This window comes from Arvicola amphibius, chromosome 11 (assembly GCF_903992535.2).
Source record: "Arvicola amphibius chromosome 11, mArvAmp1.2, whole genome shotgun sequence".
Classification (NCBI taxonomy): Eukaryota; Metazoa; Chordata; class Mammalia; order Rodentia; family Cricetidae; genus Arvicola; species Arvicola amphibius.
The window spans coordinates 102979007-103123185 of record NC_052057.2 but is presented as its reverse complement, the minus strand read 5'-3'; positions in this window follow the sequence as shown (position 1 = coordinate 103123185).

Here is a 144179-nt window from a genome sequence, read left to right as displayed (position 1 = left end):
AAAATAACAGTGTATTTCATAAATTTTGGTGCATAAGAGTAAGGAAAGAAACCACCTATAATGTAATTTGGGCTGAAAACCCAAAGAACTCATGCTTCCTCATAGTTTAAGTCTTCCATGAGTACTCAATAGGGTTCTACTCCCTATGCTAACTCCAAAGCTCTTCTTTTGCACAAGTCTTAGCCAAGTGACCTTTCATCCCTCAATTCTCAACATAAGTGGCCAGGAAGAAGAGTGTATTCGCACAATGGAAATGAGAAAACTCAGAATTATTGACAAACAGAAAGACTGTGACTATACCACAGGGCTTTGCAAAGATGGTGAAACTCTTAATCACTAGTATCAATGGATTTGATCTCACTTAGAAATATAGTCTGTAAATATAATCATTGTGCAGAAATAATAAAAAACGACTGATGCCTTTGAGACATTTGGACACAGAGATGTTGTGTGAGCATCATGTGAAAATGGCTACAAAAATTGGAAGGCCATAACTACAATCCAGGAATGTCAAAGATTGTCAGGTACCACCTGGTCTTCATTACTTTCCTCATTACATTGACAAAATCCATAAAGCAGTTTAAAATGTGGAAGACTGTTTTAGTTCATGAATTCAGAGGGAATTTAATTGGTCAGTCCTCTTAAGGAAGACATCATAGCTAAAATGGCTTTGTATTGCTAAGCCAGAGGATCCTTAGGAGAATGAAAACTGTCTGAAAAGATAATTAAATATAATTTTCTAAGACTTGCCTCCAACGGCCCCATTCTCCAGCTAGGATCTACCTCTGGAAGTTTTCATAACATCCCCAAATCTAGCAACCAGTTAGAGCTTGAGTGTCCATATTGAACCTGTGGGAGACATTTTATACTCAAACTGTAACACCCGAGTAGCAAGTGGATTGAGAGGGTAAAGCAGACAGGCAGGTGAGGGAAGGGAGTATAGAAAAAGATGACTAACTCTAATGGCATTTGAAAAAGTCATATTGAAACTTGCTATTGCAGAAGCTTCCTAAAATGTATGTCATATTCATATACATATACATACACACAAAAGTACTTTAGATGGAGTTACCCTATAATAAATTGGACTCAATGTGTTTTAAACAACATAAAGACAAGACATGATATTGGGTGGGTAGGGAGGTGGAGATAGGTCTGGAATGAACGGGGTGGTAAATATTTTCAAAACCTATTGTATGACATTTTCAGAGTTAATAAAATATTATTCCTTTTAATAAGAGACAGAGATATGAGACCATTCTCTTAAAACCCCTTAGAAAAGGCCAAAGGTGGTGCCACATGCCTTTAATTGCAACTTGGAGGCAGAAACAGGAAGATCGTTGTGAGCTTGAGGCCAGGCTAGTCTACAGAGTGAGTTCCAGGACAGCCAGGGATACACAGAGAAACCCTGTCTTAAAAATTCAACAAAACAAACCCCTCAGAAAAACCAACACTGAAGGTTGCTCAGATTCGTGTTTCTAGACTCTAGAAGTGTAAGATGCAGAGTCTCTGCTGCTTTAAGCCATCTGTTAGTGTTTGGCCAGAGCAACCCAGAGAACTGCTGTAAAAACTGCTATTGAGAGTGAAAACCTATTGTGTCAGGGGTAGGTAAAGAGTAACCAGAGTTCCTGTACAAAACCTCTCTTCCAGCTGAAACTTAAAAACAGCAGGCATGAGGCTTGTTAAACTCTGAGGAAATATGTAATTACTATTGTGTTCATGATAAACAGAGTGCAGTATACAAAAACAAAGCAGTAAATAAATAACCCCCCAAATCTTTCATTCTACAATTAAATATTAGAAAAAAACCCTTTTTTGAACTTCCTAAAATTGTAAATTGCAGGAAGTCTTAGGGAGAAAATTGTGTTGGGTTTGCTTTTCTCTTGCACATCCCTTCCACTGATTTATATGCATTTATTTATTTATTTGGATTTTGTTTACTTTTAAGGATTTCATGCAATGTATTTTGATCATATTTATTCTTCTCTCTGAACTCTTTCTATATCTTCCCCTCCTCTGTATCCACCCAACTAAGATGGCAAGGGCCAGAGGTAATGAATGACTTCAAGAAAACAAACTTTTTCAGATGCAACAGGGCTGAAGCTCCCATAAACTCACAGTGACTATGAAAGCATACATCACTGTGTATTTAAATTCAAGGACTAGATCAAGGTTAAGAAATAAAAACTTGGGCCATGAAATTTAAACCTTACAGTTCTTATAACAAAAGAAATGTTTCCCATATCCTCTTTAATAGGGTAAGTTAGATTTTCGATAGCATCTGTAATTCTCCTTGAATTAAAGGATTAAGGTAGCTTAAACAAAGACTTAGCTCATGTTTTACCCCAATTAATCTGCACGAGCCATCTAAATACAGATCACCACTGTGTTCTGGAAAGGGTAGGTAGAAGGAAGGATAAGGCAGAAATAATTTGAGAAAGAAATATTGTATTTCCCTACTTTGTTCTGGAAGGAAAGCCTTAAAATAATTTAAATGTTAGGCTGAGGTAAAGTATTGATGAGCAAGAAGCTCATGAAATCATTAGATTAGACTTTGTGATTTCCTGAGAATCCACTTGACCTTGTACCTTGGGGGAAACTTAAACTTTCAAAAGATTGACCAAAATTATGATAAGATAAGCCAATCTCAGAAAGTATTACGGACTCTTTAAAAGTAAGGAAAAACAAGTAATGTACAGTAATTATCACGTACTCATTTTTATTATCAGAAACTCATGCTTATGCAAATTCAATGAGGTTCACCAGAGGCTCTCGCGGCATACTTGTACGCTGTGTTAAGATGCAATGCTGTGATTGGTGTAATACAGAGAAGAATGGCCAACAGCTAGGTAGGAGATATAGGCGAAACTTCCGGAAAGAGTTTCTGGGAGGAGGACGCTAGGCACAGAAATTCACTAGGGGGACACCGAGAAGAAACAGGAGGCGTGGGATGGAAGATAGGTAACACCGTGTTGCAGAATGTAGATTTATATAAATGTGTTTATTTAAGTGATAAAAACAAGTTGAGAACAAGTCTAAACTGAGGCTAAGCTTTCGCAATCAATTATAAGTCTCTGTGTCACTATTTGTGAGCTGGTCCAGATGCGGAAGCTTGCTATAAGCGGCAGTATGCTGACATTACTAGCTAGCTCACTTTTCAGTCAAGGAAGATTTTCAGTTATAATTGCTTTTAGTTCCCAGTTATAGCAAGCAAGTTTATTTTTTTTCTAAAAATAAGGTAGTATATTTATAAGCTAGGTTTTTTTTTTTTTTTTGCTTAGTCCATTTACACAAAACAAAATTGGTTCCCGGCAACTTAGTCAACCACCTGTCACAGGTGCTTAAAGTTAATGAAAACAACAATTCAACATGCAACCAGTTTCTGTGTAAGAGATTTCCAAAATATGAATGTCCATGTTTTTTGGTGAGTTTATATAATGTTCCTAATGATTTTTCTATTAAAATCTAATACTTTTTTTTTTTAATTTTTTTTTAATGATTTATTTAACTATGTACATTGGTGTGAAGGTGTCAGATCCTGTGGACTGCATTTTCAGACAGTTGTGAGCTGCCATGTGGGTGCTGGGAATTGAACCCGGGTCCTCTGGAAGAGCAGTCAGTGCTCTTAACCGCTGAGCCATCTCTCCAGCCCAAAATCTAATACTTTAAAATTTCATGTTAAACTGAAATTTTCATCCATAGGACTTCCCAAGAGAAATGGATATGGGTATATTGATGCAACTAAACAACAACTATTACATCTTGCAATCAAACTAGTTTTGGTCACAGCTGAAGAATTTTGTTTCCTTGTAATCATATGCTCATAGGAAATCACACTCTCTGTGTTCACGCAATTGAGTTATCAACTCTCCTTGACTTGGATCTGGGTTTAGCATCTGTTTTAAGCAAATGGATGATAGGCATGATTATGTTTCAGAACTACCCTTCAAAATGGCCAACAACTACCATGTTTTGCACACTGGGATTCTTATCCTTCCTTGCAATCAGGACCAGATATTTGAGCAGAGCTGTAAGAGCAAACAGTGAAGAAGCAAAGCTCCTTGCCCAATTTCAGTTGCCCCAGACCCACTGACTCCCTAGCACAATGTATCCATGCCAGTAAATCCTGGCTGGTCCACTAGAAATGCCAAGATGCTTCCTTATTTTTTAATAATGAACAAAGAAAACAGTTGTTGGAAGCTGCTATGAAGCAGGGTAGATTGTACAGAAATGACTAAAAGTTACAATGGAATTATTGGATTTAATACAATCATTATATTAAGTTTATAAACCCGTGAAGGTCGTTAGTGCTATGACGTGTTGACCTGGCCACAATGGACCTTCCAATCTTTAATCTAGCAATATTGTTACACATTTAAGCCTATCAAAGGAAGGATACTATCATAGTTTCAAGACAGCATAATAACTACAATTGTTTCAGTCACAGGAACTCACCAACATTTCTGTTTCCCTCTTCCAGAGAAATCACAACAGATATACCGTTCATCAGGACCTTGAGTTTTCTACATGTAACTGAGCACATATTCCTAGAGAGATGAGAATCCTGATATCTAAGCATTGTCTACTCCCTGGAGCCGTGGGTCAATGATAAAGGGCTTTAAATCTTGATTAAATTCATTTGCTAATATATGCTCTCTTTCTCAAGGGAATGCTTTCAGAATGAGGGGGCCAATGGGGAAGATATTTAATTTTGAGATAATAGAATAATAATTCATTAAACCATACCAGAAGTTAAAGAAGAGTTAGAATATGGACTTTCATTTCAATTAAGAAAAATATGTAATGAAGAAAAGTTATTGGGAAATGCAAGTCAAAACTACTTGGAAATTTCATCTTATATCCACCAGAATAACCAAGATCAAGAAAACAAATAATAGCTCATGTTGATGAGGATATATTGTAAGGAAAACATTCATCCATTGGTGGAGAGACTGCAAACTTGTATTGTCACTATGGAAATCAGTGTGGCAGTGCCTCAGAATGCTGAGAATTGTTCTACTTCAGGACCTAGAAATACCATGCTTCAGCATATACCCAAAGGACTCTGTTTTCCTACAGAGGCACTTCCTCCACAATGTTCATTGCCGCTCTATTCATAATAATCAGAAATTGGAAATGGTTTAGATGCTAATCAATGGATGAGTGGATAAAAAACAATGTGGTGTATTTATAGAATGGAGTTATTACTCAGTTGTTAACAAAAATGAATGAAATTACGAAATTCAGAGGTAAATAGGTACAGCTAGAAAAAGAAACATTCTGAGTGAGGTAATCCAAACTCAAAAGGACAAATATGGTATGCATTTGTTTATATGTGTATACTAGCCATTGCATCTTCAATAAGCATGCTACAGTGCCTATGACCACAGAGGTTCAGTTTAGAGTAGGGACTGGGAATGGGAGAAGGACCTCCCTAGAAGGGAAAATAGACTAGATAGCTATAAATGAGCATTGCCTAAGGAAGAGCCTGGTATGGGAGGGAGAATTAAACAGGGAAGTAGAGGAGAGTGGAGGGTAGGGAAGGAATATGGGGAGGGACAACTAAAAGGCCCATTTGACTGGTAGTATGGAAACAAAATGCAGTATGAAAGAAATCTAAATGGAAATACCACATAAGTATGGAGAAGAAAGCCCAAATAGACATGCCTTTCCATCATTTGAAACCCCCAGTACTAGGAATGGGTTACATCAAATTAAGTTGTTAGTCAAAGGGTTCCCATAGTACCTCCCCCCCCAAACCCAGGCTATTGACAAGGCTATTGGCTATTAACCACAAACTGATAGTAAGGTCCTATTGTTGAAGAAAACACTTAAATATCTCACTGAACATGGAGAGAAAGAGCTAGTGTTTAACTAGAGCTTTCACCCCCCCCCCCCCACTCACAAGTGTTCATGATATTGGAAGGTGCTCTGCACATTACCAGAGGAGAAAGGTAAACACAAACCCAGCTACAAATGCTTTGATCTGTAATGGTGATCTGCTTGCAAGATATGCTGGTGCAATAGTGGCACAAAAGTGGGAGTAACTAACCACCATCTTATTGCAATTAAGGCCTATCGCATGTGATGGGACCTATGCTTAACACTGCTTGTGTGGCCAAGTATCCAAGACTAGATAGGTCAAAGGCCTAAAGAAAAACCAAATAGTACCTTTATGTTTAGGAACAGGGCACCAAATTAACTCTTAATGACATCAGCCATCATGAAAGAAGGTTCCTCCTGTAGGAGATGGGAATGAATACAGGAATACACAGCTGTACAAAGTGCAGAGAGCAAGAGACTTGGAACACTCAGTCTAAATGGGATGTCTCCATCAAATCCCTCCTCACAGGGCTCAAGGAACAATGTAGAAGAAGGAGTGGAAAGATTTTAAGAACCAGTGGTGACAGAAGGCAACAAGGAAACATAGTCATTTAGATACAATGGGATGATCTACATGAACTCAAAGAGATTGTGGCAGTATGCTCAGGAATTACACACACCTATGCCAGATGGGGTTCCAGCGCTGAAACAGGAAGGGAGCACAAGTTCCCATCCCTAACCCAGAATCTGTTTTGTTGTGAAATATTATTTTAGGAAGTGTTATTTTTGTTTATGTTGTGGAATATTGGTTTAATGATACAATGATGTGGTATATTCTTTTATGCGGCATTCATTTAACTCTGTGAAGCTGTGTTACTATGCCTGCCTAAAACACCTGATTGGTCTAATAAAGAGCTAAATGACCAATAGTTAGGCAGGAGAGAGAAACAGGTGTGTCTGGCAGGCAATGAGAATAAATGAGAAAGAGAAGAGGGAGGAATGAGAAAAGGAGAAGGAAAGGAAGCTGCACAGCTGGCCATGAAGGAAGATAAAAAAGAAAGATATATAGAATAGAGAAAGGTAAAAACCAGGAGGCAAAAGGTAGATAGGATAGCTTAAGAAAATCTGGCTAGAAATAAGCCCAATAAAGCTGGGCATTCATAAGCAAGAATAAGTCTCCATGTATTTATTTTGAAGCTGGGTGGTGGACCCCCAAAGAGTAAATGCAAACAAAAAAAATTCAGCTCTACTATATCCAGTTGGTAACTGCATGTAAACAAAAATTGGTTTTCTCCAAATAAATTATAGTAGGTTCACAAATCACACGTAAAAGCAGGTCACATGTCCAGTGGCACATGGCCAATACATAGAATTCAATGTTATTTTGGGAGGATATTTTTTGTCTCATGTTTTTCTGGACATTAAAAATCATTTGCTTATATATTATTGTTTTTAATTTTGTTTTTTATGGGATTTCTGTGTGTGTGTGTGTGTGTGTGTGAATGTGTATGTATACGTGTGTATATATGTGTACTTTCATATGTTTAATTGTGTTTTATGGTTTTTTTATTTTTGTTTTTTGGCTTTTTTCATGCTCATTTGTTTGTTTTGTACCATTTGGGGTTTTTTTCTTATTTCTTTTTTGCTTTTTAGATGCCTGTTTGTTTTCTAATGAGAAGGAACAAGAAAGGGTATAGATTTGGGTGAGTAAGGAGGTAGGGGGGATCTGGGAGGACTTGGGGGAAGTGGAACTGTAATTGAAATATATTGTATAAAAAGTCTATTTTCAATGAAAAAAATAAATAAAATATAGAAAAGTTCTTGAGATATACCAAGTACCTAGTCGATTCCCAGTGTCTTGGATAGTACCAAACCCTGTGTAAACTTTTTCACCTATACTTATATACCTATGATGAAATTTAATATGTAAATTAGATACTGAAAGAAATTAATGGCTAGTAATAAAATATTGAAATAAAAGTAAAAACAACAAACAAAAAAGAATAAAATCTGAAATCATCTAAATTTGTAACAAGCAGGATATTCAAGAGCAGCCGCAGTGAGAGTCCATTGTCGGTGGTGTAGCAGAAGCCAGAGACCTGGAGTCGACAATGGCAATGAGCACTTGCAAGAAAAGATGAATGAACTAAAGAGTAAATGTGTGTCTCAATGAGCCACACTACAGCTTCCAAGACAAGATTATTCTCTTTGTTTTTGTATGGTTGTTAGTTTTGTTTTAATTTTGGTTTTACTTTTAAATTTGGTTTTGTGGGGAAATTGCTGTTCTGGTGGAATCATCACCTAGTTTCCGGCATCCATATGCTTAAAGAGTCTGGAATGTTGGGGTGGAAACTCCATCCAAAACCCCTCCCCCATCTCTTTTCAAACCCTGGTGCATTTCAGAAAGGATCCCTAGAGATGCTCAAGACCACTCCCACAAGATACTTAAACTGCCCCCAGAAAAGAGATGTGTGGTGATGTTCCTGTCTTCCTTTCCCATCTTGTCCCTTGGAGGACAGGGGAGCTGTAAAATCATCCAGGAGCGTTGTATCCATCAAATCTGGGCTTTTTATAGTTCAGTTTTATTTGGTCTGATTTGGATTGCTGCATTGGCAGAGAGGCTTATCGGGGTGCAGAAAGTTTTCAGTTGCAAGGACGGAAGGTAGATTGGAGGGTACAGGGACATAAAGGGGGATTGGAATGCCTTATGTGAAATCTACAAAGAATCTATAAAAGTTAAAAAAAATGCTTTAGCTTTCTGGCCATCTTTACAATTCATATGTTTTTAATACTAATTTCCAAAGAGCAAGGCAAAAATACAAATACTACAAATTTTCTAAGGGAAACCCACAGTATCACATTAGGAAAAATAAGATATAATATATGTGCATAATTGTCCCTTAAGTTCAACAAGCTCAGCTGTTAGAATGGTGGCTCAAATCATATCTATTATACACTTGAAAGAATCTGGTCTTTCTTTTAGCATGTGTTTAATGGGCTGTGAGCAGACATCTACTTAGATGCCAATGTAATAGGGTTGGAAATTACTTTGAAAACTTATGCAAAAGCTGTATAAATTTCAGAGTTAGAGGGAGTCACAGATAAGTCTTGAACACAGGACTGAAAGAGTTGCATGGTGTCAGATAGCCCCAATTTAAAAGATTTTGTAAAAGGCAGCCCAAGGGTGGTTGGGGATCTGGCCTTTAATTATAGGTTCCCGTTTTGCAAGTCTATGCTGAGACCCATATGATGGAGGACCCTCATTGGTTAATAAAGAAACTGCCTTGGCTTTTTGATAGGGCGGGATTTAGATAGGTGGAGTAGACAGAACAGAATGCTGGGAAGAAGGGAAGTTAGGAAAACGCCATGCCTCTCCTATCTGAGACAGTCGCCATGAAGCCAGCCACCAGATCAGACATGCTGAATCTTTCCCAGTAAGACACCACCTTGTGGTGCTACAGATTATTAGAAATGGGTTAAGCAACATGTGAGAGTTAGCCAGTAAGAGGCTAGAGATAATGGGCCAAGCATTGTTTAAAAGAATACAATTTGTGTGTTGTTATTTCAGGTGTAAAGCTAGCTGTGTGGGATCCGGGCGGGATGAAAAGCAGGCCTGCTCACCTCATTACTACACCCATAGCCAATGCGTCCATTGTAGTAGACTTTTGGTCATAAAAAACAGGGGGGTGTGAGAAATCTCAAACAGGGTGTATCCTGAAAAAGGGATCTCACGGAATAAAGCAGGCCCTTGTCCCGTGGTACAAGGCAGGCCCTTGTCCTGGCAACAGGTCATCAGGAGCCTGGGTGGCAGTGTCTTTTAGAGGATGCCTGAAAATCACTTGAGGCCCTGGGTCTCCAAGACAAAGACTAGGAACTCACCCAGTTGAAAGTGATCTTAGCCTGGCCGAGAGTAGGTGCCAGGGGAGAAGGGTGTTTCCCTAACAGGTGGTCCCTGGCTAGTGGGAGAAACAGCCCCCTTGGTGGGACCTCCAGATGAAAAGCTTCTGCCCTCTGATAAGCCTCTGCACTGATGCAATAATCTGAATAAGACAAAATCAAACCAAATTAAAAAAAAGCCCAAGTTTAATGGATAATAAGGCTCCCAGATGACACCCTAGCCCCACCATAGAGGAGACGGGAAAGGAAGCCTGGAAAATCATGTGTTTTTTCTCTAGGGTGCAGTTTAAATACCCTGTGGGAGTGATCATGAGCCTCTCTGGGGAGGGATCATCTATTAGGTATAATCTTAAGAGGAGCCTCTCCGCCGAAGCAAATAATTCCAATTAAACCAGATTAGACCAAATCAAAGATGCCCACGTTTTTTAAATGCAGTGCTCCCGGGTGGCCTGGAGCATAGTGGAGGAAGACAGAGAGGGAGAGACCATGCAAGACCCGGAAACCACATGTTCCTTGTTCTGGTGAGCCTAAATAGCCTGTGGGAGTGGTCCTGACCCTCCCTGGGGAAGGATCAGCACTTGCTGAGCTTCCCAGAGGTAGTCTGGACCTGGGGTGACCCTTCGAACCAAATATCCCAGGGGAGGGAGCTTAAGTGGATGCCAGGGACTGGGTTGATGCTTCCAGAGTCCTTGGATATAGCAGTGTTAGAGGGCTGGGGACTCACTTCCAATCAAATGTCATTGTTTGGCAGGCTTTCTCAGGATGGAGTCTGGACTGAGGCATCTCCCAGGAGAAGGGTCTTGGGATGGAACTTCCACCAAAACACTTTCTTTTTGTCAAAGCTACCTGGTGTTCTCAAGTTCAGTGAAGAACCCCAGAGAGACCGACTACGCTAGTAGATGCTAAAGAGCTCATTTGACAGTGGCAATCGACGCTTGCTACCGTAGTTAATTCTGCCTTTTTGAAACCTAGTTGCCAGATGGTATCTGATTATATAGATCATAAAGAATAACTGATATGTAATTATGCCTCTAATGCCTTTTTTAACCTTGTTTTGTTTGAGACACAAAGAGTGTTGCTTTCATTATAAGGCAGAAACTCAAAGCGCTAAAGCTCAGGATATACCTTCTCCCTGCTTTGAATTAGAATGAGGGACCTTGGAAACTGAGAAACTGAGAAATATTCTCAGTGTCTATTCACATTCAAAAGAGATTGATTCTTCTCCCAAGTTAGAGACAGCTCAAAGTCAGTTGAAACTTTCTCAACTAGGAAGAGGAATGATTAAGCAGCGAAGATTTTCATCATCATTTCTTTTTCTTTTTTTGATAATAAATGATTTTATTCTAAAGTTATGATTTTTGTGAGTTATAAGCTAAAACACAGCAAAGCTCAAGCAAATTATTTAAGTATAAGAAACGTCATTGGTCATTGCAAGTTGAGATGTGCATGTTAAATCAGACAACAACACAGAGAAAGGTCAGATTTTGAAAGGAGTATAAAGTCTCCTGGGAAAACAAATGAACTTGTTGAATAGGCGAAAGATACTGACTTTGACTTGGAATCACACTGTATTTTTGTGGGAAGGCAGTTTTCTATTACTGATTTTTTTGCAAATCTGCCCTGCACCATTCGTACAGTCTTAGCTCATGTTAGGAATGCGACACAGCTTTAATTACAGTGAAAATCTCATTTATTTTTCTTAAGAACATTTTGTACTATAATTTATTATATTTTCTAAATGGATAAAAGAATTATCAAACATTTTTAAAGAGATATAGGTTGATCATGGAGAATCAAGCATGTCTGTTACTCTCAAGGGGCTTGGAATATAAGAAAGACCAGTGTGCCCAAAACGTGGCCAGAAGATCAAAGTCACATTCCAAGTCCAGAGCAAGTGGGATCTGTTTGCCTGCCCCTGAGATCAGGAAAATATTTCCTTAGAGCAGGGTCAGGTCATCTCACATTCTGCAACAAAGTCTGGCCCCACATGGACTCTCCCTTCCCTCACTCAGCGCTACATTTGTAGACTGAAAACCTCACAACATAGACAATGTGCTTGCTAGTTTGGGGTCAACTTGACACCAGCTGAAGTCATTTGAGAAAAAGGAAATTCAGCTGAAAGCAGTGTTCTCACCAGGTTGGCCTGTGGTGCATTTTGATTGACGTTTGATGTGGCAGGAGGGTCCAGTTCACTGTGGGTGGTGCTACAACCCTGGGCTAGAGATCCCCGTTGTTTAAGAAAGCAAACTGAGTAAGCCAGGCTGTGCAAGGCAATAAGCAGCATTCCTCGTGGCATCTGCCTCAATTCCTACATCTATGTTCCTGATAAGTTTGAATTCCTGCCCTGACTTACTACTTTAGTGATTAACTTTGCTGTGAAGCTATAAACTAGAACAAAGCCTTTCGTTCCCAAGTTGCTTTTGGTCATGATGTTTTATCATAGCAATAGAAACCTTAACTGAGACAGACAGATTTACAAGAGGAAACTACAGAAGATTATTAAGTTTTTTTCCTGACACGGGAGACTTCATAAGAGATTGATGACTCAGAGATAAAAGTGCGCGTATAATTGCAGGTTTAGTTCCGAGGAAGAGAAATACAGCTACAACCATGCAGGCACATATGAAAGTGCAGGATTAGTTTAGATGAAGATATAGCCACGGAGATGTATGCAGAGAGAATGTGCTATAACAGCAAACTGAGAGGCCCAAGGAAGGCTGGTCATTGACATTCATCTCTGTGTCTGTGTATTAAGGCATAGAATGGTACTTTCTTCTGGCTGTAGAGACAGCATCTCAGTATGATTTCTGAACAGATTGACCAAATGAAGTCACATGTATCTGTACTGTTTCCCCAAAGTCAAAGATCTTTATTTTAGTGTAGTGAGCCCTGATCCCATACTCGTAATAAGCTCTTACATCTGAAAAATCTAAATTTTTAGTTTTTTTTCTTTGGACTTTTTGAGACAGTTTCTCTGTGTAACAGTCCCGGTTGTCATGGAACTCACTTTGTAGACCAGACTGGCCTCAAATTCACTGAGACCCACATGTCTCTGTCTCCCAAGTGTTGGGATTAAAGGCATACATCACCACTGCCCAGTTAAATTTCTGATTTTAATTCATGTAATTTTAAATAAAAAGCATGGTATGTGGCTAAAGATTTTTATAATGGTAAGCTTAGTGACAGGAACCTATAGATAAATGGAGTACTTTCTCTATTTCTGCTTTCATGTTTTATATGTTTGTTTTATATCTAAAGCAATCTGAACTGCTGAATAGAAAGGAAACCATCTTTCTCTTGACACTGACTTTTACAGAAACATACATAACACGTCATTTTATCCAGAACAAGAATAAAGAGGCAGGTTGATACAACAAGACAGAAAACAACATCATCTAACTACTGAGGAATATATTAAACTTAGCTTATGATAAAGGTGACATTTTTGTATCAGATGGAAGAAAATGATGGATATTTTAATGAGTGCTGGGGGGACAAATGGCTAGCCATTTGGAGAGAAAAGAATCATCATATTCATACTGCACATCGTATATAGTAGTAAATGTCAGATAAATTAAAGCTTTAAATGTGAAAAATGAAGTCACTTCTGGAAGAAAATGTTATTGAAATGGAATCTAATCCTTGTGTCATATAGCCTTGTCTAAGGGTAATACCTGAAACAGAGAAAGGAAAACAAGATGAATAGAATAAAGTCAGCTAAATGCACAAGCAAGTTTACTCATCTACAAGATGCAAGGTAAACAAAATATAAAAAGCAACTGAAAGCATATCTGCGGCATATTTACAAAGACTATAAATCTCAAATTTTAGAAGTTATTGCCATTGGAAAAACATGCATAAATTGATTAGTGGATAAAAATGTTAGAAAATATTTATGCAGGCAAAAAGAATGTCTTATAAACCCAGGGAAAGCATTTAATTTAAAAAGCAACCAAAATAAGTGGATAATGCTAGGACCTATCTTTCTGTGATGGTTTCAGATTAAATGGTATATATTCAAAGCATGGATAAGAAGCATGATGTACAGTAAGCTTACTCTAGATTTGTACTCTTTCCTTATGTGTCTTATGAGACCCTTTCTCTTTCATGTAGCCAGTAACAAGATTTTGAATATCTACTATGTAGCAGGTTATATTCTACAGAAACAAAAGAGGAATGTTTTTGCCTTTATAATGGTTAGCATGCAAATCTCTCTCTCCTCTCTGTCTCTCTGTCTCTCTGTCTCTCTGTCTCTGTCTCTCTCTCTGTCTCTCTCTCTCTCTCTCTCTCTGTGTGTGTGTGTGTTTGTGTGTGTGTGTGTGTATACTCATTTGGAAGTCAGGGAGTTGGTTTTTTTCTACAATGTGTGTCCCAGAAATTGAACTTGAACTCAATTCCTTAGGCTTGTCAACAAGCACCCTTACCCACTGAGCTGTCTCTGTGGCCCAGCTTGCGCATATAGAGGTAAAAACAGAACATCAAAAGATTGATTTTGGTAATAGAAGGAACTGATTACTTTGCAATTCTTATAGAGAACATTATGCTAACATACAAAATTTCTGTCTCTATTTGAGGAGATCTTTATCTCTAGTTTTACTAACACCTATGGGAAACCTAGGTCCCCAAATGTCAGACATGGTTCAGTTTTGAGAGGATTGAGTATTATTAGAATACTGAGATGCTTTCATTGGTGAATTCAGAAGAACAAGATATGGCATACATAAGGACCCTTATCCCCAAAGAACACTGTGCTCAGAGAACCTTCTAGAGAACTCAGGCTACCAACCATAATACAACAGAGGGTATAGTGAATGAAAGTCTTTGAAATAGATCCAAAAAAGATCCCTCTAGTGAATAAACATTGAACTGAAGATTTTCATATAGTCCACCAACCCAAGAGGTACCAAACACATGGATTTGCTTTTTTAAAAAGGCGAAGGGAAAAAGACAATGCATTACAAAAGTCCATCTCTTGCTAAAGACTGAAATTAATGCGACTGTTGAAATAACGCAGGTGACTGGGAGAATGTCACTCCTGATGAGTAAGGGGATGATGGAGGATGAAGAAGTGCTTCTGGTTTTTCCCTCCATTTAATCAGCTCGATAGCCATTTACCTTTTTCAAAATTTACTTGATGACAAGGAAGCCAGCTAATGACATTGGCTTCATTTGTACTGTTATCCATTAGCTGGATGGTAAAGTGCAGAGTTTCCCTAATATTTGCATGAGACACTGGATGGAGCTTCCCAATGAATCCATTGTGTATTGGAGATTAGGAAATGGGAGTTCTGCCAACAGTGACGACTGCAATTTTTACGGCAGTAAATCTAGCATGGTTTCTTGATGGCTTAGCTTGTGTCCTTGAAGACTGTAACTCTGGGCTAGAAAAATATGAGGAACAATTCCCAGCAAGCACTACCCTTTCCATTCAACATACTTGCTGAAAAAAGACAATTGTCGTTAGAATACCTGTACAACATAGTAAAGAATAGAAAGGCGAGGTATCAGCAGAATTTTAAGGCGAATATAAATGATCTTGCATACTGATGCTATCCTCTATTCAGTCTGAAACATTCACAGTGTCTAAGAAATGACAAGTAGGTGTGCATATAATTGAAATTCATGCATTGATACATTCAGTAGTGATGGGTCCAAGGCATTAGAGTGAGACAAGAGCGAGATAAGGTAGATTTGCCTGCGTGGGACAATGGAAAGTATAATTTAGGTATATAGATGGCCATATGCATACTGAAGGAAGTTGTTATCATGTTTCTGAGTGACTGAGAAAAGACTATTAAAGGTAAATTCTAGGGTCCATATAAAGAAAATGCAGAATATAAAATGTCTCAGTAGTTGCAATAATAAACCAGAGGGGCTTTTAGTATAGCCCTAGACAAGGTAAGTAGAATGAGTCAAGGTGAAAGCCCATTGCTGGTGGTTAAAGAACCTGGATCTTGCTTCTCTATAGAGTGATCACTTATTTATCTGACTAAAAGGTAAGGATAAATTAAGCAACATATTTAGAAATGTCACTGGTAGACATTTCTTTAGAATTTGAATGCAGAAAGAATGTCTAATCTCTGGTTACTTTTGGAATATGTGTTATGTTTTCTGTATTCCATCAATGGCATATTAGAAATGATCTTACAGCTAGTTTTTAAATTTATACTGTTCTCTGAGATATTTTAGCATCATCTACTAATAGAAAGGAAGAAATCTATGTGGATTAATATTTAGAATCTTGTTTGGATTAATACAGTGAGTTATTTGCTTATATTAAACATTAATTTACTATTTGGTCATATTTATAAAATAATATAATTTTAATTTTTATAAACATAAAATTAAAAAATAAAATTAAAAATTTTCATATTTATAAAAATAATCAAATTTTCATTGATAAGCTAGGAGTAAAGAAAAAGAAAAGCCTTGATGAACATTGCCTGATTTTCCTGGTCTATATATACTTACAATGTTGTGGATTTCGAGAGCCAACAACTTAAGATTTGGCTCATCAAATTTACAAATGTGTAAGAATAGTATCTCATAAGCTGATATTGAGTTGGCTGTAGCACCTAGTGCAAGCAGATGGATAGAAGGGTAATAGATTCATATTCATAATTATTGAACTGCTTACTTTGTGCTCAGACACTGTGCGCTGACCTTTATACAGACATTGTAGTAAATCCATAGAGATGATATTCACTATTCTCCCCATCTGAGAATGTGTGATTTAAGAATGGAGTAATGGATCACATAGAATATGATGAATTATATGTAAAAGAATAGATTTGAATCCATTATCAAGGACCAATTGTATAAGCTTTTTTTATACAATGTCACATGTTAGATGGACCCATTAAAGTAAAATCAATTGAGAGGGAGAAGCCCATTTATACAAAGGGATGAAAATGAGAAAGGAAAGAGATGAAAGAAGAAGAAGATGATGAGAAGGAGGTGCTGGTGGAAAAAAAAAGTTAAAGAAAAGGAAGGAAGGGAGAAGGGAGGCAGGAGAGGAGAGAGACAGAGAGGGGGATGGGTAATCCTAAAACAAACAGAACAAGGAAGTTTGTAAGTCTAACCAGGTGCATTGGAAGGTTTTTTTTTTTTTTTTAATTTTTGATAACAGTCTCTGTAGTAAAGGGCACAGTGACATTTCGGTAACTTGACATACCTAATCAAATTAATGAAGTAAGGATTTATTTTGGCTCATAATTTAAGAGGGTTCAGTCTCTATTGGCAAAGGAGATCTGGTGAAGGTCTGCTGAGCAGAGTGAATGGCTGGGACTCCTCAATAGCCCACATCAGAATCTGGGTGGAAACAACATTATGACAATAGACTTAGGTTCTACCCTCCAACTTAGGGCTGCCAGTTAGTCCCTATGCTCAAAAGGTTCCACAGCCTTCCTAACACTGCCATTAGCTTGGGACCAAGTGTTCGTCTCGTGACTTTGTGGGAGAAATCACATCTTCAAATAATAATACCCACTTACCTCTGGCAGGGAAAAGCTAAAAGACAAAGGAGATAAGATTTCAACGCATGGAGCTGATTGGTTCTTTGAGTAGCAGGTGCTTGTGGATGTGAGCGGGTATTTGCTTCTACATTTTTGGTTGCATGAGAGATACTTACTGAACAAATGTGCTCTGACCTTGGGCACCGAAGTCTCCTTTCTTAGCTGAAGAATTATGAGCTCCATGTAGGATATAGAATAAACTTTCCCCAAGCTGTGCCTTTACTTCTTTCTACATTCAAGTGCCTCTCAGGCCTGTGGAGCCTTGCTGGTGAGAATTCCCAGATTTGTGGCAGGGGATGGTGTTAGCAATAGCAGGAACCATAATTCTTATCTTGGTACCTGAATACCAAATCCCACTACACAATTTTTTTCATAGAGAGCCTGGATGTCAAGCATGTTTAATGTGATCAGCTCATGCAGGCTAGAAAGAAATTAGAGATCTTAGCAAGGGGCTGAGGGCTATAAGTCTTCATTAGTGACTCACACCTACCCTGGGGTTACAACAATCTGTTATAAAGTCTGTGAATTAAAGCCAGATTTGTCATCCTCTTCTGTGCTGAGGAAGTGATAGAAGCTCAGAACAGGGAAATAACTTTTACAAGGTCACATCGTAAGTAAGGTGTTAAAGAAGTGCCTTAGACGCCTGTGGTCTAAAACTTCAAGTCAATTTGTTTATCCCTGCTTTCCTGGTTCCTAAAACCAGAATAGCAGATGACTCCAACACACCATATGGATTTATGAACTAAATTATTATATTATTATTTCCCAGTATAGCTTTTATTTCATAGGTAGTAGGACTAACCATGAAAGCATTTGAACTTAGGTCCTATCTATAAGTTTTGATGTGATTGGATGGTAGTCCATATTTATTAATGCAATAAGCAGAATGGAATTGAGAACCAGCGCTCCACATATTAGAGAGAGACACCTTTCAAAGATAACAGTAAGATGTTAGTTGATCAATGGAATTTGCTATGAAGTCTACGAAGGCAAAGACCTAGAGTTCCAGGAACCACGTAATAAGTCCCAGAGAGATACAGGGCTGTTGGATTAGTATTATTTTGAAGCTTCTATTCCATTTAAAGGTATATAATTTTAATTTGTATGCAACGAAGACACATTTGAGGAGAGAGTGACATAATTTTATTTTCCCAAAAGACACATTGATATCTTCATTGAATTTTGCATATTAACGAGTCCCATTTTACATTCAAACATATGATTTAACACTGTTGCCCAGTGTTGATCTCTAAATATGATAATAGTGCTTTGGAACACCTTCTACACTTTTTCACCATATTTAATTTTGAAGAAAATTAAATGATGGACAGCACTACTGGTGGGTAGTGGAATAGAGATATATTTGAAATAAGAGCTCAATGCATTAAATATTTTTTGCAAATTTTCTAGGAATATACAGTGTTGGCTTCTGTATAGCTCCAGTAATAAGGATAAACAAGGCAGAAATTTCAATGATTTTTTTTAAAACTTATTGATCAAATTTATATATGATGTGAGAATTTGGGGTTTATTAGAAATAGAAAACAGAAAGAAAAGTGTTTCTATTTTCCAAAACTGCAAAAATCTCGAAAGACTTTGGTATTTAAAATGTCGCTTCTGATTGTTATTGCTATTGTTTGGCTTTCGCGAAGCCTCTTTGTTTAATTGTGTGTATATGTCTCTTCAAAAAGTATTTCAAATTAATTTTCTATTCATAAATTAAATATTTACCTTCATTAATATTTATAATCTTAAGTCATATGATCAAATTCCATGTTTATGTCCCCTCTAATTGAGCAGCAAATAGATTCAATATGTAATTAACTTAACAGTTTTACCTATTCGCCAGCCCACCATTAGTCGATGAACAAAGGAAAGATCAATTATTTAATACTGTCAGGGTTTTTGCTATAGTAATGTAGGATCAAGTGGAATGTTAGCTTAGGTTTTCTTCTGCAAATGAGTGTACAAGTAGCAAAGTAAATGAAGATGGTGCGTTAACTGCAGACAAAATTCAAGAGATGAGTATTCTTACATCACATTCTGGGCTGGGTTTCCCAGATAATGGAGCACCTTTGCTTTGATCTCCAGCCCACACTGTCTCCCTCCGGTTCAGGGCTTGTAAACACTGTGATTACAGACCCTGAACAGATTGTTGAGGAGGACTGATGAAAATTGTGTGGCAACTTCGCTAATCAGGAGAGCCTTTGGATGCATTTTATTCCATAATTAAGCCAGATCCAGGATGTTCTGCACCTGATGGAAGGAACAGTGGTTTAAGAAGCTGAGGACTCACGTTAAAATAACAGCTCTATTGCTAATTAGTTTAAGAATTCTGTCAAGGTAAAAGCTATATGAATCTTAATTACCTCATGTATAAATTATAAATAATGATGCCTGCCTTATCGACTATAGAGTGGTTTTTATATGCCAATGCCATTATGTAGGAAAGCAGGTGGGGTTTTATAACCAGTAGGAAACAGCTACAACCAAAACAGTAAACTCTAAGCTCGATATATCACACCTATTGAGAACAGTAATAGCAGCTGTCTCCTCATTTCCTCACCCATTCATCTTTTTCTAGCTTTGCTGTCTTTGGTTTTATATAATTTCAAATTAAACTTATATGCTGTGTTGTGAGAACTACTTCTGATCATCAGCTTGGAGTGAGTGACATCTAGGTGCCAGGCTAACCATCCTTCTGGATGTGTCCATAAGCCCAGTTCCAGAGCTGACAAAAGGAGAAAGTCCCATCCTGAAAGTGGGCAATGCCATCTAAAAAAAAGAGATCAGATAAACTAAAAGGGGCCAGGGAACATGCCCTGGTGTAGGCACCCTTTCCACTTCCTGTCTGCCTGCATGATCTGATTTCTTTCTGACTTGGGTTTCTCAGCGTGATATCCAATTATACTTTGGCCTCAAAACAATGGAACCTGTCAACCATGGTGTGAAATCTCTAAAAGCAAAATAAATCAACCGTGGACCAAAACTTCTAAAACCCAAATAAATTACTTTTCTCTTGTAGTTGTGTCTTTCAATGTTTATTATAGAAACATCCTGTGGAACACACACGGGGAGGGATATATGCTAAGGGTTTTATGTTTGTCTTATGATATTGTCAGACTGAAGATATTTAATCAAGTACCTTATATTTTCTAAGGAAATAGTGACTTGGGGCTATTTTCCCCACATCATTTAACAGTTGAGGTTTTAGGAAAAAGTTAGCATTGTATAATGTTTTCTTTTTTGGGGGGAGGGTGGGTTCAATACAGGGTTTCTTTGTAGCTTTGGAGCCTGTCCTGGAACTATCTCTTGTAGATCAGGCTGGCCTCGAACTCACTGAGATCTGCCTGCCTCTGCCTTCCGAGTGCTGGGATTAAAACCATGCTCCACGACCGCCTGGTTGGCAACCAATTTTAAATAAAAAAACTTGGAAATGATGAAGACAATGATGAGGCTAATATAGCTACAAAATTATTGAGAACTTTTATGTCACATGTTAAGTGGTTTATTAATTTTTCTTTCAAACCCAGGTTCAAGCTGACCACTACATTGTTTAGTCTGTAATTAACAAGTCAATTTTCTCTGTTTCGGGGCTTGGAATTAGTTCCATGAATCACTTTCAGAATGAGAATGTTAGCAGGCATAATGTACACAAGCTGGAGAAGTTCTGTGTACCTGAGTGTTTTCTCTCATAGAGGAAACACCAATACAGTCTAGCTGGAGAGGGGTTGGTAGACACTGGGAAGAAAGATGTTGCCTCTGAGCAATCAACAGATGAATCCCACCTGATTCCACACTCCCCAGAGGACACAAAATTGCTAGTGTTTCTTTCAATACCACTTTGAGATCTTACATGGTTTGCAACACATCCATTGTTGATTATTGACTAATAAATTAGGCACTGTAATTAGTATATTGTATTTAATGAAAATAGAGGTCAAGTGTTTGAGAGAGCTCAAGTAGGGATGCATGGGAAGGTTTGGAGGGTATAAAGGAAAAGGTATATGATGTTATGATATTACAATCTAAAAAGATAAAAGAAATAATCTTAAAACTTATATAATTTAATTACTTTTAATGTTATATTCATTGAGCTCTTTTCCCCCTCGCTATACTTGTTTAGCCTTAGCTTTACAAAATTTATTATATTAAATGTTTGTTTTACTCCATTTAGTTCTCTTCCTTGATTATGGAGATCTTTAATTCTCTAAATTTTTTGATTTCAGATTCAGCAGTATTTCATGTTTTGAAAGTCACATGATCTCAGTAGAAATGAAAATATAATATCTAATTTCTCAGATTGGAAAGTATTAAAAATGGTAAAGGGGCATGATGATATAATCTTTATCCAGAGTAAAGTATAAAAAATTTGGAAATAACATTTAACACTTGCAAACTATTTTTTTCTGTTTTAGGAAATGGAGAAATATCTCAGAAATGTGAAATAATTCTTCTTTTCAAATACTTTTGTAATTTCTTTCTGTTGTCTCTTCAGTTAATTCACACACACACACATCTGTCTGCTACTATTATTGTCAAAGTTCACTGGAATTTTTTTCGGAATAGATTCTAATGAATAATATTTAGAGAGTTATAGTATTTACAATCATACTGTGATGTACTCTCTCTCTCTCTCTCTCTCTCTCTCTCTCTCTCTCTCTCTCTGTGTGTGTGTGCAAATTCTGAAAGCACTGCATAGAAACATAGCTAGAAAAATATATGTAAGTTCCCCCAAGTAATCACTTTGGGGACACATTAATGGCTATTTATATATTTAGTGATTTTTATTTACTATCTTTGAGAACTTCATGTATAAATGTTGTATGTATTCTCCTCTTATCAGCCCTTACTCCATTTCTAATTCATGGCCTCTTTTCTTTTCCTCTAATTATCATTTATACCCAATTCTCCCAACCCTTCCCCTCCACACCCACCCACACCCACACACCCACCCACACACCCACACACACACAAACACACACACACACAAACACACCCCCCCACACACAAACAATTTGTAAATCACTTTAGTGTTGCTCATATCTGTATGGTTTTAGGACTGACTAGAGGACCAGGACATCTACTGAGAGTGTTCATCTTCTGTAAATGACAGGGAAGTTGCATTCATGAAATGTGAAAGGCATGGTTGTCTAAACAATATTTGAACAATGACAATATGAGTTGACCTGGCAAGGTATCTCAAGGGGCTTCACAACTAGATGAAAAACTGTGGGTAATTAATGGCTGCTGAGAGAGGGATGATCATCTTTTCGAGGGTGAGTCCCCTAATTGTCTCTCCATGTTTACTTCCTGACTATAACCATGTTTTTGTAGCTGAATAAGATTAGAAAGTAGACTGAAGCAAGAACCCCCTATTACATCCCTTGATAGTCTCTGTTTTGCAGAATGAAATGCAGAGATGATTTTAACTGCACAGGTCCATGTGCCTCAGAGGTAATGTTATTTCCTTTAAAAGTTGGAAGTAGAATGCTTTAAAGTTTAAACTCCCGAAATCTAAGTTTTGATTATATGTAAGTTAAAGACATGTTAGTTTAAAGACTGCAGAGGCTATTTTGAAACAGCTGCGGGTTATATCCTATTAAACTGGGAGTCTGGATTTCTGTTTGATCTGTACTAATATTTCACTAATCTTGTGTTCACTGTGGTGGCCTTTCTTGTCTCCTAGCTTAAGAGGAAACTGTTCCATGTCTTTGGAAAATCTTAGTACAATTTGGGGAGCAGGAGTACCATTCTCACTCATGTCTCTTTAATCACCTTGGTAGTTTTAAATAGCCACATCTTTACAGATCAGGACACTACTTTTCTCATCTTATGAATGGCAGTGAGATAACAGATTGTTTTTGTAAAAAAAAATCAAGTATTATTTAAAAAATTATTGAAGTATGGGGGTCTTTGACTTGCTGTGGGAATGCTGAGGGGGAAGGGGGGCAGAGTAATGAGTAACACTAAGGAAACTTGAAAAAGCAATGGCGAGTCATGTTATTTATGCTTAGTGAGATATATATATATATATACTATATATATATATATAGTATATATATATGAAGTTATGCTACTTGAGGACTTGAGGTGATAATGTTCCCTGTAAGATCCAGAGACTTAGACTAACACAGGTTTCAGTATTAGGCATGAAGAGTCTCATTTTGAGTTGTTGTAGCTGAAGGGAATCCAGGAGACTAACAAAACATTATTATCCATTACTGTTGCCTTGGTTGCCTCCCAGAAGTTGAAAGTAAGTACCTATTGGTGTAATCTGCTAGCCTAACCTGTCATCTGGGTACACTGTCCCTTTAAGAGACAAGCCCTGCCCAATCCCAACTCCCCTCCCCTGCTGCCAAGGCAGGCAGATCACCATCCCCCCACCTCCTCTCCAGCCTGCTCTCTCTCTATCAGCCCTTGTTCTATAGAGGCAGCTTCTTCCTCTCTCTCTTCTCCCCTTTCCCCCTTTCTTCTCCTTCCTTCCCCCTTTATAACCCACTAAATAAACTCTATAGCCAAGCTCTCTGCGTGACGTGTCTGTCTCTTACTCACTGTGGTCTCCCACCTGCAAGGAGACCCACAGAGGTCTTGGGACACCCCATTTTATAAATGATAACACCTATAGCTTAAGGCACTTTATACTTCGGACATGGGACTCCGGAGTCATACAGGATCTAACTGGAAACCTCCTTTCTGAGAATTAACTTTTACCATATAGGAAGCAGCTTTGCAAGCTGCCAAGAGAGAGAAGCAACCAATAGTCCTCTTGTGCAGCCAAAACAATGACCATCATGGAAAGATAGCCACAAAATGCAGCACCGCCACTTATATGTGGGTGGTAACCAAGAGCTGCCTAACTGACCTTAAGGCCTATTTAGTGGAATTCAAGCCTGGTACCGCAAACCTAGTCAAATTCCTTGTGGGCTTGAGGCCGTGAAAACTAGAAGAGCGCCTACTACAGCTGCTTTCCTAAACCAGCATAGTTTCTAGCTGCAGCCTAAATGTTTATCTTTATACTTACATACTTGTAGCTCTCAGCCCTCATCAAAGATGCCTCATTCTGAAGCAGAGGAAACAGTTGAAGAAAGACACAAGTGGCCAAAATTCAGCGAACAATTGACCTTAGGGTGGCCAACCCTGAATTATGTAAACTACAATGTGACTCCTACATCTGAGCCTTTGGGAACACCTTGGGAAAGGAGACAAACCGATTGTGAGAGCCAAAGGACCAGGATATGTGCTGGCAGATTGTGCCTTCTATATATGTACTGAAGGTGCACCAAAGAAATTTCAACAATATGTCTGCCTAAGCAAGACCAGAACAATGCCAACATGGGTAGGGAAAAATCCCGCAGTGCCCCAGCTCCAAAGTTATAGAAAATTAACAACTGCTGAGAAAAGCGTGATTCATTTTTCTAGGGATTAGGACCCTAATTGGTTATAAAGTATCAAGTGGTCATTCCTAAATACGTGTTTATGAGCAGCACCAAATAGACTCAGAAGTGTAGCTTTCTATATTAATTCATTTAAGTATACATTTATATGTAACAATAATAATTAAGGAAAAAGTGGTCATGATTTTGAGACAAAGTATTGGGGCATGGGAGGAGTTGGATGGAAGAAAGGGAAATAATACACACACAAGTAAATGTGTATGAAAATTTTAAAGTGGAAAAATATAATCTTAACTCATGTAAAAAAGAGAATATGCAAATTCAAACCAGCAGGAAGGAACTAGGTTGTAGTAAAAAGTTAGCAAAGATTTCTTTATGTTAAAAAAGTTAAATAAATAGTAAGATTGTGTGTATATCAAAGAATCATCTTAAAATAAACTTCTCTATGATTTACCATTCAACATGCAATTCTGACCACCTATACCTGGTTCAGCTTGATTTACTAAACTGCAGCAGTCTCAGTTGTCTATGAAATTTACCCTGGCAACTAATTCTAGCCAGTGGCTGAGAATTCAGTGAATGGCACGAATAAATCCATGGGATGAGCAACAACACATTTACTCCGCTTGAGTGTCCAGGAAAGAATAGCTCAACTTATAACACCATTCTGGTGGAGCATGTTTTCCTAATCGAAACATCCAATCTCATGTTCAAGGTCACACAGCCAGCAACGCTGGTGCTTTGGTTTTTAGCTGTGCAGTGGAAACCATGGCCCAGTTTTAGGCATTATTTACTTTGTAATGTATAACCACTGAATTCTGGTTTCAGTTTGGTTTTAAGTTGGGAGAGAGAAAGGAGGCAGGGAGAGAGGGAGGTAGAGACACAGTCAGTCAGTCAGACAGACAGACAGACACACACACACACATACAGATGGAGAGAGAGAAAGAAAGAGAGAGAGAGAGACAGAGAGAGAGACAGACAGAGAGAGACAGAGAGAGAGAGAGAGAGAGAGAGAGAGAGAGAGAGAGAGAGAGAGAGAGAGAGAGAGAGAGAGAGAGATTATTTGACTACTACCTGTCTTGTGAAATTATTGGGAGGTTAAATTGGAGAATGAATGCATTAGTGCTTTTAAAGTCAGACCGGCCTGCACGAACCTTAGATATTATTTATATCCCCTTAAGTTAGTCATCATCACTAGGTTTTACCATCACATTTAGCAGCTGAAAGGCATTCAAGCATTACAGAGTTCTGTTCTGACAAGGGAAAGATAACAGCGGGCTAAAACGGATGCTTCCTAATCCCTAGCCACTCACCCGAGGTTGCTGTGAATTGATAATACTCCTCCGGAATTCTCCACTGCAGCTTGCTGGCATCAAAAGGCTGAGGACCCAGCGAAGCTATTCAGCCCCTGGCAACATTTATCTACAGAGGTCCGTATCTTTCAGCTTATAAAGTTGTAAAAACAACCTGCCAAGATGAAAGACACCCAACATTGCCTCACACTTATTTATAGCAGGTTATCATTTCCAGAAGAAATACTGACTTTTTCGATCCGCACTACGCAAGTACCTGGTGGTCGCTCTTAAGTGTGAAAGCGGAGATTTGGCAAACTCTTGATATCAGTTTAAAGCAGTTTGCCTTCTAAAAAGACAAAAGGCTTTAAAAAGTAAGGAAGTCATTCCTGTGGTTTTGTTAGCTTTATCTGAAGTTTGCCCTCTTAGTTTTCATAGGCGTTTATGTGCTATCAATTCAGATCTCCTTTTAAAGAATAGGTATTATTTTTATATCTTTATAGCCGATTTCAGCACATCTTTGAGAAGGATTCTGTAGAGTGATGTCCATTTTCCCAGTTTAAAAGTGTTCTCAGGACTGGAGAGATGGCTCAGTACTTGGGAGTTTGTGCTGGCTTCTCTTTTGTAAACTTGACCCAAGCTGGAGTCAGCTTAAAAAGGGTTCCTCAGTTCAGGAATTGGCTCCAAGGGATTAGCCTGTGGACTGGTCTGCCTGGCGCTTTCTTGGTGGACGGTTGGTGTGGGAGGCCCCAGCACGCTCTGTGTGGTCAAAGAAAGCACTCACACGTAGATCATTTTTATTTCTTTTGCTGCTGCATATATAACTGCAAAAAAAAAAAAACTAAATAGAAGCATGGGAACAATCTCAAATATCATTCTAAAGTTAAAAAAAGATTAAAAAGAAAAGAATAGAATCTCTAGTGGCTGCCATCGTAGGGACTAATTATTTTTTCTTAAAGCAAAAAAAGGGTTCCTAGGACTCCCTTCTGTTCTTTTCATACAAACAGCCACCAGCAAATTCAGTCAGTGCTGCTCAGACCAATAGAGTGATGTGGTGTTCTGTAGTCTGTGTTCCCTACTGTACTTCTCATCAGGGAAGAGTCAAGAGAGTCATTTTACCATAATTCTACGCTCCAACTGGGCTTAGAAAACATTGGGAAATAGACATAAATGAGAGTAGTATTTGTTTATTTATTTATTTTTTTGCATCTGACCAGGAAAAAATACTCAACTTTCAAGGCTAGCAGGCAAACAAAGGACTCCCTTTTGTCCTTTAACAGTGATAGTCACTGTTGAGAATGCCTGTGCCTCCCAGGCAGTAGGAGGATCACAGTTTGCTGTCTCATTTCTCTACATAAATACTTGTCAACTTCCCCTCTTTCCAGCACCCGGGAGGTACCCTGTCTCAAGTATAATTTAGTGGCTCTCTTACCCTTGGCTAAAGACCAGGTGGATCTGGGGAGGCCCCGGCGGTGCTGTCACCATACGCAGGACATGGTTCCCTCTGCTCCCGTTTTCTTTCACCTTCACCTTCAAGTTTCCTCCTGAAAGCTTTCGGCTTTGCAGTTTTCAGAGGAGAAATTTCTCTAATGTCTTTCTTGTTCCTGACTCCTGCACCTGTCTGTGTAAGGTGTGGCAATGTTTCCCTATAAGATGAATTGTTATATTAGCTGCCTTCTGAGACAAAATAAAATAGGACACAGGGCTTCATTAATTTTCAGTGTAAAAATGAACCAACATAGAGAAAGCTCTGGATTGCATGGACCTCTTCGGACGTGCTGGAAGCAGAATCATACAATTATTATTTCATCTGTCAGCTTAATAGACTAGGCTGTTGCACACTTATGCACAATTCCTCTTACACTTTTGCTTCTTAAGCATGAACATTTCCAAGTGTGCTGAAGTTAATAGCATGATCCATGCCCTCTAGCTTCAAAAACCATGTGATTTTACACTCACATTTTATTTCACTTCCACTGTTTTATTTTTGGTGAAATATTCCAATGCATTTCATAGTTAAATTCTTAACTAGCGTGTCAGAAGGGAGCAGTTTATAAATAAAATTGTGTCCTATCATGGTTGAATTGCCAACAAGACTTGATACACTTAGTAAAAATGCCTATTTTGAATTCTCTGATAATTTATGTATTAGAATAAGCAGCATCCAGGATATTTTCTGTTTCTATTAAACACAGGGAAGATTTTAGATCGTTTTGTTTATTCCTTTGTTTTTCTTTCTTTCCTTTTTTCTTTTTGGTTTTTGAAGACAAGCTTTCTCTTTGTAGCCCTAGCTGTCCTAGAACTCACTCTGTAGACAAGGCTGGCCTTGAACTCACAGATATCTGCCTCTAAAGGTGTGCACCACCACTTCTTAACTTTTGTTTTCTTAAAAGAGGGTTTAGAAGTCAGGCAGGTAAATGAAAGACTGATATAATGATTATCAGACACATGGCCCTGGTAGAAGTCATTTTTAAAACTAGTAAAAAAAACAGTTATTTTTAAAACACTGGATTGAAACTTTTGATCCTTTGCTATCACACCCTTAGGGACCTCAAATTCTGATAATAACACATGCAAAACAAACCCCCTGCCATCTTCATTCAGTGTTGCTATGTGTGAGCATAGTTTGACTCTGGGGATATGCTACCTATAAATATTAATGCTTGTATCTAGTCAAAGCTGTAGAGGCTTTTACTTCTGTTTTATAAAAGAAATTTTAATATCTCTCCTTAAATGTAACAACATTGAGATTTAGAGTGTTATCTACAGCAATATGATGATATATTCACTGTGTTAGTTCTCTTTCCTGTGCAAAGAAGTTGGGTTAGAAGCGAGGAAAGACCCTGTCTATAGTTGTGGTGCTTGGTAACAGACTGCTTTTGGCGTGATTACTGTTGGTGATTATGCCGATTCTCACTATATAAGACCATCTTTCATGGGGCCCGGGGGAGATGTCTGTTTTTTGGTTGAGCACTTGCTGTGTATGCCTAAATGCTAGAGTGTTGACTCACAATCCTCAGACAAGAGCCAAGTGGAGAGATGTACGTGCCTCTAATCCCATACCGGGGAAGGAGAGACAGATGGATCCCTGGAGCTTACTAGTAAGATAACCTGTTTGAAGTTGTGAGCTCCAGGTTCCCTGAAAGAGCTTGTCTCAAAAGCAGAAAATGGTGATGAATGGTTAATAAAGACACCCGACATTGACCTCCAGCCTCAGCATGCATGTGCACACACAAAATACACACTTCCATCACTTGTGTACACACACATATGAACATACACTTGCAACACACATACAGTGACAACAAATTTTCCATCACCACAGAAATTAGAAGGTAAAAGGAATTGAAGTGATGACGGAAAAGCAGTAGCAAACTTTAGCATAACGCATGCCCTCGCTGAACAACTTAGAATAGAACTAGCTAGCTGATGTGGGATCCGCCTCTGTATGCTGAGACTATGTATTATTACCATAGAAATGAGTTAATTAAAGATGCAAGAGCTAACTAGGAATATGCCTAAACTGTTGGCCAAACAGTGTTGTGATTGATACAGATTTTATGTGATTATTCGGGTCTGGGCAGCCAGGAAACCAAAGTGCAGTCTCTGCTTACAAAATGGCACCCAAATTTTTGGCCACATGATCCACATAAAATCTAAGAAAGCTTAAAAAATAGAGGCTTCTAGATCCACAAAAATGGAAGTCAATTGGAACTCTTTGGTAGCTGCATATTTTCAGATAGGCTGTTTGTTGGTGGTGAGCAGAGGCATGGCTCCTTTAAGAGAAGGCTTCCTGACTCAGGGTTAGCAGCAAATACTGCTTCCTGATTTCTGGTGGTGGCATGAATGGCTTTGGTTCTTTGGAGAGGTCCTGTTTGAATAGGGTTTGTGGTGCTGCCAAAGGAAAAAAAAATACCGAAAAGTTACCACTAGGCCACAGTCTCATGGCAATACACTAGAAATGTGTTAATTTAAGATGAAGGAACTACCAGGAATATGCCTAAACTATTGGTCATACACTGTTATAATTAATATAGTTTCTGTGTAATTATTTGGGCCTGGGCAGCCAGGAAACTAAAGCACAGTCTCTGTTTACAGTTAGCAAGTGTTTTTCATTCTCTGGTTACCAATATAGGAGTAGAGATATCGAAGATATTGGATGTCTTTTATATTATTGATTATGTGCATGTTACCAAGCTAGTTTTTTTTTTAACCATGTTAGAACACTTGGTTTTACTTGAGCTCCAAATTTAAGACCAAATGTTATGATACACCTGATAGAATCCACATATATAATGCATAGTGCACCTATGACTATTTTATTAATATTTTGAAGATTTAAATCTCTTTTCTGTGTATGTTTTAGGGTGTACCCAGAGGATGCTGAGGCAGCATGAAAACAACACTCAGCTGTTAGCTTTTCTTGGCTTCATAGTCTTCCTCCGTCCTTGGCAGAGTCTGGCTAACAGATTCAACATCTTACAAGATGGGTGTCGGGTCTTTTAGTGTCTAAGGAGCAGTAGGAGCAATAGGAGGAGATTCCTTCATTAATGCTGATGTCCCTTGCCACCCCGTTTCCCTTGTGTGTCTTTTTTTGCTTTTTCCTTTTTCATAAGCAATTTTTGGCATTTATTTTAAGACACTTAACATTTTTCAAGTTAGAGTCACATTGAGCTTATATGTATCTTTGGATGACCTCCTTTGAACAGCTTTAATGTTGAAGTGATTTTTGACTCAAACATCTAACTCATGCATATATTCTTCTTCTGCTAATTTTTGTTAATTATTCTTTGAGTTCAATGAATTCTTCTGATCATTGTGGTCATAGTTGGAAATGGTCATAGATGGTTTAAAGTGTTGTTTGTGTTTTTTGACTAAGGATAACTTATGTAAGATTTTGACATCTTAACCTAAATAGCATACTGGGTTCAAAAGACCTATGCTATTATGTAAGTGAGAATTGATTTCATTATTCTGAAATTGCCAATAGGTTTGTATTGGCCTCATTTCTCTTATGCAGTCTCTGAGAAGGTTGTTGAGGGACAGAGAAGAGTGCGGAGCTTCACATTTTTATAGTCAATTATGAAGCAAAGGGAAATAGACATGATAGTGAAACACGGGAATTATACTTTTCATCCATGATCTACTGTTTCCTGACCTAAATCACCAAGCGTTATGTGGAATTTCGATGTGTACTCCATGTAATTCTACCCCAGTCTACCAGGATAGCTTCTCGGCACAGTGTTGCATAGATAAGGAACCCAAAACCTTTAAAATGTTACCTCTATATGATTAAACACATGGTGACAGGGACTTCATATAAAATTCATGGGTCTGTTGTTCAGAGAAGAGCATCAGCAAATGTTAAGAGCATAATTCATATCTAGGGTTGAATAATTAACATGGAAATCTTTTAAAATAATAATAATCACATTTAGATTTTTCATGTTCACAAAGAGAAAAAATAGGGGATAAAACTTGAAAAGAAATTGTAATTTGATAGCGAGGACTAAACATGATGTTTTGTCAGCTGATATGTATAAAAGCATGAGTCAGTATTGAAGGTTATACTACAAGAACTCATTGTCCACCAACAAATCTAATAAGACTATCTGGTGATGGGTCTAACACAGTTTCTTCCAGATAATTATTTCAAAGATAAAAATATATTCATAATTGTGAATTTGCAGTCATTGATTGAATTTACTACCATTTAATTAATTCATTAAAATAAAATGTAAAATCAGGTCTGGTAACTAAAACTGCTAGATTTGATTTGAAACACTACTGCTGGCTGCGAAGAGGAGATCTGACAATGACAGCAACCACAGAGGGCCTGTGGCATCTTCAGAGCACTGACGTCCTTTCTATGCCTTCTAGCATTCCAGATGAATTAACTTGTATTCCTAAAACTTCCTGAATATGCAAGAACTAACTATTTTTATAACCATGCGAGAACTCAAAAAAAAAAAAAAACCCTACCTGGATTCTTGTAGGATAATTTTCAAAATAATATTGTACTTATGCAAATAGTTGGCTGAACCTACAAATTAGCATACAGAAATAAATACTTCACTTAACTTTCTTGCTGTGGATTTTTGGCTCACCTTCTGGGCTTGTGAAGATAAACCTATAATTCTGATTTTGTCATTTCCCATCTTTGTCTTGGTTTCTATTGTTTCCTTTGACCACAATGGTTTGTTTTACTTATCAAATGTTTTTATTTATATTTTTTTATTATAATCTGCTTAATTAAGTTGCCATCTGGGCATCCATGGTTAGACTTGACATAACTTACATTAAACCAGTTCCAGTTTATTGTCTGTGACCTAGTTATCACTTCATTCTCTCCCGTAGGTGCTTGATAAGTAACCCCCCGGTTCTTCCTGCTGACTCAGAACCCTGAACATCCCACAGTCACTGCTGCTCATGGAACTTAATTGTTAATAGGGGAGTCATGTATATAAGTCCTTCTCTTCATCTGTGCTTTCTTTAATCTATTTGATCTGAATTCACCAGTGGAAATGCCTAAGAGAGAACACTCCTGGATCCCAAGAGAGACTCTCGCTTCTGTCCCCGATTGAACGCCAGGCTCCTTCTAGATTTCCTGTAATCCACCCATCTGCACTGCTGCTCTCTGAGATCTGAAAGTAATGCATTTCTTCTGCCCCACGCATTTTGCTTCCTTACTTTGAGATCTGGAAGCAATGCATTTACTCTCGTCCATGCATTTTCTTTCCTTGTTCCCATTTTTTCTCACTCAAGCCACTACTTCACCAAAGTTCTCTCTATGAAGTCTGCTCCACAACTGTCGTCTTTGCTTAAGGCTGCTTCCAACAGACAGATCTCCAGAGCAGCTAGAAAGAAGCTATGACAGTAAGAACACAGCAATGATCAGTGAAGCAAGTGATGGAGTCAATGGAAGGCTTTTATGATTTTGGAGTCAGGCAAAATTTCTTCTCTTCAAACTAAAATCAGAGACAATATATGGAACCGCTTTCTTCTTTGGTCCGATATGCACAGTGGTAAAAATAGTGTTTATCTTTTAAGGCTTGTATGACAATTCACTGATATTTCACTATCAATTATAAAGGCCTAGCACAGCATGGGGTCTAATGAATGAACTAAAACCCAACTGCGACAGAGGACTATGGTCATCTGTTATAGTTTACGTTGATCCAATAACTGAATGTCTATTCAATCTGTTGTGCAAAGTTGAAATATCTTGGACACATTAGGAAATAGTTTTGAGTTTACAATCAATTACAAAAGACAAATATGCAAATGGAGCCAAATTTGAGCAAGAACTGGAGCAGTAAACGGCACACAGTCTCAATCCTTCTAATCCACACTACATTATATCATATACAAATACCTTAGAAAAATTCTGAGCTCTTAAATATTATACATCGCTCTATCATAAGTGCAAAGTTCATCTCTCATATGGTATTTATCGATGCAGTGACAGTCAAATTTCAATCCTGCAGAGCACTGCAATTCATCTCTCTGGACTTTCTGTAGACTTCCTTTCCCAAATCAAACCAAGCGCTCACCACCGTGCACGTCTATCAGGCTCGCCTTTTTATTTTTTTAAAAAAGGATCTCATTCTATAGTGTTGATTGATCTGGAACTCACTGTGTCAACCAAGCTGGCATCAAACTCACAGAGAGCTCTCTGTCTCTACCTCCAGAGGGCTGGGTGGGACCTGCTCTCTCTTACTGCCACAGTTTTGTTCATATTTTCTTTACCTCTGAAATCCTCCCAGTCTCTTTTTGTGTCTAGTGAATTCATGTTTCATGCAAAAGTTAAATATATGCCCCTATTGTGAAGGCTGTTGGACTTCCCCAAGCGGATGGATTGCCTCCCTCCTCTGGGTTTCCCAAACACAGCATACATACCTTTACCATCAATCTGAATCTTTCCAAATGACAAGAAGTATTCAAACGTACACAATGCTGAATATATTCAGTAATATTTCTATTGTACAACTGTGTTACACCTTTGAAAAAAGTACTTTGTACACATTTGCTCATGTAACTTTAGGATACATTATAGTCAGTTGGTAGCTATGTAAATAATATATTATTTCTACCAGTTTTCTGTCATATTGCTAACTTGATTGACATGTACATACATCAAAGCCTCTGATTTTTTTTAAAAAGTATCTATTTTCTAATTACAGGCTTTTACATAACACAGTTAAGCACTGAGTTCCTTTCTATTTTAGCCTTAAAAATATCTTTCCCCAAAAAACCAAAAGAAAAAAGAAAAAAAAATATCTTACTGATGAGTCGGCCTGGAAGATGGCTCAGAAGTAATGGTGTTCGGAGTCAAGTTTGACAACCTAGTTCAATTCCCAGAACTCAGATGTGGAAGAAGAGAAACATTTCTGAAAGCCCCTCTGACCTTCATGCAGTCTCCCCATATAAATTCATATAATAAAGTTCACTGTTCTGTCTACAAGCTTGTGTAGGGGGTGTGCATGTGTGCTAGTGTGGCAGCAGAGCCAGACATCAACATTGGGTAGGGTTTCTGAAGAGTCGTCCACCTTAGTTTTGTGAGGCAGAGTCTCTCTATCCTGCTGCACACTGATATGCTACACTGGCTGACCTGTCAACACCAGAGCTCTGCCTGTCTCTTACTAGCTTTTTTTACCCAGGTTTAGCTTTCCTACATGAGATCTGGGGATGCACTCAGCTCTTCATCCTTGCCAAGACTTTACCGATTGAGCACCCCACCCCACCCCAGCCAAGTTTCCTTTCTTAACATAGACTCTATGCTTAAGGACATACGCTTTTTTTTTTGTCATACTGTACTGGTTGCTTATGCATTTTGTTTGTTTTTTAAAGACAAAACCTCTGCTTTTGTCCTTTCTCACAGTCTTTTTTACTGTCTTTTTTCTCTGGCCAAAGTGTCTTATGTGATGAATAATGCATAAGTAATACATGTTTTCTTCAAAAATAGTTCAACATTTATATTGGCATTTTCATCATGAATAAATACTTAACCATCCAAAGATGAATTTATCAGTTAAATAATTTCTTCTCTTACCCAAATGCATTGTTGAGTGAGTTCTGTTTCAAATTTCACAAAAGATTGAAGACACCATCAAACTGAATGGCAAACAAATTGCTTCAAAAGCAATATTACATATTATTAATATCATTTAAATATACACAATGTTCTAAAAGATCTGCTTAGGCATTAAGAGCACTTGTTTGTTTGTTTGTTTGTTTTTAACTGTATCAAGTCTACCAAGAAAATCTGCTTTATGTCTTGGTGCTTTGTATGTCATCTTATTTAATAAAGGTTTTCATGTGACTCTCACATCAGCTTTATGCAGTGAGCAGGCAATTGCTAAACCTTCTTACTCTATAGGCAACAGGCCACATGACCCTTAAAGGCCGGTCAACCTGTATAGCCTGACACCAAAAGCATAGCACATGTCAACCCTGACACTAGTCCTGAGAGCTTGGTTGTAGTCTGTACAGACTCCCTAGACTGCTTATGAGCCCTAAAGATTTCATGTCGGGCAGGGCTTCCATAGCACTAATTAACTGACAGAGTGGGAAACTTTGTGAGTATTTGTTACTTTGTCTGTATTCTCACACCTTTAGAAATAAAATGAGCTTTATTTTTTGGCACCTGTATATTTTTCCCAGTAGACTGTGTATTATCCATGATAATTAAAGCCTGTGTTCCAATGCATGTATGAACAAATCAGTAAGTCTACTGCACTCAAGGGTTTTAAGCACCTCAAACAAATTTTAATTAATTATTGAACTAACTGCTTATAGTTCAACAAAGTCGTAATATCTTTCTGTGTCTTGTAATAAATTTTTTCACCTAAGGAAAAACAGAAAAGATTAAATAACAAATCATTCTCTGTTTCATGATTCTCAAAGCATCTAAGATGATTAGAAGACATTGTATCTACAAAATGAGTGTGGGCAATTGATTTATTGTTTCCAACTTTTTTTATGTCTGTAACATACTGAATATCTTCAAATAAGGTACCCCAGGGAAACTGCTAGTTAGGATGCTCAGGAAAGTTGGAAATCTCTGAGGCTATTTCAGAAAGTTCCGTGTTATGCCAGATGGTTTTCCAGAATTTTGAAATTATTATAAGATTCCCAGGAGCCTGTGCAGCACATCAGAACTCTGAGTTGAATCCGATCCCTTCTGCCACTCTGTTTGTTCTTTTGACTTTCAGAAACTTGATGCAGTGTGGGTTAGCAAACACCCCTTTCATGCTCAGTGGTATAGCTCTAACTTCAGGGCTCACAACAGTATTTTGTAAGCCTCGTTAGTTAAAGTATCTTACCATTCAGTAGGAGATGTTGGCAAGTAACTAAACCATATCTGATAAGAATGAGAAGGGTATATGTACAGTGCTTGGATGCCGTGAAAGATTAGCAAAAACCCTGCAAGAAACAACAGCCACAACAAGTTATTTATCTCTTTATCTACAGCAACTGAGATATCACATTTATATCTATTCCATGATAATAACAAACATAGTTTAAAACCCAGAGTGGGAAGGCAGCTCAGTACTTGCAGAGAAGCAGAGATGATGAATGTGGTTAGTGAGAGCATCAGCTCTTCCTAACACAAAGAATGTAGGGTTCTACAGAAAACCAGGGAAATCTTCCCTCAGCTTGCAGGTAGCACCTGAGAGTAGTAAATTCTTTCCAAGTCTTCCTTTATTGCTTGTAGCTGGCCAAGTCCCACTGGAATTCTAGAAAGGCATTACTAGGAAATCAGAGGAAGACTTCTGCCTTACACGAGGCTTTTATTTTATTGAAGATGGTACATATCATGCAGCTGTCCAAATGCCACCCCAAATACATCTATAAATTAAATTACTAATTTGCTCTTCATTAATTCCATCATTGTTTACATATATTGCAATTTCAAATGGAATGTACAAAGAAGGACATTAGAAATTAGCATATAAATGATGCGCCACTAAAGAACAGCCGCTTTCATTTCATGTGGAAAATGAAACTATATAAAAGGAATAAAATCTAAGCAAAGCTGAAGATAAAACTTAACAGGACACACTTCTATTTTTACCACTTATTAGCTATACAATTTTGAGTAAGCTTTTTAAACCTCTTATTTCTTGCTTTTTCACATTCAAAGAGAAGAATTTTCTTGAGATTGTTTTTTTTTTTTTTAAAAACTTGGGCTGATAAAAATAAACCCCGCATAAAGAAGATTTAGTCAATGATCACAAATGATAGAGGTTATTGCTGTTGGGATCCTTATCATTACCACCACCAATATCACACTCTTAAGTATTAAATGTAAATTAGTTAATAATCAACCCGGTTCTCAGTCCAAATATCTGCTGGATTCAAGGAAAAAATATGTCGCTTTGGGGGATGGATTAACGCGGAACTTGAGATGCGCTTTTCCAGGCACATGGAAGTGTAATGATGCTAAGTAGACTTCCAGTCCAATAAAGAGGTAAAGTGCTCGTGTGTGCATGCATGTGCTGATTGAAGATGGAGTAAACAGCAAGGAAAACGTGTTTAAGCTGAAAGTCAGGCGATAATGAGGTATTTTAGAGAAACCGGAAATTCTTTAATTGAATGTTAATGTTGGATGAAGTCCATTTTCTTTAGGAGAAACAGAACCAGCAGGAGAGAGCTCAGTGGTTATCACAAGCAGGTGAATCATCATTTCTGGAGGCTGAGAAGTTCTAGGGCATGCAGTGAGGTGAGGCACTTCTAGAACATGTCTTTGTATTTGTTTTAAGGGCACTAAAGAAACATGTCGGGATATTTCTTTCATTCAGCGGTAGATTGGGAAAGACTAGAACCCTAAAGGATGAAGTGGGGAGGGATAACTGAGGCAAAGAGTGGCAAGCATGTCGAGTCCATCGTGCAAAGATAAAGAAATACTAATGATGCTGAGCCAACACGTCCTTAGCGACTGCTTCTAAGTCTAAGGGAATCTCTGGAGAAACTCCATAAACCCCTTTTGTTACTGTGTAAAGAAATGAGGAGTTGGATGGAGAAACGAGTGAAGAAACAGGGAAACATTTGACAAGCTCATCTTTGGAGTTAAAACTTTTAGAAACTTGATTGTAAAGAAATCTCCCCCTCTCACTTAACCATCTCCAGTGGAAAAGCGGGGGCTCTGGGGTGTGAAACTAAAGAGCTAAATATTCAGGTAGCCCTCGACAATTGATTTCGGCCATTTATTTCTGAACCACCTATAGTCCCATTTTATAAACAACTTCCCATCAGATAGGAAGTTGTGCTGTTGCTGATTGTAGAAACCAGCTTTCAGCTTCACATGATAAACTTTGCCCAGAATAAAGTCTCCTGACTTTAGGTGAGAGATTAGATTCTGTGGCAATATGTACAAGCTCCCTTCAAGACAGTCCTTTAGCTTCAGGTCAGCTCAGTCCCATTCAGTTACTCAGCCCACAGGCCTCTCTCTTCGCTAGTATCATTACGTGAAAAACTTTTTTTTGGGGGGGGGGGTAATCTCATTGACATCACTGGCTAATTTGATAATACATAATATAATAATAATAGAGTATTGTTTTCCTCAAGGTTACTGTTAAATGCAAGTATTTAGTTTTATATCTATGTGAACAAATTACAACTGAAATATAAAGTTGCACAAATGTGCTGTTTCTCTGCTTTTTGATTAGTGACCAAAGGTGTCACACTTCTCTCTGTATCAGATGGGGACCACTAAAACTGATCAAAATGCAGAACAGTGGGGCCCAGCCTCAGTGACCACATCTGCAAGATTTCCTGCGCCAGATTCCAGGGAACATTGTGGACAGAAGTGAGAGCAAACAGATTGTAAGTGCCAGAGAATCAAAGAGTTGGCTGTGACACCGTGTCTCCTAATAATGTCGGAAGTTACACCTAGAAAGTCTCAACAGCACAATTGCTCAGGCAGGAACTGAGCAATGATGATGCCATGCCAAAGTGGACAGGGAAAAGCCCAGAAGACCTCTACCCTACACAAATGTGGAAAGCTGCAAGGAAGAGACGTAATCTTCTCCAGGGAAGAGCAACTAAGCTGTTGTCCAGGGTCAAGATACCAGCCCTGAAAACATACTTGCAAATAACATTATATGGACCAAACAGGTCATATTTAGAAATACACATGTATGTATATATATATATATATATATGTATATATATATATATATATATATATATATAATGCACATACACACATGCAATAAAAATTATTGAAAAGAGAGAGACCATAGATTTGAAAAAGAGTGTGGAGGGATTTTGTAGAAGGTTTGGAGGGAGGAAAGAAAAATGTAATTATATTATATTATAATATCAAAAAATTAAAAAATGTCTTCCTAAGGAAAAAGCAAGCCTAACTCTCCGCATCCCTGCTAGCCTCCCCATCCCTCTCTGCCAATCTTTCTTTGTCACTCAACTGTACTTTATCATTTCAGCTCCATGGTTTGAAACAGTGACTTGCATTAGGCATTGATCAGAATTTTTGCTTGCCACTGTAACAAAGTATTTGAGAGGATAAACTTTATAAAAGGTTAATGTTGACTGAACATTTCCGAAGCTCTAGTCGATATTCAGCTGGCTCTGTTGTTTTTCAGGACTCTGATGAGGCAGAAACGTCATGATGGAAGGGCGTGGCTGCTCACAACAGAGAGCCAGAAAGGCAAGAGAGACAGGAAGGGGTTATGATAATGTCCATCAAGCTTTTTCCAGTAACACAATTTTAATATCATCTTCTGCTGTGAACTCATCAATGGCTTAGTGTTGATGAAGTTAAATCTCTTTGGACCCAAATACTCCCAGTTGTACCTACTGTTGAGGACCACTACTTCAAGACAACCTGTGTGTGTTTGTGTGTGTGTATTTGTGTAAATGATACTTCCTGTTCAAACCATAAATATACCTTTACCTTCTTCCAGTCTCTCAGAACTAGATTCTTTAACACCATATTCTGAACTCAAAGACGGCAATCTAGACCCTTGGAACAGCATATTTTACCACCCCTTGTTCTATTTCTATGACCAGAAATTCTTCATTTCGTAGAATTCGAACTGCCTAATTCTTACACTCTGTTTGGACTTCTGTTGACACATGCTTTCTTTCTGGCCTCCACATGATTCAATTATTTTGTAAAATTATAATCACCATTTTACACCTTGTTGACTTTATGACCAAGTTTTACAATAGATTTTTTTCTTCCCAAATTTCTTCATGTCTCTCAGAAAAAATGATCAGAGAAAAGAAGGCTGATTTTTATAGGTCTGGAAATAAATCAGTGGTGGAAGTTTACAAGTCAATATTTATTACCCATTTTAGTTGAAACACATTCTAGAACATGTGCATATATAACAGTTCCAGCCATTTAGTAAAGAAGACAAGGCTTGCGCATCAATGATAACAAATAGCATATATGACTCATATCAAATATTAAATACTATCCAGTCTAAATAAATAAAGTACAAAAAGGAACACAATGGTGCAAAATTTGATAGCGATGTTTTTGTTGAAAAGTTTATTTTGGAATCCCATTTTACCCTTATTTTGTAGCATTTGGTTTAACTCTCCATTTTTCTTCTTTAGTAAGATCCTGCTTAGTCAGGTTAACCAAAACTTTACTTTCCTCTATAGAAGAGAACTTCCTGTATTAGTTTAGGTTCTTGGTTTCTAATGTCTCCTGACTGATGCCTGGTCACCCTGGCTTGCTTCCAAGAAGAATCCTGCTAAATAATTTTTATCTACGATCTTCATTAACCTCCAGTGTTTGCTCATAGTAGTTTAGCATTCCTATGCAATTATTATAATTTTGTGTTTATACTTTCTAAACTTTCCTTTTAGAAAGTTGCCCCCCTTTTCTCTCTATTACAATATTTTTTTTCCTTGTGCTTATCCCTTTAGCCATGTATATACTTATATCTTTAATATGTGTCACAAATAATTGTGTTTTCTTTGCTGCTGATTGGAGGCCTATTTGAATAAAGATCCTTCTGGTTTCAGACACTACTAGAAAATGGAGTTACATCTAGTGATTCGAAGTTAGTACTAAGAAATCTATATACTTATACTTATTGTGAATTGATACATACAAGGTTTTCCTGTTGTTATTAAAGGCACAAATAAACTCATATTTTGAAATAATGCTTCTTTATAAAACATAGCAAATAGAGTATTGACCATAAGTACTGCAGTAGTATTCCTTTACTAAGTAGGTGGATGAAGTCTTGAGTTACTTTTCTATTACCATAACCAAGCACTATGACTAAGTCATCCTATAATGGAAAACATTTAATGTGGGATTATCATTCTAGAAGGTTAGAGTCCATGACTACTCATGATCAACATAGTCACAGACAGGCAGTCATGATGCTCGAACAGTAGTCGAAAATTCACATCTGATACACACGCATGAGGTAGGGAAAGGAAGGTTTAATAAGAATGACATTGGTTTTTAAAACATCAAAGTCCACCCTCAGTGCCCCACCTACTCCAAGACCACACCTACTAAGCCTTCCCCAAAATATTTCACCAAATGAGGACCAACATTTAAATATATGAGCCTATGAGGGTCTTTCTTATTCAGACTACCACAAGATTGGACATACTCAAATGAAATACTTGTGGATTCCAATGTCTATGTATAGGAAAATGGAAATTATCAACCTTTTAATCAGAAAGTCCAACATCAATTTTTAGCTCTATTATTAATTAAGAATGTGGCTTTAAGGTTCAACAAACTCCATTTGCTTTTTTTTTTTTTTTAATACCAAATAGTAGTAATCTACCATAGGCAGGGAAGGTAAACTAGAAGACCAGAGAGTACCAGGAACGTGTCAGGCATTGTATTAACTTTCTTATCACCAGCACAGCACTGACTCTGTAACACCAATGTCCCAGTGAGCATTTTAAACTTGCTCAAATATAGATGGTGGGGAAATGTCAGAAGCCCAGATATTCAAGACACAATTGTCATAAACCCTTATCCACATGGCTACGTGGCACTTCTGTTTTTTTTTTTTTTTTTTTTTTCTAATCCTATGCTGCCAGAATAAAATTGTCAGGTTCATGACAAGCTTATTCTCCGTACTTTTAATTCAGACGTCAGCTACTAAATGAACCTACGGTCAGAAGGACTCCGTCAAGCAGGCAGTTCACACAAATTTGCAGAGTGTCTAGTGAGTGTGAAACCCTGTGTCTCAACCCCAATAAAATTTCAGGGAAAAACTGCTTTAGCTTAGAAAGAACATTTAGAACAATGAATTAAGGTTTTTTTTTAAAGTATACCTTTAAAAAAAGAAGAATAGGCAGCCTCACTAGGTGTATAGGATTAATCTTTCTCTTGCTTTCAATGTCTTGGTAAAGGGACACATCATGCTTAATTACATTTAAGTTGTCTTTATGTAGGAAATGCACTCATGTGTATTATACCACTACTCTCCTCAAAGTGAAAATGAAAGTTACACTAGTTCTTAATTTCAGGAAGTGAATTTTCATAGATCATTTTTTGCTGTTGTTAAATTTACATTATTGCTTGAGGCAAACTTTTGGTAGGACCAGCATGAGCCTTCATCAGTTTTGTTGAGAAATATTCTGAAAACCATCTCTGAAGAATTTTTAAAGCCTGGACAAAGTACAACACATCACAAAGTGATTTTAACTACTTTAAAACTAAAGGCTGATTTTGTTGGAATCTAGTCAGGACACAGAAACTACAAATTAATTTGAATTTAAAATTTTACGTGAATACTATTAAGCAATTGGCAAGCAGTTAGCTGCATGTTTTAACGATAATCCTCAAAAAGCTGCAGATCAGCATGCCCAAAGAAGAAGGGACGATAACTAGAAGAGAGCACCTGGAAACCAAGGCTCTTTGGAGAAGGGGTGGCTGTCACTGCTGTGTAGTTGAGCGATCCAGGAGGTTCCACAGACTGTGACTGGAGAACAGGAAACGGCCATTCAAGGGTTGGCCAACCTTCCCTGGTAGCTGGCTTTTGGGCTGTTACTAGTTACTCTCAACTTGCCAGCTGGACAAACGCAGGACAAGCTTGATCATTCAGCTGTGCTGCAGGTGGAATTTCCTGCACCCCGCTGCCTAGTTTGGACTGCATTTACTGGAAGCATGCTGTGGTGTTGGTGTGATTCTGCTGAAGACCCTGCAGAGCCAGCTCAGACATGGAGAGAATACTGGGGATACTGTGTGTCCAGGTGTAAACAACCGTAGGCTGGGTGCCCTCTCTACTGATCAACAGTGCCACTTTATGAAAAGGGAAACATATCAGGACAAGAAAAACAAAGACAACTCTGTTTCTGAGGAACGGCCCTCAAGCATTCCCTATTGATGAGCTCCATTTCATCATCCCAGGGGGCCAAAGATATCTGTTGGCAGGATATGGCTCCAGAGTCATAAAAAGTTATATTTGTTGCTAGAAGAAAAATATATTGATAACTAATATAAAGTCCATGGATAGCATTCCCCTCTGAAGGACTGGGTCAGCTGCTCTGAGGTAAGCATTGTAACAGAAGTCTGAACACTAAGACGTAGAACAAACTTAGACTTAATATTAGGACACAATATAGATGTAACAATGTGTACAGAAGGATTCACCTTGTCAAAGTGAGATTTGCCTTTTCCACCCGGCTCCAGAATGGTAATGCCTGGAATGTCTTGCTTAATGAAACTGTCTTTATTTGGAGTCATAGGTCATGCCACATACTTATGCCAGCTCTGTGACTTCTGGTAATGGCCTCATGTAATTTGGTGTCAATTACATGGCACATCTGGAAGGGATGTATAGGTCCGTGGTGTAGTCAGCCATGTCTATGAAACTGTTCTCCAACAATAAGTCAAGGTGAACTTCCATCATTGATGATACTTCATGCCTGTTTTTACTCACCATTGATAGGATAAATAAATATCTGCCTATAAAACTGTGCTGGTAGGTACTAGGAAGAACTTCTCTTCAATAGTGTTCTATGAACCTTCATTTATTGGTGTTTATTTTATGACTTTTTGTTATGATGAACTGCAGTGTACTCCAGTCCATGTAACAGGATGATAATGATTTATACTGCAGTCCATGTATCAGGACGACTTTCCAAGATGATATACTATGTTTTGTTCTGTTGTTAGGTAACTAACACTAAAAGCTGTGAGTTTTAAACAGCACATATTTCTTTCAATACAATTTTTGTTGAACAGAAACTTTGGCATTGCTTAAATGTGTACTCTACTTTAAGATCTCTTATAGTAGTGTATCTTAAGCAAAAGGAAGAGAAGAACAGTCTCACATAAGGGCTCAAATATGTGCCAAGCACATTTGTAGAATTCTTAGAGGTATTAATTTTCTTTAATGTTATTAGATAGAGGGTCTCAGTTTCTTACAGGGTGTCATCTGGAATCTACCTTCTAATTTTTGCCTTTGAGGACCACCATAGGGCAGCTTTCTCCATTAGGACAAGGCAGTATAGAGTCAGTGAAATGGAAGACATATTTTTACAATACACTTATGGACTTGTCAGTTAATATTTATTATCCATAATAATTTTGCTAAATTCTATTAGTTGCAGGTAAGTCACTGGATCTGTCCACATACAACAAAGGGCGTTACATGTGGGGACGAAGAGAAGAAAAACACTGGGAACCATTTTAGAAGTTGCCCATGGAGTCTGTTCAGGGAAGCATGCACTTCTCTGGGGTGCTTGGGTACAGATTAAACATGGTTCAGCATTGTTAAATACTGTGAACTACTCTTGATGCTAACAGAATTGGTAGTCTTCGGTCATATTTTTAAGATTTTTAGGGCAAATACATTGCCTGCCGCGCCCCGTGCCCCCGTGTCTGTGCTCGGTGCACTTGAACCCAGTGCGCGACCTTCGTGCAAGGGTCTGGAGGTTAAAATACACAAGACACACACAGACAGAGAGACAGCAACACGGGTTATCCTGGAATTCCCCAAGAATGCCTCCTTTATTGTGTTCAGGGGCAGATTATATAGAGATAGCCACGCCCCAGCCAAACCCACCAGAAACCACTCTCCTGCCATCAGGAACTCCTGAAGGTCTCGTGCTCAGAGCAGCTGTAGGCATTCAGATCAGGGGATTACAAGAAATTCAGGATCTGGGGTCTCACTGCTCCCAACAATACATTTTAATGCTATTTATAAATACTTAAAACTGCCTGGCTCTCCGTTGATAGGTGGCAGCCTGGAGCAGAAGACTACCCATTATACAGCCTTAGAAGGTCCTGATGGCAGTCTAGTTGATTGGGACATCTCACACCTTGAAGACTCTCAGCAACAGAAAACCAGTAAAGGTCTGATTGAAAATACAGTCCAGACAGACTCTACCAGCCTTGGAAAGCTTCACTTTAAGCAAGACAAATCTCTGTGAATACTAGAAGAACCTGCAGCCATTTTTACCCAGGCCAGGTAAATCATTTTTCCCCATAGCCTTTAAGATAGATAAGGATGCTGCACGCAAAGCTTACCATTTGCACAAGGGACTTGCCGTGATTGGCACAAACACAGTCACTCATTTGCATAAAAGGCTCCTGTGTTTGGTGCCCACCGATTAATCATAGCCTCTTTCTGGTTACATAAGTGGGCTTTTCTGCTCACTCTTGAGGGCAACAACTCCAGGCTGCTCGGTAGTGTAATTGCATTAGGTTGAATAAAAGCCTTCTTCTGGAGGGTTTTTTCTTGTCTACATTTTTGGAAGCAGAAATGGAGCAGTACTAGCAGTGAAAGGGTGGCTTTGGTGATAGCGTCAGCAGTTGAGATAGGAGGATGGCTCAGGGTTGTAGAGAGCAGCAGGCGCAGAAGTGATGGAAAACAAAGGCAACAGAGAAAATGTGAGAGACATCGACAGGTTAGCCTGGAGAAAGAAGGCTGTGTGAAGAGTCAAAGAGGAGTAACTACAGGCCCAGGTCAATGAGAGAGTTCCAGGGAAACACAAAGCCTTAGGGCTCACATGTTTTAGAAAATTTAGGATTGAGAACTGTAGCACTGTCGACTGTCCGGGACCAAGCTGTAACATTAGTTAGTATTTTTCTAAAGGTAGCAGAACTCAAGGCCCATTTAAGACGTCTAACGTTAGCAGGTGCCACTTGCTACCTCCTGCTGTTGGCTGCTGCTAAAATTCACTGCTGCCAGAAGACAAGGATTTCAATCATTACCAAATGCTGGAGCCCCTGGTGGTTAAAGCTCAGCGCTAAAAGTATCTTGTTTGAGCACCTAGAACCTGGAGAAATAGAACTCTCAGGGATTGGAGTTGTAAGCATCTGTCTGTCAGCCCCTGGATCCGGTACTATTACATAATCTCCTGTTATCCTCATAATTTCTATCTAAAAAAGCAGTGAGAATATAATCAGGTCATTATGAGATGAGATTTTCTAGCATAATTTAAAGTATCTTATGAGGACTGAAAAAATATAGGAATATAAACATATACATAGTATAAGACACCTTTCCTAATGCTTAGGGCTGCTAGTTTATATACGTGCATGTGTGTATGTATGTATATATATATGCTTTCATTTCTCATTTAAATTCTTATTTTAGCACACTCTCAGTTCTTCCATTTCATGTTATGTTTAGAAGTTGATTTGACACTAGTTAGGACCTCTGGGGATTAGGAAGAACCAAGCCAAACTCTAATACCAAGCACAAATGCTCATGTAGTCATTTCTTGTGTACACATTGCAAATTCTGGCTGTGTGGACACTGACTACTATTTAACTTGATTCCTCATTACTGCTTTCCATTCAGGTTCTGTCTCAGAGTCAACCATTTGCTGAGCCTTTGGCCACCAAATCTCCTTTGCTATGTTGATTTCTGTGAACATCCTTTTAGGTGAGCACCACTCTTATCAGAGGTCTTTCTCCTTTCTAATTAATGTGCTTAAGCTAGGGGTGGGATCAGGGATGGCTGTTCCCTACCATATCCTTACTCTGTGACTGGCTGGTATTTCAGGGTTAGACCATTTTCATCAGGCTCATCGGAAAGAGAGAAAGTACAGTATTTTCCATGTTCAAGATAAAACAATTGGTTCAGTGAAGTTAAATACACATACTGGCACACATACTGTTGCAACAGGAATGGGCCATGCTTGGCTTATAAAACCATCAGCAGTCCTTAGAAAACATCTTTATGTAAGTCTTAATTGGAAAATTTGGCCGTGGGAGGGAAGAATGTCTATGAAAATATTATTCACAAAGGGAGCCGATCCTAACGATTAGCACCGTTTCCATAAAGATTAAATTCTGCCTCCTGTGCTACTGGATTATCTTTTTGTCATTTTAAGGTCAAACTAATTAACCTTGGTCTCTTTTGGCCATGCTGGACAATTGTTCTCCCCAGCAGGACAGGAATTTGTAAGTTCAGTAGTTTATGTGGAGTCATTTGCATAATGGGACTTTTCTCTGCACGTGGAACCCTTCCTTCTTACCAGCAGTTGTTAGAGCATATTCCTCTGTGAGCGTAAACTCTGCCACTGTGCACAGTTTCTTTAGTGTTTTTTTTTCTTCAGTTTTTCTGCTTTCAATACGGTCCTATAATCCCAGCTCTAGCTTGAGACTGGAGTTAGACAGGCTGAAGGTGAGCTCCCAATTCTTTAAGTTATAAATGGCAAGGGCATACATTTTGTCAAAACTTAAAAAGTATTTGCATGGAAGTTTTTCCAGTTCTGCTCCTTATTCCCTGATTTTGTCCATCTGCAAATACTGTGACAGAAGTCACGGCAATGATGTATAGATTGCTAGGGAGTACACATAGTCAGTAACTTAAACACTGAGTACCATTAGAGCTTCTAAACCTCAGAAAATCCAATCCAATAACCTCTGTTGCCAAGTGATAGCCACTAAATATCCGGCATAATTAGACAAAAACTTAGATCCTGCTCTATCTGAATATTTTGAGTTTCTAACATCATTGCCCAGAGCTACAATGTGGTAACTATTAGATTTCTCCAGAACACATCCATTCTGTATAATTGAAACTTTATGTCCTTTGACCAGCACTTCCTCTGGCCCCCCTCTAACCTGTGAAATAATCACTTTCTTCTACATAAATTTATGTGTCTATATTTTACATAAAAGTACAATAGTTGAAATAAATACCACATTAGATACCTCAAGTAAATGTGTGTGCTGTGTGTGTGTGTGTGTGTGTGTGTGTGTGTGTGTGTGTGTATTTTCCATCATATCAAATAAAACCAGGAACAAAGTAAGAGACAATGATGAAAGTTAAAAAAAAAACTAGAAAGAAAATTTATTTCTGTCTTTGAAAAAGTGCTATTCAACATTTGCAGTTTGTATAGGAAGGTTTCTAATGTAACCCTAATATATCTCCTCTCATAATCCCGTGACTGTGTGTAAATACTATAATCCCCTCTCAATGAGTGTGCATGGACCATGTGAGAAGGAAGAATACCACTCTTTCCGATTAGGTGTAACACTGTAGGAAAAGTGTGAAAACAGTTCAGAGGCTGTGGTTAAGTTCCTAACCTGTTAACTTCAGGCTAATGAAAGGGGAGATTCTGTCTGATAAGCCCGACATTGTAAGATGATCTTGTTAAATGAGAATCCAATGGTCAGGACTTGAAACAGCATCATTTTCCTTTTTCTCTTTTGCTGAAGAAATATGCACCATGCAACCTACTGTTTCAAAGAATTGAGTTCTGCCAACAACCATAGGAGTTTGAAAGCGGATCTCAACACTCAAATGAGGCCAGGGTTCCAAATACTACCTTTGATTTTAGTTGGTGAGACCAGGTAAGACACAGAAACTGTGAGTAACTGTCTGGTATTTTAAGTCAGTAAATTTATATTGATTTGTCATATGGAAGAGGTTAATGATACAATTTGATATGTATGGCACTCTTAAAAAAAACAAGTATGTTGCACATATAACTCGAATGTCAGAGTGACTTTAGCACTAAGTTGTGGGCAAAGGTGAGATAATTATAGAGAATGCGTTACAGACTTGCAAATCACTTTGAACATACCATTTATAGAATTATTAACCATAATGTTGCATAGTGAGAGCCCAGGGTGAAGTAAAACTTGTATAACAAAGATATGAATAATGGAGATAGTTCTTATAGTGATGAAATTGTAGCAAAAATGTGTAGCTCTAGGGACCTGGGGATGAAGAAATTGGATAAGTAATTAAAGGAACCTGCAAGCAAAGCCTGCATTCTTGGTGCTCACAGTAAACCATGAGAGAGGGTAGGAGAGTCACTAGAACTAAAGCCAAGCAATTTGGGGGTGGGGGAATAGCCTCTACAGACAGAAAAAGATAGCAAAAGTCACAAATGGCAGTTGAACATGTGGCATGAAGAAGTGGCTGACTGGTTCAACCTTTTACTAAAGTTCCTGGAAGATCAAAAGGTCAGAATAGTCAGTCACACCAAAGGCCACATCATGGAGATGAAATGTGTGCCCCACAGATGTCTCCAATCAGTCCCGCGTGCCTCTAAGAACTTATGGTTTGTCCCAGGTGGTTACAACACGAGCCAATGGTAGGGAAAGGGTGATCTCACAAAGATTTGTAGCGTGGCCTTTCTCAAAATCTGTGTAACAGTCTTGTTCACGAGAAAATACTTTCCATAGAAAATCTGACAACTTGGATTCAAAACATCAGAGAATAAAGAACTAAAGGATTCTAACCTTGTCAGCTTGGAAGGGGATGCTTAGATTCCTCAGGGCATGCGACCTGAGAGACTCCAAGCAGTGAAGTCCATTAGCTCACCCTTTGCTGTTTTATAATTATGCCTGTGTTTACCCAAAACAAGTGTTACCTATCTCCTGATAAACTTCTCATTCTCTTTAAAGCCCAGATGTACATATTTTTCCCTCATCCCCACAACCCCACTCCAAACTTCTTTCTCAAGACCTCTTCTCATCTTAACAAACTAGCCAGTTGTGTGAAGTCTGAGGTTGAAATTAGCCAATGAGCAACAGCCAAGCTGCTACCTGAATTAGGGATAAAACAATGTGTCTTGCTTTTCAGTTCTGGGGGAGTAGTTACTTTTTTTTTTTGCAACATTAAAGTTTGCTTTTCAGAGATGTCTAAATTCTAATGCTGGTCTGCTGACTTAGAAGCCTTGTTTTGTTATTAGCAAGAGAAGGACAGAATCTTTTTTTTGTATAATTAATGTCGCCTTTAAGATGTCTTGGGCTAATCAGATATCATGAAGAGAGTCATGTTTCCTTCAAAAAGTTTTATTATTTGTTTTTCACATTTACACACAGTCTCCTTTTAGAATTTAATATTCTGTGTTTCATGAGATGTTGTTAATGTTGGTGATTTTTCAAGTGGATACACAATTTATCCTGCACCATCTATTAAATACTTTATTTTATGATATTATGGAATAGTAATGTGCTTGTCATAAAATATTCCTTTGCTATAGATGCTTTTTAAAGAATATGCATGAGCCTACTTTTTTATGTTCATGTCAATATAACTAATAACTATGGGTTTATAATACAAATTGATAGGTGTTATAGAATCATCTCAAATATTGTTTTCATTTATCAATCTTGGCTGTCATTTGTGTTTTACATTTTCAAATAGATATTAAAATCAGCTTGCCAACTGCCATGAATGACTCTGAGATTCTTTTATTAGTTTTGTATTGACCTTAAAATCAATATGGGGGTGATTTATAACTTTAAACTATTAAATTTTCCAATCAATGAAAGCCCTCCATTTATTTAGACAAACTTAAACTTTCTTGGCCTGAGTGAGCAATGTCAGAAACATAGACAAACATGCTCATGTCTTCCATTATGCCAGAGTTTACTGACTTACAATAAATTTCTAATGTATAGTGGTTTCAATGGCAAAAATTTGCTTGATAGTCTCCCTTTCATTGATAGCCTGGATTAGGAAAACACAGATTCTTTAATTTCAATTTTTGATACTAATATTGACTCATAGAGCATATATTACACATAACAGTAAAAATATCTGTATATATTTACACAGATAGGTTATAGAATATTTGTGTAAATGATTAACGGACTGAAGCAGACTTCAAGAAGCATTGTGTGTGTGTGTGTGTGTGTGTGTGTGTGTGTGTGTGTGTGTAAGACAGCAAGTAAAGAAGAAGAAATCATAAATTTGAAAGGAAGTGGGAGGAGGACAATGGAGGAAATGGAGGGAAGAAAGGGAAAGGTAGAAAGGATATAAATATAGTACTCATGTATGACATTCTCAGAAAATATAGAAGCATGAGAAGCCCTGAGAAACAGGGCAATGAATAGAAACATAAATAGATAAGGGGCCAACGATAGCTTCAGAAGAAACTGGAGAAATGCTGGGGCTGATGGTCATAGAGTCAGGTTGCAGGGTCACAGATAAGCTGCAAAATTGAGCTCAGGTGCTGAGGCCAAAGAGTTGTTTGCAGTGGCGACCAGTGTACAGGCTAATGGATGGAAGGCGAATCCAAATAGGAAAATGGGAAGATAAAAAAATTTAGGTAAGATGCATTAACAATGGGGTCTGGGTGGTGAGATGACAGATCAGTGGAGTTGTCATAATTAGAGTGCTAGGTGTTCTTCTCTTAATGGGGCCAGATGAGGGAGGTTACTCTTTCCTTGGTCTGCTGTGTCTGATGAGTTCTTGGTACTGTGATTTTCTGTTGTACACTGAATATGTCCATGTCCTTGTATGGTACCAATTTACTGTGAGAAATTATTTGTGGATGCTTTCCTTTTTATTTCCAGGAATAAGACATTTATCAGTGTGCTCTATGAGTAGGACCAGACAGATGGTGTTGTCTGTACGTCCACCCAGATAGAGCTATCTTTCATCCTCCAAACAGAATCAGTGCTGCTTAGAAAACAGTCTCTCGGGGCAAAGTACACACAGAATAACCACTGCTTTGCAAAATGTAGGGTAACTTAGAACAGGGAACAGCCTGATCTCAATACCTTACATAATTATTGACATCGAGCCTAGAGGTTTTTATGGTCTGCCTAAGGTGTTCTGGAATTCGTAAACAGAAATCATAGTGCCTACTATAGCAGCCTCATGCTACTCCTTTGTAGCGTTTCAAGGGCCATTGCCTTGAGCATTTCTTAGTAATAATAATAAAGAATGGTTTTGCGGAAACAAATGGTTTTACAGAAATACTCTGAACAATTCGGCATCAGATCCCCCCATTTCTTTTTTTGTTAACTAGATAGACCATTGTACTGAAAAGGAAATCCTCTTCTGGGCTCACAGCTGGCCCAGCCCACACTGCTCCTTGGGCAGACTGCAGTGTGAAGCTAAGCATGTGTTGTCATTTCACGTCATTTCACCCAACAGTCTCTGGGAAATGCATTGCAGGTAAATCAGCAGGCATTAGCAACGCTTCTGAGACAGTGCACGGAAGAACATTAAGACACTTGATGGATACGCTCCTCTGAAGAGCAAAGGAAGTATCTGCCTTTTGTAGGCATTCCTGATGTCATGTAGCTTTGTCATGCTGAAGACAAAATGGACTTTTCCCTTACGCGATTTTTAATGTTTTGGTTGTTTGTGAGTAATAGACTTTCTCATTTCCAATTCTTTCCCAGTATTTTCTCCTTCAACACGTTCTTCCTTTCTCTTTCATCTAAATGGAATATGAAATCTCCCCTCTCACAAAGATCTAAATTGAAACTACCACCCATCTCGTCAATTTCTCAGAAAGAATTGCTCAAATACATGGCTAATAATGACCTAAATAAAGAATTGTTGTTTACTTATTTTGTTCCACAGTATGGAGTCTTGATATAAGCATAGGAAATCAGGCAACTGGAGAAAAGCAAGAAAAGACAGAAATTATCAGAAATCTCCATGACTGATATAAATAAAGCAGGTTTGCAGAAAAATACTTAAAACAAGGAGAATGACTCCAAAAAGAATGATATGCTTGGTACTTTAACTCTGACCCATGACTGCGAAGCTCACAAGCTTCTCAGGGCAAACTTTCTAATTATATTTTGCTAAAAGGGAATTATAAGCTACCTTCTGAATTTCTGTCTCTACACACAGAGATTAGTGCAGCTCCCAGACCTCATCAGTGAAGTTTCTTCGTGTAGTGGATGATGATTTACGTGTAAATTCAGCACTCATCAAGGAGTAAAGTAAGCATCTATCAATGTGACAACTATATAATAGCCCCTTAAAATATCAGGTGCCATTTGCAGAAGAGAAGAAAGAGAGACCATAAGAACCAGAGGTTGGCGGGGTAGGGGCACTAGAGCCCAGCAATGTCTTCTAGACACTCATGAAGTCACAGGAGCTATGGCTGTGTGCACATAACCTGTACAAGGTCAAGCCAGTCAACATCCAGCATGGAGTAAGGGGCAAATCCAAAGCTCCCAGCGCTGAGGAGCAATTGTCAGTTTATGGCTTCTAGGGCAGGGAGAACCAATTTTCTCTAAGGATGTGGCTCCTGGCAGGTCAAGCACACTCTAGTGGATGGCCCCGCACCCATGAGTACATAGGCAGCACAAATTTTACTCGATGGGTTATTAACTTCCCCTTTCTGAACGGAAATAGAGAAGTGGATTGAGGGAGAGAATAGAAGGAGAGGAAAGAGGGGGAACTACCATAGGGATGTAAAATAAATGAATAAATTTAATTAACAATAATAAAAAAGAAAAGACAGAAAGGGAGGAGTAAGCTAGATAAAGAGAAGGGGAGTGGAGGAAAATTAGGAAGTGAATCTGGGAGGAGTTGAGGGAAGAGTAAGAAATGAGTAAGAGTAAGATCAAAATATGCTACATGAAATTCTTATATGTTATAATTGTGTAGCTTGATCCTCTTGTGGGATGCCTAACAGTGGGATCAGGGGCTGTCTCTGACTCTTTCTCTGGTTTTTGGGTCCTTACTCCTCATTCACATTTGCCTTGTCCAGGATAAATAAATGGAGAGGTGTTTATTCTTATTGAAACTTGATATGCCATACTTTATTGATATCCATGGGATACTGCCCTTTCCTGAATGGAAACAGAGAAGGAATAGATGGGAGTGGAAACAGAGGTGGATGGATGGGGAGAGACGAGAAAGGGAGGAAGATGGAGAAATTGAGGCCAGGATTTAAAATAAATGAATGAATGAATAAATAAATTTATTTTAAAAAAGAATAAAATGTTACATCTATGTATATATACATATAAACACACACACATACTTAGTACTGCCTTCACTTTCACTTCAGGTTCCTTGTCTCCTAGTATAATATAGGTAATTAGGTCCAAAGACAAGAAGCTGTGATTCAGTCTTGTACTTTGGAAGTGTAGTCTTGGGCTGCTATTGCTAATTATTCTTTGCTACCTATGGATATTCAATCATCTTGTACTGTTATGTGTTTAGGAGGCTGAAATCTACAAATATCACCACATAACTTTGATAGTTTGGTGTTATTTGTATCAATAGAGGGTTAGTAGGTAAGAGCAGAGAAATTGTGGGCATTCATCACCCTTTACTTTGGGATACTATTTTTGAAGCACTTACATTTCGTTATGGCCACAGTTTGTCGCTGGGTCCCTGTTTGATGGGTATAGCTTCCTCTAGAATTTCTGACATACGTCACCCCTTCTTACTGTTAGGGACATGCCAGATAGCAGCCTTCCACTCCTGTGAATTTCTGGGTGGCACATGATCCTGCTTATTCTGTGCATCTTTAATCATCTTAGTAAGAGATCACTTCTTGATTAGCCTTTGCTTAACTACTTTATGTTAATTATGTTAAATCTCCTACAAGGACTGTAACTGATAGGACCAAATCCCAAAGCCGAAAAATGGAAATCTGCCTTTTTCTGGACTTTGATCCTGTAATCTGTATTATGTTAGGAAACAGGGAACCTGTAGTGAAGGAAGCACTTTTAGGTTTTGAGTACTTTACATAGCTTCTTTATTCTCTTTTTAGCAATAACTGACCTGTGTGATCTATGTATATGCATACCAACTCAAGACAATGAGAGATTAGAATGACCATGTTGAAGTGAGGACTTCCTTATCTTTCTGGAAAGAACATTGGTAAATAATTACACCCTCAGACACCAGTATCGAAACTCATAGGTAAAACAATCATATCATTTTCTAAAAATAGTAATATACCTTCTGATAAATAAGAATAGGCTCAGAAACAAAGACTGCTAGGACTTATAACCTAGCTCAGGACACTGGTCGACTCTTAGTGAGGATGAAAGATTCTGACTTGCACAGATGAGAGTCTCTTGGCTCTTCCCTGGTGCTCTGAAACATTTTCTCTAGCTGCAAGAAGGAAGAGGAGCTTGGAACCAGACACAAAGGACGCCCTTTGGCAGTGGGTGAAATTTATGATGGCCTGGGTAAAACTGCTTTGAAACTCCAGCATCGGTTAGAGTGAGAAGAGTCGACCTTAGCGCAAGAGGAGGAAGGAAGAGCTTTTGTACTGTTTTACACTCTCCAGTATCACTCAGGCCAAAAGTCGGTCAAGTTTCACCACTACCAGGGACAAAGGTGAGGTTCTCAGTGAGCTGCAATAGGTAGTGGCAGATGAGAGTGACAGCAGAAATATTTGTGGTAGCTCGATGGCTCCTCAGCTTTGAATTCCTACCAAGCCCAGTTAGGTTTTTGGGCTTTTCCTCATTTTCCTCACTTAGTCTGTGTTGTGTTTCTGTGACTTGTAAGGAACAAAATACTGATGAGCACAATAAAGATCTGGGAAAATAATGAACATTACTTTGGGAATTGATCACTAGACTAATAATGAGCTCATTAAATTGCCTTTATTTTGTTGGTAGAGTGGCTTTGCCTGTGTGAACTGGTTTTAATTTTTAGTCATTTGTAAGTTTCTAAGAACTACTAGACACATTCCTCTTGGCAATTACTATCAAAAAATACATGCTATGTCTCAAAAATATACATGAGATGTAAAACAGTATTCCAATATTCTTAGGACTAGAGTTCTTTATGAGGTTGTTTTATTTTATAATTTTCCTGAAGAGATGAAATTCTGTCTATGAAAACTTTCAAATCTGTGCCTAAGACTTTATTCTTTAGTTCCAGGTCTTCCAGTCGGTAACTGAATTCTGTCTTCCTGTGTGTCTCAATATTAGATCCTGAGTTTCTCCTTGCTTTTCCTTGGTAGGACACTCAAGAACTCTATGATAGGCAAATGCTGCTCATCACAATTGGCTTTGTGTCTTTTGTTCATGCCACGCCTCACTAACCTTGTATTGATTTTCATTCTTTCTCCTTCTACTTTCTCCTCTAATTCTGGCACTGGCTATTTTTATCTTTCTGTATTATTAGCTATGAAGTAAAATAAGCTTCCTCATTTTATGATGTCTGGTCTTGTATTCCAAAATGGTGTGATGAAGCGAAACATATTGACTCATTGTGGCATATTATCCCTGCTAAAGAAAGAAAGATATAGCATTTAGAATAGATTTTGATAAAAACTATCAGTTTGTTTACCTTCTTAGTTTATGAACTATATATGAATATTTATGAAGCATAAAATATGCTCTTTAGAAACACATCAATATTATATCTGATATCAAGCAAAATATTCAATCTATAAACTCATTCAATGACTTATTTAGTGTTACTGAGGAATAATAGAATATTATTAGATTAATTAACCCCAAAGTTATTAGTTTGTCAGATTAAAATAAAGTTATAGTTAACAAAAAAAAGAGAGAAGACTGTTGAATGATTTTTAAGTCCACGTCTATGCCTACTTGGTATTGTTTTAGAATATGGTTGGTTAACAATACATTTTCTGTTCTTCAGGCTTATAAAAGAAGTGTTGAATTGTGGTTTTGTTTCCATATAATTATAGTTCACGAGGGCAGATGGACAGCACGGTGAGAGGAACAGCTGAGACCTCATACATCAAAACTGAAAATAGGCAGAAAGTGCACTGGAGATGACAAGAGTTTTAAGACCTCAAAGCCCACCTCAAGGACACACCTGCTCCATCAAGGTCACATCTCCCAATTCTTCCCAAACAGTTCCACCAACCGAGGACCACGTAGTCAAACATAAGTGCCATTCTCATTCAAACCAGCACCTCAAATTATTCCCAATATTTCCATTCTTCCATGTCATCACATTTCCCAGGCAATCTGTTCATAGTCAGGAAAGGACACACGTTGAATATTTGTGCTCATCAGGGTTTCCCAAGAAAGCAGGGTCAATAAGTTTATGTGCATATGTAGAGAATAAATTTATTGTAAGAATTGGCTGTCATGTTTCTCAGGGTTGATGATACAGAGAAGAACAAACGGAGTCTGTCTATGTTAGAGTTTTTTATTGCTGCGAATGAACACCATGACCATGGCAACTCTTATAAATCAAAACATTTAATTGAGGTGCTAGCTTACAGTTTCAAAGCTTCAGTCCATTATCATCAGCAAGGGGGGCATGTAGGCAGATACAATCTTGAAGCTGAGAGTACTGTATTATGACTCAGAAGCAACAGGAAGTTGACTGTAACACTGAAGGAAGCTTGAGAAAAAGAGACATCAAAACCCACCCCAAGGTGACACACTCCTTCCAAAAAGGTCACGCCTCCTTATTGTGCCACTCCCTTTGGGGGCCATTTTCTTTCAAACCACTACACAGTTCCAGAACAAAGACAAGCGATAGGTAGATGTTCTAGTCACCTGCAAAAATGCAAATGATTTTATCTTAAGGTGTTCAACTGATTGCATGAGGTTCACATACATTACAGAAAGAAATGCTTTATTCAAACTCTGTTGACTTCAGTGCATATGTTACCCTAAATAATACAGCTATAGCTAACCTGGTATTGAGCAATGCTTCTGGACACAGTAGCTATGTTAATGCAAGAATTAGCCATCCCAGGGATCATGAAGTTTTTATTTTGCCCATTCAAGTTGATTATGCACTCTCTGTGTAGAACAGATGTTTAAATAGGACATTTCTCTGTCTGGTGCCTCCTAGATTCTTCAAATGCCCAGCAGGAACAACTGGCCACATCATACACAGACTGTGTAAAGCATTCTCTCTGCTGGCCTGCCTCCCTCAGCTCCTGACTTTATTTCTACATTTAATTGTTGTAGCTCTGTCTTAAACGAAACCTACTCTCTACTTGACTATCTTTTCCTCTTTCGAGGATCACTGGGGACAAGCTTTTAAGTGTTTCTATACTGCTTTCCTATTTCATTTGCTAGCATTTTAGCCATAGAAAGCATATGTGGAGTGAATTAGAGGCAAGATTTGTTCTCTCCTTATTTCTGGAAAATTGCAAAAGAAGGGAGAGGGGCCAGGAGAAGGGTTTGGTCCATGACAAAGAGCTGAAGGACCTTGGGATGACTAGGATTGAAGTGGGGTTAGATGAGGAGCACAAGTGGCCTATCTGGGTCAGCCTCCCAACCACACAGGCCAGCTGGAGGATCCCTGGTGAGGACCGATCTGTCATCTGTTGTATCTCACAGAGAAGGAGAGAGAGAGACATAGAGGGGTGCAGGCACCCAACAAGTAGCCCAAAGGCTATGGGTTTTTGCACAAATTAAAAAATCTAATTGATGAAGAGATTTGTTTCAGATTAGCTTTGATTACTACATTGCTGAACATCTGTATGTATCTTTTATATTAGAGTAAAATAGACTTATTAAAAACATTCTCATCACATGTGGATCATTTGATCTATTTCTACAGATGTAGAATGTCAACAGCACCCAAAAATGAATTTTAAGGGCCGAAAACAACTTATATTCATTTCTGATGCCATTTCATAAACATAATTGTTAAATAAAATTATATTGGAAGAAATTAGATAAAAATTTTCATCAGAGTCATTGCAATACAAAATCACCAAAGTATGTGTGTATGTGTATGTACATGTACATTCTACCCTAAAAGTCTCACATTTGCTTGAAGACTGAATTTTATACCCTATATTATCTACTAAGAATGTATGCTACATATTCATTTTCACAATGTTTAAAAGGAATTCAGGCATTTATTGTGATATATTTATCAAAAGCACACATTTTTTTATTAATAACTACCTTTTTTTACCAGTCAGTATAAAAAGGTTGTCATATCATTGAAATTCCTTGCAGGAACTCAATGTACAAAATGCCCTTGATATTTATTGAATTGATTTGAATGCTAGGATCCTGTGTAAAATGTCTCGAAACATACAGACCAAGCTTTCTTTTTCCTACCCAGGTAGAATTTAACAATACTTCATCTGGACATGGTATGATGATTAAAGTAATTAAAGATTACTTTTTAAAGGGACAGAACACTATCTAATCCATCAATAACTAGTAGTTGAGAATTATTTTATATGAATAAGCCCTTGTAATCAATTGTTTAGTTCAGTTATGCCAAAAATCCTTAAAAGAAAATTGACTAAAAATTGTGTAAATTTTCATGCAGACTTAAAATATTTTCTTAAAACTTTTTGTGTATCTATAAAATCAAGTGCTGGATTATGATTTTTTATTAATTTAAGACCTTATAAATAGGAAGCAAAAATGAATCTGTAAATTGCCTATTAGGTAGCATGGCTAAAGCTACTCTAGGACATTTATTAAATAATGTTTGGTGGTTTCTAGCTAGAAATAAAGAGAAAATAAGTAATATATAAGTCATTAATTTGTGGTTTTAATATTTTTATGGAAAGTAAACAAACTGAATAAAGAGTGAGCGTTTATATGTTGTTACAAAATGTTTATAAGGCATTTATCTATTTCCTAGTCCCTTTTCTGTTATTGTAATTACACCATTTTACAGTTGAAGAGGCAAACCTTGTAGGATGTTGTAATTTTAAGACCTATGTTCTGTCTGTGTCATAATAAATGAGAATCTTGTATTTAATTAGATGAATCCATTATTGTTCCATAGCATGGGAAAGTGACAGACAATATGTAAATTAGGAAGGCTACAGAGACAGGGAAAGAAGAAAACAGTCCTTAGTTTAAAGTTTTGAACTTTTTCTATGGATACATGTTGGTATGATGTTTAATAAATATAAGTCAAAGATCAGATACTCATGTTTAGGAAATTCCAAATTATTCATAAATTTCATTAAAAAAGAAAATGGAGAATAAACACTCACATCTCAAATTGGTCTTGGAATTATTGCCTGTGATGTTTTTCTCACTTGCTACAGACAAGATGGAGCTTGCTTCTGTAGAATGAACTTAGAAAAGAGATTTTGTAAAATTTAGAATCCTAATATATTACTGTGGCTTAACCAGCCTGTAAAATTCCCTTCTTTGTTGTAGGAGACTACTTGTTTGTTTTTTGGCCACCCAGACTCCCAAAATAACCACACAAAAACTGTATTAATTAAATCACTTCTTGGCCAATCAATATAACATATTCCTAGCAAGTTATTACATATTAAGTTAACCCATTTCTATTAATCTGTGTATTACCATGAGGCTGTGGCTTACCAGGTAAAGTTCCAGTTTCTGTCTCTGGTGGGGCTACATGGCTTCTCCTTGACTCCACCTTCTTTCTCCCAGCATTCAGTTTAGTTTTCCCCACCTAGCTCTATTCTGCTAAGCCACTGGCTGAAAGAGCTTCTTTATTCATTAACCAATAAAAACAACACATATACAAAAGGACTTCCCACACCACTTCCTTGCAATAGAGTTCAGTTACTTCTAGTCCTGGAAAACCATAAAACAGTCCATTTCTCGAACGCAGCAACTTTCAACTAACTTACCAGGGTGGCCATGAGCAGCTTCATCCCATGGAGTTCTTCACCTTTGCATTAGTGTATAACACATTCTTAAGGACATTAGATATTTTTAACTTGTATGATACATTGTATTATTCAAAACTAAATGTTTTAATAAATTCATAGTATTAAAGCATAAACTGTTCAAAAATGTCCCCACATAAACACAATAGGATTGTGAAATATACAGCAAAATCAATCAACCGTTTAAAATGTGCAAGCAAAAAAGCACATAAAGTATAAGACACTACTGCACACAATATGTAAAACTTGAGGCCTCACTGCAGGAGGCTAATGACAATAAAAAATTAATGTATTTTGCATAATTATAAAATCACATCCTTTTTGGAAGGCAAACAGTATTTTTGTTCATTCATTTGTAGATAGGTGAAATTTCTTTCAAAACATATCTTGGAATTCAACTGGGATTCATCTGTTATCTAAAAATACTCAAAAAGATTAACCATAAAAATTCTTAAGCTAAAATGTCAATATTGGCATGCAGGTATTGGTTAATCAAATTATTTAAAAATATTTTACTGGAGTAGTCAACCCAAAACCCCGTTTGGGAATGCTAAGTGTCTCTTAAAAAAAAAAAAAGAAAGATAAAACAAAACAGGAACACTCCAATTCCAGGAGCTCTGACAAATATTTGAGTAAAATTATAGGTGAGAGTATAATGTCTCATCAACAGTTCAGATTAACACAACTGATACATTAACAATTGAAACAAAATATTTCTTTAAAATATGAGATCTATATAGCAGGTATTTCAGGAAGAGATTCAGTGTGAGCCCAGAGGAAAAACACATACACTCATGTTCTTTGTATTTAGAGTATGTCCATTGTCAAAAGCTCATGCTTGGAGGATAGAGTTCATGCTTCTCTTGATTTTCTGTTGATTCCTACTGACCAGAGCCATCAACAGTCTGAAGAGATCGCAACACAACTGTCTGTTTTGTCCACTGGGGAGATTGCTGCGGATCATTCCAGGGGCCACAGATCTGTGCAGAGATGATGAGTGGGCAGCATCCTATAAAAACAACAGCAATTCCTCAGCTCGAAGGAAGACAACACAATCACCCAGCACTGAGATGTGTTTCCAACAGATCCAATTGAAACAATGAGAAAGGCCATTAGATTAAAAGAATAAAATATTTTGAATACATTATTTCTGTTCAGGAAAATGTAATAATAGTAATTCCAAAATAAACCCTTCACCCTTTCCACTTCCCTTTCTAGTAATATTAAAAAATTAGTCCTATGTTAAAATTGTAATTTTAGATCATGAAAAATTAAAGATCTTTTTCAATGTCAGAACAACATAAATACCAAAGTAACTTACAGAATAAAGCTATATTTATTCCCTTAGCTATAATTAGTTTCATTATTACTATGCTTTGCATATTATATTTGAAATTGATTTCTCAAATCATACAGCATCCAAAGAATTTTGAGCAAAAGATACATAAAAAATTATAGGCTTGCAAATTTCAAATGACTGAAAACCTGTTTTAGTTCTCTGCTAATCAATGTAGAGATCACAGAACACCAAACACAGTAGTTCCTAAACATCAATTTATATCAGCATCTTCTAGCTGGCCATTTCAGGACAATATTTTGAGTCCCATTCCAAGCATGTGATTTAAAACAATCTAGGTTTGAAAAAAAATGCATTTCCTAAAAGGTCCCAGTTGGTGTAGATGTGACTTGACATGGGTTCCATTTGGAGAAAAATTAGCACTCTGATGGACAAACAAATGGAAGTTGAAAACCTGATTCCTGGAGAAAGATGGCAGATTAGAGTCAGTATTTCTCTATACCTCCATACATCTGAAACAACAGGCCAGGTTCATGCCTTGAGGGAGAGATCAAAGATATAGAAAGCCACAGTAGCATAATGGTGGACAGTTGACAATTTGAGATGAGGTGAAATTAAGACATATTGATCTTTAGATTGTTCTTTTGTTTTATGTAAATTATTTTTTTTAAATTTATTTTATATACCTACCACATTTTCCCTTCCCTCCTTTCCTCTGGGTCCCCTGCTTCCCATCTTCCTCTTTCCACTCCTCCTCTGTCTCTCTTCAGAAGGGGGCGGGCCTCTCATGAGCTTCAACAAAGCATAGCACATCAAGAGGCAGAACAGAGGGCTGATCTCCAAAATATATAAAGAACTCAAGGAATTAGACAACAAAATACCATATAATCCAATTTAAAAAATGGGGGACAGATATAAACAGAGTTCTCAACAGAAGAATCTCAAATGCCCAAAAAAACATTTAAGGAATTGTTCAACATCTTTAGTCATCAGGGAAATGCAAATCAACACCACTCTGAGATATCTAACACCTGTCAGAATGGCCAAGATCAAAAACACTGGTGACAGCTTATGCTGGAGAGGATGTGGGGCAAAGAGAACACTTCTCCATTGCTGGTGGGAATGCAAACTTGTACAGTCACTTTGGAAATCACTATGGCGGTTTCTCAAAAAAAAAAAAAAAAAAAAAAAAAAAAACCGTGAATCAGTCTACCTCAAGCCATACCAATCCTATACCCAAAGAATGCTGAATCATACCACAATATCTTTAGATTTTTACAATGAGAAAGACTTTATCTCTGGCACTATGCAAACTATAAGGGAAGTTGAAGGATCCCTGTCAAGTCAATGCTGCTTAAATAAAACAAAAGGGGGAAATCTCAGAGTACTCCACATTTTTATAATCAGGAACTCTACAAAAAATTATTTCTAGCTGGGCAGTGGTGGTGCGCCTTTAATCTCAGCACTCAGAAGGCAGAAGCTGGCAGATCTCTGGGAATTCAAGGCCAGATCTCTACAAGAGCTAGTTCAGGGACAGCTAGGGCTGTTACACAAGGAAATTCTTTCTTGGGAAAAAATAATAATTTAGTGGGGAAAATCATGGTAATCTGAAGAGCAGGAAGACACACAGAGGATGGGGACACAGCTTGCTTGCTATGTCATGGTGGAAATTATTCTAAGAAATATCTATTAAGTTCTTATACAGAGAATGTTGCAGCACCTGCAGAAAAGACAGAGACACTAAGGGCCTTCCTCTCTCCATTGGCCAAGTCAGTGACCATCTGATGAATAAGTATAACACTAGGGAAGTTTTGTAAAAAGGAACAGGACTATTTGTGTTTGAATGTAAGCAACCAAGCATAGGAGCAGGCATTATAATGGAAAAGGCAAATTTGGGATTAACTTGCCTATAAGACTTTCTGGTATAATCTGTTAAAAAGAGAAAATGGCCAAATAAAACTAAGTAAAATGACTGACTAGTGACAAGCTTTGGGAAAAAATGGGTTTGTCCTCAGCAATGAAAAGCGTTGATGGTCTTGCATGTTTTGGTTTTGTTGTTTTATTTTGCACTTGTCTGTTTTCCTCAATATTGTTCTCGTGCCTTCATAAACAATCATTTTCTCTATCTTGATTTTCTTTTTTCCCTTTCTTATTCACCATTATAGTTGTGCTTATTACCTAGTTAGTAATGATTTTAGCTTTATTTCTGCAAAACTTTTTGTTTATTCTATAATTATTTTAACTCCTTTTCTATATCATATTATTATAACCATCTTTATTGAACTTGTAGTTATTTTTCTACTCGAAATCCAGTTCTTTGACTTTGAATTCCTGTTTTGTTATTATGGTCTTTGTTCCATCCTCGAAGTATTCATAGACTTTGAGAAATCAAGAGAAGGTTGGTGACTGCAAACTCCTTTAATAAACTAGATGTATACCACCACCAAGCTGTTCAAATTATATCAGGAAAACACAGTGATATCAAAAGGAAAGTCATTGTGATCTCCCTAAAATTATGGCTGTTTAATACCTACATCTGAGTTATTTGACAAAGTTGAAATGCCAGACACCAAAAATGTCTACTTCAAAGAGGACTCAAGTAAATAGAAAGACAAAGTAAAAACAATGTCAATTCAAAATCTACATGATAAATTTATTAACTTTGATGAGAATTTTCAAGCAACAAAAAATTTAAAATAATAGAAGCAATGGGAAATTAAAAAAATAAACTCAATAAATCAAAATTTAAAATTACTAGAAATTGTCACCAATAATTAGACCAAATAAAAGAAGAATTAAGAGCCACTAGAGTATGACTATAAGGCTTAAAAACAGAAAATAAGTTTAAAATATTTTATAAGTAATCTGAAAATAGAAGCATAAATTATAGATTTTATTGCTTTTCTTCATTTAAAAAATATATTGATCCAATTATTCATAATATTTATTCAATTCTATGTATGAAGTCTGTCCCACTCTCTTTAATAGTGACAGGGAGTTGGTTGTTGGAGACATGATTTATTGGTTAAGAGCAGTTTGTCACTCTTCCAGAAGATCTGGGTTCAGTTCCCGGAAACCCCTGTAAATCAAGTTCCAAGGGATCCATTGCCTCCTTCTGGATTCCATGATCACTGCACTCACAGACACTTAGGTATATGCACATACACATGCTCTTTTATTTCCCAGCTACCCAAGTCACACAGAATCTATATTAATTACAACACTGTTTGGCCTATTGCTTATGCATATTCCTAACTAGTTCTTATATCTTAAATTAACCCATTTCTATTGTTTTATATTTTACCATGAGACTTGTAGGTTTTTACTTCTTGCTTCTTGGGCAGCTATATGGTACGTGCCTCCTTTGGCAGCTACATGGTGTCTCCCTGACTCTGCCTACTCCCTCCCTCTCTCTCTCTCTCTCTCTCTCTCACTCTCTCTCTCTCTTTCTGTTCTGATTTCCTACCTGGTTTTATTCTGCTAAGCCATGGACTAAGCTTTATTCATCAACCATGGTATAGGAGGTCCTTCTGTATTTGTGTTACTTTTATTGGTTATTAAAGAAACTGCGTTGGCCTAGTTGATAGGGCAGAACTCAGGTAGGCGGAGAAGACAGAATAGAATTCTGGGAGGAAGAAAGCAAAGAGGGGCAGATGCCATGAATCTCTGGCCTGAGATAGACGTAGGTTAGAATCTTCCTGGTAAGCCACAGTCATATAGTGATACACAGGTTTAATAGAAATGGGTTAATCAAGATGTGAGAGTTAGCCAATAAGAGGCTAGAGCTAATGGGTCAGGCAGTAATTTAACTAATACAATTTCTGTGTGATTATTTTGGGAGTAAGCTAGCTGGGTGGCTGGGACAAACAAGGGACCCTGCTCCTTATACTACACAACCAATAAAGCAACACATATACAAAAGGACATTCCACATCACATCATAGTTCAGCAAAATATGGCTGACTCAGTGTTGTGACTACTGCTAATGCCTCATATCCCAAGAGAGCATCTTACTACATATTTTTATTCCAGAAAAAAAGCAAAATTCAAAGTATGGTTGCTACTGATTATTTACTGTTTTTTTGCTCTGATATAATTAAAAAGGTTGCATGTCAAAACAAGAGGAACATCATCTATATGATGTATGTGCTTATACAAGCACACATAAAAATAAATATACCATATATACCAATACATACATATGATTAGAATAAACAATTGCTTTTGCAAATTAATTTGTTGTTTTTATTTTTAAATTAGCTGTTAAATGAGGGGTGAAGCTAATACATTAAAAACACTTTATCATTACTGTCACTTATGAGCTTTCCTTGTGTTTTTTTGTTTGTTTTTTGCTTTTTGCTTTTCGAGACAGGGTTTTTCTGTGAAACAGTCCTGCCTGTCTGGAACTCATTCTGTAGACCAGGCTGGCCTTGAAGTCACAGAGATCTGCGTGCCTCTGCATCTCAATTGCTGGAATAAAATGTAAATGCCAACCATATCTGGTGAGTGTTTATTATTGAAATTCCTAATTTTGATAAATGTTAATTAGTGTTTACATATTATTGACTATAATCATGAACATTCACAGATATATGCTTTTCAGTGTTTTATATCAACAGTGAATTCCTTATATAAGCTATATATACTTGGCTTTGCTGCAGATTCATTGGTGGAAATACCTTCTCTTTCTTTATGTCATGGGAAGAACTAATTATCTTGCCACTGGGTGCTTAAAACAGAGAAATGTTTTCAGATTTTTATACACACACATACCTTTCTTTCTATGTTCTTTATATTTCTGGATTATTATAAATACTTGAAGAATATGCAAATATATATAAATCTTTAAATTTGGGTTTATTGTTTGCTTAAACTAATAAATATAAATTAAATTTAGTTATCTTAAATTAATTATGACAGGCTTATTGACATTCATTTTGCTTGGCGAAGTATGCTATTTTGCTTCATTTTCTGTGACTAATACAACCATATCACAGATTGTTATCAAGAGAGGTTCATGCTGGCCTGCAGTTCAGGAGGGTGCAAAAGCTGATGGGCTGTATGAAAATGGCCTTTTACAGACATTTGTAAGCAGTGGTAATGTTTGTAGGCAATGGCAGGCATCATATGTAAATATGCAGAGAGCATGAATTGTTATTATCCTCCCCTCCCATCTTACAAAGATACTAGGATTCAGCCATGATTACCAATGCCCAGTGTTTCCACCTCCATCCCAATGACTAAATCTCTTTCTAAATAGTTCCTGCCATTTCCACCTCTATCAAATAATGAAGTGAAGTTTCAACACTGATAGTAAAATACCTTCCGTTGGAAATTAAGTCCCTACTTTAGTTTTGCAGGGACACGCTCTTTCCAATTACAGCAGCCTACATCAGCTAAGTGTTTTTTAACCTCAGATTGAATTCTGACTTCATCAAATAGCATCTGTGATCTGCAACACTGAATGTGATCAGTTGACCAGTTGCTTTGACGTTTTTTCTGTAAATAGAGATGATATTCATAGCCATCTGTCTCAGAGTTGCTATGAGGATTAACTAAACTAACAGAATAATATGTTTAGTGTCAGTACTGAGACAAACAGGGCTTGAAATGTAAGTCAAGTGTAAGCATAAACTATCTCACTTCTCCTCTGGAAAACAGTTCTATTTTGTGAATATCACTTATTCTCTTCACAGATTTCATTTTTCTCAATCTGTTGATAACTCGAATTATTTTTTAAAGTCTGTAACTTTTCCTCTGATTTGAACTTTTACTGAATTCCAATTACTGTTCAAGACTTCCTTTAAAGTTCTTAGTTTAGTAATTGTGAATTTCATTTGTATCTTCACATTCCAGCCTTCTCCCCCTTTGAGTGCTTGCTTTCTTTTCAAAGCATCTGTATTTTCTAAAGTCTAATTTATTACATGAATATTATATTTTCTTCTATTTAAAATTACTTTTCAATGACTGTTTCAACATGATGAAATTGAGCTAGTGCCTACCTAGAACTTTCACCCCTATAGACTAGTGTTTGTATGGTACTGGAAACTGTTCTGCATGCTACCAAAGGAGAAAGATCAACACCAATACAGCTACAAACAACACAGTTTCTCTCCATTTAATTTGGTGTGGCCAATCAGCTTACTGTATATTGCTTTTATTATGTTGATGGATATCCCTTGAGGTATAGGAAACAACTTTCTGAACAGAACACCAATAGCACAGGCACTAATGTCAACAATTAATAAATGGGACCTCATGAAATTGAAAAGTTTGTGTAAAGCAAAGAACACCATCAATAAGATAAAATGGCAGACTATAGAACAGGAAAAGATCTTCACTAACCCCACATCTGACAGAGAGTTGATTTCTAAATATATATAAAGAACTCAAGAAACTAGATATCAACAAACCAAATAATCCAATTAAAAATTGGGTATATATCTAAACAGAATTCTCAAAAGAAGAATCTCAAATGGTCAAGAAACCCTTAAGAAGATGTTCAACATCCTTAACCATGAGGGAAATTCAAATCATAAAGGCCCCAAGACTCCATCTTGCACTTGTAAGAATGGCTAAGTTCAAAAACCTAAGTGACAGTTTATGTGGATGAGGATGTAGAGCAAGAGGAATACTTGTTCATTACTGGTGGAAATCACTTTGGAAGTCAACATGACTGTTTCTCAGAAAACTGGGAATCAATCTACCATGAGACCTGGCTATACTACTCTTGGGCATATACCCAAAAGATTCTCAATCATACCAAAGAAACACTTTTTCCACTATGTTCATGGCAGCTTTATTTGTACTAGCCAGAGCCTGGATACAAACTAGATGTCCTTCAACCAAGGAATGGCTAAAGAAAATATAGTACATTTATGCAATAGAACATCACTCATCACTCATCTGTTAAAAACAAGTACACCAGGAAATCTGAAGGCAAATGGATGGAACTGTGGTGTAGGAAGTCCTTTTGTCTATGTGTTGCTTTTGTCTATGTGTTGGTTAATAAAGAAACTACCTTGGCCTGTTTAAAGGAGGCAGAGTTAGAGAGATGCCATGGATCCACAGCCAGAGGTAGACCTGCTGAATCTTTGCTGGTAAGCCACTGCCACGTGGCGATATACAGATTAATAAAAATGGGTTAAATTAAGATGTAAGAGTTAGCCAATAAGAAGCTAGAGCTAATGGGCCAAGCAGGGTCTTAATTATACAGTTTCTGTGTAATTATTTCAGTTCTGGGCTCTACTCCTACAGAACTGGAATAAGATATCCTGAATGAGGTAACCCAGACCCAGAGTGACAAACATGGTATATACTCAGTAATATGTGACTATTAGCTATAAAACAAAAGATAACTACGCTATAATCCACAGCCCAGAGAGAGTATGTAACAAGGAGGGTTTGTGAGTGAATTGATGGCAGGTGGGGATGTGCACAGGAGCAATCAGGTTCAGTGGAGGGCAAAAGGGTAGAGTACTAAAAGAGACTACAGGAAAGGGGGGGGCATTTAGGGGTCAGGTAAAAACCTAGCACAACAGAATATCCCTGGAATCTGCAAGGATAACCCCAGCTAAGACTTTTAGCAATAGGGGATATGTAGCCTCAACTGGCCATTTCCTGTGACCATATTGGTGCCTAGCTTAATTGTTATCAGAAGCTTCATCCACCAACTGATAGAAACATGAAGAGCCACAGCCAAACATTAGACATAGTGTGGTTCCCCACTATCCTGCAGAAGATGGGCATAAAAGATTGTAGGAGCTAGAGGGGTCAAGAGCACCACAAGAAAACAGAAAACTTACAGAATAAACTAACTGGAATCCTAAGGACCCACAGAGAATGAACCAATAACCAGGGAGCCTACATGGGACTGACTTAGGCCTTCTGCCTTATGTTACCGTTATGTAGTTTGGTCCTCACATGCGACTCTTAACAATGGGATCAGGGGCTGGCTCCAACTCTTTTGCTGGCTTTTGGGATCCTATGCCTCATATGGGGTTATTGTGCCCAGCCTTAATACATGGGGAGGTGCTTAGTTTTACTGCAACTTGATATACCATGGTTTGTTGATACTTATGGGAGATCTACCCTTTCCTAAACAGAAATGGAGGATGAGTGGATTAGGGATAGAAACAGAAGGGTGGTGGTGAGAAACTGGGAAGAAAGGAAGGTGGGGAAACTGTGGTCGGTATATAAAATAAAAATGAATAGAATGAAGTGAGATCAGGTGTCGAGATAATGTTTCCAGAGCAGGGATAAGGAAATGTTAGTTCTGCCATTTCTGTTCTTTCGTTTTGTACTTGGAGATGACTCGCATGAATAGAACCTGCATGTTCACTTAAGAATGCACATCCTATAGTCTTTAACTTTGCACTGAGTCTGTTTTCCCTCTGTTGCTCTATGTCTCATCGCAATAAAGAGGAGAACAGAATGATAAAAATAACCACAGCTCTTCAGAGTCTTTACTTCTCGTTCATTTAGAAATGCCTGAGAGAGCCTCTTGTGGATGGCAGGATTGGAGTTTTCTGTGCCCTAGGAAAGATAATCACTGCACAAACCACAGAGTATTCCACAAATCTCTGGGAGACAAATCAAGCAGAGGTTTCAAGTTTTAAGTGTCTTTCTCAGCATATTTTAGGATAATTTATCGGCAGATATAGAGAGTAGTTTTAGCTGAATTCTTTTACCAAAGATAGGCACATTATGGGTATTTTTGCCCATCTTATTCAAACTTCTTCTTGCACACCCTGTGTGTGGTAATCTCTTAGTCATTATGCATGCAAAATATTTTGGCAAACTCAACTGTATTACTTTATGTCTTATTCTTTGTTTTGTTTCTGTTTTGAATATTTTATATACCTCCTTCTAGATTGACTCAGACTATTTTTAGTGCAACTCATCCTTTATAATTAGAGGAATTATAGTAAGACTTAATCTTTTGTCGCTAACTCCTTGATAGAATTTCATCAGTAGTATCTTCTAAGTGATTCCTGTCACCTTTTACCCACATATGTTCAGGTGCCACTGAGAAAACCTGAAATAAAGTTGCTGTTGTCTTCAGTGTCTTTCTTAATCTTTGACTAGGGCCAGCCTGGGAAAGAATATAAAGATGCTGCACATTCTAGAAATGCAATTATTTTTCTTTAAACTCTTACCTAGTTATGTTAGTTTTCCATTGTCAGTTTATTTGCATTGTGTATGCAGGGGCTGTGTACACATGCAAGTGTGTGCTAGGACCCACATGTGGAGAATCACATATCTTCTAATATGTGCACCCAGGGGTCGAATTGACGTTGCCTGGCTTGGCTTTACTGACTGAGACATCTCCCAGGCCTGCTTTCCTTTCCTGTTTTCTAAGTGCATTTTGTTATAGCTTTCTCGTTCTCTAGCTATTTGCAAAGAATTACATTTCTATGGTATTTTAAAAATTGGAATATAGGAATTCTAAAAATCAAGTTTACTCAAAAGAAATATAGTGCAAGTGACAAATATCGGTCACATATGAGATTTATGTTCTTGAATGTTTCTCAAATATATCTAACATATATACTTGATGTAAAACACATTTAGAATACATTGTGCTTTCTTATGAACTTTTTGTATTTCACACATAGACCATATCTCAAGTTAACCACAGGTCAAGTGCTTAATGTCCACATTTGGGTAATAACTACCATATTAAGTAGTGAAAATTAATAGCTTATTAAGGAAAGGAAAAGGAATTAATGTGTTAGAAACCAGGCATGCTTCCTTTCCATCTGCGATACTGCTAATGTTTCCTTTCTGTTTTAAGAAATACAGAAAGTCAGGACCGTGAGGGGTGCGTTCACCCATGGAGACGGTGGGACAGAACTAACAGGAGATCACCAACTCCAGTTGGATTGGGACTGATGGAACATGCGACCAAACCGGACTCTCTGAATGTGGCCGACGGTGGGGGCTGACTGAGAAGCCAAGGACAATGGCGCTGGGCTTCGATTCTTCTGCATGGACGGGCTCTGTGGGAGCCTTCTCAGCTTGGTTGATCACCTTCCTGGACCTGGGGAGAGTTGGGAGGACTTTGGTCTTAACATAGAGTAGGGAACCCTGATGGTTCCTTGGCCTGAAGAGGGAAGGAGGGGGGGTATGGGTAAAGGGGAGGGGAGGGAAGGGGGAGGAGAAAGGGAAGAGATGGAAATTTTTAAATATAAAAAAAACCATAAAAAAAGAGAAATACATGCCCAAATTGATGAAGGAATTTTTTTGTTTCTGGAGATAAACATGGCTGAAAGATCTAAAAGTACAACAAAGTGAAGTCAAATAAAATGATGAAGCAACTTTCAGAGCTTTGGGTTCTGCCCTTCTGTGGAGGATGTGTCTGAGGATGAGCGCTTACAATGGCAAGTACCTGAGACTGGTTCCATTCACCTGGAAACATCACATGGCGCTTTCCTGAAAGTGCTTGCTTTTCCTCAGTGTGCAGTCTCCGCTCTGATTAGTGGAGGTTTCTTTTTGGTTCGGTCAGATAATTAATCAGTACACTCACTTTCTAGGTCTATTGTATGTATGTTTTCATCAGTTGTTTAGTGAGTGGCTCCAAAGAAAACGAGGCTGACAAACAGCAACCGCTAATAAAATACTACCACCGGGTCTTGAAAAACTCAGCAGTAACTAAAAAAAAACAAAACAAAACAAAAAAAAAACAAAAAAAAAAAAACAAAAAACAAAACAACAACAAAAAAAAACCAGAAAACTTACTGTAACCACTTGTGACTGTATGTTTCTATCAAATTTCATGACAATATACTGACAATGTTTGACAGACTCCTTTTCAAGCTGAACACATATGCTGCCTTTGGTTCAATTCGTAGATCGTATGCTTCCCAACATTGTCTGAGTGGGCTTACATAACTGTCTTTTAATATCTTTCTCTTTCTTTAAAAAAATTTAAACATCTTGTTCATCTTATATTCATTATGTTTCTCCATAGAGGAGTAATCTTTAGGGATTTTTTTCTCAATAAAATGCATGAATATGCAGCAAAAGAAGCAATTAATTCAGTGAATTAATCATGCCATTAGTTTAGGACTCAGACCTGTTATATCAGTTCTTTGATGGGAACTACCATGGGGAACAATCTATCTTATCTGTCACTGAGACAGATTTTTATTAAAAATTAAAAGTCTCCAACCTATAATAAAGTTAAAGATCAAGGACATGTCTAATGATATTTTATTCACATTGCAGCTGTGCTTTAGCCTTTAAATATTTTACCAGATGACTATTGTGCCATTTTAAGTTATCAAAACCTATTTGAGGCTCAAGTCCCTGCAGAGAAACAACTCACAAATAGCGATTTATGCTTTAAACTTTTGTTACCAAATGTTTAAAAGCAGGATATTTCCTTAATAACTACAGTGATGTGCTTGGCAAGGCGATCAAAAATGATGTCCTATAAAAATATGCAGCAGCACTTTTAGTGCCCATAAAACAAATGCAAAACTGCATTGGGTCTCAAATAAGAGGCCAGAGAAGATAACAGAGGTGTGATCTTATTAGACAACACAAGATTAATTTGCAACTCTGACTTAACAGAAAAGTGTGCCCCAGAGAGTATTCTCTGGATTATCAATCTCATTTTTTCATGGTACAAGCTGTACAAAGAACTGAAAACTGCACGTGATGACAACTGGCTCTTTCCTTGCCTTTTAAATACAAGTTAATCATCTCTTGAGAGTCACAGTGTTTCAGGGTGGTGGATCAGTCATGAATTAAATGAATGCCAGGCAATTTGCTGAGCCATTGACTGAATAAAACAGTATCTTCATTCCAAAGAGTTTAAAGCAGGTAAGGCAGGCAAACTGGACATAATAGATTAAAGTATGTTTCCAGACAGCCAAGCCAGTAATATTAGAAAGCTAGAGTAGCAGTACAGTATTTCTTAAGTGTGTATTAGCCTATTTTTCATCTTCTGTCCATGTGAAATAGGCACAGGAAGAAATAATACAGAATGAATACCAGCCTTCCCAAAAGGCATTAAAAAATCTTCATAGTCTCCCTCCTTTTGCTCCTCATTGGGACCTTGGGAGCTCAGTCCGGTGCTCCTATGTGGGGCTCTGTCATTTTCTCCATCCAATGCCAGGTGAAGGTTCTATGGTGATATGCAAGATATTCATGAGTATGGCAATAGGATCTGGACATTTCTGGCACCCTCTCCTCAGCTGCCCAAGGACCTAGCTGGGGGTGTCTTCCTGGACACCTGGGAACCCCTCTAGAGTCAAGCCTGTGCCAACCCTAGAATGGCTCCCTTAAGTAAGATATATAATTCCTTGTTCCCATATCCACCCTTCCTATATCCCAACCATCCTATTCCCCCAAGCTCTTCCCATCCTCCACTTCACACTTTTCTTGCCCCATCCCCCCTCCTCCCATCCCACCCCACCCCTATGTTGCCATTTTTTGTCTGGCAATCTTGTCTACTTCCAGTATCCAGGAGGATAACTATATGTTTTTCTTTGGGAGATAGAGACAGAGCCCCACATTGGAACACCGGACTGAGCTCCCAAAGTTCTGATGAGGAGCGGATGGAGAGAGATCATGAGAAAGAAAGTCAGAACCATGAGGGATGCGTTCACCCACTGAGACGGCAGGACAGAACTAATGGGAGACCACCAAGTCCACTTGGAATGGGACTGATGGAACATGCGACCAAATCGGACTCTCTGAGGGTGGCTGATGGTGGAGGCTGACCGAGGAGCCAAGGACAATGGCGATGGGCTTGGTCTCTACGACATGGATGGGCTCTGTGTGTGCCTTGTCAGTTTGGTTGCTCACCTTCCTGGACCTGGGGGGAGTTGGGAGGACCTTGGACTCAACATAGTGTAGAGAACCCTGATGGCTGTTTGGCCTCAAGAGGGAGGGAGTGGGGGTGTGGGTGGAGGGGCGGGGAGGGAAGGGGGGAGGAGGAGGGGAGGAGATGGCAATTTTTAATAAAAAATAAATAAACTGGAAAAAAAATCTTCATAGTGGAAACTCTATAACCAGAGTTTTGAAGAAGCAAGTTTTGAGACAGCATTTGAAACAATGGCAACAGCTAAAGCTTTAAACACCTGGATGGACAGTGTCTAGAGATAAGAAATTGGGTGTCAAACTAGAAATAAGCAAATAAGAAGCAAGTTTTGAAGAAGCATTTGAAACAATGGCAACAGCTAAAGCTTTAAACACCTGGATGGACAATGTCTAGAGATAAGAAATTGGGTGTCAAACTAGAAATAAGCAAATAAGTGACAGGAATAGTGTATGGGACAGGCTATTAGTGGAACATACCAATCACTAGATATGAACCAAAGACCTCATTAAAGAAAGGTATTGAGTTGACAATATGGAAATTCCAGCTTTAGATTTTAGGACAGTTAATTTTAGGTGTCAATTTGTCTGGGTTGTTACCTTGGGTGACTAGAAAATATCATGTCTGCATGTTACTGTGTCTTGGGGCCCCATGTTTTCAGGAGTCACGTTGAAGTGACATTTCTTGGAGTCCCACTCAACTTATTTGCTCATACATGAAGGGAGGGGTGAGGATTAAGAAAGAAATAGGCAAGAGACAACAGAAAGAATCAGCAGGGCATCTAGTGAATACTCTGAACTGCCTCAAGTTTATTACTCAAAATTCTTCTGTACTCCAACCCAAAAAGGGGGAAGGCAAAAGACTTCCTTACCGTGATACAAAGAACAAACAAATTTCCTCCTCACATCTCCAAACGTCAAGTAACCACACCCTAAAGCAAAATATCCTTTTGTCTAGGCAAAACATTCTGTAACCACTCTTTAGGACAGAACATTCTGTCCAATAGCCTTGAAGGAGCAAGAATAGGTCTGAACTCTCTGACCTTTAGTCAAGGTGGAACAGATTCCCTTCTGTGGGCTCCTACAAATGTGAGACTGTTCCCACATCATAGTCACGTTAAAACCACTGGAGCATCTATGTGCTCACTGAGGGCTAGAAAAGAACAAAAGTTCAGGGGTGATAATAAGAACAAAGGGATCAAGACCATGATGGGGACACCTACAAAAACAGCTGACCTGAGCAAAGCTCACTGACTCTGACCTGACAGTGGGGAACCAGCATAAGACCAAAATGGGCCCTCTGAATGTGGGTGACAGGTGTATGCCTGGGGCAGACTGTGGAGCCACTAGCAGTGAGACCTACTGCTTGTACTGGCTTTTTGGAACCCATTCTTTTTGAAGGGATACCTTTCTCAGCCTAGATACAGTGGGGAGGGCCTTGGACCTGCCGCAAAGCAATGTGCTAGACTTTGTTGACTCCCCATGGGAAGGTTTATTCTCTTGGAGGAGTGGGTGGTGGGTGGGGTGAGTGGGAAGGTGGAGAGAGCAGGGGGAGGAGAGGGAGTGGGAATGGGGATTGTTATTGAAAATGAGAAAAGATAGTTTTTTAAAATAAATAAACTAATTAAAAAAGAACAAAGCCCCAAATGTAAATATGTAAATATGAATATTCTCTCTCTCTCTCTCTCTCTCTCTCTCTCTCTCTCTCTCTCTCTCTCTCTTTGTGTGTGTGTGTGTGTGTGTCTTCCTCCCAGAATTCTGTCATTGGCCTTTCTGGTTTTTCACATGTAGATGTCATATAATGGAGTTTATTGGTTTCTGGAGCTACATGAGCCAGTTCTCACAGAATATTCTCTCTCTCTCTCTCTCTCTCTCTCTCTCTCATCATGTGTTATCTCTTCTTTTTAGTCTTTTTCATCCCCCTTTATCTTCTTCCACCTTGCCACCATATTCCCTCCTTTATTCATTTATGCATATGCAATATATCTATCTATGTATCTGTGTATCTATATCTGTATATCATCCATCTATCTATGTATCTTTCTATTTTTTCCAATCAGCTGACCTTTGGTTTTGTTTCTCTGAAGCCTTACACTCAAGCATTTCATATAAGCCTTACAAAGAGAATTTCTCAGAGTAATTTGCAAAAAATATATAGTAAATAGAAGGGTTTACTCTGAGGCTGTTCCCAGAACTTCGCATACAAGGTTGAAAATCTAACAGACACAGTTTATTTTCATTACCTATTTGTTGGCTGCATTCTTTCTTTTTTACTTCTATGGTTAAAGATCTGTCAGAAACAAGTGGTGGGAGACAGGAATAGTGTTCACAGTGGGAGAGTGATTCTGTCCATCACAGTAAGTAAAGTGGGACGAGCTGCCCAGTGTGTGGTGGCATAAGTGAGTGGTGGCAGCTGTTTATGTTGGGACAGATTGAATACAGAGAGGGCAATGTGGAGATAGGGGTAGGTATAACCTTCAGATGTCAACCCACAGTGGCTCAGCCTTCATAAGAGCAGAGAAAACTGGGGCCCCAGCTTTTGGAGCATAAGCCCAAGGGGCACATTTCACATTTAAGCATAATACTGGTGACCCTGAGGTAATCCTTGGATCCTATGTTCAAGATGCTACAGATGAGCCTGAAGGCCAAAAAGGAGAGAGAGTTGGCTTTAGAGTCAACAAAAGAGAAAGAGCGTGCTGATTGGCAGGAAAACAATGATAGCGTTTGTGTAAAGCAAATTTTATTTGACTTAAAAGATAGTTTTTATTCTGAAAAAAATGTCTTTTTTTACTGTCAACATACTGTTTTTAGTGAAATTATTGTAGTAGGATATACTTAAGCATTTAAATGGCAAAATAAAAGCTGGCGGTCTTATGCCTGCTCTTTAATTTTTATCATTTAAAATGAACTTTATTCATGGATGCTAATCTGGAAATCTTGCCCTATTCTATATTGCAAAGGATTTTTCTAATGTGGGTGGGAAAAGATTACCAACATTCCAGCCTGTATTGACGTGCATTTGGCTGCCTATCTATCCCTTTCACAGAGGAGACCAGTTTATAAACTATCATCAGACTGTGAAAGCGACATGTTTGAGAAAGGGTTTCTAGTCTAAACATTGCAGCCAGAGGAGCTCCTTTTAATTCACCCTGGCAGGGAAAGCTCTGAATTTTAAGCTGACATGTGTGTCGTTTTCAGGTCTTCAAACAAACCTGACCCAAATGACTATCAGGTAACGAGGCTATTAGTGAGGAGAGGGCTTCAAATAAAGCTAGAGTAAAGCAGATGTCTACTCGCACCTGCTCAAGAAGCAGCCTAAGGAAAACCTGCACGCCTCTGGTGCACCTGCTAAGAGGTACATCTGGAGCAGATGCTTTTGCTCCATGTGCGTGTTGACTAATGACAGGTCAACTTAAATCCAGAAGATGCAGAAGATCAATGACACCCAGTTTGTACAGACCCACTGTGAAACTTACCCATAGCCATTTTTTTTCTGATCAAGTGTTCATATTAAGTTTTAATCTCAAAATTTCATATTAAGCACATGTAGGAAGAATGTATTTATTTACTGAAATGGACAGTGGTTGACAGTGGTTGAGATAAATGTTTTGGTGTAGCATGTTTATTTATAAAGGGTGTATTCAAATCCTACCTAACTCAGGAACAAATATGTCATACTTTTGCTTCAACCTATAGCAAGTGTTGAGTGGCTACTCACATCTTGGTTTGCCCACGACTCTACATCTACTCTTGGTATACTGCCAGGGAAACATGATTGCTTACAGTTTAGAGAAGAATGAGGCTATTTGTATTTTGGTATTACAAGTGGTCATGAAACCATGAGAAATCTACAGTTTAAAGATGTGTTCTTAAAAAAAAGACAAAATATAATTTAAAAGTAGTTTGATATTTACCAGTAGCTAAGCACCTAGAGTGATTTCCCTATGTGAGTCTGTCGTCTCACTTTTGCTATACGGTCAATGGACTATAGTATCTGCATCACTTGAGTGCATAGACGACATTCAGAACCTGAAACTGTCTTAAGAAGATGAGTCTTAACGAGCATTAGTTTCCTGTATGCTGGGAGTACGATCTCCTTCATCTATATATGGAGTCTCCGTTTTAAGATATGTGATTGGTCAACTTCTACAAGAAGACCTTTCTGTGATTGCATTTCATACTTTCTATCCTTCCCAGGCAAACCTTAATTAGATCATCATGACAATTGAGTTCTCATTACAGAGTGGTAATACTTGCTTAGTATCATCCACCCTTCCTTAAAACATTGCTTCAAGTCCTGTGGATTCATTACAATGAATCTCTTCTATTTTTTTAAATCAAGGGCTGTTTTACATGCTCCAATAGGAGTCATTCTTAGCTATGCCTGGAATCATGCTCAACTGTCTCGGTTCTTAAAAGCATAGTGTTGGCTGCAGTGCTCGAACATTCCCTGGGTCAATATCTGGCATGCTAATTTGCTGTCTCCCATAGGATAATTTGCTGATTTGCCACAGCTATCTTGTTTATGACCATCTGCCACCTTGGTAGCATATTAGTAGAATTAATTTCTTGTCAGTACAGTCTGTCTTCTCTGGGAGATTTTCTGGAAGGGAGGCTCCTAACAATACCTTGCCTTCTGAGGTAATGAACTAGAATTAAGTCATCTGAAAGGCAACTCCCACACATAGCTCAACTTGGGGCAATTTTAAGCACATTCTGTTGCCCTGAGCAGTTCTTTATATAGCTTCTCCATCTTCATTTTTTCCTACTAACAGACAACAGGCTTGTAGGGATCCTGCAGATTTCCTATGCCAAATGAAGTTTTCGAACAGGGTTTTACTATAAATAGGCTTATTACTTTTCTCCAGTCAAGTAATACTTCCTCCCTAAATGGTAAGTTTTATTTTATATACAGCTTGGTCAGTTTTTTTTTTTTGCAAAAAGCTTCTTATAATTTTAACCCATGAAAAGCTTTTTCATTTTGCAGTTGATCACGATTTATGCACACTCCAGTTGTCCTCCGTGTTCCTAAATACTCATTTGTTTACCGCTCCATAGCCAGTCCTGCATCCCAAGGCACTGGCTGTTTTGATGCTACGAAAAGTATTGAAGGCCTGAAAGGCTTCTACTCTCTCGCTGTTCTACTTCAGAGCACTGTGGGCTATACAGCATCTCTGTGGATTGATCCAACTGTGCATTTCTGGCCATGGATTGCAAAGATTATCCCCAGCTTCTTACAGCCTGTGGTTTTACCATCGGCCACAGGACTGTTCCATAGCTCTATCTACAATAGGATTCTGTCCTCCAAGGGTTTCTTCTCAGAAGACAGAACAAAATGTGCATTTGTGAATAGTTCCGATGTCTGGCAAGGACTTCCTGCAAAGGCTTTGATATACAAAGAAAGTTTTGTCAATAGACAATTTTTTAAAAAATTCCTTTCTACATTTTAGGAATATTTTCTGCTTCATTACAATTACAAATACTGCTGTTTTTCTGTGTGGAATCTCTTAACAAGTAGAGCAAAGATAAGGGATTTAAAGTCTAGGTGACAAAGCAAAAAATTCCATTTGATTTTAAGGTGCTATTCAGGGTCTTAGTACAATCAATATTATGTAACTATAGTCTTTGCTGCATCATTTCTCCACCTTTCACCCAAGAACTTAACAGGCATTTAGAAAGATAAAACATTGGATGAAGTATTGAATAGTGACTTAGTCTGAGGTGCAGATGCAATTAAAATCAAAATTTAAAGTAATCCATGACAAGCCCCAATGTTACACCTATGATTAGATGGTTTCACCTCTTTTAAGATTTCACATAAACCAGAAAACATCTGTTTTTGGGGGGTCGTTTTGTTTTTAATTTAGAATGTATATAAAGACCAATGCAATGTTGACTGTATTCTATCAATGAGATAAACTCAAAGAACCTCCACAATAAAAATTCAGTCTAATCAAAAATATGCTCAGGAATACAGTGAATTAAAGTTCAGATGACAGTCTTTGGGGAAAACTAGACTTGTTCGGTACTTATCATTACTGTAGAGGAAGGGGAACACTCTGCCTTTGTTGATATAAGAGGCTAATAGATGACTTTTCTAAAATATTGTATGTATGCTGCCATGTCTGGGAGTCAGTCCCAAGATCGAGGTTCCTCTGCATATACTCACAGCTCCTTCTAGTGGTCCTTGTCTGAGTACAGAACTGAAAAGGGGCTGAGGGAGAACATTGAGAGATTATTTATGGTACATACTTACCAAATGGGATGAATTGGAGATGAGTTAGCAGATGTCCACAAGCCCTCTGGACCATGATAGGGATTTACAGCTGCTAGACAGGTCATAGAAGAGAGATAGGAAAACCATCCTTTAACTCTCAGAACGACATGGTTTGTGAGGCAGTCTTGCCCAGGGGAGTACAGAAGAAGATTACAAGCTTGTGAATCTTATAAAAGGATGAAGCAATGCCCACACTCAGATGGAGAACTGGGGAGGAATTCCTCAGGGTATAAATACATGGAATATATCAAAATCTAGGGAAGGCAAAAGCACTAAAGTTTCATGCTGATAAGAGTAAATCAGGAACTTTGAGGCTTGAGGAAGAGCCATACAATTAAAGACTAGGGATAACTTGAGTAGCTTTTCATGTATATCTTCTTCTTTGCTAAAATATTCTTCCACTATCCCATGTTTCTCATAGATTTTTTTTAAATGGATGGGATTTTATCAAAGGCCTTTTAATTCAAATTATCATGTGATTTTTGTTCTTGATTTCACCCATATGGTGAATTACAGGTACAGATTGATGTTCATTGAACTATTCTTGCATTCCTAGAATGAAGGCGACTTGATTATAGTAAATTGGTCTTTGAATGTGTTCTTGAATGCCGTTTTCAATTATGTTATTGAGATATCTTATGTCTTTATTAATCAAGGAGATTGGCCTATACTTTTCTCTGTCTTTCTATTGTTGGATTTTTATGATTTTGGTGTCAGGATACCACTGGCTTCATGGAAAGACTGTGGAAGTGTCCTTTCCTTCATGTTTTACAAAATAATTTTAGTAGTTTGGTGTCATTAATTGAAAGTCAGGTAGAATGTTGCTGAAATCAACTGGCCCTGGGCTTTTTTTTTAACAGTTGGGAGATTTTAAAATTACTGCTTCTATCACATTGGCTGTTACAGATCCGCTTAAATTATTTACTACATTATAACCTAAATTTGATAGATTGTACATGTCTAGAAGTTCATCAGTTTCTCCAACTTATATTTCTCCAACTTAGCAGAATATGAATTTTTAAGTATACTCTTATAATTCACAGAATTTTCCACAGTGTCACTGAAATGTCTCCCTTTTCTCTCGGATTCTAATCAGATTCTTATCTCTTTTTTTTTGTTTGATTAATGTGGATGTTTACAAATTTGTGTTTATTTTTTCTTAGTTTCATCGTTTCTTTTTGTTTATATTTTGTATTTCTGTTGTATTAATTTCTGTCCCGAGCCTCATATTACTTTGCTCTATCTACTACTTTTCTTGTTGGTTTGTTCTGGATTTCTCCTACTATTTTCTTCTCTCTCCTGTAAAGGCATTATTCACCATTGTGTTTTGGAAGTATGGTGTGAAAGATGTCTTTCTGTATACATTCTGTGACTTTGGAATTAACCTTAATAATTCCAAATTTATTTCTATTATCATTCCCATCATCCTACATGTTATACTGCGTTGGAAATCCTGCTGATTGCTTTGGTATTCATAAGAAGCGACAAAAAAGGCAACGAAAGGGAAATTTCGCAGGAAGAAAGTTTAGCAGTGTAGGATACCCTTGACAGGCAATCAATGATGTGTGCACATGGGTTAAAGCATCTGAAGATAATTACTGCTTTAGGAAAAGACGTGGCTAAAAAGCAGATGACATGGATTTTTTTTATCTTTACTTAAAATCTGTATTTTATTATTTTTAAACCATTTTAATTTATATAGAAAACTACAATATCATTGACAGCATTCAGAAGGTAAAATTATATTTTCACAGCAAGTCAGTATTTTTTGCTATACAGAATATTAAAATACACTGGCTGTCAGATTTATGAAGGGCCTGAGGGAGTGGCGTCTACACCAGCAACTGCATGCCTTATGGCCGAGAAAGGGCATAGAGTATCCACAAGGGGATGGGATGATGACAGCTAGTCTCAAAGACAAAGAAACGATGATGTAGTTGATTGTAGATTTAAGGAAGATGAAGGTGTCCATGATGCTATCATCAAGACAAACTTCAGTGTGTCATATATTTATAATCTCAGCAAAGGGGGTAAGAGCAAGATTGTTATGAATTAAAGAATAAACCTGGATAAATAGTAAAACAACATATCAAAACAAAACTGAAAGGGGAAAGAGAGAGAGAGAGAGAGAGAGAGAGAGAGAGAGAGAGAGAGAGAGAGAGAGAGCGAGAGCTGCAAAGCACCCAACAAATAAGGAACTCAATAGTATTACAGTAAACAAGTGAATACATGGAGATTAATAAGAAGCCAACAGGAATTTTTAAAGACAGAGAAAGTCTGAGGTATTAATTGGAATTGGAAGTGAACAGAAAACTTCTGTTAGTACTCACTCCTGTTTCTGTTTGGATTTACTGACACAAGTTTTTTTTTTTTTTCTAACCCCTTTCTGCTGATAGGTCCTACAAGATACAGTGCCCCAATAACAAAGAGCACCAAAGGAACTAAATAAGGCCTTCATTTCTAAGTATCATCGCGACTAAGAGAAATTGGATTCAATAGAAAACTCTTCCTGCTAATGTTGATTCAGGGAATACACAGAGGAAGTTGAATGCTCCACTGGTAACTGGACATGGGGGCCCATACCAGTAATCCAACACTTGAGAGGTAGAGGCAGGAAGGGAAGAAGTGCAATGCAAGTGTTAGCTAAGTGAACCGAAAGGACAGTTAGGGTACATAATGACCCTATCCCAAAATACCGAGAGGGTAGGAGGAAGGTGTATGTCGGGGATATAGATATTTTCATTACACTGACCAAAACTGGGAAATGTAGATCATACACAATATGGTTTAAATCTCAGGTAAATCCCAAATGCTTTTATGCTGAAGGCTGCATTGCCAGCTTGTGGTGATGTTAGCAGGTAATAGAAATTTTGGAGAAGGGAGTTCACGTGAATCTAATAGGCTACTGTGGTGTAGAAATCTGGCAAACAAAAACCTACCCAAATGATCTAGGTTAATAAAGCCAACTAAATGATGTGCCAAAGACCAATTTGCTTCTTCATGTGATGCGATGCATTGGATTTAAAACATCACCTCCTTTTCCCCTATCTTTCTCGCTCCTCCCTCCCTGCTGGCATCTCTCCTACCCAGATGCTATTAGGTGACTCACTTTGCCCCTACCATATCCTTTCTGAAAGTGCAATCAAGGATACAATTTTTTTTTCTTCCTTAGGTGGCTATCTCAGGTTTTCGGTCACGGTGGCAAGAGGCTCCTAGTACAAAAATGTATTTTTTAATGTAAGAATTGTGACTGAACCATCCATGAGTTTCAGAAGTGGAACTTATTTCTGTAAAGAGATGTAGAATCCCAAGGTATTGGAATTAGAACTTAGAATTAGAACTTGGACTTAGAAATTCTGGTAGGAATCCGTAGCCCAGAAAGCTGTAAAGAATATGGATCATAGACTGTGATCTTGTAGAACTAAGTGGTCATTTTGGATGGAAATGAAAGTCTTTTGGGGGGTTCTGAATAGTCTCCTTGTTAAACACAAGAGAAGAACTTGATATATATATATATATATATATATACATGTATATGTGTATATATATACATGTATATGTGTATATGTGTATATATATATACATGTATATGTGTATATGTATATATATACATGTATATGTATATATATATATATATATATATATATATATATATATATATATAGTGTCTTGAGACTTCATGGGAGGCTGGGGCTTAAAAGTAGTGGAATGATGGGCTAGACTGAAGAACCTACCAGCCAGGCAGCACATCTTAAATCTTTTTTTTTATTATTATTAAAAATTTCTGCCTCCTCCCCGCCTCCCAGTTACCCCCTCCCTCCTCCACTCCCCCTCCCTCTCCTGTCCAGAGAGCAGTAAGGGTTCCCTGCCCTGTGGGAAGTCGAAGTTCCTCCCCCCTCGATTCAGGTCTAGGAAGGTGAGCATCCAAACAGTCCAGGACCCCCAAAGCCAGTATGTGTAGTAGGGTCCAAATCCAGTGTCATTGTCCTTGGCTTCTCAGCAGCCCTCATTGTCTCAGGCAGCACATCTTATAGGAAGTTGCATGGATATTGTTAACCACTCTAAGCCATGTTTGCAGAGAGAGAGTCTTAAGTCAAAAGTACAGCAGAAAGGTTGGAGAAACTTACAACTTTGTCAGAAAAGAGACATGTAAAATTTGGCCAAGGACAGTGTATTTGCTGAAGAGATTAATATTATTAAAGAGCAGTGGAGTGCACTAGATTATGGAATCAGTAAGTTATACACATGTATATTTGTGCTCATACACATGTAACAAATATAATCAAAGATAAGCAGGCTATCATCTTGAAAGATGGGGACGTGGAAGAGCTCTAAGAAGTGTAGTTTGGAGGAGCTGAATGGAAAACGTGATATAATTCTATGTATGCTGTGAATATACTTTATTATCATTGGTTAATAAAAAAGCTGTTTGGCCTATGATAGGGCAGAATATATCTAGGTGGAAAAACTAAACTGAATTCAGGGAAAAAAGAAGGCAACGTCAGGAAAACGCCATGTAGTCACCCAAGAAGCAAGATGTGAGGTAACAAGCCACGAACCTCATGGTAAAACATAAAATAATAAAAATGGGTTAATTTAAGATGTAAGAGTTAGTTTATAAGAAGCCTGAGCTAATAGGCCAAAGAGTATATAATTAAGATTAAGCCTCAGAGTGGTTATTAGTGGCTTCAGGAACAGGCGGGCAGAGAAAACCTGGTCGGGGGACCAGCATGATTGAGACTATTTGTAGCAATATGTAGACCCATTTGAAAGTGAAAGACTTTGCTTTGGAAAGGGAGTTCCTGAGTGCTGCGCCATCACAGGCACACTTAGAATCTTGCTTTCTTGGGATTCATTTCACCATTATCAGCATGCAGGTGCTTAGGGGATACTATGCTCATGGCCCAAGCAGCCTGCTAACTACTTGTATTGTTCACATGATGCTGAATTTGGAGGCATATGGAATGCAATAGCTAGGGGATAATGAGGACTCCTGAACAAATTCCAGGGAGAGACACAGGAGATGAGGCAATGTCCAAAACCCTGTGGGAAGCACCTGGGAGGCAAATGCATGAAGCTGTGAGAATGCAGCTGTACCTGCAAAGCAGACCCTAATAGGGTGGTGATATCAGGGTCATGGAGCATCTGTCTTGGAAAGCTATAGGAGCCAGCAGAACTAAGCCAAGATAATGGCCATACAGGTTCCAGCTGGGAAAGCCATATAACCCGAGACTGCCAAGTTCTCAGGAGATACATCATGTAACTAAATGCTTTAGATGCTGGGACAGAGAGCTACAAGATTAATATTTCCTTTGCTGATTTGAGCTTTGTTTTGTTCTACTGTTTCCACGGTATTTTAAGAAGTTGGCACTATGTCATTTTATATTAGATATATGTAATATATATATATATATATATATAAATAAAACTGTTCATGAAATTTACTGGAGTTCATGATTAATTATGTTCTTTGAGTGTCAAATAAGACTCTGAACTTGGACTGTTTTGCAGCTGTAAAAATGTCAGCAGTTTAAGGACTCTTGGGAGACAGACTGAGTTCAGTTTGTATTACAAGACAGAGATGACCCTCGGTGGACCAAAAACTGGATATTATTATTTGGACCATAAATTCCACCAAAGGTCATATGTTGATGGCTTGCTCACTCATGGGTGAGTGAGTGAAGCTTTGGGAAGTGGGAGCTAAGTTCAGAAAGCAGTTCTATATGGGCATAACATTGCCTGATTTATTTTTCCATCCTCAGATTTTTTTTAAGTTTTATTGAGCTATACATTTTTCTCTGCCTCTCCCCTCCTCTTCAGCCCTCTCCCAAAGTCCCCATGCTCCCAATTTATTCAGGAGATCTTGTCTTTTTCTACTTCCCATGTATATTAGATCCATGTATGTCTCTTATAGGGTCCTCATTGTTGTCTAGGTTCTCTGGGATTGTGATTTGTGGGCTTTGTTTTTAACTGGGATTTTTAAATGCTGAGATGGGGAGCGGGCTTAATTCCTGGAAGCCATCCTTTCTGATTTCTTCTGCTGTTCTCACTGTACACTGCTACTTTAAACAATTATAGAGTAGAAGCCTACAAAACACAGTGAATTCTCCATAACAATGCATCCTGGTATGGCCACCATTCACATCTTTTTTATTATTATTAAAGCTTATTTAAACAGTTTCCAGTGCATCAGTTAGGGAACACACACGCATTTTACACTCCCCCTAGTGGCAATTTAGTGAACAGCTTCCACAGCAACTAAATAATTATTTCAGACTCAGAGGTTAAGAGAACTGACTGCTGTTCTGGAGGTCCTGAGTTCAATTCCCAGCAACTACATGATGGCTCACAGCCATCTATAATGAGATCTGGTGCCCAGAACACTATATACATAATAAATAAATTAAAAAATAGAAACGCCCTAAGAACATTAATTCCACTTCTACTGTTTTAAAAGGCAAATAATCTCATGTAGAGATAAATAAAATTTTAAACATGTGTGTAATTCAGTGGTAACTAATCAAAACATCATTACCACAGTTCAGCTTATTTTCCCTAGTTCTATGTAACTAAGACTAATTCGCGTGCCTGTACCAGTTGCCAAGAGGCCACTGACCTTAATTCTACTCACCATAACTTCAAAGCTCCTTCTTTCGACATGTTCGATGAAGTGGGCTGGTTCTGTAAGAAGTCTTCTATTTCTTCTCCCTAACAAACGGTGTCTTTTGTGACAACAAACCTCCTACTTCAAGTTCATGTCTAAATAAGCAAGGAGATCCAATCATGAAACACAGTCCTGTTTCACTGATACCCCAAAGAGGGTCTCTGAGTAGATTTTTCCCTCATTGATAGTCTCTCTATTCTGTTTATTAAGATAATAGCATTTACAAATTAGTGTTTTATTCCTTATGTTTCCCTATGAACTTGCATGATGAGAGCTGTGTTTTTATAAAGCTGATTATTATTTTTTGAACCAGGAACTTGTTAGAAACTCAGTTTTGAGCATAATTCTTTTTTTAAAAAAACTCTTGATTCTTTTTTAAAAAAAATACAGCATGGACAGGCTCACTGTGAGCCTTGTCAGTTTGGTTGCTCACCTTCCTGGACTTAGGGGGAGCTGGGAAGACCTTGGACTTAACATAGTGAAGGGAACCCTGATGGCTCTTTGGCTTGGAGTGTGGCGGAGTGGGGGTATGGGTGGAAGAGAGGGGAAGGAAGGGGGTGGAGGAGGGGAGGAGATGGAAATTTTTAATTAAAAAAATGAGAAAAAATATTTATTTGTTTATTATGTATACAATATTCTGTCTGTGTGTATGCCTTCAGACCCCATTACAGATGGTTGTGAGCCACCATGTGGTTGCTGGGAATTGAACTTGGGACCTTTGGAAGAGAAGGCAATGCTCTTAACCTCTGAGCCATCTCTCCAGCCCCTTGAACATAATTCTTTTATAATATCTACATTGAACTCAATGTTAAAAGTTTCTCATATTTGAATTTTCCCACCTTCCAAAGACTTTCTGGTAGAATCATTTTGCCAGCACAGTAGATCACATGCAGATGTCCCTATCGTGTGGGACAATTCTGTATTCTGTCAATTATATTTTAAATAAATGCTGATTGGCCAGTAGCCAGGCAAGAAGTATAGGCGGGATACTCAGACAGGAAGTAGAGGTGGATCAATGAGAACAGGAGAATTCTGGGAAGGAGGAAGACCATTCCTTTGCAGTCTTGTCCAGACACTGAAGAAGCAGGATGTGACCTGCCCCACTGAAAAAGATACCGAGCCATGTGGCTGTCATATAGTAGAATAATGGGCTAATATAAGTTACAAGAGCTAATATGAAGCCTTGGCTAATGGGCCACCAATTTATAACTTATGTAGACCTGTGTTATTTTCTTTGGGATTTACCAGCTGTGGGAACTGGGCAGGACAGAAACCCCAACGAGCAGGGGTTGTTACACCCCTAGACACAGGGAATTCTAGGATTCTTCTCTTTCCTCCTTAGACAAAGCAGCATGTCTCATTTCTAATTTCTCAGGGTTTAAGTACTTATTTGAGGCTAGGAGAGCTTCTCAAGGTGCTTCTTATTTAAAAAATATTTATTTTCATTTAATGTGCATTGGTGTTTTGCCTGCTTGTATGTCTGTGTAAGGACGGCAGTTCCCATGTACTGGAGACTGTGGTGAGCTGTCATGTGTGTGCTGGGAATTGAACTCCGGTCTGCTGGAAGAGCAGCAATGTGTTTCTTTTAATTATTGACTCTGTTTATTAGAGACATATGCTGATATACTTACAATTAATCTGACCTAAATGTTATAGTCATTCATTAAGGATATTCACACATTTCCTATTTGTAGTGACCTTTATACATCAAGATACTCAGTTTTGTACCTGGTTCTCTCATGTTCTAAGACCATGAATATTAGGGACATTTGAGATTGTTCTTGTTATAAAAAGAAGGCGTTACTAATTTTTATAGAACTGTCTTAGCATAGGACAATGTATGAAGACAATGGAAGTTAAAAATATCATCTTGTGCTAATAGGAAACATGGGCTCTAATGATAATAAGTAGAGTGCCTATGGTTATTTGAGATTTAGCAACAATAAGCTGAGCCTACAGATAGCAAAGATTCAAGAAAGGCTTTTACAAAGAACATTAGTCTAAGTGTGAGAACTGCTATGTGCAAAATGTTAGCCATTTGTGCCTTCTTGGTATCTTCCTGGAAAAGATATATAATTATAGTTCAAAAGGTATGGAGAGGGAGGTGTTCACTTCTAATTAAAGAGTGTGAGTCTCTGAGAAATCTCAACAGGGCATCCATCTGTCCTTAGCAGGAATTTAAGTCCTGTGTTATTTGAACTCAGAGAAAGAACTAAAATGCCAGTCAAAGACAGAACAGGTTATCGCCCTAGGAAGAGTGTGGGTAAAGGATGGATGAAACTGTAAATAGATCAAACCAAAATTCACAGATGCTCATAGCTACCTCAGGAAATTTGCAAATATAGGCTTACTGGGCACTGTTAGAGTTAATAGTGCATAAATATGAGAGAAAACTTTGGTTACTGGGCTGTCATTAAGAAAAAGTAAAACGTGGGAAGCAATCTAGTTAAAATATTCAAATAAAACATTTCCTAGTTAGTAACCAGAAAATTTGAATGACTTTGGTTCAATTTAGCATGACTATCTTAAAATATTGCACACACACACACACACACACACACGTGTGTGTGTAAATATATGTAAACTATATATTGTGTAGGTACATTTCAGAGATGAAATATTAACTTTGAAAATAACTACACATAACAGGCAAGAACAGATACATTATGTTTCATATCTTCATTAAAATGAAAACAAACATGTATCCCCTCTAGCTTTTCATCATATCTTTATATTCATAAAACACTGTGATTATGCTAATGTCTAACAAAAAGGCATAGTGAAGACTTTCACAGAGTATTACACAGTGGGTAAATTAGAATGTGTGGTGGCTATATAAAACATATAATCATGTTTATAAAATAATCCTATGTGAAAAAGTAGAAGATGGAACATAGCTATTGCAATCACTGGGAAATGAATTATGCATATATATTGATGAGGTAAAAATGAGATTAAACAAAAAGGTAAGTTAGTTGCTTTCAGTAATGTATAGAAAATGATGTAATCTCATACATAGTTATCTTTTATGATATTAGGATAATTTTCTACGATAAAATCTAGGTATCCAATTTGATAAGTAGGTTCATTATCGAAAATCAATACATTTTCATTTCAAAGATTTTGAAACATGAATGCTTTCCAAGAAGATGGAAGAAGGGTATGATTCCCTCAGTATGAAACCAGAGTGAAATTGTAGCTTAGTTTGAAGAGTTTGTGTGTGTGTGTGTGTGTGTGTGTGTGTGTGCCTGACTCTGTGCATGACAGATATAATAATTCATTTGGAAGGAAAGATATAAAGTAAGGTTGCATATTATTCTATTTTTCTCTGAAACAATAAAATTTAGAATCAGTCCAGTCCTTCTATTCAGCTGGATTTCAGATATTGCATTATTGAATCTTATAGTGACATTTGTGTTCTAATTAAAGCGAGTATTACATTAGGAGATGCTCTGCATTGTCCCTGGAGAGTCAATTAGTGTGTACTTTGCCAGGAGTCTGTGTTAGTATCAAGAGTGCCATCCAATATAACAGGGACATAGTTCCTTTGAACAGCTTTCCTATATCATTTGATATAAATATCAGAGTAAATTGCTTCTGTAGCCATCCATGCTTGGCTAAAATTGGCTTATAAAAACACACTTATGAAAAAGTATTACTTTACACTAAGCATCTGTAAACTCTCATTCACAGGATTATGACCTTTTTGGAAAAAGCATCTAATCTCAACCTTCTTTTCATCTGTTGTGCTCAAATACATTGTATAAAATACATTTGGTTTTGAGGAGATATGGGCCTTTGACATTTTTGGAAGGGCAGGAAATGTCGTTTTTTAATGCTTCCATCTTAGAATATATTTGAGTCATCATGGAGAGAAATCACAAGTTTGATAACAGCAAAAGCACAGCAGGAAAAAAAGAGAATGAGGAATTGAAAGGGGAGAATGATGAAAAATAGGAAAATCCCCGACTAAAGAGATTAGTCGAAGAGACCATGGAACCTGGATGCATTTCGGTGTCTGCAGCAGTGAGAAACAGGATGAATGGCAGGACTGGAAGCTAAATCAACTTCGTATGACAAACAGTCACAGTCTGACCCCACGGAATTCTTTTCAGTCCTCATAACATCCACCTTTGCCTGTCTTAGCGAGGGACAACTTACTCAGGGCAAAATGTGAAGCCACCGTGGACCCTTCTCTCCTCTCACATGGCAAACTCAGTGGATCAGCAAATCCTTTCTGCTTGGTTTTTCAAATGCATTCACATTTAGACTCTTCTCATTGCCACTCGTCACCTTTACAGCTGGATCACCTGCATAACTTCTTCACAGTTTTTCTGTTTCCACACTTGCTACTCCAGCAGCTGCTAGACTAAGGCACAAAAGATCTTCACACTAAGTAGCAGGGGACTAGGCTCCTGGCCCGTCACTCTCCACATTCTTCCCGTCTAGCTGTGCTTGCAGCTCCTGGAACTTATCATGCATTTTCACGTCAAAGGTGTTTTAGTTCTTTTTGCTCATATTATGGTAGTAGAATATGCTTACAGTAAGTTTCTGAATCACCACACTCCTTCCCATAAGCTAGATTAAGGTTTTAAATAAAATTCCTCCACTCTCTTGGATGTGTAAAAATATCAGACAACTCCTAAGCTAGAGAGACACTCTTAGACACGTTTTTCATTAATTAACCATTTACATTCAAAACCTGTGAAGAACATTGTATTAACATTTATTTATTATTCCGTTTATGTGTGTGTGTGTGTGTGTGTGTGTGGTGACTCACATGTATCCTTGTGCACGTGTCTGTCAGAGGACAACTTCCAGGAGATGGTTCACTCTTTGCACCATGTGGGTCCTGGACTTGGAACTCAGGTCATCAGGCTTGGCCACTAATGCCCTTATCTTCTGAGTCAGTTTAGGGCTTCATTTAAGTCACAAAATCTTTAGTTGTTTCTTTACAGAGATTGTCTATCCTTTTTTCCCCCTCCTTTCCTCTTTTCCCTCCCTCATAAAAATGAATAACACATGTCCCTTTTCCTGTAGTGGCATTTTGTTTGTGTTTTAACAAATAAAGCTTACCTGAAGACCAGAGTGCAGAGCTAAGCTACTAGATGCCAGGCAGTGGTGGCTCACACCTTTAATCCCAGTACCTGGGAGCCACACGCCTTTAATCTCAGCACTGGGAAGGTGGAGACAGGAAGGGATATGAGTGGGCAGAGAGAGGAATATAAGGCAGGAGGAGACAGGAGCTCATTGCGGTCTGAGGTTTGGTGGAGACAGTTGCAGTCTGAGGAGGCAGTCTGAGGACAGGATTGGCCCTGTGGTCTGAGCATTAGCAGAGGGAAAAGGTCTCTTTAGTGGCTGGATACACCGCTTCTCTAATCTCTCAGCTTTCACCTCCTAAAATCTGACTCCAGGTTTGCATTATTAAGAACAATTAGAATTCATGCTACAGTTTTCTTTTTCAAATATGGGAACTATACCTTTCAAACAAACCTTGCAGCTTTCTGAGACTGGGTGGGGTTACAAGTTTTCCCAAGATGGCGGAGGGTTGGATGGGCATTCTGTGAATCACTGGGAGATTTCCTTCCCTCATTTCCTCACTGACACTTGCTCTGTCCTAATGAGTTTGGCCTTTGGGCTGGATAGAAAATTCAACAATCTCATTTTTACTGTGATAGGGGAGATACTATTGATTAAGGTCAAGCCCTTAAACTGATCTTACTTCGGTTTCTGATTAAATACTGCATGTGTGCTACAGACAGTGGCGCTCTGTCGTTATGTGCCTCTTGAGATTTAAAGTGTTGTCATGGTTCCTTCCTGTCACTAAAATTGCTGCCCCTATAGCTGTGTCATATATACTTCATATGACAGGTAACACTTTTCCTCTTCTTTTTTTTGAAATTTTAGTATTTTTCCCATTTTTCCTTTTATTGAAAATAGATTTTTTTCTCACATAATATATTCTGACAAGAATTTCCCCTCCTTTACTCTTCCCAGTTCGTCTCCATCTTCCCTGCCATCTGAATCCACTCCCTTTCTGTCTCTTATAAAATAAATTGGCTTCTAATGGAGGATCATGAAATAAGTTAAAATGATAAAATAAAAAATAACACATTGAAGTCGGCTGAGACAAACAGAAGGAAAGGTGACTGGGAAAAGACACAAGAATCAGAGATCCATTTGTTTGCACACTCAAGGGTGCCATGGAAACAGTAAACTGGAAACCATAATATGCAGAGGACATAATGTGGCCCCATGCTGCATTCAGTCTCTGAGTTCATATGAGCTCTGAACACGTTTATTTAGATGCCTTGCTTTCATCAGGTTTTCAGTCCCCTCTAGATCTTATCTTCTTTCTTCCTCCTCTTTCATGGGATTTCCTGTGCCTTGAGAGGATGGATTATTGTGAGTTGAAACTGAGAGGCCCAGAGGGGAGGTGGGGAGAAAGGGGCATGAGGAAGGGAATACTGGGAGAGATAGTTAAAATTAAGAGCCACCGAGGGGTAGTATGGGAACCTAATACAGTAAAGCTTCCTAAAATATATACATATATGAAGGTGATCTAAATGAGATCACTAAATACTGGAGAGGCAGGATCTCAATTGGCCATCTCAAATCACCAAATGAAGTTTCTAATACCAGACTTGCACTATGTCTAATTAAGTCATTGACCAAAGGAGTCCCATGGAAATCTCCAAACAACCAAAGTTACTGTCAGGAGTATAGGTTGCTCCCTACACACTGACAGCAAGGCCCCATTATTGAAGACAACCCCTATGCAACTCATTGAACATGGGGAAGTCTAGCCAATGCCCACATAGAGTCTTCATACCTATGTTAAAAAATCATTGGTACAGAAAGATACTTGGCACACTACCAAAAGAGAAATGTAAACACTAAGCTATGTTAGAGAAATAGTAGGAAAACACTTAGGAGAGTAATCAACTGATGTGGGATTCCCCTCTGTATGTGGTGAATACCATTGGTTAATAAAAAAACTGCTTTGAGCCTATAGCAGATCAGGGTAGAACAGAGCTAGGTGGGGAAAACTAAACTGAATTCTAGGAGAAAGAAGGCAGAAATCAGTGAGAAGCCATGTATCCCCACCAGAGACAGACACCAGAACTTTTCATGGTAAGTCACAGTCTCATGGCAATACACAGATTAATGGAGATGGGTTAATTAAAGATATGAGTTAGCCAGAAATACGCTTAAGCTATTGGCCAAAGAGTATTGCAAATAATATGGTTTCTGTGTGATTATTTTGGGGCTGAGCAGCCAGGAACAAACAAGTGGCCTCCCTGGACAATCAACCTGTATCTAACTTGACTTAAGGCCCACTCCACAACATGGCATCCATGACTGACATTTCATGAGTGACCAAGAGCCAGAGACTTGATAGCTCAGGAACATAGAGCAAAACCAAATACTATGGTTAAAAAAGCAAGCAAGCAAGCTAGTCAGCCAGCCAGCCAGGAAGCAAACAAACAAACCTCCAAAACAATGTAGCAATGAAATGACTCCTAATGTCATTCTGCATGGATCAGTGCCTAATCCTCATTCAGCCATCATCAGAAAAGTGTTATCCTGCAGAAGATGAGAACAAATATAGAGACCTACATATCCAGAAATAATGCAGAGAATGGGAGACCTTGGGACACCTAGTCCTAAAGAGAGCATTTCTATCAGATTATCTGTGGCAGGTTATTACGGGAGCATCATATAGAGGCTTCCCTTCATAGGGGAATGGGGTGTCTCTACCATTGATTGTGGTAGTGAGGGTGTGAAACAGGGTTTCACTTTGTAGCTCAGGCTGACCTGGAATGCATTATGTATCTGTGGATGGCCTTGAACTAACAATAATACTCTGGCTTCAATCTGCTGAATAGAAGATAAACAAACACATAAAAATCTGTGTTTTAGGAGCTGCCCAGCTTAAAACAGTTCACCTAATCAGCCCTCATATCAACTAAATCTCATATCAATCAACCAAAACAGGAAATCTAGATAGTTTGTTTATTTCAATTATTTACCTGTAACCCTTAAATTATTTTATCTTCCATACTGAGAACAATACTAATGCTTTATGTTCATCAACAGGTCGCAATTAAAATCGATGCTTATGCATCAAGCCCGCAATGAGAACAAAAGACCCCCTGGCCTTTCCTCTATGAGACTGTTATATGTAGTGGTTTATTGGGGCTCATATGTGTTTAAGGGACAATTCATACTCACTCACATAATATGACATTGGTAAGTGATGCTAACAGTCCTGCTGTGTCTGTAGAGAGTCAGAGATTGTCATTGACCCTGAAATTTGGATGGTGATTTGCCTTCTGCCTCTGGCTCAACTTCTAATGTGTCCCAAAGGACTGAGATTTTTCTGCGGGTTCTGGAGCTGCAGTGATAACGGAGTCAACTATGTCTCAAGCTGATATCCAAGTGCATACTTGACATCTCTATTTGGATTCCAAATAGAAACCTCAAAGTTAACAGGAATAAAACAGAACTTCTGATGGCTCTCATCTCAAACCTGTCTTACTGTCTCACTGAGTAAATATTGACTCTGCTCACAGCACGAAAGCTGAAGCTCAGGTATCATTATTAGAAGAATAATTTTTGGTACTTTTTCTGCCTTTGCATCCACTTAAATGTGTAATAACAGAGAGCTAAAAGGCTCAGTCCTGGCCTTTTTTATCACTGCTGATCTAAACTATCCTACTGGGGACCTTATTTCTTCTCTTAGCTTCCAATAATGTCCATGTGCCACTAGTTTTTCTTCTCTTTCCTCGCAGACATAAAAAGCATTACATTTTAATGACTGTATTTTCAAAAGTATTTCAGCTCCATCCCTGCATTTTGTTTATTCTGTGGCCAGCCAATCCAAGCCATAAGACCCTCATGTGGGTTGTACATAAGTCCCACCCACAGTGCTGCTTCCCTATAGTGCAGTGAAGTACTGTTCTCACTGAAGTGGTGCTTCTTTAAACCAAAAAAAAAAAAAAAAAAAAAGGGAAGCAATGAATTTGGGCCATGGAAAGTATACCTATTTCGGGCCATGGTTGGGCTCAAAAAGATTTAGATTCTACTTGCTTGTTTTTGAAGTTCACAAAACTCATTTTACTTCATTTTTATCAATAGGTTTTTAGACACATGATTCTTGTAATTCATTTCCACAACAGTTTATTTTTTAATAAGAATCAGGAATTCAGATACTCGCCCCTCTGTTTGAAACTTCTGACTCTACAGTAAGTGCTTTCATATATACATTTATTCTATTCCCATCTGCGGGAGCTAATAAAAAATCATTTAATAGCTTTATTATTCTTTTAGCTCTTTACAAATCCTTCATTGGCTCCAGTAAATTCAGAGCCGTAAATTACTAAAGTGTAAACAATGTTTGTTCAATAACACATAGTAGGAACGTTTATTGCAGCTCTCCAATGCAGAAATAAAAAAAAAAATATGTGTAAGCCAGCTCTATTTCAGAGTTGGGGAATGGGATGGAGAGAGACAAGAGACAGAAGAGAATAGTAATTTAGCTCTGCGTTGACAGGAATGGAGAATTTTGCTGCTGAATGTTCTGTAAAGGATGTCATTTTATCTCATCTTGTCCCACTGGCAGGATTGAGGAACTGGCATTGGATGGTGCTAAGCAGCTCAGTAAAGATGAGAGTCATAAAGAGTCTTAAAGTCTGACCAGAAAGAAGCCTTGAAGCAGCACATTCAGAATGACCCTGCATTTGTAATTCAGAAGATGAACATGAGCCAGGCAAAACAGACAAATCAGCATTCCCTCTCTTCGGACTTCCCTGAGGGTCTCAAGGAAAACATTCACACTCTCACACTTTCTCAGATGGAATCTGCCTGGAGCCTGATGCCACTGTAATATTACATCATGGTAAACCCATGGGAACCTTTCCCAGGGACTTGCTTTAAAGATAACGCAAAGGCAGCTGCTGCCTTCCACACAACACAGCATTCCTTAACAAGTCAAATAAAGACACTCTTGAGGTTAAAATGCTTTCATCTACATTTTCATGAGGACTTAAGTATCTCATATGGTATGGTTTTTTTTTTTTTTTTTTTTTTTTTTGGGAAACACTAGGACTTTTCATCTATTTGTCCTCGGTCTGAATCAGTACTAGAACAGACAGAGAATCAAGAAATTCAAGTTTTACCTGAGACTCCATCTTCACTCCACATTAGAGGGATCAGATTAGGCCACTTAACTTTGGTAAACTCTACTTTTCTGATCCATTTTCAGAGTGAGAGTTGTTTTTATACAGGATGGCCGTTAGAATTAAAGACCATGATATTGAAATAACAGTGAAATATCATGATATATATTCTAAATAATGTCACAAAAGTCATTCTTTTTTGCTCCAGTTATCACAGCTAAAAGTCTACAATGACAGGATTTAGTGCATGGAGTCCTTTGGGAAACTCACAGCAATTCAGCCTTGGGAGGGAATTGTTTCTGAGAATGCCCTAGTGAAAGTCCTCATTCAGGCCTTGGTCCTCTCTATAAAGGACATACCAGTTAGACGACTGAAACTCATTACTGATGGGGAACTTATTACTTCAGTAGATATTTGAGACTTTTCAGCAAAGATTCCAAAGGAGTCATTTTAAATCCAAGATGAAATTCTGCTGTAATATCTGTTCAGCAGTCTTAGCACTATTCAAGAAGCTCGTAAACTTATCACGTTTTATTTTGAACCTTTGAACATTCCTTTTACTTGACCATTCTACTAAGATTTAAGGAGAGGCTTGGATGTCTGTTTTTCCCCCCCTTTGGAATATTAAATAGGAGGTCGGTATTAAACTTTCTTTACTCAGTCCTGTGAACATCATGGATGAGGTGTGAATATAGGCAATGAGTGGGTACACTCAGGGCTGCGTCATTGTAACACGGTGTGGCTCTAAGACTGATGACCCAAGCTGGCAAGCTGGCAAGAAAAAAAAAAAAAAAACAGACGAGCATTCCAACAACTCCTCCTCTTCTTTACGCACCAGCACACCATCAGTCTTGTGTCTTGGTGACTAGAGGAGAATCACAGCTAGAAATCACGGTCTTCATATTGCAAGCTACAGAAGTAATCCTGGATGGAGTAAAATTCTAGCACCTGAGTTAGATGCAAGCTAGTTAAGGAAGCTGAGGGATAGTGGCACATTTAAGGCAATCAGTATTCAAACAGGTTTAATTCATAAATGATTTAATTAAATTATATATTTGCAAATGTTTCATTCCCAGAGACTTTTGTGCAAAGTAAGAAAAGTAGAGCACAACTGGATACATTCAGCTTACCTTTCTGTGGCAATGACCACAGATGTATGGATTGTATTATTTCCACTCTAGCCTACATAATATGGGAGAACCCTCCATTAATGCTCATGGTATTTTCCAAGTGACAAAAGCAGAAACCATCAAAACAAATATTAGATTTTGCAGTCCAGTACACAAGACAAGGAATCTTTGGAAGTGCGGTTCATTCCACTGCAGTGTTTGTTTACTTGAAACACACCAAACCTAACTTTCAAAAGAAAAACAGCCCCCTAAATTGAAAGTAAATCATTTTGTCTAGCCATTCTCATTCATTTTGAAGCAGTCTTTAAGGCTGTAATGATTAATATTTCAATATCTTAGCCATTTCTCTCTGTATATTGCATGGTTTCATACAATACTTCCATTGCAAGGACACCATGGGAGTGATATTGCTACTATAGTCAACAATGAACTCTAGCAAAATTATAAATATATTAACATTTAATAAGATATTTTATCCTGAGGTTGTTTAGTAGAAATAGTCCAAGGTAGATAATATTTCAAAGTTTACTTGAAGTAAACAGCTTTCCATAAATCATAGTCTATATTATAGGGTGTAAGATTTTTCTTTTCACTTAATTCACCTGTGTGTAACAGTGAACTTTATGGGCATTGGGAGCAATAGAAATAAATTAATAGGAGGATTGAATAATGAAAACTTTGTCTGCAGTTATTATATAAACACTATATCCGTTCTTTTCTGGGTTAAATGCAGCCTTATTTTAAATGCAGGCTGACTGGTAGGAGAAAATAAATTGTCTCTTCCCACCAGCATTTTACTTTCTGGGCATTTTCTGTCCTGTTTCAAAAGGGTCTCAGATATGTGACTCCTCACTCCATTCTTTCTATAATAAAATGCTAAATCTGGCTCAGTGTGATACTATGAATCTAGAGATACAACAACATTTTCTCAGGAACCTATTAAATGCAGCCAACAGCAACTTACCATTAAATGCGTCACTATAAAAATATAGTCAGCCTCAAATGTATAAGCATCTCATGTGTGTAGCAAACCTTAAATATAATATAAATATTGATAAGGATAATATTAAACATGCCTTCTCATTCAGGCAACTTTTAGTTAACACTTTATTTTCCATCTTCGTACCATTATTTTTGGCTATCTACAAGAAAGGCATTGCTTCAATACTCCCAATTTAATCATTTTAATATTTGAAGAGTTATTTAGGGTGTGAATCTCACATTTGATATGATTTATTTAAATCCAATTAAAAAATCCAATCTGTGTCGTTATAGTATAAATAATTCAAACCAGTAAAAAGGAGTGTATTTGAACATAAAGGCATTGTAACTAAGAAAGGACAGTGCAGACATATGATTAGACATTCATTGAGACAAATTATAACTGCAGTAACATGTATTGAAATATACATAATTACTCATAAAAATCAGTTATTTTATGAAAAGAGTACTTCTAAATTTACTAGTATCATAAAAATATATTTACTGGGTAACTACCTAACTCGCCAATAAAACATTTTAAAATCAATTTGGAATTAGAGATATGTGTATCAAACTAGGTGATGAGAAATATTTTTAAGATAGACCTAAGCACCTTTTATGTATTATCTTTTCATTTCATGGATATCCTTACAAGATAAGCATTTAATTTTCTGTAATTAGAGCATAAGATGTGATTTGAATTAATTATTTAGCAGAAGGTTTTCATTTTGAAGGTAAATTTATACATTCTAATGATAAAATTAATATATGATGGTTTTAAAATATAAATGTGAAAGAAAAAGTTTTTAAAAAACCAATATACAATCGGGCGGTGGTGGCGCACGCCTTTAATCCCAGCACTCGGGAGGCAGAGGCAGGCGGATCTCTGAGTTCGAGGCCAGCCTGGTCTACAAGAGCTAGTTCCAGGACAGGCTCTAGAAACTACAGGGAAACCCTGTCTCGAAAAACCAAAAAAAAAAAAAAAAAAAAAAAAAAACCAATATACAGTTCAACCAATACACAGTTCAACAATAAAGTGATTTTATTTTTTATTTTAAATTTTACCTTATTCTTCTCTCGTACTATACATCCCAATTACAGGTTTGCTTTCCTCCCTCCACTCTTTCCCCTCATCTCCCTTTCCCCCAGATCGACATGCTCCCAGTCCCCACTTGCTTCCTTCCAGTAAAGAACAGGCCTCCCGGGGATATCAACTGAACTCTGCAAACGGGATACAATAAGACCAGGCATAAACTCTCATATCAAGGCTGAGTGAGGCAACCCTGTAGGAGAAAAGGGGTCCCATGAACAGGCAAAAGAGTCAGAGACACCCTCACTTCCACTAGCAGGAGTCCCCCCATCCAACAACCATAACATATACATAAGGGGCCTAGCAAAGGCCTATGCAGGCTCCCAGATTGAAGCTCAGTCTCTATGAGTTGATTACACAGCACATCCTGAGATTTTAGAATGGTCACCTCTGGTCTTTCTCCTGGTTTGAAGTAGAGACTACTTTATTTACCATATGGTGCTACCATATATTCTGCATTCGCCATTGTACGTATCCTGATAGAAGTAGAGGGAGCAGCACTTACTGGATATCCTAAATGTGTGTGTGTGTGTGTGTGTGTTGTGTGCTGCTTTCTACTTGTTCCTTACACTGTAACTCTTTATGAAGCAAAAATGACGATTTCATTTCACTTATTCTCTTAATTTTAGCCACGCCATATTAAAATTGGATATTGTGCTTAATGTTTACATATTGATTCTTGGATTACTCCCAGGGTCCACACTGTTTTTGTTAATTTTATTTAGTGTTATGATAGAGGACCTGATAAATTCACATTTTAGCATTCTTTCCAGAAATACTGTGGAAAGAAAATAGAAATTAATTTCTTTTTTTAATTTTATTATTCTCAAATATCAATATTTAGTTCCTTGGTTTTCTTTACATGTAAAAGGCTCCTGTTCCCTTCACTTATTTGTGAATTTCTTTGGTATCTTCCTATAATCCTGCTTTATAAATGTATGGTAGGTTGTAGAAATGAGAGGGGTAGAACTATCCTTTGAACGTTAGTTGCAGTAATGAATATGATCAGTGGGAATAATTAAATAATTTACCAAAATAATATTTTATATAGACAAAATTTTAAGTGAAGGGGTTTTAAATGTGACTAAGCTTATAGAAAAATACAAGCTTTACATGGATTGCCTATCTCAAATACAGATGAGAAAATTTAACATAGAAAACGTAGAGAGAATTGAGAAATTCACATTCATTTCCACAGAGAGAGCTTTGCCCAGAGATTTCAGGTTGGTGGACTGCATTAAAATAGAAACAAAACAAAACAAAAACACAAGCAGTTATGAGATGAGTTGATCAAAAATAAGGTTTAGGGACATCCTCATGGATTCATGGTTCTTTCTCTAGCAACAGGTTTCACCCTAAGCTCATAATGGCACCCTCTATCAAGAAACCTCTTTCGTTGTTCTCCCACTCCCCAATTCTACCATCCTCATGTTCTCATCTCCAATCCCCTCCTTTTTCTTCCCCCTCTAACCCCAAGGAATCCACAGGGATAAGACCCTTAGACCCCTGCTAAGACTCCTAGCAAGAGTAGAGAGAGGGTTCTTGAACTGGCCTTCCCCTGTATTCAGATTGATGACTACCTTAACTGTCATCATAGAACCTTCATCCAGTAACTGATGGAAGCAGATGCAGAGATCCACAACCAAGCACCAGGGCGAGTTCCAGGAATCCAGTCGAAGAGAAGAAGAGGGATTGACAAGGGGTGGAGGAGTCAAGATCATGATGGGGAAACCCGCAGAGACAGATGATGCGAACTTGTGGTAGCTCATGGACTGTAGATCCCCAACAGCTGGGCAGCCTGTATGGCACTGAACTAGGCTCTCTTCATGTGGTGACAGTTGTGTAGCCTGGTTTGTTTTTGGGACCCCTAGCATTGGGACCAGGATCTATCCCTGGTGCATGAGCTATCCTTTTTCCATATGGTGGGATGCCTTGCTCAACCTTGCCAGGGGAGGCGGGCTTGATCCTGTTTAAACTGAATGTGCCAGGCTTTGGTGACTCCCAATGGAGGGCCTTACCCTTCTGAGAAGTGGATGAGGGGTTAGTTGGGGAAAGGGGAGGGGAGTGGGGAGGGTGAAGGAACTGTGGTTGGTATGTAAAGTAAATAAAAATTCCAAAAAATAATCACACTATTGACAATAAAATAAAAGAATAAAGTTTAGGTTACTAATAGATTTACCAGTCAGGAATATTAGAGAGGGCTATTAAGTCTAAATGAATCTTACTAGTTTTAGAAAGTAGAACTGTGATTTAGGAATATTAATTTCTTTCAGTTTTGTTCCATCTATGGGCATAATCAAATACATGAGCATACTGTTCAGAGAGTTAAATGTTCCTGGACAACCGAGCTACTGCTCCTCTCCTTCCATAGGAGAAATCTGTGACACAGAAAGGACTTTTATGTCTTCAGTGTCACACAGTGCTTCCAACCTTCCTTGTGTTTCTGATAGTTATAGCCCTCTGCTGAACATTCTCATCAAGGATCATAGCTCTCATTGCCTATGGTATCAGGGGACTGTCTTCTATGGCTGACCTCTCTTTAATTAAAATTTTGGTGGCCTGCTTTCTTAAAGCATTTAATGTCCCCAGGATTCCTTGACAATTAGCCTTTACTTTTAGCTTCATAAAGTCTCTTAAGGGTCTTATTTTCCAGTGGCCGAACATAAACTTGCAGGGTTGTTCTTCTCTCTGCTACATACTACTCAAGCCAATAGACACAGTGTTTTAAAATTATGACATGGTTTTTATCTCTTATATAAGCAATTCAAAATTATACTGGACTTCAGTGATGCCTATCATTATTTCCTCTTCACCTATTTCAGGGCACAATATAGGATTGCATATCAGCATTTTCTTAAAAGTTTTATATGACCTTGTGCTTTTTTTCCAGTAAACTGTAAGCAGAATTCTAATATGTCATGTCTTATATATGCAACACATCTTGTGTCTCTCATGGTGTTGCCCATTGATGTTCCTGAAGGCGGTGAAGACCAAGTCATTATGGACAAATGGCTCATACAGTAAGAAACAGACATCTGTTGATTTAGGCCACTGAGAACTGAGATTATATCTTATGCATCAACGTCTATTTTAACCAGTTGGAAAATTAAGAGGCCCTATGGTTGGGTAAATTTATGAAGACCAACAAGATCTATAACATGATGTTGATTAAGGGGCAATGGCATCAGCTTTCTTGCCAACTCTGGGTTTAATGATGGGCACAGAAAGCTGAATACTGGTGTTCATTGAAGTATCCTTTTTTATCATGGGCTCCAACAGTTCTTACTGAATTATTCTGCCTACTGCAGTGACAGCAGACTGAGGAGTGCTGGCGTAGCAAAGTCAACGCAGCTGCCAGAGATACAAGATGCAGAGCACATAACTCAAGACAGCACTAGAAATTTCATGAACATGCAGCGTTTCCAAAGAAATCAAAACCCTTAAATGCTGCAGAAGCAGGCATACTTTTCAGAAGCTGCCCTGGCAGAGACAAAGACCTTGCAGGAAATAGCCTGTCTTTCCATTGCGGATAACAGAGAAAGTAGAAATGCAGGCTACATAATATAACCAAATCAACAGAATTACCAAAATTAAACCAGAACGGAACTTTTAAGGGTTTTCTCAAACACCTTAGTTATGAAGCTAACTTAAAATGTTAGTGGGACTGGAGAAATGGCTGAGAAATTAAGAGCACATACTTCTCTTCCTGAAGACCTGAGTTCCATGCTTAGCACCCACCTGGCTGCACAGAACTGCCCATAAATTACATCTCCAAAAATTGTATTTTCTTGGTTTAGCTTCAAGAGAAACTCATAGTCAAGCATATATGACCCCACACATTCAAGATCATCACTAAAATAAAATAAATCTCTAAGAAGATGGTATTGGTATCATCATATGGAGCTGTTGGGTACATTTATCTTTTTAAAAAATATTATCTTTGTATAAGCCCATTACTGTGATAAAAAATACCAAAGAAAATTAACAGTGCAGGAAAGATTTATTTTTCCTCATGGTTTAAGCTTAAATTCACCTGGCTTTGCTGGCTCTGCCTTATATTAGAATAAACCTATAATGGCAGCAGGAACAAGTAATGATGGGAGATTGCACCACTAATGAAAGTTGGAAAATGTGCTGTTTCTAAAGCCCCCTTTTTATTGATTGATTTTATTGAGCTATACATTTTTCTCTGTTCCGCTCCCTTCCACGCCTCTCCCCTTCAACCCTCTCGCATGGTCCCCATGCTCCGACTTTACTCAGGAGATCTTGTCTTTTTTCTATTTCCCATGTAGATTAGATCCACGTATGTCTCTCTTAGGGTCCTCACTGTTGTCTAGGTTCTCTGGGATTGTGATGTGTAGGCTGGTTTTCTTTGCTTTATGTTTAAAAACCCACGTATGAGTGACTATATATGATAACTGTCTTTCTGGGTCCGGGTAACCTCACTCAATATGATATTTTCAAATTTCAAGATGTTATGTTTTTCTTCTGTGTAGTACTCCATTGTGTAAATGTAGCACATTTTTCTTATCCATTCTTTGGTCAAGGGGCATTTAGATTGTTTCTAAGTTCTGGCTATGACAAATAATGCTGCTTTACCAACCCCACATCAGACAGAGGACTGATCTCCAAAATATACAAAGAACTCAAGAAATTGGTCATTAAAAGAACAAAAACTCCAATAAAAAATGGAGTACAGACCTAAACAGAGAACGAGGATGGCTGAAAAACGCTTAAGGAAATGCTCAACATGTTTAGCTATCAGAGAAAGGCAAATCAAAACAACTCTGAGATTCCATCTTATATGTTTAAAAATGGCCAAGATCAAAAACACTGATGACAACTTATACTTGAGAGGTTGTGTGGTAAAGGGAACACTTCTGCATTGCTGGTGGGAGTGCAAGCTGGTACAATCCCTTTGGATGTCAGTGTGGCGATTTCTCAGAAAATTAGGAAACAGCCTTCCTCAAGACCCAACACTACCACTTTTGGGTATATACCCAAAGATGCTCAAACGTACCACAAGGACATGAGCTCAACTATGTTCACTACATGAGTTTTCTAACTGAGATGTTACTGTTGTGTTATTTTGCTCTATGTGAAGGTATCTGACTAATAATGTTACTTGTTTGCATCACCGTCAAGCACATATTTAGCACCTGGTTATTGATTTTCCAAATCTTTGTTGACTAAAATGTAAAATATTTAGATGCAAAGAATTAAAGTTTTGTCTTTATAGGTTATATTCAATTTTGGATATTTTAAAACTTACCCAGAATGTTTTCAGGAGTTTCCCATGAAAACTATATATGTATTTAATATCAATAAATTATCTTAAAATGAGTGTTATTATAGATGGAACCACTAGCCCCTCCTAGATATAATTTATCTTGTGCATGATTATTTTCTATAGTGAACAATGCTTAAGTGAGGCTATAATTAACAAGAAATGCAAATGAGTCACTGAATTATTAGAGATATTATGTATTTGGATTCAATTTTTCTCTAGCAATAGACCTTGGAAATTTTCTAATATATATTAGTCAGAAAGGAACATGGGTCGGTCACTCAATTTTTTTACTTGTTTATGCAAAAGTAGTATTCTTTCAGAAAATGCTAGCATAAATGTCAAATTCTAAATTCTGTTTGTAATACATATAATTTTTCATAACATGATTCTTAAAAATATTTTGTGAAATATGATAAATAAATTCAGAATCCCCCTTGATCTTTCTTTAGTGGTTCCATGGAATCCAATGTTTTGTGTTTCTTTTTTTGTTCATGCGTGTTACTTATGCTTTTATCCAGTTAGACACTTCAAACATCCATAAAGGGCATGTCCATGATTTTTTTCTAGTGAACTACCAACCTCCTTTTAAAGTTATTGTTGAATGATGTAGAGTCTGCTGAAATGCACAGTTTGGCAGGATGTTTGCAATCTCATTCCTGAAAGGTAGTTATTTAAAACTATTTTACATCACCTGATCCTAAACACGAATGCAAATTACCTTTCCTTACAAATTTTAAGAATATAATTATATACCAAGGTTTTTAAAGATCACTTCATGAATAGCCTTCTTTAAACAATTCACTCATATTCCACAATCCAATTACAATTAAAGCTGTACATCATTGATATATGTAAATAATGTGTCCTTAGCAAACACTATATTTCTATTTTATGTACCGTTTCACTGACCATTTAATTAGAGTAAATCTTAGGGAGATATAAATTAGGAGTAAATGGAAGCATATTAGCAAGGTCCATGTCTGAGAGCAGAGGCAAGGCGATTTGATTTTGCCAGCCAAGAACAAAAGTAATCAACTCTGACTTTCAAACTTATTTGAACATATGTTAAAAACCGAATTTAATTGCTCCAAACACAATTCATATGATATGTAAATATATGTATATGTATATATACAGTCAATATATATTGATACATTTTATTAAAATCTTCAAGGTAAATTTTTTAGATTTTTCTTTTTTCTTTTATTGAAAATGGAGTTTTTCTCATATAATATACTCGATTATAGTTTACCCTTCTTCTACTCTGCCTCACTTTCTCTCCAGATCTACCTTTTTATCTCTCATTAGAAAAGGAAAAGCTTCTAAACTTACAACCAAACATGATAAAAATACAATATAATAAGGAGAACCAAAAACTTTCATATTAAAGTTGGACATGGAAATCAACATGACTTCTCCATTTTCATTGTGTTGTGTGGGTGTTGTTCTTGGCAATGGGGCCCTGCTGTCAGTTTGTGGAAAGTGGTCTTCTGGGTTGTTTAGGGATTTCTATGGGACCCTCTTGTCCAGCAGATCAACTTAATGAAAATAAAAACATCACACAAACTGCTTAACACGTTAATTAAAACAAAACGAACCACTCTGCAGTCTCCATAAACTAATTTCTCCTTTTTCAAAATACTAATTCTTTCAATTGCTTCTAGAATTAAAAATTACTAAAACTGTGTATGTGTAATCATCTAATTGGAAAGCCAAAGATATATATCTACAGTTGTCATTCTGTCATAAACTTGGTAAGACATCTAAACCTTTCTTTATCTTGAAATCTTGTATTTGACCTCAAATTCTCTTTTATTTAGTTTTTCCAAAATAATGTCTCTGTTTACTTGATCTTTCTTCAGCTGAACCTTAGATTTGAAGATAGTGAGGTGTGTCCTCAACACTTGATCCATCTTTTAGTATCTTATGGCTGCCTATTTTATTGTTGTGGCCTCAATATTTTCTTCCTGTATTAATGTAAACATTTGGATGATAACGCACACATGAATTAGCTACAGATATTGCATCTGGCCCTCAAATACTTCCTGAAATAATAAATAAATATTTGGTTTGAAGAAACTGGAGCTTCCTTCTGGATGATCACATTAATGTGCTGAGTTGTCTGTTTGATATTATTTTTTTTTTTTACGAGTATACAAGTGTTTCATTCATGCCTGCGACCTGCAGAGACCAGACCAGAACATGAAGATAGATGAGTTAGAGTCCCTGGAATTATAGATAGCTGTGAGCCACCACATAGATTCTCTGTATTGAACACAGGTCCTCTGGAAAAACAGCCAGTATTCTTAATTGATGTGTTATCCCTCAATTTAATATTTTCCATATGCTCCTAAATATTTTTGCAGCCCAAAGCTTGACTAGATTGATCTTTCCCATTAAAATCTTCCAACCACTGCCTTCTTTATATCTATTAACTCTATATTCGTGAAATCATGGGTCAAATTAAGTATTTCTTTCCCAGGCCAGAAATCTGAATTCTTGTCTTTACTTTTTAGACCCTTGTTTGTGTTCAGTGAATCACCCAAACCTCACTTGAAAATATTTCACTCCTTTCTCCTTGCTCTCCATCTCTATGTCTACGTTTGCCTTTTGGCCATACAGCCTATATAATGGGCTCTAACAAATATTTAATATTTGGCTCCCTGCCTTTAGTTCCCTCAGCTTGGTATTGACCTCCCAATCCTACAAATACACAAGTACACACACACTAGTTTATGTCCTTTTGATGGGGCAAAAAAGGCCTATGTGAGTCTTCTACTGGGTCTTGAGCCAAAAAAGGCTTTTAGTGATTTGGACTTAAACAGCTTTCCAAGGCCTCTCACCTGTGATCCCCACAGCTGCACCTTGTACTCTGTCTGACTGTAGCACTGAAGACTTTTTTCTGTTGTTGAACTGTGAAGAATTTAATGTCCTCCTTTATCCTTTAGGTGATTCTCGGAGTTTCTTTGTCTTTTCTGATAATTTTTTCTTTAAACCCTCACCTAATAATGTTCAGCTTAAGGTAAGCAATGACAAAACGTAAAATAATGTGAAAAAATCAGAAAATAATTACGTATTTTCTGATAAATAGAATCAATCGAATAACACTATTTTGTAGCTATATTCCTGGACATTTATTTTTCTCTATCATCTATGTCTTGGTCATTTTTTTCTATTGCTGTGAAGAGACATGATAGCCACGACAGCTCTTACAAAAGAAGACATTGAATTAATGGTGGCTTATATTTTCAGAGATTTAATCCATTGTCATCACAGCAGGAGCATGAAGACACACAGACAGACACGGTGCTGGAGAAGTAGCTGAAAGTTTCACCAGTAGTAGCAGGAAGAGACAGTCAGTGGGCCCAGCTTGGGTTTTTGAAATCCTGAAAGCCAACCCCCAGTCACAAACATCCTCCAAGAAGTCTACACCTACCCTCAAAAGACCACACCTCCTATTCCTTTTGATTAGGGCCACTCCCTGATAACTAAGTACTTATATATAATGTCTCTGTGGGGGCCACTCTTATTCAAACCACATCTATGTATTTATGCATGTATCTATGTATATATGTAGCTATCTATCTTTTAATAATCTATCTCATAATCTATTTATACCATCACCACCTATCAGCTATCTACTAACAGTACATTCTTGAATAAGATTTTTTTTGTCTTAGGTCATGCAGTGTGATTAATTTTAAGGTATACTAACTTGAAACTGCTATGTACTCAGTAATTTATTTGCTTTCTTCATATACTTATTAGAATCTGCTAATAATAAGAAAATAATCCCACTGAGATTTTGACTGACTGCTTTGTACTTGTGACTTATATTGGATAGAGTTAACATATCAATAATACTAGTTATATTAAGCATAAGTGTGATATAAATTTTCACTTGAATCCTTAATTATATAAGAATGGGTTGTTTGTCTTTTTAGCATAAAAATCTTTTCCATATCTCATTATGCTTATATTTAAATATTTTATTATTTTTGCTGCTATAAATGATAGTCCCTAAAAGTTGACCTCCAAATAGTTGTTGAAATATCTGCTCAGTGCTGCAACAATCCTTTCTTTATCATCCCTCAAAGAGGAAGTTACCATTCAGAATTTCACTGTGAAAAGGAAGGAACTTTGTTGATGTTATTTATCAGACTAAGGAATTTAATTTCTAATCCCAGTTGGTTGTGATTTGATCAAAAACAAATACTTTTCATGCATATGTGCATATATGCTCACATTTCTCTTTAGCACCTTTAGAAGGTTAATCAGATTTGCTTTCTTGTTGCTAGTTGGCAGCCTCAGCATTTTTGACTTATCTGAGTCTGGTTCTTAATGGTACCTCAGTCTTTAGATTGTTTCTGGAACTCTTCTTCATTTTTGTTCTCTGTCATCCTCTTTAGTTTTTGTATTTTTTGTGGTGCAGGAATAAAACCTGTTGTCATGTACATTTGAGCATAAAGTGGGCACATATCATTTTCTAGTAGATCTACAGTGTAGGGGTTTGGGTCTTTCTGTTCAGATTCAGGTTGTTCTCATTGTGGCCATTCTCACTCTCCATGGGATTTTAGTTCTTCCTGATGGAATTTCTATACCTTGTGCAAACACAGTGTGTTTTCCACATGTTCGTAGATGTTAAAATTAAATTTAATATGTTCAAATGGTCAAAATTTTTTTTTTTTTTTGGTTTTTCGAGACAGGGTTTCTCTGCAGCTTTAGAGCCTGTCCTGCAGCTAGCTCTTGTAGACCAGGCTGGTCTCGAACTCACAGAGATCCGCCTGCCTCTGCCTCCCGAGTGCTGGGATTAAAGGCGTGCGCCACCACCGCCCGGCAAATGGTCAAAATTTTAAGGTTATTATTAGACTACTTGATAATGCCTTGATTGAACTATAGTTTCAGTAATTATTTTTGTTTTTTCTTAGATATTTAATAATTTTAGTGCACTATCATTTGAAGAGTGACATTCTGTTTCATTCTTATTTAATTTTTAACTTCGAGTGCCAATGCTGTCTTGACCTACTCTGGTTATCAAATCAGTTAATGCACATGGAAGGTCTCTCTCTCTCTCTCTCTCTCTCTCTCTCTCTTTCTGATATGCACACTGACAAATGTTGTTTATGCTTTTCTCATGGAATAGATATATTTATGAATAAATATTTAAAGTGACTAACTTAATATTCTATTTCTCATGACTACTCTAATTTTTTCCTGTTTAAGAAATATTTTCCAATTTTATAAGCGAGCATACTTAGGTAACAACACTTTAGTCTAAATAATTTTTTAAATAAAAATGTATCCCATTATTCTATCTTTTTAGTTTTCTATTTTTAAAATTTATACTATATTTATTCTATTTTATTCTGTTGCTTCTATTTTAAAATTTCTATTATATTTTATTGTTTATTTCACATGAATTTGTGTTTGTGTGTAGCTGAAGTCCAGGCACAGCATTCATCCACATCCATGTACCATAAACAGACATACATATGTGTGTGCACTCACACCCATGTAGCATAAACAGACATACACGTGTGTGCACACACACTTACAATAATAGTAATAAATAAAACTTAAAACATTTTAAAGTAAAGAGGTGACAACATTTCAAGATGCATTCAGTAGCCCCATACAACTCATTCACGTATATGTAATTTTAATGGTTTATTGTCTTTCACTAGAAGAAATTAAATTTTGGCGAAACAAAGGCTTTTAGCTTTTGTGTTCATTGCAATATTCACAGTTTGTAAAATAATGCTTACCACACAGGGATCTTTCTTCAATCAGTGATGGAATATTGAAGGTTTTGTTCTAGACAAACGAGAGAATTTGCTTTATCCATCAGGAATAGTTTCTATTTTCTTATCATTTTCCCGCTATAGCTGTAATGTAATGACCTTTCCTGTAACTCTCTGTTAGGCACTTTGCATCACTTTTATAGATTGTATGATATCATATTCTTAAATCTCACTTGAAAAATTTCTTGTCTTTTCTCTCCAATAGATAATAGATTCTTTGATGAAGAAGATAACATTTAGGTGTATTTGAGAACTTAACACCTAGTAGTCAAACATATTATTAGCAGAGGTTCAATGAATATTTCATGAATCCACTAGGTATTACTCTCTTTTCAACATAAGTTTGGTTGAATAAGCCAGTGTTTACTATGTATAAAAATATCAAGTTTTACCATGCTTATTTTCCTTCTAATAAACTACTTTGCTAATGTGTGCTCTTAAATAGATTAGTCACTATCCCTAGGAACTAAGGATACTAATTTTTATTACATCACCAGTGTAAATAATCTCTGTAGTTTCAAGTTTAACATTGAATTTGCTAGTTTTAAATAGAATTCATTAAGGAAGGATTGTCTTATTTCACTAAAAGACAGCATAATTCAAGTCTGGAAATTATAAATAAGATAGTGTTCAAAGTACTAGCTAGTCTGAATTTCAGTTTGTATACTTAGCATGTTAATTTATACAAATGTATTCTGAATTAATATGTTCTACATCCAGCAGGGTGTGAGGAAGTTATAAGAATGTTTCTTCGTTGACTTTATAAAGTGGATATGTAAATTCATAAATACATAACCATAGCAAGGGAATAAGTCATAGCAAGATGTAATAAAATATGAGCAGGATTAATAGATTTTTTTAAAAATGCTTGAAAATCTATAACTGGGATACATATAGGTAAGACAAAGGTGAGATTAGTTCAGAACCTCCCCAGTGCAGGTGAACTGGAGACAAGACTTTCAAATCAATGCTCTACATCTCTACTCCTCTGCTCATGTCTGTGATTTGAAGGTATAAAGCATTCCTCACTAAGAGACTCAGTGATGGGTGGATGAAGTGGTTATTTAAAATGGTGCATACAAATAATGTGGGTTTCTCTAATTTGGGACATAACTAAGGCCTTCAGGCACAATAAATGACAAAACCCAATAATGGTTGTCCATATATTAAATCACAGGGGCGTTCTAGGCTAGCCATAAATGGATTTCCATTCCTTACTGATTTTGTGATTGATTGTAATCTTTGAAAAATGATGCCAACCTATATAGCGTAAATATTTTATTTTTTATGATACTTGCAAGGCATTTGAAAAACAATAACAAGTTTTACTTAAAAGGGGCAGCAGTGTAGGAGAAGGTTGGAAGCGGTTTGTGAAAGAAAATAGACAATAAGGGTGGGTAAGATCTAAATACAATGTATTAATGTAGGAGAGTACCAATGAATGAACACACCTTTTTAAAATGAAGAAAGGAAATTACTATTACTTTCCTGGTAGAGAATGATTGGAGATCACCTTCAGGCAGCAAGTGACTTAATTATCCTAATGTGTTCTTTGAAGAAGCTTAGTTTTTTTTTTTTTTTTTTTTTTTTTTTTTTTTTTTGGTTTTTTCGAGACAGGGTTTCTCTGTGGCTTTGGAGCCTGTCCTGGAACTAGCTCTTGTAGACCAGGCTGGTCTCGAACTCACAGAGATCCGCCTGCCTCTGCCTCCCGAGTGCTGGGATTAAAGGCGTGCGCCACCACCGCCCGGCTGAAGAAGCTTAGATTATGATTAGGGATTTTTTCCAATAAATCTTCCCAATAAAGGGTTAAAATTTCATCCTGGAAAATGAGGTGTTAGGAATATTTCTTAATATTAGCTTCCTGCTGACGCAAAATTCCCAATCAAATCAAATCAAAACAAGCCAAATTAAGAAATATCCAGGTTTAATGGAAGATCTGTGCTCTCGGGTGGCCCCGAGGGGGAACAAGAGCCAGGAAAAGCAGCAAAGACGCGACTCCCAGGAGGAAGAAAGGGAAACAACATGTTCCTCTTTTGGGGATCACTTAAATACTCTGGGGAGTGGTCCTGACCCTACTCCCAGGGAGGGGTCAGGACCTGGCCTGCTGGGATTTTGAGACCAGATCAGGCTTGGGGGCTGGGATAGATGCCAGGGGCAGGCACCTCCCCTCCCAACTTGACATAAGGGAGCTGTACTGTGTTGTTGTATACATGAGTTCTGCTTTGTGTCAATCCTGCATGTAGCTCATTCACATATTTCTATTTTTATGGGTTTATTATCTTTCACTACAAAGATGTACTCTATGTATTCAGTAGCCAACAATGAAGAACATGAGCTTGGTAATTAGAGAGAATGTTGGAAATACTGCTTTCAAAGAATCCATGGCAGTTCTCACACATATACTAAAACCACAATGTAATTTATCATTAAAAGTCAATGTTTATCTTGATAAGCAAGTGTGCTTTCAGTGTGGCAATCCAAATATATTAAATGCCAATGATAATTTAAGAGTTTGTTTTTTTGTTTCCACATGTCCTTCTTTGAACCAGCTGTAGGCGAATTTGGCAGGTTGCCCATAAATAAGGGGAAAAGGAAAATCACAGTTTAGAACATTTCCTTTATAATGACATCTTGTCAGCTGATTAATCTTTTCTGTTACACAGCTAAATAACACCATATGTTAGCCATGAGTTTATTGCTATAAGATATCAGAGAGATCTACCACATGATAAATGATTGGGATATTTTCTAGCTGAAAGTGAGAGAATAAATGCTGTTGGAATCTTGTTTCCCAAATCATTTAGGTTGTTTGAGGATATGAAGTAGATCATAGAAATGAGTGTTGTCTTCAGAGAACAGGCAAATACTTTGAAAGTTAACCTTTCTGAGTTACATCTATGTAGGTAAACACAGCTTTTCTTTGAACATATGTGGACTGAATTTTGGTAGAAGCAGACATTCTTTTGAGTCCTTAGTGACTTGAAATTTAATTAAATGCTGATGATGTTTTGAACAACAAAATGTTAAAATATATTTTAGTTTGTTTATTAATTAAGGTTTGAAAAGAGAATCAACAAATTTATCCTCCATATTTAGTTCGAATTTTAAAATACAAATAGTGACTAATACAGAGCAAGAGAAGAATAATTTGGAGTTACATTCTATCCCGCTTTACTCAATAAGTCAAGTCACTAAAGATACCTGTTATTTGATAGAATTCAAGGATGCAGTGGTAGCTAACATAGGGGAAGACTTTATGCATACAGAAATCTTACTCCTCTAAGAAGCCAAGAATAAATAAGTAAAGTAAGAATGAATAAACAAGTCAGACACTTAAAATAATATCTTGCATACTACCCTTTGATAGTGAATAACTTCCCAAATGTATTATTACCATAAGTAATTATGAGTCATCACAATGGATATACATAATCCTTAAAAGCATTAAAGTTACAAATGAAAGAAAATGTTACATAGCCTAGAAACTATTTCAGTCATTTTCTTTGTGATACCCAAGAACTTGATCTTTTATTAGGTTCATTTTAAACAAAACATATTGTGACAAATATATATGTATTAATTATAGGAACATTTCACTTTACCTATAAAGAGGAAAAACTGAGCTGAAATCACTTCGTTAGTCTCTTCAGTTATACTTTATTCATTAATTTACTGAGCATACACTTAGCAGGACAAGTATAATTCAGGTTAAGAATGTAGATCATGACTTTCTGGCACAAAACTTATTTTGCCTTTTACTAGTTAATGTCCATGGCCTTTTCAGTTTTACAAGGGTATGGAGGGACTTACAGAAGTGGGAGAATACACCAAGACGACTCTTGGTATGGCAGGGACATCCTTGGGCAACCCATCATGTATCACGACTTATTCAACCCCTTGCTCTTGAGTATGGACGAAGCTTTTCATGTCCTTCACCAACACAAGATAGAAAAGATGATGGCAAGTACTTTACCAAACAGTGCAGAAAGGATGACCGGATAGCTTCAGCGAAGCAGCTCTGTGAACAGCATCTGGATAATGGCTTATAACACTGAACTTTTGAGTTCTTTGCTAGGAACTGAGGCAGTGTGGTGCCAACAGTATGTGAGGAGCTAGAAACAACACACACATCTTGGCAACCCAAGAGAGATTGGAGGCATATTCTTCTGCAGTACACTCCCAGATAAAACGCACTTCGGATGACATGATTACTGCCTTGGAAAACCCTCCATGAAGGAACCTGGAAGCAGTGCTGCATCCAGCATGCGTGCTATATCTGTCACACATGTCATATCTGCCACGTGCGCCACATCTGTCATGCGCGCCACACCCACCATTCGTGTCATAACTGTCACACATGCCGTTTTTGTCACGCACGCCACACCCTACACGCGTGCACTATCTGTTACACGTGTCATATTTTGTCACGTGTGCTGTATCTGTCACGTGTGTCACCACTTTCATGCACGGCAACTTGTTATGTGCATTGCATCTGCCATGCGTGCAATGTTTGTCATACGTGTCACATTTGACATATGTGCCACACTCAGCACACATGTCATTTTCAAGTATGTGTGTAAGTGCTTAGCCGAGTCATATGTGGATGGTGCAACCACAATGTGCATGCGTCATGGGAGGGGGGTGTCCCTGGGACCATTAGGGCCTCCTGCTTGAGGGCTTTTCCACACATGCATGGTCCTAGAACCCGGAAGTGTCAGCCTTATGTTGTGGCTGAAATCATAGCAGGTGAGGCTTATTGAGGTGTGGGTCACTGAGAACACATGTGTCCTATTCCACGCCCTTTTGCTTCCTGTGACATGTGGCCTTCGTCACATGCTCTGATTGCCATAGTGTTCTGCCCCATCATGGAGCCTGTGGAGCCAAGGACTATTGGCTGGAAGCTCTGCAATTGTAAGTCAAAATATATCTTCCTTCTCACATTGTGTACATCAAGTATGCAGTCTCGTGCCACACAAATTATCTCCTTGAGTCTAGGTGAGGAAGGAGAGGACGTAGCATTTACTTGTGACTGTGAGCCTTGTCTGACTCAGTCAGGTACTGTTCACATCCTTCCAGGACGGTCACGTGGGACCCTTCTCTGGGGCCCTTTTGGAGTAACATTTCCTGGTTCTTTCTGGATGCTTAGAGAACTGTCCTCCCATTTTTTCCATGACGACTACTGCTCAACCTACATAACCAAAGTATATCCCTAGCTGTTGGGCAGGGCTGGGGAAGCAGTATACCTCCACACTAACTCCCCTAAGTCTTCCTTCACAAGGTGGAAGGCCATTGGCCAGGCATGGCCTGAGTGCAGCTGGCCTATCTTGTGTTTAGGATCGAAGGGTCTGTGGCTCATGTCAACACTTTGTGGTAAGAAGTAGGTTTGTTACTCTGTTTTCTCCTGCTTCCCAGGTTTGCCTTCAGTGTGTCTGTTCTAGTTATCTGTTTTGTGATGAATCGTCCTAAAATTTAATGACTCAAAAATTTCAGAGTTACATAATCATTGACTTTTAAAGTTCTGGTCTTGGGCCTTCGCTAAGTGATCTCACATGGGGACTCTCCTGTGGCTGTGATCAGACAGTAGCTGAGAGCACAGCCAGCTCAGAGGTTTCCTAACTCACACTTCTCACTCACATTCAACTGGGATCTTTTTGTTTTGTTTTGTTTTGTTTTCTCAGCGTAGTCCTGGCTGACCCTCTCTGTAGACCAGGATAACCTCAAACTTAGAGATCCGCCTGCCTCTGCCTCCTGAGTGCTGGGATTAAAGGTGTGCGCCACCACCACCTGGCTCAACTGGGCTCCTAAATTAGGATTGTCAGCTGGAGCATAGGGTCTGCGTGTTGTACCAGGCCTTTTCTTTTGGGCTGCTACCCAGCTCCGCAATCATGACTAGGAGACTTACTAGTTCTGCATGCTTTGCCTAGCTTAGGCTCCTTTCTGGCTGCTCTTTTAACTGAACTAGTTTCCCTTTTTCTACCGTTTGCCTCAGGTCTTTTTATTTTCTTCCCTTCTGTACATCTTACTTACTGTACTGCTTCTGTCTGGTTAGTGGCTGCACGGCTTCTGGCCCAGTTGCCTCCTTGTTCTCTCTTTCTCTCTCTCATTCTTAGATTTCTCCTCCTATTTATGCTCTCTGCCCGCCAGCCATGCCTATCCTTTCTCCTGCCTAGCTATTGGCCGTTCAGCTTTTTATTAGACCAATCAGGTGCCTTAGGCAGGCAAAGTGGAACAAATGTAACACATCTTTACATAATTAAATACATGCAGCGTTGTGGGGGCCGAATTATTCAGGTCCATATTCCATATTGTCTGGAGTCAGAGAATCTAAGTAACTTTCAAGGTGCAATTTGCACCTTCCACACAGGAGGTGGTCACCTAACTCTTTGATAAAACAACCTGATGCCATCCTAACAAGTGGTCGGGATATGCTAATGTCGTTCTGCTCCTTCTACTGTAAATTAGGAGGTCACCTGGGGAAGAGGGGTTTTCACTCTATGTGACAAAACAACCCTGGGCAGGAGGTGACCTAAGTCGTCCCCGCTACCTAAGAAACAACGATAAAAAAAAGTCTGTGTTACCGGCCCCCCTCAGTTTATCTCGATATAAAAGCTCTTTGGAAAATAAACATGGGTGATTTCAGGATTTAAATAAACCCCAAACTCCCTCCCGATACTGCTGTGTAAATTGTGCCTCCTTTATTCCCACACCTCCACTCTAGTATGAGAAGTGTTTTATGTCTTGGCTGGCCCCTGACACGGCATAAACAAAAGTAACACACCTTTACACAGTTAAAGTAATATTCTGCAACATAAACAAATTAACACATTTTTGCCCAGTTAAAATAATATTCCACAATAGTGTGTCTTTATTGGATGGCCCCAAGAGTGACCGTAGTAAAACAGGATGTAAGGGATTGCACAACTGGTCTCAGAAACCAGAGCAGCCCTTCTATTGAGTTCTGTTGCTGTTGTCAAAGGTCTAGCCAGGTGCACGGAGAAGGGGAGATAGAGGGTCCCCAATGAGTGGGGTAGCATGAGTTCTAATTGGCCTTAATAATAAAAATCCAGAGTCTGAGAATCAGTTTTAGTGTATATTGCATGAATATTACAGTGTGAGGTACAAATCAAAAATCAATTATCACACTTCGAAATATTAAACATGAAGTGCAATGCAGTGAAACTTAATTAAATTCTGATGTAACAACAAACTAATTTGCATACTTATATTAATCTCCAAAATGATTTTGTTGCATTCAATGTGATTAAACCTCTTATTTTATGCAGGGCATACGGTGTTTGGTTTGCACTGAGATTTTTTTTTTAAGAACTTTGACTACATGTTTCTACACACACTAAGAAATGATGGACCTTGCAGTATTTTCTTTAGCTTCCATTTAATCTCCACTCTGCAGGCCTCCAAACTCAAGGGCATGGAAATATGAAACCTTTAGGGTATTATTGCCTGTGGTACATGAGCAGCTTTCAGTAATGATCAGCTGCCCATCTGAAAAGGGAGAAGCCTGATTTGTAGCAGGTGGTGATCCCCATAATGTATAGTCTTGTTACGGGTAATTTCAAGCTGCCAAGCTGTTTAATAGTCATTGGCAAAAAATCTGAATATTTAATAACTAGTCCTTATGAGCCAGCAGGAGCCTACAGGATCCTGCCATAGCACACTGTAGGATACCATTAAATGATATGTAGAGGGAGCTTGCATTACTGAGTGGTTAACTGTGGAGAGATGGTAGCAAATCATAAAGAAAATGAAGCTCCCCGGGGAGGCTATGAGGCGTATCAAAAAATTGGAATTTTATTGTTTTAAAAAAGAGAGTATAAATACAATCAAAGTCTATTATTGTCATATATGGGAAAAGCCATAATGAAAATGCTTTGTACGATTAATATATGGCAATAAAAGAGAAATTAAAAATGTGAAGAGTCACCAGAGGATTTCAAGAGATAAGTAACAAAGACATATTTGTTAATTAGAAAGATCCTGGTGACTGTTAAGTGGAATACCAATTAGAAAAGTTAAGACCAGCAGCAGAAAAAGAGATTCAAACACTTTGAATACATGAGAATACATACTAAAAGGTAGGGAAACACATTGGTGTGGGTTGTCTGGAATGACAATTTCCACATCCGGGGTCTCACTACCTTGCTTGTTTTTTCTCTATTCTCGTGGCGCTCTATTGTTTTTACTTGTATAAATTTTTAGAAAACAAAGATATTTCAAGAGTAGTTGATTCTTTTAGAAAGTATAAGGGATATTTATTTATCAGCAAAGACAGAACAAATATGGTAAGAACTGAACAGGTCTTGTTATAGTCTATAGTGAATGACATGCACACTCCGCTGAGCTTCACAGTCAGCTGCATACCAGAGACACAGAGAAAGTTCTTCTATATAAACCAATAATTGTAATCTGTAATATAAAAAACTAAATAAAGAAACCACATGATTATCTCTTAACCTGTAAAAAAGGACTTAACAAAAATCCATGATAAAAGTCACAAAAAATCTAAAGATATGTGGGACACACCTCAACAACAACAACAACAACAAAAACAGTATAAATCAACCTGTCATCGTTTTGCTAAACAGGGAAAATAATCTTAGAGAAGGGTATGTGCTATCATTAATAGAGGCCAGTAATTCTTATGATGAAGTCACAGAAAGAGTTAATAAGAAGTTACTGACAGCTGTGTTCAGCATTTCTCATTATATAAGAATGAATGAAATAATCTTTGCTTTGAGGGGTTAATAATGGGGGAGGACATGACATGGAGAGGTTATGTAATCTTCTTCATGAGATGATTCAGTATCAGACCACTCCAAGATCTCACAGATAAAATAGTGTTCCAGAAAATGAATTTACTAAAGATAATTATCACTTCTTTCTGGAAAATATTTTGCCATTGCTTCACAATAGTTTACTTTTAGAAATGTAGATAAGAATAGTTACAGAATGTTTTTTTTTTTTTTAAATTCCATATTACTTGTCTGGATTCCTTGAAAGACTGAGAGCTCTAGGCAAGTCTTCTTACTACACTGTAGTTTCTGGAATCTGGAATCTGTGTGGTACTGTTCCTAGCACATAGCAGTTAGTCACTAAAGAATGTTGCTTGACTCTATCGATCATAGGACACAGATAACAGCATACATTATTCATTGACTTATTTTTTTTAACCTTCTAGAGAGGATAGATTTTATCTGTTTAATGCTGAATTTATTTGAAAGTATGGATAAATAATTAGCATAAATTCAAAAAAGAAATAAAAGAAAATAATAGCTATCATATGGCATAAGAAGGAATAATGATAATAGAAAAGAAACATAATCAGGGCTTAGAAAGAGCAGAGAATATGTGTATACAAGATAGAAATATTTCTAGTGTTGGCTGTGAAAGATGTCTAGATCAATTTCAGATCTTTCAAGAAAAATATATATCTGAAATTGTTTTAAAAATGAGAATTTAGAATAGCCACAGAGATCCTTATGTCTCTGCAAGCCCCATCACTGCGGTGACATGTCTGCCCAGCATGTTTGTTTATTTGTTATGCAAGTAGCAGAAATCCAAAATCATATCCTCATTCTTGCCTGGCAAAACCTCCTAATGTCAGAACTACCTCCATAGCTGCTGGTACAGTTAGGGTATACCAATAAAAAACTGATTGCACAGGGCAATGCTTTTAACTATGGAATTAAGAAGCAGATTTGTGAAAATTGTTTGACTAGGATGATAGATAGTATTTTCATATATAGAGTTGTAGAGAAGAAAGCTCTTTCAAGTTCAGGGGATTTCAGGGGAGAGCATTCATTTTGGAATCCTAGTAGTCAAATATTTCCATCAATATTGTAAATATATTGACAAATCAGTCATATCTTCTTGACAAGGTTGACTGGCTTTAGTGAAGGACTCTCAACATCTAATTTCATTTATTGTGACAGGACAAACAGTCAAATTATTGGAAACAACTTTTATTTCAGAGAAAAAGCAAGTTCAAGCTATACAATCAGACTATTGAGTTAATATAGTGTCTCTCATCTCATTTGCATAACAATTCAATACTCGGCACAAATCAGGTAGGTTCACTTACAGTTTAAGAGAAAAGAACACATTTATTATTCAGAAGAGATACATATACCATTTTTTTTAACTTAAAAAACTCTGAAACAGGCATTTTATATAAAATTTATGGTCTTCACAAAGCTAAGGGATGATGGTTTTATTCTTGGGAGACTAAATGAAGTATTCTATGAATACAAATGGAAGAACAGTAACTATTATGGGTATTAACAGTGCATAGATAATTAAGGTTTCCATATTGCATCACTGTGCTGGCTATTCTCCTGCAGTATTCCTTACACATTATGTGTCTGTGCTCACACAGCTGCAGATGACCTGAAACTTTTTTTTATGTAAGTGAGATATCAAACAAATAACCCAAAGTTTCAAGCCACAAAATAGCTTTGTTCTTCAAAATTACTAACTAAAATAATTAATCAATTATGTAATTAGCAAAGGCAGAAGGATGATAAGACAGAAAGAATTAAAGAGAGAAACAAGTTTAATTCTCCATCTAAGATGTGTATGTATATGGTTATTTTATTTACAGCTTAAATTGCAGCCATTTTATTATGTTTTAATTGACACATAAATTATGCATATTTATGAGACACTAAGTGATATTTTGGTACATTCACACATTGGAGTATGTTTAATCAGAGTAGGCATATCTGTGCCCTCAAAGATTTATCATTTCTTTAGGATAAAATGCTCAATATCCTTCCTTCTAGCCTTTAAATATATATGCAGATCTCTATTTAAACATATGCCATACACTTGCTATATAATATAACTCTGTAACTCACTACTACTCTAGACCTCTCACAGATCTGCTAGCAAGACTTTCCCATCACTTCCAACTCTGCACCCTGCCCAGGTCTTGGTACTTAGTACTCTAGTACTGAGTATTTGGTACTCTGCATTCTAGTCCTAGGAGGTCAAGTTACTTTAGATTCTGCATGCTAATGTGGCCATGCTGTATTCATTTTCAATGCTTAACTTACTTCACTTAATATAACGCTACACAGTTCTATCTATATCATTGCAAATGATAGTATTTTATTTATTATGGCTAGTATATATGCACCACATTTTCTTTATACATTAATTGGTTGATAGATACATCAAATTGATAATGTTCTGCACAGCAAAGGAAAATGATGACTTGAGTATAAGAAAAATAATTACAAGGTGTATATCTGAAAAACTAACATCTATAGTATTTAAGGACCTCATTGGAAATAATCTGATGAAATGAAAAATAATGCAAATAGACATTTCACAAAAGAAGTCATATGAATGGCTGTCAAGCATACACAATTTTCAGTATCATTATTCAGGAGGGAAATAACAGAGGCAAGTCACAGTGAGAATATGCGTTCTTGTAGCTACCTTAACTATTATCACGAAGACAAAAGGAAACAGGTGCTGAGGAGAATATGGGGATCAGGGAGTTGCTGGTGAGGATGTACTTTAGTACAGGTATAATGGAGATAATGCAGAACTTTCATCAGAATTAAAAACAAAAATCCCAATGGCTCAGTGATCACATTAATGAGCATACTCCCAAAGAACATGAATCAAGGTATCAAGGAGGTTCTGCCGCTCTGATGATTTACATAACGTGCTTCGTAACAGCATCTTCATGGAGTCCCTTGTGGTTTTATTTTTAAGCAATATAAAATTTAAAACTAGCCTTTTATTTTTAATGGGATTTTATTTACTTGGTGTTTTATCCCAATTTTCTTTGGAAAGAACACAAATTTCAAATATCTATTCAAATTCCATTCTTGTGCACAAAATTTATCTTTACATAGAAATATTGAAATACCATAAACATATTTTCCAGGAATTCTATTTTTCAAAATAATATGTTGGATTATTTTTAATTTTTTTACATTTATTTTTCCTTTTATTGAAAACAGGGTCTTTTCTCCCATAATGTATCCTGATCATTTTCTCTTCTTCTGCTCTATCTCAGTTCCTTCCTGCCTCCCCTCCTATTTGGATCTGCCCCATTTCTGTCTGTCATTATTTAAAAATCAGGATTCTAAAAGAAAAGATATTAAAATATAACAATATAAACTATAGCATTCTTTAATAAATTCCCTCACACTCTTAAGGTATGCCCTTTATGTATTACTACAATAGGAAGTCAATTATTTTCAGTGGAAGACAAGTAGGATCTCTTGACAATTATATGCTATGTGGTCCTTGAATTTAATGGTAGTAAGTTGAGATACAGAATATGTGACTGTTTTATATGCAAATGCTGTTTATAATAGACATGTAAAACAATTTTTCACAAACCATTTTTGTGCCAGCTTGTTACAAGTACCCCAGTTCCATAACAAGTACACTGTAAATCTGCTGAAAATATGACACCAACCTTTACTCTAAAAACCTGTGTTTAGATCTTCAATATGCTTTAGAACATAAAGTGTGTGGTATTTTCTTTGTAAAATGTGTTCATTATAGTGTGGAATGGCTGTGTCGGTGTATAGAGCTTTTATGCTATGCAAATTTGGTCATTATGGTGGATTAAATTGTATCAAAAGTCCTAACCAAGGGACATAGGAGTAACTGGTTGCCTGGCTGTGAGATGTGAGGATGCCAATCCTCACAGAGAGATATGATTTAAACTGTGTTGCAGCAAAGAAACAGTAAAACTTTGTACTGTAGAAAGGAATAAGATAAATTGTTCTGTTGTGCTGTCTGTTCATGAATATTTGGTAAAATGTGATTTATGGAGACCCATTCAAAATTTTCTGTAGTGAACATTTGGAAAGCAATTCAGGTGAGTGGTATTTTGTTTTGTTTCCATTTGTTTTTCTTTTCTTAAATATATTTTATCAGTAGAAAAGATAGTATTACTCCAAATTGGAATATAATAATATATTATTGCTGCTATTCCTGAGGAAAGTCACTTGCAGTAATATTACTTATTGCCAAGTGGAAAAGTTGAAAGGTAAACAGAAAAGGCTTCACGAAGGCACGTCTGAAAACCATACAGAATTAGGAGTGTATAGTAAGACCGTTTAAAATGAAATCTATTAACTTACTTCCATTACCACCAAATGAGTTTGATCTTTTGCCCTACAAATTCGTATGGTCTATATACTTCTTTGAATTAAACAAATACATTGACAATTTATCGAAGAGCTTTGTTACACCCCGAGAATTGAAATATAATGCTACACTGCAAAACAATGTTCTAGACAAAGACAGACCACACATACCACATGATACCACAATATTTGAATGAAAATAAAGAATTCCTATTTCTTACTGACATAGTCATCATGTTTAGCACAATGAATTATTTTTGTGTTTGATATGATTCTGGAGTAAACTCACCTACTATAGGACATGGTCATTTGAAAACTTAAATACCATTATATACGGTGTATTATATTAGTAAAAAGATATGGTATTGCTGTATGTATTTACCAGACTATAATAGGCATTTTACCACTATTTTAGGGTATATACTTTCCACTTTACTATTATGTCATGGTGGAAAAACCTCATACATTTAGTGTTTACCAGAAGTCTGAGTTGTATCTTTTGAGCCTGATTTAACTTAACTTTGTTTTGTTTTTATTATGATCATAAAATAATGCATATTCTATGGTGTGTTTGTCCTAGTTGTATAGTTGGTTATATCATCTAGCATTGTGAAAATATACACTGTTGTCTACACATGACAAAAATCACCTTCTAAGGCATTGCTGAGGATTTATCATTATTATTAAGTGGACTCTTAGGCACGTGGCAAATTCAGGATCTTGAAGAACTCTCATTAGAATCATAAACAAACAATAATATATCTGAAGGCGTAAATCACAAACAATCCCACACCAGTTTGGAATTATGATTAATAGAATGGTTATTTATTTAAAGGGGAAAAACTTACAGATCACCGTCCCAGACAACAGCCCTCTGCGCAATCAGGAAGGGAACCTAGGCACTGGAAGCAGAGCCGGAAGCCAGAGAGAGAGCTGAGGGCAGTTGTTGCTTTTTTAAAGAAGGAGAGACCACGCCTCACTGGGCTGGTATCTCAGCAGCTATTGGCTGAAGGAGCGGAAGGAGCACCTGCAACATATATCTATATCTCAAGTGAAGATAACAAAGGTTAAAATATGTTAAGAGGTTGTCTTATTTAGGGGTTCTGTTGCAGCAATGAAACACCATGACCAAAAGCAGACTGAGGAGGAAAGGGTTTATTTGCTTTACACTTTTCATCACAGAAGGATGTTAGGATAGGAGCTCCAATAAGGCAGGGACCTAGAGGTAAGAGCTGATGTAAAAAATGTAAAGGAGTTCTTTCTGCTTAATAGCTTGCTCCCTACAGCTTGCTCAGTCAGCTTTCTCATAGAGCCATGAGGACCAATAGCCTAGAGATAGACCACCTACCACGTGCTGGGACTTCCCTCATCAATCACTAACTAAGAAAAAGTCTTACTCTTACAGGTGGATTTTATGGAGGCATTTTCTCAACTGAGGTTCCTTCCTTTCACATGAATTTAGCTTGTGTCTAATTGACATAAAACTAGCCAGGACAGAAATAGCTGGCTAGTCTTTTTTTTTTTTTTTTTTTTTTTACTTCCTTCCTTCCTTCCTTCCTTCTTTCCTTCCTTTCTTCCTTTCATTATTTCGTACTAAGATAAGAAAATTTTCTTAATAAAAACTAGGGTCTAGGCCTTTTCCAGTAGACCAATGGTTCATGCTTGTACCAGAGTCATGCAGGATACTCTGCAGGTGTCTATGACACCATGCATGTAGACACAGTCCCCGATAATACAAATCCCAGGCCTGTTCCTATAGATCCTGGCTCCAGACCCATCCAGAGAATTCAACATTATGCCTTTTGTCAGCTCCTGAAGGCTCCAGCTCCAAGTCCATCCCAATGCTATTTTTGTGTCATGCATACAAGTTTCATTTGAGCTCTTTGTTCTGGGCTATGGGGGGCATCCACATGATGACATAGCATCAGTTTGTACTGCTCAAGGACTTTAGAAGCAAACTGATCCTTGAGGCAATCCAAGTAGCTGCCATATCGGCTTAATACTAATAAACAAAGCCAGTCTACGTGCCATAGTAAGTGCCAACACCAATTGTCCACACCTCCGTATACAGCATAACATCCAGCTAAGGTGACAGAACAATGAAAAAAACACAGTAATCTCCAGTATGTAAAAATATATTGTATTAATTATCTAGCCATCATTTAGACAAAATGTTTGGCATAAGTAATGTAATGAAGAGATTATTTTGACTAATGGTTTCATAGGGTTTGAACCCCAGTGTTTCAGCTGATATGATTAGGTATAAAATCATATTTGTGGAAATGTATAGAGAAGAAAATTCTTTACTTCATTGTATACATTAAACAAAAAGCACAAGAGACATATTAGAACAATAAATCTCCATGGAACCATCACATACTCTATTTCCTCCAGTTAGACCTCACCTCCAAATGTTTCCACACCTCCCCACCAAATAGAGCTATCAGCTGAAGACCGAGTCCTCAACATGTGAGCCTATAGGGGCCACTTAATAATCTTACCCTAAGTGCTCAAAATGGTGATAAATTTAAAAGGTTTCCTGAATCTTTTATAAATTAACCGTGAATTTTACAACTGAAAGATAGAGTGTATGTTATGGTAAATGGAACGGAGGGGACCAACAGCATACTGAAACACGTGACAGAACACCTGAACCATTAGACAGGTTGTAGGAAAGCTCGGCTACAATTAAGGGGTGGAGATTAAGCAAAAGGTACTAAGAAAACTTAGCTGATAGAGAATGCCAAAAGAGCAAATCCGTGAACCTCATGAAGAAAAATATAAAAGATCAATATGTATATTTAAAAAATAATAGCAGGCTAATTCTAATTTAGAGAATATCAATTTTAAGATATGAAAGTCAGTTTGTCCCAAAATAACTAAATCCATCACATAGAGAAGATTCTGAAAGCAGCATGAAAGGAAGGAAGTAGTATGAGTGTTTCAAATAGGTTTGCAGGGCTTGTTCTGCACAACAGTTGCCAGCCAGAAATGACTGGGGTGATGTTATCCAACTGCTGAACTTAAAAGAGAACTAAAGAGAAAGAGAAAAATAAAACAAAGCCAAAAGAAACAAATATCTCATAAAACTGTCATTCAGCAACAAATGAGCAATAGAGATTTCAAAACTAACCGTAGCTGAGGAGAGGAGGATGTTTGCCACCACCAAGAGGCACTAAAGAGGATTCTTCAAGATAAAATAAAATAAATTCTGCTTATCAGAACAATATAGCAGGGAAAACTCTCATGGTGCCAATTACCTATTTAGCCATAGTTTATTGGCCCTAACAGCAGTGTCGGTCAGGCGTGGGTTCCATTTTGAGGAGCAGGACTTAAATCCACACTGAAAGTAATTGGTTACTCCCTTAATGTATGCTCCACTAATGTAGCAGTGGGCATATTTTGCCAAAATAGTTATTATTGTAGCTAACAGTGCTAACAGCTGATGGAAGTGAGGATTACTCTTCCACACTAGTGTGCGTAGCATTTTCAGCACTTTTGAATCTAGCCAGTAGGGATAAAGTTTCCAGTTCACTAAAGCTTGATTTCTCTGTGTTCTAAGACTGCAGTACATTATTGCTTCAACAATAGATGGTGTTAAGCCGACTCTTAAAGATCAATTGTTAATATCTGTCAATTAACGCACTTCTCAACACTTATTAAAAACACATAAAAGAAAAGCTTCTTCTTGAAGCAGATATCTGTTAACACAGAGACTTTTCCCACCAGTCTGCAAAGGGCTCAGCTCCCAATGAGACATTTATATCGCGAACGTTCTCCCATGGCTGTGGGATCATTGTAGATGAGGACTGAGGAGGATGCAGGAGCATCTGGATAAGCTATCCAGAGGTGGCGGATAACAGCAAAGGAAGAACATGTTCCAGAGAAATCAGGGAAACCACACATATAAACTCAAAGTGGCTGTGGAAACATGAACAACACCCGTGCAAGCTCAGGTCAAGAAACATCTCATCATAGAAAAAGGTGTTGGGCACACAGTCCCATTCATAACCTATGGGAAATTGGTAGTCATTGAGAGAAGGAGACTCAGCTGTTTTTAAGAGTGTGATGCACGGTAGTTCAACCACACTCCAGAAAATGGCTCCAAAATCAGCAGTATTTAGGGTGCACAAACTGGACTCCATTGGCTGATTTTTTTTAATGGAATGACACAAATTTGAGTGCATAGGGAAGTGGGGGTGTATCTGGGATAAGTTGGCAAAGGGCCATTGTATATGATTAAACTTCACGGTGTGACATATTAAAAGAACCACTAAACTAATATTTAAAAAGTAAGAGAATATAATATTAGTACTTTAAAGATGTCAAAAATTTTAAAGTTTTTTTTTTCACAGAAATAGAAGACTATTCATATAATTTTGTGGAACCTGAAATTTTCTGTCTATTTAAATAATAGTAAGTGAAATGAACAAAGATGGTAGCATATTCTTAGGTCATTTCAAAATAGATTACAAAAACAAACAAACAACAAAAGGATACACAGACTCATGGGGTGGAATAGAGAACCCAAATAAATTTGTACATTTGGAGTTAAGTGATTTTAAAGAGGTGTCAAGAACATGAACTGGGGCTTTTTCTTTTTCTTTGTACTCTTTGTAGAGCTAGCAGCAGCCTCAGGTTCCTCAGAAGAAAGTTTTCTTTTCTTCTTGGGGAAGATGGGGCTTGCTGCCTCTTCTGGTTCACTGACCATTTCCTCCTTCGGTGAGGATTTCTTCCTCATGGGAGACTTAAGCTCCTAGTAGCCACCTCTTCAGGGCCACTGGCCAACTCTTCCATGGGAAAAGCTTTGTTTTTCTTACGTTTAGGCAAGAAGACAGGTGGATCTTCCATTCCATTTTCCTGTGGAGTTTCCTGGGGTTTTAACTTTTTCTTCTTCTTAGGTTTTTCATGTGTCTCCTCACGCTCCTCTGGAGTGCTACTGTTTTCTGAAGATGCCAGGGCCAATGCAGCCAGTCTCTACTTTTCCTTTTCAAAGTGTTTCAAACTGTTTTTCCAGTTTCCTGGTAATTTCAGCGGCCGCTTCTTCTGAACCATGGCTTCCTTCTGGGCTATTTTGCTAAACACAGGCATTTCATGATCCAACTGTTAATGAAATAAAGAGTTCAAATAATTCGCCACATTTACCTCCTAGGAGTGAAAAGTTTGGTACTTATCATTGTCTAGGGCATAAAAGTTTGGGAGACATTGATCAAAGTACACAAAAACAGATAAGGAGAATAAGCTTAAGAGATTTATTGTAAACATAGTAAAAACATAGGTATTTTATACTAGAACATTATTATGGACAGGTCTTAATGTCCTCTCCTCATTAAAAAATGAAATGTCTGTGAGATAATGTGTATTATTAATTCAATTTTGCCATCCCTGAAGGCATACGGAAGTATACTATATTATACATAATAAATACTTATAACTTTTGCCGATTAAAAACAAATTTACAACAAGAAGATACTCTTCTTTTAAAAATATTCTTCTTTTAATGACTTGGAAATGTTCTAGAACCAGACATGTGTGAAACACTAACATGAACATACTGAATATTTCAAATGGCTTTGAAAGAGTGTCAACTTTACTCTTTCGTTCATCAGTTCATTTACTATTTAATTCACTATTAAATCTTTCAAACATAATTGCTAGTGAGTGTGTGCTGAGTCAGTCCCTATGACAGGCCTATGGTACAATGAATAAAACCATGCCAGTCTCTCATGCAACAAGACTGAAGATGATCAGACTGACAAAAAGATTATTGAAATTAAAAATGACAAGGAGCAATGAAATTATTAAGTATCTCAGTTATCTTAGCAATATAAAATATACATAGTCAATAAATATCACTTAGTAGTTAATGGATTTTTGTTTGTTTTCAGACAGGATCTCCGCACTCTAGTCCAGACTGGCTTCAGGTTCACCTCAATCCTGCTTAAATATCTTACACTGTAGTTGATTGCAGTTGTTTGCCACCACATCTGGCTGTAGATGGTTTATTAATGGCACTACCCTTCTAGAGTAAACACACACTTGTCTTTTGAGACACCAGAGTAGAGTTATTTCTTGAGATATGTAGAAGGCGCCATGTCATAAATTGTAAGGGTCAAAGGCACATGTCCTCATCATGTATATCAGATATACATGATGTGTGTATAGCTGATAATTGTTACTGAGATTGTAGGGAAGTAAATGTGAAAAGGAATTCCATGCTTCATGATGCAGCAGTATTACTCTGAAAAGCTGATGTTAGTAAGGGTACAGGGACACAGGAGCTCTCTCATACTGTTGGAATATAAATCAACAATGTGGACATTTCCTAAGAAATTAAATGAAGACCTACTAAATGACCTGGTTACACTACTCCTGAATATAACTCAAGAGACATTAAATCAGCCTATAGAAAAGCACTAAGGTAGAGGATGAACACCAATTCTCATCCACTGACAAATATACAAATTACATTTGGTGCATAAACAAAAGAATATTAAATATTAATAAAGAAGAAATAGATTCTGTTACTTATACAAGATAGAAAAAACTGTAGAATTTTGTAAAATGAAATAAGCCAGGGCAAAAAAGAGAAGTATCATCAGTTTGTCATCCTCCATATTTGGAAGCTAATTTTTTTTCTATTTGAAAGCAGAATTCTGGTAACTAGTGGTGCCGAAGGAGGTTTAGAGTGTATTAAAAAAGGAACTGATTTTGACAGTACATGTCATATGCATTGAACACCATTAACATGAATAACGACTATATGTTAGATCAACAAATTAAATGAAACTAAGTAAAATAATAAAAGTAGGAAAAATTCTAAATGTATATGTGCAATAATTTTATGGAAGTTCATTAAGTGCACAATTCTTCTGTCATGGGAAATTATGCTCCTGGAAAATCTGTCATATTATGTAAAAACATTAGATCTGGCTATAAGGAAAGAAATTTGAAAGGTTTAGAGCACATGCAGAAACAAGATAAAGGTCCAGAAACACATGGGGGCGCTATTTGCGGCTGGGTGACTTTGTACATAGTTCATTTCCGTTGACAAGCTTTATATTTTCCTATGCCATGTATAGACATTGCTTTTATGTAAATGAAACAACTTAAACTTTGAAAAACATTGTTTGGCAGACCACAGTGAGAAATTATTTAATATCACCTCTGCTAAGAACTGCATGTTGTATTCATTCGAAAATTGTTCCTCAGTAAATCATGTAAAATTTCAGAGAAAGCAGATGAAATCTGTTTCCCTGTGCCTTTTTGCCTCAAAATTCATTGGTACATTTTTTTCTTATCTGAGTAAAACCTGAAGGAATATTTTCTTATTAAATTTATTTTCTAGTGTAAGATGTGCATGATGGATTTCCAAAAAAAAAAAAAAACCATGTAATCAAAACAATGAATTGGTTCATGTAGCACTGTAGTATTCTAGGTCCATGGCTCTCTGTAGTGCTATGTGTGGAAGGTTTTATATGTCTTCTGGATTCTACAGTGTCATCTATCATTTTCAGAGTTCTAGGGCCTCCAATGGCCTATGATGACTACATTTTGTCTATTTTTTTTCAGATAACTTTATTAGTTTTGCTCATGTGCTTGTCTTTATCGATCCCTTTGTCTCCTTTAATAATGTCCATAAGAGGTGGGTGGCAGCTGGCCAACAATATGGTTAAAGATATTTTCATAGAATGGCTTTTGTTCTTGAGGAAAAATATAAGGCCAATAGAGGGATAAATTAAATGAGTCCACAGTAATAGTCAAAGTAGGGCATTGTGAGTGCTGTTTTTCAAATAGTTGGATTCCTAGTTTCCTATATAGTTCAGGGGAAAGTGTTATTCATGTGAATATGTTGAGCATAAAGGAAAACTAAGCACAGAAGTAGACAGGATGCCAACAATACAGTAGTTGGCTAATTGATGGAAAGAGGTGCTGAGCAGGATAAGGGGGTGTTATGTAAGTCAGTGAATATGTAGACTAGCAAAGTGAATGACAAACAGGATCTTTAACATGTCTAGGGATTGGTCGCTGCACGTCTGAGCATGGCTAGAATACTGACTGAGTCCCTAAGGAATTCCTTTAGCATTTCCATGAAGAAAGGTATTTTAAAACAAAGCAAAACTCACTAAAAGCTTGGAAGTTCTGATGACATTCTTATGAGAAAAGATGAACAGATAATGGAGATCATTCAGGAGATGAAAATTTCTCTCTGTATGTTTTTGGAATTCTGAAAAGAATAATCTTGGTTGTTCTTTAATATAGTTGTATGACTGTCACATTCATGAAAGATCAGGAACTATCCAAATTCAGTAAACATTTGTTAGATCAGTATGTGAAAAACATTTTAAATGTTGAAAAGAAGAATCTAAATGGTGAGTAAGATTTGTTATTACATTCTGAGGACTTATTTACACAGAGCAGAAGTTAGGCACATAGATAATTAAGATGCAAACTGAAAGTCTTATTTGCATATGGCTACTGTGAGAAACATAGACTTCACCTTCTGAGGATGAATAATATCTGTTTTCTTTTACACCTGTACATACACAAGGAACCCTCTTAACTTGTATGCTTCTGATTTTCTTCATTTCTAAAATTCAACTAACAGACCACATAAGATCCGTGTGTACATGATTCACTGCGAATCACCTAAGCTCTAAGAAAACATAGCCTCCTGCAGTATTTGTTACATGGATCTTTTAGTTTTTAAAAATGTTTTAAAATAGAAATGAGAGAAAGAAGGACAAGGAAATATAGTAAAGAAAAATTCTGGTGAGAATGTTGAAGAATCTTCACTGAACATGAAACATTTTGCCTACCCTTTGAAGAATTCTGAAGCCCCTGGTAAGAACCACAGAATCACAGGTCGAAGAGAGCACAAAGAAATATATAAGCAAACGGTCAACAAGCCAAGCAATAAAAGTAACAGAAGTTCAAGGTAGAATTAAGGGGATGGATATGATCAAAGCATTGTCTACATGTGTGAAATTCTCAAAAAGTATGTTTTTTTAAAAAGAGAGAGAATGCTGGGCAGTGGTAGAGCACACATTTAATCCCAACACTCCTAAGAAGGCAGAGACAGGTAGTTCTCTGTGAGTTCAAAGCGAGCCAATTTTACAGAGTAAGTTCAAAATCAACCAGGCCTACGCAAAGAAAAACGCTGTCTCTAAAAAAAATAGAAACAAAGAAGAAATGAGATGGGAGTGGTATGTTAGTAGAAGTGGGAGCAGGTAAGAGCCAAAGATGAAGACAACAGAAAAACATGCTGCTTCTGACTTGCACTGTGCTGTGCATACTTTTGTTTAACCTTCCTTTGGCTGGAGAAGGTGATTCTAACCGACTTCCAGACTCTGCCCTAGTTAACTTGATTTAACCTGTATGTTAGGAAGAGCTCTACAGAGCTGGAACATTGAAGAACATTGCTAAGGTATACTTAAGAGAATTGATTGCAAAGGGTTTACTTTTATCATTGGAGGGAAAGGTCACTGAATTTTTGTTGTTAATTTCTCATGTCAGAATATTGTAGTTCAACAGTTACAAATGACAAGCAAATCGTTCTTCACTTGTCAACATAAAGAGTTCCCGTTTTTACTTTGGACAAAATACTGAAAGATTTTCCCAGTTAAAGCATTCAGTTGCTTCTAAAAGTCGTTGGGAAATTTCTAACACACATTGGCAATATTTCAGAAAACAGAAACATATCAATCATATTAATTTCAAACAAGGGAATTATTTTAGTTACTTAGCCAAATCTATTTCCTAGAGCATTCAAATATAAACACATAGAAATGAGAACTATTGTAATCTCAAATAGTTAATAAACATCGGTGCTGACATTAAATAACTTAATGAATAGCTGACTACACTTGGCATAGCAAAAGTTAACCAACTTTGTAGTAGAAAAATTAACAAAAGCTTTTTAAAAGATGTAAGTAAAATTATTGTTTCTTATACAATGTCTCCATCTTTAAAATAATTTGAAAAGGAGAAAATCCTTTGTTTTCTAATTCATGAACACTTAAACTGTGTTTTGTGTGTCATTTTAATGTAGACCATTCTTTCAGTTATTTTTCCTTCTTTTTTTTTCTTTTTGAGAGTCTCCTGTTGCCCTGTCTATTCTCAAGCTCACCGTGTAAGTGAGGCAGATCTTGAGTTCCAGGTTCTCACCTACCTTAGAACTCTCTCTGTAAACCAGGCTGGCCTCAGACTCACAGAGATCTACCTGCCTCTGTCTCCTGAGTGCAGGGATTAAAGGCGTGTGCTACCAATGTCCGGCCCAAGAGTCCTTTGAGTTGTGTCCACAACACAGAGAAAGTTCCTAGCATTCCAAGTTCCCCTTAGCAGAGGGAGAGTTAAATGAAATGTGACATATTCGTGAGATGAATTCTAAGCTACAGAACTGCACAAATACAATGAATAGAGATTTGAAAAGTGAGTAGAGAAAACCAAACTAAAGCAAAGCCTGGAGAGACAGGCTCTGCAGCATATACTAAAGAAGTTCAAGATAATCTTAGTTTATGTAGGAAATGCAGGCAGGTCTCTGGTTTATTTTAGTGGAGGGAAGCACACTGCAAGGATGAAAATCAAAATAACGTTTGTATCACTGAACTTACTGTTATAAATACAAAGAAAATGTAACAAGATTGGAGGCTGTGTCCTGACTGCAGTGGCTGGAGAGCTGCGGAGACCATGTGTTGGCTGTGGTAGGAAAACAGATTTTCATTTTAAGTCATCATTAGAAAAGCTAAGTTTGCCATACTGGAAGGGGTCAGAGGATCTCATCCTGATTACAGAGCCACTCCTGGTTGCAGAATACTGGGTTGTGTTTCCCAGTTCTTCTTTCCGTGCTGTCTCAGAAGCTGTGTAAGATCCCATCTGTGAAATTACTAGGAGTTCTTGGAAAGAAAGAGGGAAGATTTCTGACTGAAACAGAAACATGGGTGAATGAGCTCCACAAAGAAGGCTCTCAAGTTCCTGGACAAACATCGTCTGAAGAAGACAGCCTTAAGAATCCAGCACGAAGCATAATGCAGTTCCTTGGGCAGCTGAGGAGAGGGAGCCAAAAATGTTCAGATCCTATTGCCATACTCATGAATATCTTGCATATCACCATAGAACCTTCACCTAGCATTGGATGGAGAAAATGACAGAGCCCCACATTGGAGCACCGGACTGAGCTCCCAAGGTCCTGATGAGGAGCAAAAGGAGGGAGATCATGAGCAAGGAAGTCAGGACCATGAGGAGTGCGTGTACCCATTGAGACGGTGGGACAGATCTAACGGGAGACCACCAAGTCCAGTTGGAATGGGACTGATGGAACAGGGGACCAAACCGGACTCTCTGAATGTGGCTGACTGTGGAGGAGGACTGAGAAACCAAGGACAACGGCGATGGGCTTGGACTCTACAGCATGGACGGGCTCACTGTGAGCCTTGTCAGTTTGCTTGCTCACCTTCCTGGACTTAGGGGGAGTTGGGAGGACCTTGGACTTAACATAGTGAAGGGAACCCTGATGGCTCTTTGACCTGGAGAGGGAGGGAGTGAAGGTATGGGTGGAAGGGAGAGGAGGAGGGGAAGAGATGGAAATTTTTAATTAAAAAATAAAGAAAAACAGAATGAAAGGAGCCACATTGAGAGACATACCAGCTAGTTTGTGGACAGATAATCTTGACCCTGATTTCCCAGGAAGATGTGAGGTTGATTCTGCCAAGATTTCTGCTTTAGGATCTGTGCAGTGGACATAGAAGAATGCAGCTGGAAAGAGATATGGTGACAATGATGTCACACGACAAAACTCCCCGATTCCTGCTGTCACAGTGCCGCTCAATGTACATATCTGAAAACCTCTGTGCTTTCTCTTTCTGTCTCGTCTCTCCTTACCCCCATCCCTCCTCTCTCTCTATTTCTTAAATGGTGCTTGACATAAAGCAGCCCATCCGCTGTGGATCTATCTGTCTTGACCTGTAGGCATTCATTCATTCTTTGCTCAAATGATTGAAAAATGGTAGTTTCCTGGTTTCTGTATTTTAGTTTAACTGCTGTGTAGTCACAGCTCTGTGGGAAGCTGATATATCAGGACTTAAATTTCATATCTTAAATAAAACTTGTTTCTTTTTTTAATATTTATTTATTATGTATACAATATTCTGTCTGTGTGTATGCCTGCAGGCCAGAAGAGGGCACCAGACCCCATTACAGATGGTTGTGAGCCACCATGTGGTTGCTGGGAATTGAACTCAGGACCTTTGGAAGAGCAGGCAATGCTCTTACCCTCTGAGCCATCTCAAAAAGCTCAAAAAACTTGTTTCTTTTTTTTTTCTCTCATGGTTTATTTTTTTTTATATTTAAAAATTTCCATCCCCTCCTCCTCCCCCTTCCGTCCCCTCCCCTCCACCCCTACCTCCCCTCCCTCCCTCTCAAGGCCAAGGAGCCATCAGGGTTCCCCACTCTATGCTAAGACCAAGGTCCTCCCAACTCCCCCCAGGTCCAGGAAGGTGATCGACCAAGCTGAGAAGGCTCCCACAGAGCCCATCCATGCAGAAGAATCAGAGCCCAGCGCCATTGTCCTTTGCTTCTCAGTCAGCCTCCGCTGTTGGCCACATTCAGAGAGACAGGTTTGGTCGCATGGAGAAACTATATTTCAAGATATGTGCCTTTTGCTATTCTTTCTGATTTCTCTTTAAGTTTGCTAGACAAAACTAAAAAGACAAGGAGATGTCATACACATAATTTCCTTTCCTAATTAGAGTTCAATTAGTGGACAGTAATAGGTTAGTGAGTTAACATGTTATTAATCCTTCATTGACTCCTAGATTTAAAGGCTCAGGGAGTGGGATGACACATGCTATTGCTTATTCTGATGCCTGTTCAATATTCTGCATAGGCTAGAGCTCAGAAAAGCTGAGCTGAAACTAATCTACAAGTGTGCAAAATTAACCCATAAATTGTGTCCCTCAGTGCCAGGAGTGAAGGCATGGTCACGTAATAGTTTCTCCAGGAAGTTAATCAATGGGTATTTTAGAAAGAAAACATGCCTGAAGGTAATTGAGTTGATTTTTAAATTAATTTATAGCACAGGAATGCCCACAAGGAAGGGTCACTTGCTACTATTATCCCAAACAGGAAATTCAGGTCGTAAGACTGTGAGATCTCACTTGGCATCTAAAGATCAGTTTTATCTGGTTGTATCTTGTATTCAAAAGCACTGTTTCCAGGATGTATGAATGATGTCATTGTAGTTATTGCATTGGGTGATGCAAATATAGCTCTTCCACTGTGTCTGGCAAACATAAGAAGGAGATGTCACTATTGGTAAATAACAATTCCATCACAGCAAACTTTTAATTGGCCTTGAATTGGTACACAGTTCTTTGCTGTGCTTTATCTTCTGTGAGATGCTAATAAAAATAATGAACCATAACCCCAAATGTTGCAAAAAGTAAAACCCTATTAAAGCAGAGACTAATGGAAATAGTATTGTTATAATTTTTAACCATAATGACATTTCACTTGGGATACCTTCATCTAGTTATAATAACTTTAGAACACTTGCAAGAAGTTTTAGAAGTATGCCTATATATTTAGTTTTTTTAAAAATTTGTTTCTTATAAATTTTCAAATACCTCCCATTCAGGTATTAATTGGTAACTGAACACCAATGTCCATACAGAGAAGCTTTAGAAAGTAAAATGGGGAGCGAATGCCAAATTTTATAACATCTATCTATCTATCTATCTATCTATCTATCTATCTATCTATCTATCTATCTATCATCCAGCTATCTATCATCTATCTATCTATCTATCTATCTATCTATCTATCTATCTATCTATCATCTATCTATCATCTCTCTATCTATCTATCTATCTATCTATCTATCTATCATCTATCTATCTATCCACCTATGAATTGTCTATCTGTCTGTCTATATAAAGATCATCTATCATTCATCTCTTACTCTTTCTAGCTATCAAATACATAATATCTATCATCTATATAAATGTGATCTATTTCTGTTTCTATATACTCAATATACTTATTATGAATTTATCTCCTTCAGTGTTGGGTCCCTGATGACTTCACCTCTAGCCTCTTTTAATTCAGAAACAAATTTCAACCACTTGATTCTGCTTCTTACTCTGGCAGCAATCACAGATCAGTTTCCTTGACAATATAAATAAAGCAGGAGGAAAGAGACAGAGAACCAAGAGACAGCAGACATCACCACTGGACCAGGTGCTGTCTTCAGAATGCGCTGCTAATGCTTGGCTCCTGCCTACTCTTGCCCACAGGAGAGATTCTTTAATCGCCCGCAGTACTGATCTGTGATCTCCTGTTTTCCAGGTTATTCTCTCTGGAGACAATCTCATGCACCCTTCTGCTCCCTTGAAGAAATAGACTCATAATATTAGTATGTGAATTAAGAAAGGAATAAATTGTCACGATTCTTTTTCCAATTTTTTTCCCTAACCTCATTTATCTCCTACCTGGTGTTTTGCAGAATCCTTTGTTGTTCTTTCTGCTTCAGGGCTTACAGAGAGTGATACATTCTGCTTTATCTATCTACGGTGTTCACTTGACTCCTTTCATTCCTGTTACAATCTGAAAGGTCTTTGTCTGTAGAGTCAGAATCCCCTGCTTTTTTCAAATCTGAAGGTTCAGGATGCTTTTGTTATGCAGTCAGGATCCATTGTCCTTGCTCTCTGCAGTTGGGTTTCAGAGAACCTAGCATTGCCTATCCAAACATTTATACCAGTTTGCAAAGAAATAAAAACTGGGTTATATTAGTAGAAGACATTTAAACATACAGCCGGCATGAGCGGAACACTAATTAAATGTGAACTGCATGAGTACAAAGACTCCTAACAGAGTGGAGAAACCCAACGTGGGGAAAGCAGTATGGGCATTCAGGGGCTCTGTGGCAAGGAAAAGAAATATGACATAAAAGGGGGTACACAATAAAACATTTATAAAATAATTAGATGAATTTCAGAAAATTAATGAGTAAAACTTCAAGCTAACATTTACTGAGAAAATGTCCAATTTTGGCTGTGATGAATGAGTATATATTTATAGTAACCCAAATATAAACACAATATTGTGTTTGTTTCCACAGATGTGGAACCCGAGATCTAGAGAGAATAAAACAGTGATTTCCAAAGTCAGTTATTAGAACAGTGAGAGCATGAGATTCTATTGCCTATGATTCCAACCTTCCCCTCACCTTGCGTTATATGGTACTAAGACTGAGAACAAGAGAAAACAAAAACAAGTTTCATAATGCAACACTCTACAGTTTTTTCTTTGGCTATGCCTTTCTGTCGTATGCTGCATTATTTACATTTCAAGGGTGCTTCTTAGAGATACTGACTAGAAAAAAGACCACAAATTGGTCTCTTCTGCTGTCCCTTGGGTCTTCTCTTCCTCCCCTAGCCACCTCAGGCACTGACTTTCACATGCTGAGGCCAGTCCTAACCCTTTTTCAGCAGAAACCTGAAAAAGGCCTAGAATATGTTTTTTATCCTTTTTGTCTGAGCTGTGCCTGATTTAAGAGATCAAGGGTTCTTAGCACACCCAAAGCACTCATTTCTTACATTATTGTGATGTTTTTGCATTAAAATGGGCTGTGTTTTGGGAGGAGTGGATGGGGAGTGGGCTGAGGGGAGGCCAAGGGGGCCCAGAGGAGGAGGTGGGAGGGAGAAATGGGGTGGAATGTACAAATGAAGTAAAATAAAATAGAAAAGAAAAGCAGTGGGTTCCTAGAAAGAAACCTTATAGCATGGCCTGTCCAGGGCTGATAGTGGGATTTCATTTGATGTTAAATGCAAGAAAGATTGACGGCTTAAAACTTAAATGGTTTTCCTTAAGTAAACCTTCCAAAAGATTTATCTCAATTAAAAATTGAGACAACTGACTTGATAGAGACTTTGTTGGATTAGTGTTTTACTGTAACTAAGTACTCTTGAGTAAGTAAAAGATATTTTAAACAATAATAATTGAGCTAGTTATTATATTTTTAGTGTAAGAGTGCATCAATTCAAGCAAACAATTCCCAAAATTAGAACATAAGCTACATTTAAATGGCCAAAGACCCGAAGAATTACCTGTCATTAGGTAATTGTTTAACTGGATTTATTCAAATGGTCTGCTTATGGATCTCTGAATTCAGGAACAAGAATGGTCTGGTGATGAATAGGTGTCCATATATATAGCTCACTCTCTAAAATAGGTGATCTGTAAACATAAGGTATTACTTACACCTGTCAATAAAGGAAGGTACGAAAAGAGATATTTTTATATCCCCATTCTTACGCTGTCTTTGCCTCCTTCAGACAAACACTAAGGAAACAATAAAAATAAATCCATCCATGAAACGACTGGCTCACGGGATTCATTTTCATCGTAAGTGTCGTTTTCCGTCTTGGCTCACTATCCACGTTACACAAAGCAATAGGCTGCAAGACTCCCCATGCAATTGCATTCTCCTAGCTTCTCTACCTTGTGGCTCAATAAATCTGAACCATAATATAAAATTCTTTAATTAACTGAAAGAACTAACACATATTCATATATCTTTGCTTAAAAGCAGCTTGATATTTTTCTGATTGGAAGAGTAAAACAGACTTGCAAATTCAAATAATGCAGAAATAAAATTGAACACCAGAATGAAAAGTAACAGTGCCCAGAAACATGAACTGTTAAAGTTTTACCATCTCTACACCCATATATATGATAATTTGTGTAATTAATATGTAATATTTTTTAAATGATTCACTCTGCACACATTCTTTGCAATGTGTTTTTCTATAGTACAGTTACTTCCCATGAGAATGCGCTTGCTATGCCTGAGTCTTAGGGGTTTTAAGTAATTTCATCTTGTATATAAATTTATATAGCAAAGCAATTGTTGTCAGTTTTGAATATTCTTTGTGTGCATGTGTACAAAAAGTCTTTCTAAAAGCTGACAACTTGAACTATATTTTATATTTTAAAAGTGAGAGTTTTCCAAACTGCCTTCATAGGAATTCTGTATGTTTATATTCACAAAATTTGTACATTATTTTTTTGTGTAGGACTTTGCATCTCTGTTTGCCCTGTCATTTGAGACATCATTAGAAATGCACTAAGACCATTTAAAAATGACCTGAATTTATAAATATGTTGAGTGGTCTTCAGTTATGAGAGGTTGTGAAATCTTTTGAACGTGAGCATGGTTGTCAGATCTAGGCCACTTTAGGCAGGAGTTCTACGCCCCCCCCCCCCTGCTCTGTTTATCCAACCACTGTCGGGATCCACTCATTGTCTGCTTCTCCTACCATGAACACCATGTTCTCCATGATGGGCTCTGCTTTCTCCAATCATGAGTCTCAACAAATCCTGTCTCTCTTAATTTGATTCTGGTAAGTATTTTTCCCTTGGAGGGAAAGAGCAGCTATGACATATTGGAGCTAAACAAGAGAAACTGTGCTCTGAAACACACACAGAACTGATCAGTTACACGTTTATAGAGTATGTAAATCATTGTATTCAATGAGGTCAAAATATTTCATCAACAGATGGGATTTAACCTTTGATCAGAAGTCAATGACTTCCTTTTTGGCTACATTCTTTTCAACATTGCAATATTTTTTTCTTATTTAAAGACAGGTGAAATAATATAATTTTCTATTGGTCAGCTTTTCATATATTTATATATTAAATATATTATATATAATATCTTTCTCTATTGGTCAGTTTAATATATATCTAACATATATTATTTTAATATATCATATATTATACTACATATATTACATATATTAATAATATATGTTACTAATATTTAATATGTTATATATTAAAAACTGACATATATATATAGTTTAGAGTCTATGATTCCATTAATTGTAAAGTAAAATTCATTCAGATAAGTAGTTTGTTTAAAATGTGTTTCTGTATTAGCATATTTCTTCCCCATCTAGAACATTGGAAATTATCCTATAAAGCTGGCAAAGGAGTGATTTGGAGACTTGGTAGGTAAGAGATAAAGGAGGGCAAATAAAGTTGAGCAGGCAACAATTATTATATAATGATATAATTGCTTACTGCAAACATAGATACACCATATCTTTTGGTGTAGTTATATTCAGTTTTATTTTTGTTGGCTATCAAAATATGGCATACAGATATTATTCAAGATCCGAGGTTAGAGAGCTGGCTCAGTTTTGAAGATCAGTAGCCACTCTGTTAGAAGACCTGACTTTGATTCTCAGTACCCACATGCGCACTCACAACCATCTGCAACTCCAGTTCCACAATATAGGGCACTGTGTGATGGCCTGGGTGATTGCTGCACTCCTATGATGTGCAGAAACACATAGGCACAGTACTCATATACATAAAAGTTTAACACTTAAAAAGAAAAATCCTGGGAAGAAGAAGTTAAAAGTACATATGTATGGAGTACATATGTAAAGGTGATGCTAAATTAATTGTTATTTCTAGCCCACATTCTTTTCATATGTACTTTGTTGCATGCTAATATTTGAATTAAATTTATCAAGTTTAGGTCCTTAGCCTGTATCTCTCCAGAATGGTAACTTGGTTATCAACAATAGTTCCTAAGATCAAGCCATGTTCTAGAGAACAAATAAAAAATATTTGTTCTGAAGTCATTAATTGTTTTATGACTCAAATTTGGAAAGTTACCCTCATAGATTTATTTTTTCCTCTGAGGACCAATAGAAACAGAAAATAAAGCTACCATTTGAACCGAGTTACTCCTGGTACACATATTGAAATATAATACAAGCTAATATGACTTAGTTTGGTTTTGAATCAGCACAGGAGGTGCATGGGATGCCACTCTGGGTTATTTTGG